This window comes from Dama dama, chromosome 9 (assembly GCF_033118175.1).
Source record: "Dama dama isolate Ldn47 chromosome 9, ASM3311817v1, whole genome shotgun sequence".
Classification (NCBI taxonomy): domain Eukaryota; kingdom Metazoa; phylum Chordata; class Mammalia; order Artiodactyla; family Cervidae; genus Dama; species Dama dama.
In genome coordinates, this window is record NC_083689.1 from 33,904,608 (window position 1) to 34,048,786 (window position 144,179).

Genomic DNA, 144,179 nt, shown 5'->3' on the forward strand with positions numbered 1-144,179 from the left:
ACAGAAGAATTGAAGATTTCTGCTTGAATAACTAAGTTACTATCCTATGTGTAAACTGAATCTTCGGAAGTAACAAAACTATATACCGAATACTAAAACATCATTATAGTGAAACTGTTCCCAGGAAGCCTGTATTTTGCTCAATATTAACGAGACAAGGTAGGATCTGATACATATTAATATGAATTACTCATTTCTTAAAAGTATCTCAGTCACCTCCAAGAGAAGCAACAGAAGACTGTACTATTTCCAATTCAGTTTCTCCTTGTTCTTAAGACAGCAAACATTATTTTGCATCGTCCAGGATTTTTTCTTTTCTGTTCAATTCATCAAGTCTTTATTATTAACCTATAAGTATCAGGTATTCTTCTAGGTTCTAGGATTATAAATATGAACAATACCTACAGGAGGCTAAAAATTTCAACTAAAATAAGTGGAAGCAAACATAGCCTGAGGATACTCTGCTATGGTAACTGTGTTCAGTAAGCTGTTAGAAAAGACTCAGTCACATGTACATCTTACCCTTCCAGAAGGGAGATACAATTGTTAAGCCTGAGAAAAGGAGCATCTTTAAGAAAAGCCTGATGCTAGTCACAACTTAAATTTTCATCAAACTTAAGGATTATATAACTGCCATGTAAACATGATACAGAAATAGGTGAGATGGCTGCCAAAGACAAATTTCACTTTACTTCAAATTTTCTTTGCGCTACCATTGGTTGTTCATCAAATAACTGGGTATTTTAGCACAACACTTTTCTCTGTCAATGATGACCACAGATGATCTTTTAGCTTAAAACAAAAAATAAAGGCAAGGTAAGGAATAAATTAAATATATGAAAAGTCTTAGACTTTGAAGGTAATAGAAGATGAGCAAAATCCATAGGACCTGTAACAGAAACAGATAAATATTTTTTTAATTGTTAAATTGGGCACTTATAATAGGAAAGGATAAAAAACAAGCAAAGACAACTATTACTCCTTTACTCAAGACAAAAGCATTCCCCAAAGTTGAACCAAGAGATAAATGTTCTTTGGTTTATGATGATTTTGCAAAAACAAAACTTAATTAACCTTCATTTAGTGACTTAGTAATGGAAGAGTTCAGCTTTTTTGGTCAATTAAAAAATTAATGATCATAGCATCACCTAAATACATCTAAAGGAAAAAGTTTCTTTGTATTAAAACGCTTTCAAAAGATCTCTAATATGTTTACATACCCAAATAATTTGTTACTAATACTTCACAAGGAATATCATTTTATTACTGTAATCACAAAATCATAATTTCTGTACAGGAATGTATAAGTGAACATTAATCAATGCATTGATAATTCACTTCATAAAGAGGGTGAACACACTACAGAACATAACTGTAAAGAAAAAATATTGTAAAATTTTCTGGCCTCGCAGCGCACTTTTTAGTGCAAGTATTTTAAGACACAATAGTGTTCAATTCAGCAAAGTATTGCAGAATGTCATGCCACAGTCCACTTAATTCAAAGAGGGTCAGGACATGCAGCTTGTAATAAAATGTCAGAATATATATTTATAAAAAACCACATGTAATTCATAAAATATATAGTGGTTTATTTAGATGGTTTTTAATGATTTCACTATGGAATTCTGCATAACTGGAACAAGCATCCAAGATCTTCTTAACAGGAATAATCTTCTTGCTAGGCAATGGCTTTGGCCTCAGGTAGGAATGCCTCCCAGTATTTTATCAGCTGTGGATGATAATAAAAGATATTCTTATAACCTGTCATATATATATAATATATTCCATGAAGCATTAAAAAAATCTAGCTAACAATAAATAACATTTACTAAAGTCTGATTCTTAAAGGGACCATCTAAATTCCCTTAAACAGCTTGTCAATATAGTTTTTAACTCTTTAAAAATATTAACTATTCATGGCTAATTTCAATTTTTGTAATAAACACAATTTAAAAAAATACCTAAAAATTTAAGATTAATTTATGCAAAATTGTATATATAAAAAGTTTTGCTAGTGTAAACTATGTAAGGTTACCTTAAATAATAAAACTACAATGAGCTTTTCCAATATAAAGTGATAACATCTCCTAATTCAGAGGATATTTACATTTTATGTTATTGCCAGCCAAAAAAGAATGATTAAAAAAAGAAGGAAGAAAAGAAAACATCCAAGCAAGAAAGGGAAAAAGAGAGACTGGAAAGAATTATTAGCTGTCGGTCTTTCCTGTATAGTCCAGAAAATAGTACAGATTGACGTGAAAAGTAACATTAAGTTTAAAACAATTCTTTTAAAAATAAGCTTATATAACCTAATTTTTACATTTAAAAAATCTGACTTTATGAACTAAGTACTTATATATTTTAAAATATATAAAAAAAATTGAAGATACAATGTCATCACCTAATTTAAAAATTTAATCTATTATATAGTTTTAAAAGAACTGGGGGAAGAAATCCTTCTGTTCAAGACATTAAGTAATTTGATATATTACTCAAAGTTACATAAAATAAACAGGGGAAAAAACCTCTATTATCTTGTTACAGACTATACTATAATGAAAACCCATGGTTTTCTCTATTTAAGGAGACAAATGCCACTTGTGGTATACAATCAACATGAAACCCACACAAACTAAAGCAAAAATCAAAACAATATTTTTTTAAAAACCTTCAAAACTTAGTTTTTAGTTTAAGTTCTAGCTGGTATGAAAGAGAACTTACTATAAGAATGTATTTAAACAGCTGTGATCAATAGAGAAATAAAACTGGGAAGACAGAAAAAAGGAAAAATAGCATGTTTCTCAAAAGTCTAAAATTGAGAAACCTATCTCCCCTTGGGGTTAGGAATAGAGGCAAAAAGAACTTCAAAGTGAAAGTGTTAAGTTGCTCAATCATGCCCCACTCTCTGCAACCCCATGGTCTGTCCATGGAATTCTCCAGGCAACAATATTGGAGTGGATTGCCATTTCCTTCTCCAGGGGATCTTCCCAACTCAGGAATCGAACCTGGATCTCCTGCAATGCAGATTGTTTACTACCTGAGCTACCAGGGAACCCCAAAAAGGACTTGAGGATTTCCAGTTACTTCCACTATACCATTTTCTTTTCCATTTGCTAGCTTTGATTTTTTCTACTCCATTTATTGCTTCTGAAGTTTAAAAGCTCGTTTCATCAGTTATCATCTTTAAAATAAAAAAGTATATCAGAAGCAAGTTCTAGAGGTCTGTAAGCTGTAAAAAAAAAAAAAAAAAAAAAAAAAAATTACCTTACCTGTTGTTGTGTTTGTACTAATGATTCTAAGTACTTGATAATAACAGTTTTAAAATCTTTCACTCGTTCTTTCTGTTAAAATATAGTAAGTGGGGGAAAAAAGCTCCATTAGTACAAAACTAAATTTGATTTTAACCACAGTATCACAGCAAAATGTGACCACGTTGTTAAGAAAAGTATAAAATTATTATACTTGCCTCAAATCTTCCCACTTCTTTTCGAATTGTTTTAGAGATCTGTTCAAAATCTCTTTCTCCTTGTTGTACTTTTGCCTCCCACTGACAAAAACAAAAGGTACAAATTTTTAAATCTTGCCTGGGAAGAATCATTAGAACCAGCTGTCATGACCACTCATTTAATTTATAATACAATGCCTAAAAATCCTGAAAGCTCACCACTGGCAAGACCCAGTTTGGCATCACTCAAACTTGTATCTAACTTTCCAGGAGTGGAAGTGCAGTATCAGTTTAATTTCCATTAATATTTTACTGTCAGATATACTCAAGATCAGGATATTATAGTGCTTAATGAATTACAATCTCCATATCTTAATTGAGATGAAAAAGATTTCGAATATAAAGTTCACCATCAAATAATTCAGCAGTGATAAGAATATAATCCTCTCATTTCTTTATACAACTGTAAATTATTTCAAAATACATAAAAAATATTTGCCTAATTTCAAGAAGACATGGTCATCACAATTTATATGCCCATGGAAATCATTAGAAAAATTAATGTGACATACATTTAGGAAACATTTTTATGATGGTGTAATGTCCAGATTAAAAAAAAAAATTATGCAATTATGGTCTAGTGAAGAGCTATTAGTAAACATTAAACTCACTACAGAAACAATGAACGCTGTGATCAGTGACCAATGGAACAGCTAGAAATAAAATAAATGAAGAGTTAAGCAATGGAAGGCTCCTCCCCACTATGTGACCGAACGGGCACGTGCTCCGCGGAGCAGGCCCCTCGACTGTAAGTGAAATAAAGGTTGTCATACCTCTTCAATTTCCTTATTGAAGCATGGCAAGAGAAGTGTACACATTGTAATAAACTCACACAGATTTGCTAGCAGACCATATATAGTACATATATGGGGGGTAAAACACAAGTCACTCTCTGAAATCAAAGCATCTCAAAAGAAAGGTTAATTTAAATGCTTTCCCTGTATGCTTCTTTATCCGTTCCATAATTATGTGAAAGTAACAAAAGCTGCTGGAGATTTTTACGATGATCAAAACGCTAAAATAATTCTAAAACAGTTTACAAATTATGAAAAAAATTGCTAGGTGTAGCATGGTTCAGAAAAAAATTTATGAAAAATTATGCATATATGAATGACTTATGGAAAACTTGGGTAAAAGATAAATAAAGCATTTTATATTAATCACCTCTCTTATTTCATTTTTAGCTTGCTGTATTTTATCTGGTTTGTTAGCAACCATCATTTTTGCTTCAGTTTCACGTTTTTTGAGCAAAGTAATTTGGGCATCTTCCCATTTCTGCCAGCATTTCACTCGATGGTCAAACACACCCTATAAATGAATGACATAATATTATTAACTGGGAGCTAACACTGAAATTCTTTCAAAATACCAGAAGTGCTACATACTGAAAATAATAAAACCAAGTATTTATATGCTATTCTTTATACTAAGATACTGAAAATAAACATGCTAATATCGAAGGAAGTAGATTTCCATACTCATTTACATAAAAAGAAAAACCCACCCATAACTGGATGAAATATACAAAATTCATTTCACTAGACTGGAGGGTTTAAAATGTGGCCTATAACAAGGTTTCTAACAGAGTTTTATGCCTTGAAGAAAGACTTTTTAATAGGAAAATGCTGGTATCATATCTACAATTGAAAGTTTTCCTAATAAAATATCAAAAGCAGATGGAAACATCAAAAGTTTTGGAAATATGTCAGAAAATTGAAAATAGTAAATTGGAAAAGCTGTAAGATAACAAAGTAAAGTAAAAATGTAGTGGAAGAGATTATCAATAGCAAATAAAAGAAAAGCCAAACAATTTAAAGGTATAACAAAATGGGGGATGGGGGAAAGAGAGAGAGTCTTACACAAGATGAAAAGGGCAAATGGATGTACGTATCTAGTATACAGAACCTAATGAAGAGATAGACAAAAAAAAGAAAACCAGAAAAATCTAACCCACTCCATGACTTCTTTCAAGGGGTTTGGCAGAGCAAGAACAAGTTAATAGAAATAAGACAGTTACTAGAAATTTCTTTAGAAAAACAAAAAACTGATGGACAGGATGGAATACAACAGTAATCCCTTTTCTAACTGGATGTGGAGGATATTTTTTTTTTTATTAATTGAATAAATGAATCAAGCATTAACAGGTGAAACAGTTATTTTCATTTATTCCAAGTAAAGTGTTCTGGATCAAGAAACAGTAAATTAATAAATGTTTTTATAAGAACTTGATGAAGAAGAAAGCACCTAGACTGTGTATTTTCAAAATGTAGGCTTTGGAAAAAATCAAATTTGGATTCGAATACTAGTTTTGTTGCTTAAAACTTTGGGTAAATTCCCAAAATACCCAAAAAATCGGGTAAATTACCCAAAGTCAATTCATTTAATTTCTATAATCCACAGTTCTCTCATATATAAAAGATGAAAATGAGATCTAGATTTATGCACTAGAAATAAGCTGAAAAAAGTATATAGCATGCACAGTGACTTAACCTACCAGATGTTTAATAATTAGAAGATACTATTATGGCTTACATATAAGTAACACACACACATAAATGTAGTTGATTAACTAGATTTCTACTAGAAGTGCACATAATAATAACTTAGTAGGCAAAAAAATAATTGGACTATATTTAGAAAAATACTAGTACTGTATTTGTATATTATTAAAATGTGGGCAATAATATTAAAAACTCCAAGTCAACCGAGAGTTCTTAAAGACCATACACATTTTAAGTAACCAGGACAAGAGACATCCTAGACAAACTGGTAAGTTAAAAACACTCTATCTATAGGCACTGAAATCCATTTTACTAGATTTGTCATCTCATGTCATTTTTCTTCTCTCAGCAGTGAGTCTGAGTGTCCTCTTTGCTTTTCTTGTTTAAAAGACCATATTCGCCTTAAAACATTTCTCATTATGAATTAATTTTGCTTCAGTCAAATTAAAGTGGGCCAAAATCACAAAAGTAACAAATCTAACACAAATAACATTCCAAAAGTCACTATCATTTAAAAGAACCAATCCCTGTGCCTCACCATATACACAAATTTTAAAAGTAATTTAAAATTTTAAGGCCTAGTTTTCCTTTAAAGGGACAGAGCCGAATCAGCTCTTTATTTTTAAATTCCTCTGTTCAATAACTAAATTTATTATTTAAAACATTTACCAATACAGGGCAGAAGCAAACTAAAAGGCCCTTTAATTTCAATATTTGCTCAAGTTCTTAATATATAGCAACGGGCCTTTTCAATGGAAACTAATTTGGTCTCTGCCCAGGTTATTTCATAATATTCCAGAATCATCACATGTTTACTGGGGAACAGATACAGGAACCATGACAAAGGCAAAACGATTAAAGTCTGGTTATTTTGGGAAAAAAAATTAATCTTAACTCCACAAAAATTAACTTTTTCTTCATTTGTCTTTCCACCCTTCTAACACTAGAATCTAAAGAAAGAATCAGAACCACACTTAATCCTCTAAAAATGTGATCTTAAAAATCAAATTATTGTTGAGGTTTGACAGAAAACAACAAAATTCTGTAAAGCAATTATCCTTCAATAAAAAATATATTTTAAAAAATCAAATTATAACTTAATATATGCCTCTGCATGGCAAGATATTAATCCACTCTGGTACAACCAGTTTCATCTGTAAGAGGGAAACAGTTAGACTGGTGATTCACTTTAGACTCCACATCCCTGGCGATTTTATGGTACCTATCTGTATGCAAGCTAGTCTAAGTTAGATAAGGTTGCAGTTGTGAAGCAGTTTTCCTAGCCAACCAGGAAATTTGACACTACAATTTTATTTTTTCCCATTTTAATTTAATTAATACCATATTCCAATTCAGTGAATCCAAAAGTATGTGGCCCAGATTCCTGGAGTCCTGAAAGAATGCTGATTATATAGACAAACAATGAAGATGCTAAACTCCTTGGGGAATTCATCTATTGGCTTTTTAAAAAATTACATTTTATATATTTTATACATTTACTTTCAGAGTAAGAATTCCTTATAAAGAATTCTAGTGCTGAAAACACTTTTTGAAAACTACTACCTGAATTCCTGACCCTACTCTTAGAGGTTCACAGGAGGCCAACACATGAGAATGTATGTAACGAGTTTACTATTTAATACATGTCAGTTAACAGTACTACCCAAAATGTGGAGTCCCAGATGTCAGAGGCTGTACAAAAGAGGAAAACAGGAATTTTCTGGCTTCAAGGGCAGAACTGGAGAGTATTTTCAGCAGATGAACTTTATCTCTTTCTTTAAGACACCAATTTCTCCTGTTTTCAGCATAGTCACTTTAATTTTAAGCTAGTTATCAAAGTACTTTAGCTTCAAAATTACCATCATTTTGAAAAATACTCTCAATGCAGATAGAACAAAGGGCTAAGTAGTATTAAACAGCTATTAGAAATCAGTAAAGACAAAAAATTAAAAGAAAACTGGGCAAATGACACAAACAGTTCATAGAAAAAAAGAAATGCAAAAGGCTTACCGTTTGTAAAAGTGCTTACATTCACAATAACTAAAGAAATTAAAACTTAACATGGCAGTGATCATGGACATTTAAAATTCATATATCCACTGGTCAAGTAATTCTACTTCTAGGGATTTTATGCCCAAAGAGTTATTATCAAAATACTTAATATTAGACTGATCAAATAATTCAAGGTCTATCTATATGCTAAATGACAGAATATGATTAACCATTTAAAAGATTAGAAAATATATTTATATAAACTGATAAACAGATCTCTTAGAAATGGAGTGGGTAAAAAAAGCAGGCAAAGAACTGTGCATACAGTATGCTCCTTTTTGAAGAAGGAAGAGATAAATGGAGAGAAAAAGGTGGTTAAGAAAAAGAGACAGAAGGAAAAAAAAGAAAATCAGTTTCATATACATGCATGGCTAATTCTGTAAAGACACCTCACAGTATTTGACTGAGGGAAGAGAGATTAGAGGTCTTAGGTAGAAAAGAAATTTACCTTTTAGGGCTGCTAGAATTATTTTATGCACGTATTACTTATTGAAATACAAATGAATTAGTTTAAATTTAAAAACAAAAGATAAAGATCATAAAAATTACCAAAAAAATCATGTCATTCATAATTTCTCAACTACGTTATGAAATTGAGTTGGGCTAGGTTTCAGTAGAAAATCAATCTGAAACAGCTTAATGTATCTTAACGTATAACTTGACCACAGACCATACTAATTTAGTATTTCCCAAAGGGTGTTCCATATATGTGAAAGGACATTAAGTGGAAAAGAATTCCTATTCATATGAATTTGGAAGCCTCTGTATTAAACAAAGTTAAATGTCTATTTCATTTTTTACTACTAGACAGTCCTGAGCTTTATTAAATGCCCACACTGAATCCACAAGACATGGATATCACAAACATTATCTCAAAGACTTAGTTGACTGTGGTACACATTTCAGTGTAAGCGTTCTGCAGGAAACATTCTGGGATGTGAATATAACTGTAACTTCATGAGATGCAAAAATGCAGTAAGAACATAGAGGCAGTATGAGAAAAGCTGTTTTTGAAGGATGAGCATCCATCACACAGACGAACGCTGAGAGGGAGTCTTCTCCCAGGTAGCTCTTGTCAGCATGTACTACCTCTCATAATAGACAGTGCCAAGTGTCCCTTTTTGAACCCACAGGTTTTTTCTGGAGGTGTTATTCTTTTTAACAACAGCTCTCATGCTAGTGGGAGTTTTGGAATGAGGTGAGAGTAGGTGGCAGAGAAACAAGAACCATTATCTATAAACTGGACTTCTGTGTATCACAAGCTGCCTAGTTAAAATGAAGTATACTCTGATAACTGCCTATATTAACATCTTTATATAACTGAAAAGAAAAATTAACCACCAGGAATATAAAGAGTGACATCTAAAAGTAAATACAAACAAAATTGGTAATTTAGCAAAACCAAAACCTAAGAAGGAGCCTCTATGAAGTGCTAAGAACCCTCTAGCAGTAACTGTCATTAGCCTGAGAACAGAATCATCTAAAAGATGAAATGCATCAATGTTCTGATTATAGATGAATACCAATTTGATCAGACTTAAGATGAAAAAATTTTGTGTAAGAAAGCAAGGAACAAGGTTACATTAACTTTCTAGATGTTTGAATTCAAAGTAAACTTCCAGTTCCCCTTATTCCATGATAACTAATGCTCATAACAATACTTCAAAGAAACCATCAGATCTTAAAAAGTACATTCCAAAATATGTAACAGACAAAGTAACAGTTCAATTACCTGAATACCAGAGATATCTGTAAAAGACTAATTTTTATTAGTTAACAGGATTACTTTCCCAGTTATTCAGAAACTTAAGACTGCTCATCCTCAGACATTACAACTTGAAAACACAGTTCTTCATCTAATCTAGTCCCATGTCATCTATAAACACACGGTGACCACACAAAATATTTTCTTATAGTCTAAACTCACGCTAAAGTCACTGTTACGTATATTCATGCAACAGTCAGTCAGTTCTGGTTTTGTCTGACTTGCTGTAACTTTACTAATGAGAACAGAGTCCAGCCGGTAGTTTCAGCTCATGCCAGAAAGAGTAAACTAATGCTATCAGTTAGATGCAAACTTCTATATGTAAATATGTAAGTAAGTATGTACTGGTTTTACCGTATTTGGCACCCTTGGATCCCTTAAAAAACATCAATTCTGCCTATGGTACTAAGTCATGGGGAAGAGAATATTAAGTTAGGAATAATCATCTTGAAATCATTTTATAGATCCTAGTGTAGTGTGTAATTTACATATTTAAATGCATGCCTAATAGGAAACCATATTCTTCTTATAAGCAAAACACTGAAGTATGAAAAATTCAAGGAAGATTACAAAATAAGGCTTACTTTCACTGCAGCAATAAGACGAATGTAGTCACTAAGTAGTTCTGAAAACATATAAAAATCAGCAAAAGCTTGTTCTTGATGTAACTGGTCTATCTTCTCCTCAACCTCTGCAAGCTGAGACAAAGCTCTAGATAGAGCAGTATGATCTTCAGAATTACCTAACATGGCAGCACTTTTAGCAAAGGCAGCTGTGTTGGCTGAAAGTTCTGAAATAGAAAAGTATTCATTTAGTGTTCACTAGTGAAGTTCTTAAATATTGCATTGATATTTTATATTCTCTTTAAATTTTATCTATTTACAAACTGCTCAAGTATTTTAAAATAACACTGTAAAGCTATATGCTCCAATTAAAAAATAAAAAAATATTTTAAAATAATAACATAAAAAAAGTCATTAAAATGCCTTGGGCATGTAAGTGTCAACTGTTCAGAGCTCTACTGAAAATTTAAAAGCACACTGCATAAACTATGTTTAAAAATTTAATATAATAATCTCCCTTCCCATTCTCCTAAGTGCTTCTCTCTATAGTCCTAAAAAAGACAAAAAATAAATATTTTTATATGGAAAGCACTGGGAACACTCACAATTGATTTGTATTACATTATATGGCCTTTAAACATGTATTTATCATTGAAAATAACAATTCTTATGAGATTATTATTTAGCTCACAGGAAGAAAGCAGGGCAAAACTGTATATATAATTCACATAAATCCTATTCTTTTTTTCTTTGTGTACAACACCAATACTTAGTGATATATTAAGAATTTTTGAATGTGATCATTTTAAACACATCAAACAGAAAAACAGATGTTAAGAACTAACGATTACTTTGCCTGGATTTGCTCTGTTGCTCTGCATTTTGTAAAGTTCTCTTAAAGAACCATAAAATGTTCCCTAAGAGAGGATATAAATAGCAAAAACTGTTATAAACCACTTTCAATAAGAAATATATTAGTAGATTTTTGTAATTACTTTTTTTTTGCAATGTATTACTGATAATGGCACTTACAAGTAATAAATTATTTACTAAGTGGTTTAGAAAGTGTTCTAGAAAGATAATTACTTACTAAGTGTTTCAAAAAGATAGTTCTAGAAGTCATGTATTCTTTAAAAATAAAACAAAACCAAAAACACCTCACATTGGAATAAAAAATTAGAACTCAATTTTTTTATGAATTTTAAACACTTCCCTTTCTGGGTTTTTAAATATTGTGGTTGAAAAATAAAGCAAATGCTTCACAGTTCTTTAGGAAATATAGGCACAAAACTACATTTTAAAGACACATTTCAAATATCAATTTTTGAATTTTATTCTTTAATTATTAAGAGTTATCAATAAGACATCTTCATTCATTCAGTATAAGTTTAACAAAGAGTTAATAATCAAGCAGTTTTAATCTAAAATTCAAAATATACTTTTACACACCTAAGATTTTTCTCCTTCTAAACTAGAAGATTAAAATACAACAAAAAATATTAAGTAACAGAGTTGAAATAGAAAACATCCTCTTAAAACTATTCATTTCACAAGTTTAAAATAATCAATTTTAATAAAAGTTAATAAAATATCTGAATTAACTTACAGTGTTAAACATATAAATAACAAGACAAACCTTTTCTATGACAGACCAAGGCTTCAACACTGGCATGAAGTTTCCTAAGTTGCTGATCCAGATTTTCAAATTGCTGCTGCTTTTCTTCAAACCACTAAGAAAAAATGAAAAATGGAGCTAATTTAGCCAGAACAAACCAGTGTAAATTAGGTTACCAATAGCAAGCTACATTCCTTGTTTTAAGGCAACGAATTAACCATGTATAACCATGGTGGTCAACTGATGTGCTGAGAACTAAACTCGATAAGCAAATTAATATCCTATTTTCTACTTGTACAGCTTTAAAATGCAATTGTTGGGCTCATTAATTCATCTCATTATTCAAGTCGAAAAATCAGCTCTTACTGCATCCGATTCATTCATCTTGATTGTCATTTTGTTGACAGCGTCGGCAGCCTTGTTCACCATCCTCAATATTCCTGCTCCACTCAGAGCCTGTGTATTAACTGCTCTAGGCAGCTGGAATTGAATGACAAATAAGGGCAAACAAACCGGTTAAAAGCCTAGAGGTTTAACTGGCCACAAAAGGGACAGCCCCCACATAACACCCCCGAAAAAAAAGAAAAGAAAAAAAGGAGGTTGTATTTTCTTCACTCTCATACATTTCAATAGTGAGATCTAATTTCTCAAATACACTACTTGTACATTCTCAAAGGAAAACTTAAAAAATAGACTTTCCATTTGTTTTTCTTCTGCACTTTTACATTTAGATGGAACAACACTCTGTTTGTCAAAATATATTAAGAAATTGCCAAGCACCTTAACACTGGCCACCTGTTTGCTAGCAGATATAAACTGTTTAAAAGGGAAAAAGGAGCAAGTCTCGAGAAAAATCTCCTTATGCTTAGTCAGGACTGTGCGATTTGGATTTTTTTTTTTTTTTAACAATTCTGGAGTTCAAGTAGATTAAAAAAAAATCTCATACGGTAACAATTAGAGGACAAAATGTGCCAAATATAAAGATCAGCATGGTTATAATTAAAGTTCTTTCAAATCACACATTTCCATTTCAAAACCTTAATAAGACTATTAGAATGCAGACATACAAACCCACATTCAACTATCTCTAAAATGAGGTCTGAATAAACTTATTTCAACACAATGCCTAAGCAATGACTTAGGGTATTCAGAATTAGACTATTTGTAAGCTTTCCTTTTAAATCTGGTTTTAATATATTTCAAGAAAGGGAATAATCATCCTACAATTATTGATATGAAGAAGATATTATGATATTGCTATGAATTTAGTTAAGTAATTAAAGCTAATTAAAGCACTAAGCAAAAAAACCCCACATTGTTTTAATCCATTTATTAATGCAGCTGTTTGCTGAACACCTATACTTATATAAATTACTACACTGATAATCATAAATGAGAACATTTACATATAAAAATTTAAAGTAGAAATAGTACCTCCGAACTTTCTAAGAACTGCCTTAAATCAGGATCCTGTAGTAAAGTTGGATGCTTTACTGTTCTTTGAAGATACCTAGATTTAAGAATAAAATGCTTTTATTTATCAGTAGCATCTTATTTTAAATCTTATTTCAACAAAAGAATATTTAAAAATTTTAAAAAGATGCCTTCTGTTTGCTTCCCATCAGTTTGCTTTCACTCTAATTATGTAGAATTTTACAGTAATTTAATAATTAAAAAGCTTTGCATTCATCTTTTGAAAATTCATAATTATGTAGAAAGAGGCATGGTAGGGGTAGGAATGGGGAGAGGTTAAATTACTAACCAAACTTCTCACTGCAAAGTATTAGAGTTAGGGTACATATGTAACTTTATCAAACAACTCTTATCTTTTGGCAGGTCAGTATGTCCCCAGTCACTATTATATTTATTCTAGTAATATATATATTACTAATTAGTTCAAACTATTTTTTTTATTGCCATCATTACCAAAATGGAGAACAGCCTACCAATTTTTCCCCCCTTGGCAGTAGATTTAAATAATCAAATCAGTTTTCATCCTCATTTGACAAGGACTAAATTTTTTTCAATATTTCTATTTCCAAGGTTTTGCTATTTTTGATATTTTCCTTATACGACATCACATAAAATAAAAGGTAAACAGAAACATCACTATTAAATCACTATCAGTTTACTTTAGTAATTTTCCTTTATGAGAAAAGGTCAAACCCTGTCATTCATAATAAACTACCAATCTTTCTTTCATAAGAAAAAAAATTCCACTATTTGAATCACTGCTACTTATCTAATCCCATTTTTAAAAAATTGATCTTTCCCTAGATTAATAATTACATACAGTAATGTTTCAATTATAATAAGTTGCCTAACAGTTAATATGCCTTTATTCTATTTATTCAGAACAGATTATAGAATATGCCTAAGAGTTTCTGGGGAAAAAAAAAAAAAGCTCAAACGTTAACTTCTGTTTTTATATATTTAAATAAAATACCATATTTTTTTTTGGATGCTTTTATTTATTTATTTATTTTTCATTTATTTTTATTAGTTAGAGGCTAATTACTTTACAATATTGAAGTGGGTTTTGTCATACATTGACATGAATCAGCCATGGAGTTACATGTATTCCCGAATACTCACCATATTAAACTTCATGTTAAGTCATCAGCTCACCTAAGAGGTCATTATAATAGAAGTGGTATTTAATAGATACGTACAATACAATCTACACTGGTTTTAAAAAATATTTATTTGCTGCTTAGTTTATAAAACTAAAAAAAAAAGTACAGTAGGAACACTAATCCTGTAAGTTTGAGAAATGGTGATATTTTTCCACTGGAATTTTACTTAAACAATTTTAACACTGAAGTTCTCCGGTACTACTCTAGCTGAGTTATTAAGTTGTTTACGACTGTGTGCTGTTTAAAAGCAGTTTGCTTAAGTTGCTCATTTGAGTGCACACAACAGCCGGTAAATAGCAAGCACTTAAGACATTCATAAAATGAACAAGCTCGGAAGACAAAACATCTAGTACACAACCTTCAAGAAAAATTGCAGTACTTCAAACTTAAATGGAAATAGTACTTATATTCTAAAATAACTTTTTAAAATGAGTTCTAGTGACAATTTTTGAGTGAGTTCTATTAAGTGAGAATACTAGTCTCATGCAATATTCCAAGAAAAAGAGTGTTTCTATAACCAACAAAGTGTGAAATATATTACATACATATTCCTTTAAGATCCATAGTGAACAGCAGCATATTAAATACTGTGAGAAGTACTGCAGGAAAAAGATTTGGTTTAACTTTGTTAAAGCCTACATTAATAAATCTCAGACAGCAGATTTCTTTTTTTCACCTTAAAACATACTAGCATTTTGAGGAATCAATGTTGAAAAATTATGTTCTAGAAAAAGACAGTAAAACTTTCTTAGGGGTTACATGAAAATAAAGAGTAACTGACCACTTTAAAAAGGCATTAAACTTACATAATGTTAAAATTAAGAAAAGAAACATAAAACGGATTTTTAATTGATTAACTATTTGTAACTACACACCAATTCAGAATTAAGGTCAGAGAAGGTTATAGATGTGTAGAAGAAAGATAAAGAGCAAAAATGAATGTAGGAAATAAAATGAAAAGAGGTATTGGGAGAAGAACAAACACTGAAGGAACACATAAATGAAAGATGCTTGGAATTGATGAAAAGTAAGTATCAGACTCTACAAGCAGTGGTCAGGAGTTAGTTCTTAAGATTTGTGCTAAGGATCAGTATATTTACAATCACTAAGGGCTTTCAACTGCTTCCCTGGTGGCTGAGATGGTAAAGAATCTGCCTGCAATGCAGGAGACCTGGTTTGATGCCTGGGTCTTGACGATCCCCTGGAGGAGGAAATGGCCCACACTCCAGCATTCTTGCCTGGAGAATTCCATGGACAGAGAAGCCTGGAGGGCTATAGTCCATGGGGTCGCTTTCAAATTTCTACTTACTTACCAAAACAGAATAAAGCAGGTTATACAAAGTGCTTGAGAGAAACAGAGTTAAAAGATATTTCTCTTGCTTTAAACTCAAACAAATGTGCTAACAAAGACAAACCACAAAGGCACAAAGAACCTGGGTCTCTGATGATATTCATTTGTTCCTTCAAGGAATGTATCTTGATACATCAGTTACTGTTCTGAGTACTCAGAATGTATCAATGAACAAAAGAGAACAAGATTCCTTTCCTACTGAAGCTTTAATATCAGAAAAAGAAGACAGACAGCAAATCATAAAAATTATGTAGTATGAGGTAAGATGGCAAATGCTGTTGAGAGATGAAAGGACAAGTAAATGGGATCCGTGAAAGTGAAAGTTGCTCAGTCGTGTCCGACTCTTTGCAACCCTATGGACTATACAGTCCACGGAATTCTCCAGGCCAGAATACTGGAGTGGGTAGCCTATCCCTTCTCCAGGGGATCTTCCCAATCCAGGGATCGAACCAGGGTCTCCGGCACTGCAGGTGGGTTCTTTACCAACTAAGCTACTAGGGAAGCCCGATGGGATCAGTGGTTGATGCCAATTTAAATAGAATAGGTCAGAAAAGGTGATACATGAATGCCTGAATTTTAAACAGGTAATGGAATTAGCCATGCAGATACCCCAAGAGCAAAAGCTTTAAAGGCAGTGCCACAGACAGTAGGGGAGTGAAAACCCAGGTGAGAAAATACCTGGGATCTTTGAGGAGCAGCAAAAAAGGTGAGTGTGGCCTAGAGCAAAGTGATCAAGGAAGATATGAGATCAAGTACGTAACAGAGTGAGCAGTGCATGTCATGGAAGATTTTATAGGTCATTATAAGGATTATGGCTTTTATTGAGTGAAATGAGGTGCGTGTATGAGTGGGGCTGATTCATGTTTTAAACAGATGACACTGGTGGTTAAATTAAAAAAAGAGTAGAGGTACGAGGATGGAAACAGGGAGATCAACTTGGAGTCTACTGAAGTTAATTCAGACGTTCAACTAGTAGTGAACAAATGAAAAAACTGTTGTCCAGATATCAAAAGGAAACAACAGGATTTCCTGATGAATTTGATAATATTAAAATCTGCCTATCTCCAAACCTTCTGATATCAGTGGATTAATCAATCTACACTAACTGTTGAAGCTTTGCCAGCTGGGTTTTCAGGTACTTATTAAGATACAATTACATTTTTAGAGATAAGGAACAATGAATTAGGTTAAATAATTGGTCCAAGACCTCACAAATAGTGTGCAATGCATAATGGAGTGCAGGTTTCAACAGAGAAAGGATTCTAAAAGCTACTTTACATTTCTCAGTTTATATTTACAGAAGTGTATCAATACTATAAAGCAAACTCAGTACGCTCGTAAGGTAACACATGAAGCACTCATAAGAAAATCAAGTAAGCTATCTTTAGGACCCTTAGAAGATGTAGTTTCCGCTTACTGAGTGTGGCACAGGAGGAATGTTTGGGTTCTTAACCATTCCCTTTCTCTTCCAATATTTTAATACCAGATATTAGTCTTTTTGCTCAAGACAGTCATCTGGATTCTCAAAGTTCAACAAATAACCATGTAAATGACTACTAGAGCGTATATGAAGAAATACAACCTTGACCTGCCAGATCCAACTAGGTCATGTATCCCACAGAAATGCCTAAATGTTTAAATTTTAAGAAATGCCACAGAAAACTCACAATAAAAATCATTCCAGTTCCTCTGCTTCTGTATGTTTACACCTGTATTTTCTTTAGCTATCTTCTCTAATGTAGAATGAACTCATAATATGCTTTTTCACTACTGCAAATTCTACTAAGGTACTAATAGTATTTAACAAATAATATTTACTAGTCAAGAAACTATCTTCACAAATACACTAGGTCAAGCTTCAATACTTCCTTAAAACTCTCCTCAGTGTTACATAGTGAATGAAGGTACGGATTAAGTACTACACAATGCATTCAAGTTAAAAGAAAAGGTGAGTGGAGAATCAAATATGTCCTTGGTACAATAAATCTTCATTAAGTTTCTTATCAAGGATGTCATCCAAAATATTTCAAATTTACTCACAGGAAAACAGGACTGGAAAGGCTTCTCAAAAGGTCATGGTTATACTTTCATGAAGAACTAAGTGAAATCAAGGCAGTACATTATCTATCTTTATTCTTAAACATACTCAGTCTATGACTTCTTTCACAACAGAATCAATTCTAATGCCGAAATTAAACTTCTATTGATGCAATTTCCATCTTTTTCCAGAGTGACTGCTAGTCTCACAGACATAATCTCATCTTTTAAGTCTTCTCTAACATAAGACTTTAAGTTGCACACTAGCTTTTCTTATTATGAATTGTTCAAACCTGACTTTACTGTGGCATTTTCTTAAAACTGAAATAATTACTAAAACCCGGAACTATGTTGTCTCAAAAAGAGTTTTAAAAACTAATATATACCCAGTAGATATATATGCTATTTCCTAAAAACTGTCCTTATCTACTCTAACCACTAATTTTAAGCCGAGAGAGAAAATAAAACAAATAAATTTGATTAAAATTAGAAACCAAAAAACTATGAAAGTAGCAAGTATTTTAAATCTATATAATTACCAACTATAAGTTGAACTTTAAGATAGTTTTGAACTTGTTTTCTCATATTTTCAGCATAGAAAGGAAGAGGTGTTAAGATTCTGGGAGTAGATTCCTCCCATCCATTTCTTTTTGAGCTGGCCACAATGAACACAAGTCTTCAACGCTATAAGAAATGTGTCAGGTCAAGAAGTATAAAAGAAGGTACAGTATACATATCTATCAGCCTTTAACTATACAGTCAGTTCAAGCATAGACTAACACTTTTGTACACTCAAGTCACAATCAACTATAAAGAACTGAAGGACGGAGCACAAACCTAAGTTTTCATTGCATTTAATAATATTTCAATATCACTATTCAAAAGGAAAATTAATGTAGATGAAAACAAGTATCACTTTGTTATGAGAATTAATAGAAATGGAACAAGTATACAGTACCATATTTTGTAATGAACCAATTTTCTTTAAAAAAGCTCAGAGCACTCTTAAGAGTAACTGAGTGGTACTTCAGAATTTCCATACTTAATAATATACTTGTGCCACTTAGTGGAATCAAACTTATATTACTGAAGTAAAAACATATGAGTAATAAACATAGCTAATTAGAATTACCTTTCAAGAGCTGCTCTCCGTTTTTCTACAAATTCTGTGGATGATGAATCTTCTTTACCCACCTTGACCTTGGTCATGCCTTTGAAAAAATTGAATGAGATTCATGATTTTCTACTACTGAGAAACATTCTTTTATAATAATTTCTGCATAATTTGGCTTCCCTGGTGCCTCAGAGATGGTAAAGATGGTAAATTTCCTGCAATGCAGGAAACTCAGGTTCAATCCCTAGGTCGGGAAGGTCCCCTGGAGAATGGCTACCCAGGCCAGTATTCTTCACTGGAGAATTCCACGGACAGGAGTCTGGCAGGCTACACAGCTCATGGGGTCACAGAGTTAGATGCAACTGAGTAATTAACACTTTCACTTTCTGAATAATTTAAAATATATTTGAACTTGACAAAAAAGTGCCAAAAGTTATAACTAGTATCATACGTTTGACAGATTAATATATATACTTGGCAAGTATTTTTAATGTAAGCTATAAAAGAGTACAGCTAAAAGCAGAGGTTGAGCTACGTCTATAGTTTTCCAGTTTGGAATCCTCATTTTATTTGATATATATTATACTCCTGGTAAATTAAAATGTGTCTGCACTGCAATATGCATAATGGAGTTCAAAGTCATGAGTTTAGGCTCACTTGATATTTTTATCTCTTATGAGCAATAATTAAAAGTCTTTACTTTTGATATTAGAAAAATAAGTGTAATCTGTGAATATGCTAAGTTATTTCCTCTGCCACAAATTTTAAGAACATGTTCTTGTTTATTTATCATATTTGGCTTTATAACAGCTGAAATAATGAGTTCTTTCACAGAACCTCTTTGAATTTAAAAAATAAAGTCATGTGCAAATTTTGTCTTAGTTAATGTATTCATTTTTTAAAAACTGATGGACAACATGAAGTTTTTAAAATGACTCCTTCTCTACTTGATTTTCTGCCAAGAACTTCACAGAACAACTTGTTAACCACCTTTAATAATTGCTCAGACTTTATGCACACATTTAGAGGAAACTAACTTGACTTTATCTTTTATTTAACTCCATTTATTTTTCCTGCTAATCTCTTTATATCTTTTTTAAACTGCATTTTATATGGTTGCCTCAAATTCTTCCTATCTTTTCAATCCTTTTAATCTAATAATTGGTGGAAGGTTGAAGATTATTAGAGAAAAATATTAGTTTGAAACACAATAAACTTGGCATAAAAATTGAATTTTTAAATTTTTTTTTCCTGGCTCAATGTTTAAAGACTAGTGTATCTAGTCACCAAAATGAGAAAAATTATTTTGTTTTTCCTCTTTTGATATATTAAAAACAGTTGTACAACTTAAAGCTAAAGAAAAAAGGATATTAATAATAAATAATTTATGATAAATGAAACAAGTTCACTACACAGATAATGGAAGGCCAAAGGATACCACTGCAACAGTTTAGAGAAATAAAATTATTAACTAGACTAGCAGTTCACAAAGCATGGTTAGAGTATCTGGAAGCATTCTGAGACCTTTCTGAGGAGTGGCAGGGGATGTGTACAAAAATCTATCTTCATAATACACCACGCTGTTATTTTTGTATTTTTCACTCTCATTCTTTCACGAGAACTCAGTGGAGCTTTCCTAAAGTTATATGATGTGTTGTATTACAAAAGACAGAGTGCAGAAGCAGATGTAAAAATAAAGCTATTTTATATTAAGCCAGAAATTAAAGGGATTTTGCAAAACTGTAAAAAACAAAACCTGAAAGCCATTCTTATCATTATTTTTTTGTCTTACAAAAGTAGTTTTTCACAAAAACCTTATTTGGTAATAACAGGTTATGAGTTTATTATTTTTAAGTCAATTAATAAACACAATTTAAAAATTCTCACATGTCAGTATCAAGAGATGCAGCTCTAAAAGCAAAAGCTCTTTAAGGCCCTTGAATAAATCTGAATATACAAGGGGTCTTGAGACCAAAAAACTGAAGAACTATACTAGATCTTTGAATTTTAAAAAAGAGCAAGAATATAAAAATGTTTTTGAATATAATCAAGGTTTCAAAATCATAAAAGATACAGATTAAAGCTGTTTTCAAGTCAAATGTTTAAAGAGGTAAAAACAGTAACTTAGAGTAAAACTTATTTCAAATATATTTAATAACAATCTTATGTATATAAAAAATTGATTTAAATAAAAACCTATGACTGGGAAATTGGTTCAAGATGATGGAGAAGGAGGATGTGCACTCAACTTCTCCTGAGAGAACACCAAAAATCTATGACTGAAAAGAAAGAGTGGAAAAAATACTACAAAATTTTAATGGTGGGACAATAGAGGTTTTCCTCTTTTGTAATATTCTGCATATTCTTAACTAAGTAAGGCTTTATTACCTGTAAAAGTGAAATGTTTTTAAATGTTAAATTGAGGTATGTAATAAAATAAAATGAGTTTAAACAGCTCCTGTGTGAGCAAGGCTAGATCAAATCTTTCTGTACAATGTATAGCTGAGCACAGAACATCTCCAAGTTCTCAGAAAAATGTTAATATGCTAATAATATTAAATATTCTCTAAATGTTACTCAGTAATAAGGTACTCTGCTACTGCTACTGCTAAGCCGCTTCAGTCGTGTCCGACTCTGTGCGACCCCATAGACAGCAGCCCACCAGGCTCCCCCGTCCCTGGGATTCTCCAGGCAAGAACACCGGAGTGGGTTGCCATTTCCTTCTCCAATGCATGAAAGTGAAAAATGAAAGTGAAGTCGCTCAGTTGTGTCCAACTCTGTGCAACCCCATGGACTGCAGCCTACCAGGCTCCTCCATCCATGGGATTTTCCAGGCAAGAATACTGGAATGGGGTGCCATTGCCTTCTCCGATAAGGTACTCTAATAACCCTAAAAGGGTTTTTAATTGCTTTCATCTTGCTAAATTCCAACTTAATATTTAACATCATCACATTGTATAAATCAAAATCCTTAGGTATTAGAAATAAAATTTTTAGCTACACACTCTTCAGTTGATAAATGACTATCACAAATAGAATATTTAAATTCAGTATCTCTTAAGAGACACGTGTACCCCAATGTTCATCACAGCACTGTTTAAAATAGCCAGGACATGGAAGCAACCTAGATGCCCATCAGCAGATGAATGGATAAGAAAGCTGTGGTATATATATACAATGGAATATTACTCAGTCATTAAAAAGAATTCATTTGAATCAGTTCTAATGAGGTGGATGAAGCTGGAGCTATTATACAGAGTGAAGTAAGCCAGAAAGAAAAACACCAATACAGTATACTAACACATATATATGGAATTTAGAAAGATGGTAACGATAACCCTGTATGCAAGACAGCAAAAGAGACAGAGTATGTATTGAACAGTCTTTTGGATTCTGGGAGAAGGCGAGGGCGGGATGATATGGGAGAATGGCACTGAAACATGTATATCATCATATGTGAAACAAATCACCTGTCTAGGTTCGATGCATGAGACAGGGTGCTCGGGGCTGGTGCACTGGGAAGAGCCAGAGGGATGGGATGGGGAGGGAGGGGGTGGGTTCAGGATGGGGAACACATGTACACCCATGGTGGAGTCATGTCAATGTATGGCAAAACCAATACAATATTGTAAAGTAATTAGCCTCCAATTAAAATAAATATATTTAATAAATAAATAAACAAATAAAAACCTGAAAGTCACTGAAGAGAGACTGAGAGAGATGTTTGGAGTGACTCCTCTCTTCCTTTAAGAAATACTGTAATACTTTACTTAATAGATATTTAAACTAGAATTATTGGAGCCATGAAAGACTTTTTTGGAGGCAATGTCAATAACATAAAGCCAGGGTTATTTTTGATGAAAAGTGTCTCACAAAGTTAGAAAAAATTCAAAAAAAATAAAAGCTTGTATGGTATTTATAAAAAAAAAATAAATAAATTCAGTATCTCTTAAGACATTGATATGTCATGATAGTGAATGATCATGGAATACACAAATCCATACAGTTAAAACTGAACATACTAGTACCAGTAACAAAAGTCAATTTTTAAAGATTCATACTTACCTACTATACTCTTTTCTGGTGCTGGTGGCACAATATAACCAACGTGTAAATACTTGCTTGCTAACTTGCTATGCAAACCGAGAAAGTCACTAAATCTTCTTTTAACTGAAAATTCACTTTTACTGAACATGGAAAGAGAAGTCTACAAGTGAAGAAGAGGTATTTCAAATTTTGAATACTGAACAGTTATTTAAAAGTTAATGTAATACATAACTGTGAATATGCCTACACACACACACAGGTCTACATTGCAAAAAAACATGTAGAGTAGCTAACCAATGTGAAACAAAGATTTCTAACAACTGGAAAAACCCCAAATCATAGTTGTTGCTGTGTTTTTTTTTTTTTAACAGAAAACACCTGCTTTATTCTACACTTAACTCATCTCACCAACTCTACCTGTATTTATGCTAATGATTCTTAACTTCTGATCTTTACCTCTAGCCTAGATCCCCACTGAGCTTCAGTCTAATACAGTCCAAGGGAAAACCTCCACTTAAATTGCACTGCCACCTCGATTTCACCAAATTTTCCCCTGCTGGAAAAGTGAAGGGAACTCCTCTGTATTGTTTACTATTATATTCTAGCCTTTGGAAGACAGCCTGACTCCAAGGTATATAATTAAGTGTCTGTTTAATGAATTAACAAATTTCACTCCATATTGGTTTCTCCCTTTGTATTGTCTTTTCTCCAGGATCATTCCAACAACCACAGAGTTCCTCTAGACAAAGACTCAGGTTTCCCTCCTTCCTGACTTCTTACATCCAAGCTCTACTGATCACACGTCCTATATAACTCAAGAAACCATTTTCTTCACTCATCCCCAGAACCAATTCCTTAGTATTAAGTATCACTTCTCACAGTAGGACTGCTGCAGACCCCCTGTCTTTAAGATTTGAAGGTCTACAATCCCTTTAAGAATCGCAACTGCCTCAACTAGAGATCCTGACCTTTCTTTTTGTTTTGGCCGCACTGTGCAGCATGAGGAATCTTAGTTCCCTGACCATGGACTGAACTCACACACTCCCCAGCAGTAGAAGCACAGAGTCTTAACCAGTGCACCACCAGGGAAGTTCCCTGACACTTTTATCCTCCCAATCCAAACTGAGTCAGAGAGAGCTTTCTAGAACAAAAATCTCACTGAGCCACACTCTTGTTTGAACTTCAGTGGTTCTCCATCATACAGTTCCAAATGTGACTGTTCATAATAAAGGCAGGCTTACTGCCAAACAATTTAATCTGGCACCACTTCCGGCAGGTCCTGGAAAGCACAATGTTTTCTCGTTTCTGGCTTTTACACAAGCAAATCCCTTTGCCCCCTCTCCCACCCGCAACACTTCTACTTTGCCTAGCTTAGATCCCTTCCTGCAGAGCCTCCCAGAACACTCTACCTACCAAACCGCTCAGGACTCACTGTGACTATTTATATGCAACTCTTACTGGATAATAACCTTGTAAAGACAGTGATCACGTACACTTTAATCACTGTAGTATCCTCAAACTACACAGTGAGGGCTCGGTATTTAGAGGAGCAAAAGGCTTACCTTTGTCGTTACTCTATAAGCCATGTAAGCATTCATGCCATCACCTATAAGAAAAGCCAAGCTATTAAAATTCGTAAGCTTAACACACAAGGTAACTATGTGAGGTAATATATTAACTTGATTGTGGTAATCATTTCATAAAATATTAAGCTATCACATTATAACTGCAATGTGTGTACATCCTAAATACACACAATTTTTGTCAATTATTTCTCAATAAAGCTGGAAGAAAAAACAAACCACCAAACTGCCACAAGTTTAAAACTTAAAAGCACTGTTTTAATATTGGAACAATGCATGTAGTTAAGAAAAACAGCACATTAACAACCAAGTTAATTATCAAAAAGAACCAAATACAAAATATAATAAGTTTTAACTCACCAACTTTCTCTGGATCTGATACACCAATTTCTATATCAAAAACATCTCCATTTGCTTCTTCTTCAATCTAGGAAAAATTTTTTTGGTATTAAAGATTCCAATTTGTATTATTGTCATAATACCAGTAAGTATAATTTTTACCATCTTTTATTAAGATCACTGCCACATGAAACAATTTGAGAGTCACTCAGCACTCCATTTCTGAAAGTCAATGAAAGCTTTTACATTTCCCGTCTATGTGAAAAATACACACACACACACAAAGACAATAGGAAAAGGATAATTGGGAGAAGTAACAAAATCTTGTGTTCCTCTGACTCCTCAGATGTAAAGAAAACTTCTGGAGGAATACTGTGGAATATTTTTGTTCAATCTTCAGAAGCAGATTATGAAAATACTTCCTTAATTATTTTTCAAAGCTGTATCTCTCCTCTTTAAAACCCAGGAAATAGCCATTGCTTTTGCCAGTAGAATCCTACAAACTTGCAGAAATTATTATAAGCAACTTGAGCATCATGATTTCTCTAATTACCTAGTAAACACACGTTCTTCTTGAAGCCAATAAAAGCACTACAAAGCTGAGAAAAAAAGTAGGAAAAATGATAAACCTATGAGACTACAGAGAAGCACTTTTTATGCCATTATAAGTAAGCAATCCCTATTAACAGTAGCTCTGAGAGAAAGGTTTATTACCTTCAAGAAGAAAACACAGGAACTATTCAATTTTTCAAAATTTAAAAGCAATATTAATATTCTAAAACTTCAGAAAAGCATGTTTTTCTAATGGTAATTTTCTTCAAAGTTGCCCTACTGCACAGATTTTTGAAAAGTAAGCCTTATCTGAACTGTAACATACATAAAGTATATAAATCCTAGGTATAAAGCTCAATAACTTTTACAAAGTAAACATATCTCTGTAACCAGAAACGAGATCAAGAAAGAAAACCATCATTACACCCTAGAAAGCCCTCATGCTTCCTCTCCACTCACAACACATCCCCTGCTCTGCCAACATAGTCAGTCGCTCAGTCCTGTCCGACTCTTTGTGACCACATGAACTGTGGCCGGCCAGGTGCCTAAGTCCATGGGACTGTTATGGTAAGATCACAAATGACAAAGTGTCTGACTTGAGAAGGAAAGTGATGTATTCAAGTTACTGGATTAAAAAGTGTGGAGATAAATTAAGAAGTCAAATCACCCAACCTCTTTAGTGTTCTTTTTGGAAATGTCTACAAGGCTTTGATTACAAATGATGGACAGGAGAGAAATGCTGGGTGGGGAACAAAAACAAAAGTATTATTTACATATTACTTTAGAATATAAACATTTTTCCATACCTCATCCCTGGATCTATCAAAGATCACAGGAGCAGACATACTCTTTGATTCAATTCTGGGAGCAATGAGTGTTGTGGGGGTCACAGGTGTGACTGCAGGAGAAGGTTCTGAGGAGAGTATAGGTTCCCTTTCTGGACTGTCCAGAGAAACTTCTTCTGTAGCTTCTAGACAAAAATTAAACAAGTTAGTTGAGGATACTGGTAACAAGTTGAGCAGGCAATGAATTATGAAACATTTTTATATGACCCATAATATCAAAATATTATTTTAAAATAATTGTTATAAATAATTTATGAATCCTTCCTTAGTGGTGGTTTACTTAAAACTTTAAATCCAACAGTGACTTTGTTGATTTTAGGAAGAATTCTAGTATGTCAACATAGTTATCTATACTAGTGGTAGGGATAAAGCTAGTAGCAAAGCAATGATGTGAATAATTCCACATTCATTTGTGTCTGGATCTATAATATATCTAATACTTGTGGTAACTTACCTTCCAAAATCTTGTATTCAGGCTAATATACACACAAACACAAACTTTAGAGTGGAAAGCTGCTCCCAACTATCCCAACTGGGATTAAAAATTTGTTATGGAAAGTCCACAAAGTTAGTAATCTAAAGCAATTAACTGCTAAAGATTACTGAATATTAGCTGAATACACAAATATACACAAAGCAATAGATGTTTAGGTTTTCATTTAAAGTGCTTGTTCACTTGAAAAATCTAAAACTAAATATATTTATAAACAAAACAAATCAATAAACTGAGTGTCTAAAAGCTATGTAACATTGTGCTAAATGCAATGAAGAAACACAAAAAAATGTAAAGTATCATACCTGCCCTCAGGGAGTTTATAATCTAGTCGGGAAAACAAGACATAAGCATGTGGAATGTTAAATAATAAAAGACAAATAACAGCTAAGAGAACAATATAAAGAGCATAACAAAACGTTTAACTGCTATATGAACTATAGAACAAACTATAATTTGAGTTGAGATGGGAGAGAATAATCTAGGCTGGGAAAAATAGGGAATATTTTATGAAACCGAATTGAAAAGAACTGAATGGATTTAGAGAAAAAATGAGGGAAGTATTCCCCAAAAATGAAACACAGTTGACCCTTGAACAACATGGGGGTTAGAGCCACCAACCCTCTACACAGTCAAAACTCTGAGTATAAATTATATTTAGGCCTTTCATATATATGGCTCCTCTGTTTTAGAGGTTCCAAATTCTTGGATTCAATCAACCTCCGATCAAGTTGTACTGTAGTATTTACTAATTTAAAAAAATGCGTATTAGTGGACCTGAGCATTTCAAACCCATATTGTTCAGGAATCAATCATAACTGAGTAAGTTAAAAGCAAAGCCAGGAAAGTAAAATTTATAATCAGTGGCCAAAATAATAACCACAGTTCTGCTGGTTTATAGAACTGATACCAAGAAAAGGCAGGAAGGACTGTAAATGAAACAGGATTAGATCAGTGGTTTCTAACCTGAGGTTCTTAGATTCCTCAAAGTTTAAGAAGGTAGTAACAATACACAGTGAGCCATTTTAATACCTCAAAAAGTATATCAGTAATAACATATATGTTATTTACTTGAAGCAGTAAGATACCTCTTGAATTTCTGAGGTATTAAAAATTTCTACCTCTCTGAATTAAGAGGTACAAACTACTATGCATAAAATAAATAATCTACAAGGATATATTGTACATTACAGGGAATACAGCCAACATTTTAAAACTATAAATGGAGTATAAACTTGAAAAATTGTAAATCACTATATTGTACACTTGAAACTTAAATGATACTGTATATCAACTATACCTCAATAAAAAAAATAAGTCAAAGTTTTTCTTTTTTTACAGAAAAAAGTCCCATATATATTATGTATAAAGATTGACATTTCCTTGAAAGAGTCACTTTGAAGGTAAGTGTAAATTGATTATGTCAGTGTCAGCTAAGTAACATTTCACTCATACCACAGAACTAGAGAATTTTTCAAACAAAGGAATACTTGTTAAACTTTGGATTTGGTATAATCTGCTGAAAAGCATTAAGTGAAATACACTAACTACCCTGGCAAAAACAAGTTCTAAAAGTCTAGGACAATTTCAACACTGGCAATTTGCTCACCCTCACTTACTCCTCTAGGACAGTTTCCTAACGTGTTCAGTAAAGCTTAGTGCAGGATGGTACTGATGGGAAAGCAGCTCTCTAGTTACCCACGTTTGGTGAACATCCTGTAAGTAAGCTAAAACAGTAACAAAAGTCATGCTTGAACTTTTTCTGATGCCACTTCTGACATAATAGTATTTGAAATGCTACCCAAAGTATATTGGCATACATACTAATTACAATCTAATCTCATTATGGCTTTAAAACCAGAATGGCTAAGTCACTAGAGCAATACCTATAGTTTGTTCTCTTATACAAGTCTTAGGAAACCTAACCATGTCATTATGAAATGTAGCTGAGTATAAGATAAAAGATAAAGCATAAAAAGTGTCTGCAGGTAACAAAAGAAACAGATGACTCTTTTTATTGCTTCACCTCTGTTTCTCCTTAAAAACAAACAAAAACACTGACATTGACCATGGATCAATCACTATGTTTAGTATAGTCTGCACTAGGTACATTAACACAAAAAAGATTTTTCTAGTTGAGCTTTGTGGGCAAATATCACTGCTCAGCCCTGACGGGGCAAACTGTCTGATCAGCAGGGCACACTGTGAACAAGAACACCATCTCTCCTATGCGTACATCAGAGTTCTGCTTTTAGAGTTTCAGCACACTCATCAACATAGAATTCTGAGACTTAAAGGTTAAAGACTCTTTAATAAAATGGACAATCCAAGTGTTCTATGTATGATCCTCTACTATTAGAGGAATAACCACAATTTTAGATTAGCAGCTACTTTTTTCATCTTTCAGATTAAAACATAAATGCCATGAAGAAACTTCCAAGGATCTCCTGGGAAAAAGTTAATGAAAGAAAAGAAAAAGTAGTATTACAATTTTGGTTAACTGTCATTATACTCTAAGTTGTTAGGCAGCAACAGAAAAAGCGGGGGAGGGGCTAGGAATATGATTGTATTCACATTTTAATTTTCTGACATGAATTCACAAAATACATTAATTCATCTGCAGTGAAAACTTTTCATACATTAAACAGGAAATTATATGGACCTCTGTCATAGAGGATTGTATTTTTAAACATACTTGTATTAAAAAACTACAGGATGGTTTCAATATTCAACCACTATAAAAGCTGAGGGAGGATACATTATCAAGTTTTAACTCAAAGAAAGCCAGTTTAGGTAAATTAAGCTCTTAAACACACAAAGATTTACTATTGCAATTATTTGTGCCATTAATTCTAAGGAAGATGCTGCTTTTTAATATCCAAACATTAATTTGTATCTAAATTTTAATCTTAACTACTGTTTTCAAGAGGGTCCAATTTTTTAAAGGTAGAAATGGACTACACCAAATCCTGCTGCAGCTGCTGCTAAGTCACTTCAGTCGTGTCCGACTCTGTGCGACCCCATAGACGGCAGCCCACCAGGTTCCTCGGTCCCCGGGATTCTCCAGGCAAGAACACTGGAGTGGGTTGCCATTTCCTTCAATGCATGAAGTGAAAAGTGAAAGTGAAGTCGCTCAGTCGTGTTCAACTCTCAGCGACCCCATGGACTGCAGCCTACCAGGCTCCTCCGTCCATGGGATTTTCCAGGCAAGAGTACTGGGGTGGGTTGCCACTGCCTTCTCCATGACACCAAATCCTGCCCCCATATCAAAAATAAATTCCTGAAGAATCAATGTATTCACTTAAAACTGAATCAAAGTGGTCCCCATGGTAAATGATGAAACATTTTACTGAAACAGATTTCAAATATATATAGATTATAAATAAAGTAATTCTTAAGTCCAGAGTTTAATTTTGCTTTGTGAAAAATTCTAAGTAGTAAGAAAGAATATAATCATTGCTATTTCTCAAAGTCTGAATGCCACAACCATTAGTTTGTGTCCAAGTACTGCTTGAAATAATCAAATTATTAGTGTGACTTATTTCCAAATGCTTAAAACCAGAAAGGATCACATTCGTGCTTCTCACAACAGTCTTTATTTTTCACAAATCAAAGTAACTAAAATTTCCTATCATCCTAAATCATTAACAAGAAAAGCCATCAATAGTACTTCACAGAAAATGTTAGTTTTGTTTTAGAGAATATTTTCTAATAGGATATATGCTACAATTGACAATTACTTAAAAAAAATAAAAGTATTTACAATTACCTGCAAAAAGATCTTCTCTGTCATCATCTAGCACAACTTCTGCGGGCTTTGGACCATTGGAGTTCGTACTAATATCTTCTGCAAGAAAGCTAGCTGGATCTGGAGATGATGGACTTGACTGTTAAAAAAATAATTGATAATGGATTGCCATGTTTGTCTGTTATAATTATGTCTCCAGATACTACAGAAATAGAACATTCTCCTGATAAGCAGAGAAGAAAGAATAAGAACAGCTATTTACAGTTTCTCCTCTGAGGGTAAGAAATAACCAAAAACACACTTTTACTCACCTCCTTTCTTAACAAGAAGTCACCTAAGATTTAAAACAGAAAATCTTTTCCAGTCACCCAGTTAGATATACTAATCTGTCATGTCTAGTTATAATTAACAAAAACAAATTTTAATGTTTTATACAGTATATAATATCATATAATAGTAAAAATCGGACCTTGCAAATATGTTGCATGAATAAGAAGTTCAAATTAATACTTTAAGAAAAAGGTTTAGCAGTAGTTGACTTAAGACTACAATTATTCTAAAATTTCTGTATTGTCAAGCTAAAAAATTCCCAATTATTTACATTTCAACTAAGCTAAAGGAATATTTTTGTATTTCTGAAAGTACAAAAATCAGCAAAATGGAATCAACACTGTTAGATTTACCACAGTTTTCTTATAATTAGTTAAAACCAGTACTTAAAAAAATACATAACACAAAAAGGAAGTTTTATATATCAAAAGTGCACAGCTATATATTTTCAAAACCCAACACACCTGTGTAATCAGCACCCAGATCAAGAAAGAGAACATTATCAAATCGAAAAGCTCCACTCATGCTCCCTCCCATTCTTTACCCTCTCCCAACCGAGGCTTCCACCAACAAGGATGAGTTTTTCCTGTTTTTGCTCTTCACAGAACTAGAATCATCCAAAACACATTTTTTTTCGTTTGTTTTTTGATCTTAATGCTATGTATACAAGACTCTTTTATATTGCTGCATGTAATAATAGAACACTCATTTTTGTTGACGTAAATATTCCACTGTGTAAATACACCACAACTGACCCATTCTGCTGTTGATTAGCATCTAGGTTTTCATATTTCATTATCAGTTTGTTACCACTAACAATAGTGCTGTATGAACTATCTAGCACATGTATCTTTTAGCAAACAGTGAACAAATTTCTGTTCGGTATGTACCTAGGAGTGGAATCACAGGATAGGTAAATGTTCTGCTTTAGAAGACATCACTAAAAATCTTCTAAAGCAGTTATATAATTTACACGCCCCCCAGTAATACAGGACTTCCCTGTAGCTCAATGGTAAAGAATCTGCCCGCAATGCAGGAGACCAGGGTTCGATCCCTGGGTCAGGAAGATCCTCTAGAGAAGTGAATGGCAATGCACTCCAGTATTCTTGCCTGTAGAATCCAAAGGACAGAGAAACCCGCGGGCTACAGTCCATGGGGTTAGAGTTGGACACGGCCGAGTGACTAACACACACCAATAATATAGAGAGCTTCCAGCTGCTTCATATCCTTGTCAACGCTTAAACATATTTCCTGTTTTCACTTAAGCTATTATGGATATGTAGAGTACAGAGTGCACGTTACTGTGATTTGAACTGGCATTTTCCTGATGAGTAATAACGGTGAGCAGTTTTTCATATGTTTAACAGACATTTGGATATCTTCTTTTGTGAAGGGTCTCTTAAGTATTTTCCCTATTTTTCTATTGTTCTTATTGATTTGTAGGAGTTCTTTACATATTCTAGATACAAGTTCTAGATATGTATCACATATGTATGGAGAAAAAAATTTTCTCCCAGTTTGTACTGTTGCCTTTCCACTTACTTAATGGTACATACTAATGAATAAAGTTATTAATCAGTAAGGGTAAACTATCAACTTCAAGGCCATTTCTAATTAATAAGATTTTTCTGATCAGTTTTTTGAGTAAACTATCCCTTATGGCATAAGGACATTTCTTTACAGCTTTCAAAAACAGTTTAAATTCCTTATGGGAAAATTTTAAAAAGCAGTTTCTTTTCTCTCAGGAGCTCATTAATACATCTCCAAACTCTCACAAAGGTACACGTGTACTCACCTTAGCATTTTCTTCTTGAAGGAACTTAAAAACAAATAAGCTTTTCCTATAAGCTTTTTCCAGAAGATGTTACTGACAACCTCCTCTCTAATTGAGTGTGGTTAGGTGAGTGGTATATATGCTTCCAATGCATATCTGTTTCTTTTGTCATAATTTCTCTTACCACACTGTATTACCATTATTATCTATTTATAGACTACAAACTCTGTATGAAAAGAAGAATGTCTTATTTTATTTCTTTTTACCAGGTTCCTGGCAGCAAACACTCAATGATGATCTGTGAACTCAACTCTAAGAAAATAACTATGAATATGTGTAAGACATGGCAGTAAGTCTGTCAACCAGACTGTCTACAAAAAAGTTTGAAATACCCTTAAGTACATATACATAAAAATGTAGCAGAGTGGCTCCAACACCCATTCATGGAAATACAGAATTGCTGCAATTTGAGGAATAGCTAAAAAAAATGTACCCCTAACATTACATTTAATGAAAAACTAAGAGCTTTCTCACTAAGAGCAAGAACAAGGCAAGGATGTCTGCTGTCATCACTGCCTGTCAACATCACACTGCAAGTCCAAGCTAATGCAATAAAGATAAAAAAGGAAATAAAATCCAGAAGAACTGACAAAAAAGGCTTCCAGAACTAGTAAACAACTATAGCAAAGTTGCAGGATACAAGGTTAACCTACAGAAGCTAACCATTTCTATATACCATCAACAAATAGAATTTTAAATTTTAAAAGGAAAAAATACCATTTACATCAGCACCCAAGACAACTACTCAGGAAGAAATCTAACAAAACATGCACAAAACCCCTATGAGGAAAACTAAAAAACCCTAATGAACAAAATGAAAGAAGAGCTAAATAAATGGAGAGATATTCCATATTCATGAATAAGAAGACTCAATACTGTCAAGATATCAGTTCTTCCTGACTTTGATCCACAGGTTCAATGCAATACCAATCAAAATTCCAGCAAGGTATTTTGTGGCTATCGAGAGAATGATGATAAAGTTTATACGGAGAAGCAAAAAACCCAGAAGAGACAATACATTACTGAAGCAGAAAAACACAGTGTGAGGACTGCAGCTACCTGACTTCAAGACTTACCCGTAAGGCTACAATAATTGACACAGTATGCTACAGGTAAAAGAATAAATAGACTAGTGGAAAAAAATAGGGAACCTAGAAATAGATTCACTTAATATAAGCACGTCCTTCATGGATGGCAGTCTTGTGGCAAAGGGGCTTGTGTAACTCAATGAAGCTATGAGCCATGCCATGCAAGGCCACCCAAGAAGGACGGATCACAGTGGAGAGTTTGGACAAAACGTGGTCCACTGGAGGGAATGGCAAACCATCCCAATATTCTTGCCTCGAGAACTCTGTGGACATTATGAAAAGTCAAAAAGATATGACACTGGAAGATGAGCCCTTCGGGTCAGAGGGTGTCACATGTTACTGGGGAAGAGCGGGGAAATAGCTCCAAAGCGAAGGAAGAGGCCGGGCCGAAGTGGAAACAACGCTCGGCTGTGGGTGTACCTGGTGTAGAAAGGAAAGTCTGATGCTTTAAGAACAGTCAAGTGTAGGACCTGGAATGTTAGGGACACGAACTAAGGCGAACTAGACAAGGTCAAGCATGAGATGGCCAAGAGTGAACACTGACAACATTAGAAACCAGTGAACTAAAATGGATGGAAATGGGTGAACTAATTCAGATGACCATCATGTTTACTTCGGGGGGCAAGAATCCCTTAGAAGGAATGGAGTAGCCCTCATTATCAAGAAAAGAGTCTGAAACGCAGTACTTGGTACAATCTCAACGACAGAATGATCTGTTTCCAAGGCAAACCACTGAACATCACAGTAATTCAAGTCTATGCCCCAACCACTAATGCTGAAGAAGCTGAAGTTGAACGGTTCTATGAAGACCTACAAGACCTTCTAGAACTAACACCAAAAAGTGGTGCCTTTTTCATCATAGGGGATTGGAATGCAAAAGTAGGAAGTCAAGAGATACCTGGAGTTAACAGGCAAGTTTGGCCTTGAGTACAAAATGAAGCTGGGCAAAGGCTAACAGAGTTTTGTCAAGAGAGCACACCTGTCATAGCAAACGCCCTCTTCCAAAAACAAAGTGACAACTCTAGACAAGGACATCACCAGAGGGTCAATACTGAAATCAGTCTGATTATAATCTTTGCAGCTGAAGATGGAGAAACTCTCTACAGTCAGCAAAAACAAGATCTGAAGCTGACTGTGGCTCAGATCATGAACTCCATATTGCAAAATTCAGACTTATATTGAAGAAAGTAGGGAAAACTACTAGGCAGTTTAGGTATAATCTTAATTAAACCCTTTTGATTATACAGTGGAGGTGACAAATAATTCAAGGGATTAGATTTGATACACAGAGTGCCTGAAAAACCATGGATGGAGGTCAGTAACTCTACACAAAGTGGGGACCAAAAACCAGCCTAAAGAAAAAGAAATGTAAGAAGGCAAAGTGGTTGTCTAAGGAGACCTTACAAACAGCAGAGGAAAGGAGAAGTGAAAGGCAAGGGAGAAAGGCAAAGATATAACCAACTGAATGCAGACTTCCACAGAACAGCAAGGAGAGATAAGAAAGCCTTTTTAAGTGAACAATGCAAAGTAATAGAGGAAAACAACAGAATGGAAGAGACAAGAGATCTCTTCAACAAAACTGGAGATATCAAGGGAACATTTCATGCAAGGATGGGCAGGATAAAGGACAGAAATGGTAAAGACCTAACAGAAGCAGAAGAGATTAAGAAGACATGGTAAGAATACAGAGAACTATACAAAAAATGTCTTAATGACGCAGATAACCACAATGGTGTGGTCACTAACCGAGAGCCAGACATCCTGGAGTGTGAAGTCAAGTGGGCCTTAGGAAGCATTCAGTTCAGTTCAGTCGCTTAGTCTTGTACGACTTTTTGTGACCCCATGGGCTGCAGCACGCCAGGCTTCCTCATCTATCACCAACTCCCAGAGCTTACTCAAACTCATCTCAATTGAGTCGGTGATGCCATCCAACCATCTCATCCTCTGTCGTCCCCTTCTCCTCCCGCCTCCAATCGTTCCCAGCATCAGGGTCTTTTCAAATGAGTCAGTTCTTCTCATCAAGTGGCTAAAGTATTGGAGTTTCAGCTTCAGCATCAGTCCTTCCAATGAATATTCACGACTGATTTCCTCTAGCATGAACTGGCTGGATCTCCTTGTAGTCCAAGGGACTCTCAAAAGTCTTTTACAACACCACAGTTCAAAAGCATCAATTCTTGGGCACTCAGCTTTCTTAATAGTACAACTCACATCCATACATGACTACTGGAAAAACCACAGCTGACTAGATGTACTTTTGTTGGCAAAGTAATGTCTCTGCTTTTTAATATGCTATCTAGGTTGGTCATAACTTTTCTTCCAAGGAGCAAGTGTCTTTAATTTCAAGATCGCAGTCACCATCTGCAATGATTTTGGAGCATCCCAAAATAAAGTGTATCACTGTTTCCATTATTTTCCCATCTATTTGCCATGAAGTGATGGGACCAGAGGCCATGATCTTTGTTTTCTGAATGTTGTTTTAAGCCAACTTTTTCACTCTCCTCTTTCACCTTCATCAAGAGGCTCTTTAGTTCTTCTTCACTTTCTGCCATAAGGGTGGTGTCATCTGCATATCTGAGGTTATTGATATTTTTCCCGGCAACCTTGATTTCAGCTTGTGATTCATCCAGTCCAGCATTTCTCATGATGTACTCTGCATATAAGTTGAATAGCAGGGTGACAATATATAGCCTTGAAGTACTCCTTTCCTGATCTGCAATCAGTCTGTTACTCCATGTTCAGTTCTAACTGTTGCTTCTTGACCTGCATACAGATTTCTCAGAAGGCAGGTCAGGTGGTCTGGCATAACCATCTCTTGAAGAATTTTCAGTTTGTTGTGATCCACACAGTCAAAGGCTTTGGTGAAGTCAATAAAACAAAAATAGAAGTCTTTCTGGAACTCTCTTGCTTTTTTGATGATCCAATGGATGTTGGCCATTTGCTCTCTGGTTCCTTTGGCTTTTCTAAATGCAGCTTGAACATCTGGAAGTTCATGGTTCACGGACTGTTGAAGCCTGGCTTGGAGAATTTTGACCATTACTTTGCTAGCATGAGATGAGTGCAATTGTGCAGTAGTGTGAGCATTCTTTGGCATTGCCTTTCTTAGGGATTGGAATGAAATTTGACCTTTTCCAGTCCTGTGGCCACTGATGAGTTTTTCAGATTTGCTGGCATATTGAATGCAGCACTTTCACAGCATCATCTTTTAGGATTTGAAATAGCTCAACTGGAATTCCACAAACTCCACTAGCTTTGTTTGCAGTGATGCTTCCTAAGGCCCACTTGACTTCACATTCTAGGATGTCTGGCTCTAGCTGAGTGATCATACCATTGTGATTATCTGGGTCATGAAGATCTTTTTTGTACAGTTCTTCTGTGTATTCTTGCCACCTCTTCTTAATATCTTCTGCTTCTGTTAGGTCCATACTATTTCTGTCCTTTATTGTGCCCATCTTTGCATGAAATGTTCCATTGGTATCTCTAATTTTCTTGAAGAGATCTCTAGTCTTTCCTATTCCATTGTTTTCCTCTATTTCTTTGCACTGATCACCGAGGAAGACTTTCTTATCTCTTCTCCCTATTCTTTGGAACTCTGCATTCAAATGGGTATATCTTTCCTTTCCTCCTTTGTCTTTAGCTTCTCTTCTTTTCTCAGCTATTTTTAATGCCTCCTCAGACAACCATTTTGCCATTTTGCATTTCTTTTTCTTGGGGATGGCTTTGATCACTGCCTCCTGGACAATGTCATAAACCTCTGTCCATAGCTCTTCAGGCACTCTGTCTATCAGATCTAATCTAATCTAATCTAATCCTTGAATCTATTTCTCACTTCCACTGTATAATCTTAAGGGATTTGATTTAGGTCATACCTGAATGGTCTCTAGTGCTTTTCCCTACTTTCTTCAATTTCAGTCTAAATATGGCAATAAGGGGTTCATGATCTGAGCCACAGTCAGCTCCCAGTCTTGTTTCTACTGACTGTATAGAGTGTCTCCATCTTTGGCTGCAAAGAATATAATCAATCTGATTTCTTTACTGGCCGTTTGGTGATGTCCATGTGTAGAGTCTTCTCTTGTGTTGTTGCAAGAGGGTGTTTGCTATGACTAATGTGTTCTCTTGGCAAAACTGTTGGCTTTTGGTCTGCTTCGTTTTGTACTCCAAGGCCAAATTTGCCTGTTACTCCTGGTATCTCTTGACTTTCTACTTTTGCATTCCAGTCCCCTATAGTGAAAAGGACATCTTCTTTGGGTGTTAGGTCTTGTAGGTCTTCATTGAACTGTTCAATTTTAGCTTCTTCAGCATACTGGTTGGGGCACAGACTTGGATTACTGTGATATTGAATGGAAGCATTACTACTAACAAAGTTAGTGGAGGTGATGGAATTCCAGCTAAGTTACTTAAAATCCGGAAGTATAATGCTGTTAAAGTGCTGCACTCCATATGCAAGAAAATTTGGAAAACAAAGCATTGACCACAGGACTGGAAAAAGTCAGTTTTCATTTCAATCTCAAAGAAGATCAATGCCAAAGAATGTTCAACTACCACCCAATTGGACTTATTTCACATGCTAGCAAGGTAATGCTGAAAATCCTTCAAGCTAGGCTTCAGCATTACGTGAACCGAGAAAATCCAGAAGCTGGATTTAGAAAAGGCAGAGGAACCAGATATCAAATTACCAACATTTGTTGTATCTCAGAGAAAGCATGGAAATTCCAGAAGAACATCTACTTCCCCTTCATTGACTGTGCCAAAGCATGTTACTGTGTGGATCACAACAAACTGTGGAAAATTCTTACAGAAACGGGAATACCAGACCACCTTAACTGTCTCCTGAGAAGCCTGTATACGAGTCAAGAAGCAACAGTTAGAACTGGACATGGAACAACAAATTAGTTCAAAACTGGGAAAGGAGTGCATCAAGGTTGTATACTGTCACCCTGCTTATTTAACTTATATGCAGAGTACATCATGTGAAATGCTGAGCTGGATGAATCACAAGCTGGAATTAAGACTGATAGGAGAAATATCAACAACCTCAGATAAGCTGATGGTACCACTCTTGGCGGAAAGTAAAAAGAAACTAAAGAGCCTCTGGAAGAGGGTTAAAGAGGAGAGTGAAAAGGCTGGCTTAAAACTCAACATGTGAAAAACCAAGATCATGGCGTCTGGTCCCATCATGTCATGGCAAATAGGGAAAAATGGAAACAGTGACAGAGTTTATGTTCTCAGGCTCCAAAATCACTGTGGATGGTGACTGCAGCCAAGAAGTTAAAAGACACTTGCTCCTTGCAAGGAAAGCTATGACATATATAGATAGCATATTAAAAAGCAGAGACATCACTTTGCTGACAAAGGTCCATATAGTCAATGCTATGGTTTTTCCAGTAGTAATGTACAGATGTGACAGCTGGATGATAAATAACACTGAGCATCAAAGAATTGATGTTTTTGAGTTGTGGTGTTGAAGAAGACTCTTGATCAAATCAGTCAATTCTAAAAGAAATCAACCCTGATCATACACTGAAAGGACTAATGGTGATTCAACTCATTGGAAAAGACCCTGATGCTGGGAAAGACTGAGGGTAGGAGGAGAAGGGGGCAAGAGAGGATGAGATGGTTGGATGGCATCACCAACTCAATGGACGGGAGTTTTAACAAACTCTGGAAGACAGTGAAGAACACGGAGTGTGGCATATTGCAGTCCATGGGATTGCAAAGAGTCAGACATAACTTAGTGACTGAAAAACAACAAAATAGCCAAATGACTCTCAACAAATGAGCAAAGGCAACACAATGTAGAAAAATTAGTCTCTTCAACAAACAGTGCTGCAACAACTGAAAATCTACATGTGAGAAAAGCATCTAGAAACAGACCTTACAGCCTTCGCAAAAATCAACTCAAAATGGATCACTGACCTAAAGATAGAGCTCTAAAGTATAAAGTTTCTAGAGGATAACTCAAGAGGAAATCTAGATGACCTCATATTTCATAATAAGTTTTTAGATACAACAGAGGCACAATCCATGAAAAATATTTGCTAAGACAGACTTCACTAAAATTAAAATAAAAACTACTCTGTAAAAGACAGTGTCAAGAAAATGGAAAAACAAGCTGCAAACTGGGAGAAAATATTTTCAAAAGATACAGCTGGTAAAGCCTTGTTATCCAAAATATACAAAGAACTCTTAAAACTCAACAATTAGAAAATGAACAACCCAATTTAATAACAGGCCAAAGACCTTAACAGATACTTCACCAAAGATAAACAAATGGCAGATAACCATATGAAAAGATTTCCCACATCATATGTAATCAGAGAAATGCAAACTAAAATAACAGTGAGACACTATACCTCATAGTGGATTCACTCCATACATCTATTAAAGTGGTCAAAATTTCCAACACTGATACCAAATGCTGATGAGGATGTGAAGCAACAGGAACTCTCATTCACCGCTGGTGGGAATGCACAGTGGTACAACCACTATGGAAGACCATTTTGGCAGCACATTTATAAGATAAGCATACTCTTATTATGTGTTCCAGCAACTGTGATCTTTAGTAGTCATCCAGGGGAGCTGAAAATTTATACCCACACAAAAACATGCACATAATGTTAACAGCAGCTTTAATTATAATTGCTAAAATTTGGAAGCAACGAAGATGTTCTCCAGTAGGTGACTGGGTAAGCAAACTACAGGATATCCAGACAACGAAGTATTATTCAGACCAAAAGGAAATGAAGCATCTAATCATGAAAAGACATAGAGGAAACTTAAATGTGAAAGAAGCCAGTCTGAAAGACCTACATATTATATATTTACAACTACAGTGCACTGTTGAAAAGGCAAAACTACGGAGATAGTAAAGACTAGTGGATTGGGGGAATGGTGGGATGAGCAAGCAGCGCAGAGAGGAATTTCAGGACAGTGAAACTACTCTGTAATATATTACAACAGTGGACACATGTCATTATACATTTGCCCAAACTCAGACAAAGTACAACTCCAAGGGTGAACTCTAATGTAAACTACGGATCTTGGGTGATTGTGATTCATCACAATGTAACATGACGTCACAGTGTAGTTTTACCAATTGTAGCTAAGGTACCACACTATGGTGGAGGATATTGATAATGAAGAAAAATGCATGTGTAGGCACATTATATGGGAAATCTCTATACTTTCCACTCAATTTTGCTATGAACTTAAAACTGCTCTAAAAGTTAAAGTCTATTTTCCAAAAGACATAGCAGCAGAGTGGCACTTGGTTTCACAGAAAGATGCTTTGAATATGCCACTATATAAAAGAAATAGTTACCTATGAGTATGATCCAGTTTCCTGACACTACTCATTAAAAATAAATGCTGCTGGGCTTCCCCAGTGGCTCAGTGGTAAAGAATCTATCTGCCAATGTAGGAGACACGGTTCAATCCCTGATTCAGGAAGATCCCATATGCCGCAAGCAACTAAACCTGTGCACCAAACTGTTTATTGAGCCTGTGCTCTAGAGCCTGGGAGCCACAGTTACTGAGCCCACGTGCCACAACTAATGAAGCCTGCGTGCCCTAGAGCCCATGCTCCCCGACAAGAGAAGCTACCACAATGAGAAGTCTGTGCATTGTAACCAAAGAGTAGTCCCTGCTTGTAACAACTAGAGAAAAGCCCTGAAGCAATGAATGCCCAGCACAGTCAAACAAAAATTATAAATAAAAAAATAGACACATACTCTAAAAACCAATCAATCAATACACAAATAAATATTGTTTTTTGCAGCTGGTCCTCTCTTTGTGGGGGTCCCAACAGATTCAATCAATTGCAGATTGAAAATATTTTTTAAAATTCCAGAAAGAGTCAATAAAATGGATTTTGCCACATACCAGCTTGTGGCTCAGCTGGTAAAGAACCTGCCTGCAATGTGGGAGACCTGGGTTCGATCCCTGGGTTGGGAACATCCCCTGGAGAAGAGAAAGGCTACCCACTTCAGTATTCTGGCCTGGAGAATTCCATGGACTGTAGTCCATGGGGTCGTAAAGAGTCAGACATGACTGAGCAACCTCCAGGGATTCCCTGAGAGCTCAGTTGGTAAAGAATCTGCCTGCAATGCAGGAGACCCCAGTTTGTTTCCTGGGTCGGGAAGATCCGCTGGAGAAGGGATAGGCTATCTACTCCAGTATTCTTGGGCTTCCCTATGGCTCAGCTGGTAAAGAATCCGCCTGCAATGGGGGGAGACCTGGATTCGATCTCTGGGTTGGGAAAATCCCCTGGAGAAAGGAAGGGTTACCCACTCCAGTATTCTGGCCTGGAGAATTCCATGGACTGTATAGTCCATGGGGTCACAAAGAGTAGGACACTACTGAGCAACTTTCACTTTCACTTCAGCAACCAATGAACAGCTGCTGCTGCTGCTGCTGCTAAGTCACGTCAGTCGTGTCCGACTCTGTGCGACCCCATAGACAGCAGCCCACCAGGCTCCCATCCCTGGGATTCTCCAGGCAAGAACACTGGAGTGGGTTGCCATTTCCTTCTTCAATGCATGAAAGTGAAAAGTGAAAGTGAAGTCGCTCAGTCGTGTCTGACACTTTGCAACACTGGGGACTGTAGCTAACAAGGCTCCTCCGTCCATGGGATTTTCCAGGCAAGAGGACTGGAGTGGGTTGCCAATGCATTTACATTGTATTTACTATTTATAAGCATTTACACTGACATAAGTATTATAAGAAATTTTGAGATGGTTTTAAAGTACATGGGAGGATGTGTATAGGTTATAGGGAACACTACGCCATTTTAAATAAGTGACTTCCTAAAAGGGATTTTGTGTCTGTAGTGTGTCCTGGAGAAGGCAATGGCAACCCACTCCAGTGTTCTTGCCTGGAGAATCCCAGGGACAGGGGAGCCTGGCGGGCTGCTGTCTATGGGGTCGCACAGAGTCGGACACGACTGAAGTGACTTAGCAGCAGCAGCTGTGTGCCCTAAAACCAATGCTGTGTGGATCCTGAGGGAGAGTATACTTTTGCTTTGAGTAAGAAACAGGCATTGTAACAGGCCTGTGCACTCAACTTGATTATTAACATAGATTTTTATTTTTAAAATGTCAAAATTTCCTGGGCATCAAAAGTTTTGGATTTTAGTTCTGCCTGCACACTAACTTACCTATAGTTACATAAATTTCCTTGCTGTTGTTATTCAGTCACTAAGTCACGTCCAACTCTTCACAACCGCACGAACTACAGCATACCAGGCTACCCTGTCTTTCACTATCTCCCAGAATTTGTTCAAACTCATGAGAAGTACATCAGAATTGCTATAATGGTGCCCTTTTTTTGACTACCCACTTCACTATTTTACAATTTCTAAATCTAGAGTCATCCTATTTCTTAACTTTGCTTGATAATAACTTTGAAAAACACCAAAATTTGTAAAAATTACATGCAATCTTAAAAATAGTCAATCTCAACTCAAGGCTATTATTTCGTGCTTGTGTAATGAACCTGTGATCAAATCTCAAGAGAAAAGACAATCAACAGATACTAACCCCAAAACAGTCAGGTATTGGAAGTATTAGCCAAGAAAACTTTTACAAGTTTTTCGAACTATGCTCCATGAGATAAAGGTAAATATATTTGAAGTGAATGAAAAGATGAATGTTTGCAACAAAGAAATAGAACCTACCAAAAAAACAAACAAAAGAGAGAGAGAAAGAAAGAAAAAAGGAAAACTCCAGAACTAAAATCAAAGTATCTAAAAAAGTTCACAGACTGGGTTCAATACAAGAATGAAGATGACACAGAAAGTGTCAGTGAACTTGAAAATAAATCCATATGAAGTATCTGATCTGAATAATCATGAAAAAAAAAGCTGAATAAAATGAACAAGACCTCAGAGGTCTGTGGGATATTAGAAGGTCTAACATTTATATAACTGAAGTCACTGGAGACATGAAAAATTTCTGCAGAAATATATACAGAAAAAAAAATGTTGAAAATTCCTGAAGCTGAAGGATATAAATGTATAGGAGCAAACTTCAAAGAGGATAAAACCAGAGAAAATGATGACTACAACATATTATCACATTGCTAAAAATATAACTATTAGGGGGAAAAAATGAAAGTAATGAGAGAAAAAACCCCACCATTTTCACAGGGACATATCAATTTTAATGACTGTAGATTTCTCATCAGAAATCATAAGACTAAAACAGTCTAAGAATAGTTTCTAACTGATGGAAAAAAGACTGTCTACCTAAAAATCTATAGACAGCAAAAATATCCTTCAGGAATAAAGGAAAAATAGCTTTCAGATGAAGTACAAATAAGATAATTCATCATCAATAGGCCTGGTCTAAAAAAAAAGGCTAAAAGAAATTCTTTAAGCTTAAGAAAAATTATACAAAAGGAAACAATGAAAGAAGGAAACATAACAGGAATGCTAAATATCTGAATAACAAAAACTACCTTTCCCATCTTCAATTCGTTAAAATAGATATGACAATTCAAAGTAAAAGCTGTAATACAGGATACAGTTATAACACATGCAGACTATTAATAACCTATGATGTGGAGAAGGAAATGGCAACCCACTCCAGTATTCTTGCCTGGAAAAGTCCATGGACAGGGGAGTCTGGCGGGCTGAAGTCCATGGGATTACATGACTGAGCATGTGTGCACGAGGGTGGAGGGGAATGGGTTGGTAGCAATGAAGTGGTAGAACTAAGAAAAAAAAAAAAAAGAAAAAAACCAATAACCTATGATGTATTCTTATCATAAATAAACGTTCATACTATGCTTATATCTTGGATAGTCATAGTTCTTTGACAGCAAAGTCACAGAGAAAGAAAAACTAGAATGTCTATGTAACAGAAAGGACTCTTTAATATCACAGGTCAGTGCCTGGGAGTGAACAAGATGGGAATGGTGTGGCCACGAACAACTGCAGTAACGGCTGAGGTGGCAGCAGTCACCCCACTGCGGGGAGGCTGTGAGGTCTGCGCTTTCATCAGGGCCCATCCATCAGCAGCACAGTGCTCTGCTCCTCTGCTCACCGAGCAGTCACTCAGTAAATGCTCTCAGGACTCACTCACCTCTGCCTCTCCATGTCTCTCTTGGTTTCCAAGTGGGAGCAGGAAGAGTTGTTCTCAATGGACAGAAGGAGCATGGGGAGAGTGGCCAATGAACGAGGAAGTGATGGCAGAAGAGCAGTGTGACAGCTTCTGGGTGATCAGAATTACCCAAGACAGGTTATTCAACACAGGTACTGAGGAAACATACTTAACCTCTTTCCCCCCAAAAGATTAGGTCTGTTTAATACCCAGTATAATAAAGACAAGGCTTCCCTGGTGGCTCGATGGGAAAGAATCCATCTGCAATGCAGGAGGTGCAGATTTGATCCCTAGGTTGGGAAGATTCCCTTGGAGAAGGAAATGGCAACCCACTGCAGTATTCTTGCCTTGGAAACCCCATGGACAAAGGAGCCTGGCAGGCTACAGTCTGTTGGGGTCATAAAAGAGTCAAACATGGATTGGCAACTAAACAACAATAAAGATACTGTATTTTCTAGAGCAAAGAACAGGCAGACATTGTCTATTATAAATGATTTAGGTTCTGTAAACTTAAGTTTCTCAGCTATGACACAAACCAAAGGCTGGTGCAACGCTGCTCTGGGCCCCTGTGTCTTATCATGCTGGCAAGAGAGGGGCAAGGGAAAGAGTCACAAAGACACTCATGCTATTTGCTAGGCACTGAGTATAAAATCCTTTATTACACCAACTTCTAGAACATAAAAGAAATTAATCTGTCAGCTGACCAGGGAAGGAAAATTTACCCTTTACAGTTCTTAAAAGAAAAAGTCAGTGATCTTGAAGATAAGTCTTGGGAAATATTCAATCTGAATAATAGAGAGGGGAAAAAAAATGAAGAAAATGAACAAAATCCTAAGGATCTGTGAAACAATATAAAAAAGTTTAATAATCACATTACTGAAGCCCCAAAAAAGAGCAGCACAAAAAAATGTTTTAAGAAGTTATGGCTAATTCTCCATATGTGGTGCAAGAGATTAATTTACAGATCCAGCAACATGAGAACTCCAAATAGGACTACTTCAGAGAAAACTAGATGCAGTCTCATCATGAAAAAGGGCTGAAACATAAACATTAAAAAACTAAAAACCTGAAGCAGCTAAGGAAAAACAAACAAAAATTACACTTATGGAAACAGAAGAACTGAATATTTCTCATCAGAAATCAGAGGTCAGAAACAGTAGCACAAAATTGTTAAAGTGCTGAAAGAAGTGCCAATGCAAAATTCTATATCCAGCAAAAATACCCTTCAGGAATGACAGTGCAATAAAGTTATTCTCAGATTAAAGAAAACTATAGGAATCTGCCATTGATAGATCAGCTTTTTTTTATAAAAAAGTGCTAAGTTCTTTGGCCTGAAGATACATGATATAAAAAATGTAAATACACCAGTTATAATATAGAGGTGGCCAGACTGTGTATAAAAGTAACAATTCACAATATGCTGACTACAAAGCCCTACTTTAAAGATATAAGTAAGTTAAAACTGAAAGAATGGAAAAATCATGCTATGCTACCAAAGAAGAGCTGGAGTGTTACATTAACAGTAGATGAACTTAAGAATATCATCAGCAGTAAAGAGGGGTTTGTTGCTGTTGTTTAGTCGCTAAGTTGTGTCTGACTCTGAGACACCATGGACTATAGCCCGCCAGGCTCCTCTGTCCACGATATTTCCTGGAGCAAGAATACTAGGGTGGGTTGCCATTTCCTTCTCCAGGGGATCTTCCCAATCCAGTGATTGAACCAGTGTCTCCTGCTTGGCAGGTGCATTCTTTACCACTGAGCCACCTGGGAAGCCCAATAAAGGAGCAGTGGCATATGATAAAAGGATCAATGTACCAAGAAATTGCAATAATACTAAAGTGCAGTAATCGATACAATAAATACAGATAGTAAGAGAAGATAGAGAAGACCTGGAAAATACTATCAGTCAACCTGACTTTTAGGGAATACTTCAACAATAACATCAGACTATACATGTTTTTCAAGTACACACAGACTATTCACTGTAAGAGGTCACATTCTGGGCCATCAGATAAACCTTAACAAATGTAAAAGAACTGAAATCATAAAACATTCTCTGACAATAATCAAATAAAACAGCTATCAGTAACAGAAAGCTACCTAGAAAATCCTCAAATTTTGGAAATTAACACTTCTAAATAACCTGTAAGTCAAAAAGGATGTCACAAGGGAAACTAGAAAACAGTTTAAACTGAAGACAAAAACAATATTAAAATTTGTGGGAGACAGCTAAAGCAGTGCTTCAGAGAAATACATAACTAAATACTAGTACTCAAAAAAAGCGTTTTTTTTTTAAATTTACTTTTTAACTCTGTCCTTTTTTTTCCCCTTCATTTATAAGTTGGAGGCTAATTACTTTACAATATTGTAGTGGTTTCTGCCATACATTGACCCTTTTATCAATAATCAAAGCTTTTATTTGACAAAACAGAAAAGCAAACCAAACAGCAAGCAGAAGAAATTAATAAAATTAAAAAAGAAAACAAAAAACAGAAATCAAGAAACCAAAAACTGATTCTTTGAAAAGGAAAAAAAAAATCCCAATAAAATGACAAAGCTTTAGCAAGATTAAAACAAAACAATAAAAAGCAAACAAAGAGATGGCATAAATTACCAATATAAGTAATAGAAAGGGAGGGGCATCACCCACAGCCTCCATGGATACAGTAGTTATGAAAAACTTCTGCCCATAAATTTCACAACTTACACTGAAAGGAAAAATTCCTTTAAAGTCATATACCACCAAAGTTCATCAAGAAGAAATGCCACGCTAAGTTGCTTCAGTCGGGTCCGACTCTGTGCAACCCCGTGGACAGCAGCCCACCAGGCTCCCCTGTCCACAGGATTTTCCAGGCAAGAATACTGGAGTGGGTTGCCATTTCCTTCTCCACAAGAAATACTTTCATAACTGTCAGAGACACTGAATTTGTAGTTAAAAATCTTCTAACAAACAAACTACATGTTCAAATGATTTCACTAGCAAGTTCTGCCAACAATTAAGGCAAACATAATTCCACACAAACTCCTCAAGACTACAGAAGAGGAGAAAAACACTGTCCAATTCATTTAATGAGGTAAGCATTTCTGATACCCAAAATCAGACATCACAAGTAAAATAAAACAACACCCAAGTATCTGTCACAAACACAGACACAACAGCAGCAAAATACTAGCAAACTGAGTGCAGCAATACATAAAAAAAGATAAATACATTATGACTGTGTAGGAATTCAAGGTTTACTCAGTATTTGAAAATCAATCAATACCACTTTATCAATAAACTAAAGAGAATCACATGAATATATTAGGTGCAGAAGAAGTATTTGCCAAAATCAATATCCATTCATAGGTACAAAATTCAGAAAACTAGGAATAGAAGGGAAATTCTTTAACCCAATAAAAGCCATCTACCAAAACAATACTCTAGAAAGAAAAAAAATGAGCATTTTCCTCCTATGAGCATGAATGGGGAAAAGATACCCACAATCACCACTTCTAGTCAACATTACACTGGTGGATTCAGCTAGTGCAATAAGGCAAGAAAAAGACAAAGATTGGAAAGAAATCAAACTCTAATCACAGACAACATGACTGTCTACATAGAAACTTTCAGACTCTAAAACTCTACTAGAACTAGTGTCTAGCAACAGCTGCAGAAAACAGAGAAAATGTGCCATTAATGAGTGAATGTAAAAGATATGAAAGCACCAAAAAGCCATAAAATAGGTATAAACTAATAAAATGTGCTCTAGATCTGTATGCTGAAAAGTAGAAACACAAATGAAAAAAACCAAGTAAGACCTAAAAGAAAAAAAAAGAGAGAAATACTATACTTATGGCTTAAAGGCTCTCAATAGTATTAATATGCTAATTCTCCCCCAAACTAATCAATGGGTTCATCGTTACCTCAGTTAAAATCTCAGCAGGAATTTTTGATAGAAATCAATAAATAGATTCTAAAGTTATATGGGCAAGCAAAAGAACAAGAATAGTCAAAAAACAATTTTGAAAAGAACAAAGTCACTGGATTCACACTACTTGACTTCAACACTAATTTAATCAAGACAACATACAACTGGCAGAAAGCCAAAAGACCAAACTACATAAAGTCCAGAAATAGACCCACACATAAATGTTCTATTGATTTTTCGATAAACATTCAAAGAAAACCCAAGGAAGAAATTTTTTTAAAAGTCCAGCTTCTTTATCTTAATACTAATCTTAAATCTACTGATGTTTCATGTACTGAAAAATACAGTCAACTAACTTAGGATTTATAGAGCATTCTGCTCAATATCAAACTAAATATATTCTTTTCAAGTACACACATAATATTTACCACAAAAGACCATATTCTGAGCCATAAAGGAAACTGTAACATGACTGTCTTTCAATAATTGAAATGAGATTTCATATGCAAAAAAATGAACCTCAACTCATAAGAAAATTAACTCAAAATCAATCAAGTCTAAATATAAATAAGCTACAACTTTAAAACTTATAGAAAAAACATAGGAAAACTTTTGTGACCTTGGGCAATGTTACCCAAGGATTTCATATGCAACATATAAAGCATTATCAATCAAAAAAGGATAAAACAAACCAGATTGGGGGAAAAATTCCTACAAAACATATCTGATGAAGGATTTATATTCAGAATACATGAAAAAAATTTTCAAAACTCAATAAGGAAACCTATTTTAAATGGGAAAAAGACATGAAAGAACACTAAGCACAACTTTCAGATGGTGAGTATGTAGGCAAAAAAGTACTCACCGTCATTAATCATTAGGGACTGTATATTAAAACCACAATGAGATAACACTACATATCTCTTAGAATGATTAAAAAGCAGTGGTATGCTGGTATATATTTAGCAGTCAGGTCTTTGGGAAAGAAGACCCTGAATTTTAGCTTTCGCTGATTTCTGTGGCATAAACAATTTCCTCTGTGGCCGATTACTCCTTACTGAAAATGGAGCTAGTGAGACACTTTACACCACACAGATACAACAGACACATTAATTCAGGAGCACAGAAACTAGTAAAACACAGTAAAGAAATAAACAAGTGACAAGTTCTAAGTATTTACTGCCTTTTAAAATACAATTTATGTTTACATAACTTTTAACAATGGCTGTTTACTAACCAGTTTACAAAATTCCTGAAAATTTAAAGATCAGTTCTTTCAAGCCAGCATAAGTCAGATGTGTGGATCACAACAAACTGTGAAAAACTCTTAAAAAGATGGGAATACCAGACCACCTTACCTGTCTCCCGAGAAACCTGTATGCAGGTCAAGAGGCAACAGTTAGAACTGCACATGGAAAAACAGACTGGTTCCAAACTGGGAAAGGAGTACATCAAGTCTGTATACTGCCACGCTGCTTATTTAACTTACATGCAGAGTACATCATGTGAAATGCTGGGCTGGATGACTCACAAGCTGTAATCAAGACTGCTGGCAGAAACAGAAACAATCTCAGATATGCAGATGATACCACTTTAATAGCAGAAAGCGAAGAGGAACTAAAGAGCCTCTCGATGAAGGTGAAACAGGAGACTGAAAAAGCTGGCTTAAAACTCAACATTCAAAAAACAAAAATAATGGGATTGGTACCATCAGTTGATGGCAAATAGATGGGGAAAAAGTGGAAACAGTGACAGAATTTATTTTCTTGGGCTCCAAAATCACTGCAGATGCTGACTACAGCCATTAAATTAAAAGAGGCCTGCGTGTTCCTTGGAAGAAAAGCTATGACAAACCTAGACAGTATATTAAAAAGCAGAGACATCACTTTGCCGACAAAGGTCCATACAGTCAAAGCTATGGTTTTCCCAGTAGTTATGTACAGATGTGACAGTTGGACCATAAAGAAGGCTGAACGCTAAAGAACTGATGCTTTTGAACTGTGGTGCTGGAAGACTCTCAAAAGCCCCTTTGACAGCAAGGAGATCAAACCAGTCAATCCTAAAAGAAATCAACCCTGAATACTCACTGGAAAAACTGATGCTGAAGCTCCAAAACTGGTCACCTGATGCAAAAAGCATACACACTGGAAAAGATCCTGATGCTGGGAAAAACTGAGGGCAAGAGAGGGGGGGCGAAAGAGGATGAGATGGTTGGATGGCATCTTTGACTCAATGGACATGAGTTTAGGCAAACTCCGGGAGATGGTGAAGGACAGGGAAGCCTAGAGTGCTGCAGTCCATGGGGTTTTAAAGAGTTGGACAAGACTTAGTGACTGAACAACAAGGCATGCCACTGTCTGAAACAGAACTGATACTGACAAATAGTGACAAGGATGTGGAACTGAATTCTTAACCATTGAAGGGACTTCCCTGGTGGACCAGTGGCTAAGATTTCAAGCTGCCAATGCAGGGGACCCATGTTTGATCCCTGATCCAGGAACTAGATACCATATGCTGCAACTAACAGTTCGCATGTCATATTAAAGATCCCACATGCTACAAGGAAGATCGAAGATCCTGAGCACCTCAACTGAGACCCACTGCAGCCAAATAAATAAATAAATATACTTTTTAAAAATGGCTCAAAACACCATTGAAAACTGTCTCTTCTTCTTCTTTCTCAGAATGTTTTATAAAGTTACTAGATTTCAGAGATAAAATGAATGAAAACCTGACCAGATACTGAAACAGGCAAAACCAGCTGCACCTAAGGTTCCTTTAGGCGATCCTTCAGGATTCAAACACTCAATAAATAGATACAAAGCTCTCTAAGTAGGAATAAGATTTCAATATTAAAGCAACTTTGATGATGGGAGGAACATACCATAACATGCTTCTGTCTTGAAGAATCGTGCTGTTGTCGATCAGCTTTTAAAAATGACTTTATTTGTCTATTTTAGCCGCGCAGGCTGTTCTCCCGCTGCCGGGCGCACTCCTCACTGCAGAGGCTTCTCTTGTTCAGAGCACGGTGCTAGGGCACCTCTGCTTCAGCAGCCGCGGCACACGGGATGAGCTGCTCCAGACTTGGAGAACTCTGTCTTAATGGACATGGTCTTGAGTCATATTGAGCTGGCCAAAAAGTTCACTCACTTTTTTTCACACGAACGTTTTGGCCAACCCAGTATTATTACTACAGATACCTATTATAATTTGAGTTATATTATGAAAGAGCCATCAACCTGCAAGACTAAAAGTAAATAAATTCATCTCCCTTTGCTTTATCCCCCAACCCCAAACCTTTCTGGCAGAAAGTTCGGCAGTGTCTTAGAAAGTTAAACATGTGTTTACCACAAAATCAGCCATCCTACTTCTAAGTATTTTCCCAAAGGAGATGAAAACTGTGTTCATACAAAAACCTGTACATATATGTTTATGTCATCTCTATTCATTAATGCCCCCAGACTGTAAACAACAGAAATGTTCTTCAACAACAAAAAACTGTAATGCATAACACAATGCAATACTAAATTCAGCAATAAGAATGAATGAATGACTCTCGATACATGCAACATCCATAAATATCAGATACTTTAGGTTAAGTCAAAGAAGCCTCATTCACAAAGTTTCACAGTTTTGTTTGTACAAAATATAATTCCATTTATATGATTCCATTTATATGAAATTCTGGAAAAGACAAAACTATAGGCAAATACAGATCAGTGGGTGCCAGAGGCTGGGAGTGGGTGGAATTAACTACGTGAGAGAATTTTTAGAAGGTGACAGAAACGTCATGCATCTTCAGTGAGGTGGTACTGAACTTTACTGAGGTAAGTTTTATCACAACTAAAAACTATCATCACAGGGAAGAAACACAAGAGTTCAATTTTATAGCAAAGTATGGGCATTCGAAAATTAACATTAAGGAGAAATTTTAGGAGTTCCCTGGTGGTCCAGTAGTTAGGCCTCCATGTGTTCACTGCCAAGGGCCTGAGTTCAATCCCTGGTCGGGGAACTAAGATTCTACAAGCCATGTGACATGGCAAAGGAAAAAAAAGAAAAAAACATTATTCTATTTCAGGAAAAAAATGAAAATAATTGAGCACCTCTGCCCCAGCAACTACAGAGTAACATTTTTTTATAGGCACTAAAAGTAGTTCAGTCCTTATATTCAATAGTTTCCTGGTTAAGTGGTCAACTAGTTATACCTTGTCATAAATCTCTTTCTAGTATTTCCCATGCAGTTGTCTTTAAATACCTGGTCACAAAATGTCTTTCCTCTGAAACAGGTAATTCATAATGAAATTAAAAAAAAAATTTTTTTTAAAGATGGATGCCAACCTAAAGATTAGAAGACAGAATTAGGAAAACAAGATACATGCTTTTACTACCTGTTGTGTTGAAACAATAGATACTGAACTTTGGTTCTTTATCAAGACTCTTCAGTCTTTCTCTACTTGCTCTCTGTTGATGTCATCCACTTTTCATGGTTTCAAAGATCACTTCTGCACAATTAAGTCACTCCAGGCTTCTATACTATTTCTGCTGTTGTTGTCTGCTATATCGTGTCTTACTCTTTGTGACCCCATGGACTGAAGGCCGCCAGGATTTCCTGTCCTTCACTATCTTCTGGAGTTTGCTCAAATTCATGTCCAGAGAGTCAGTAATGGTATCCAATCATCTCATCCTCACAGTACATGGTACTATTTTTGTACCATGTACATATTTCAGTTACACACGGTCTTCACCTCGTATTGCAGGTGTTTTTTCACAAAGCTGTGTTTATTATGTTCACTCCTGTTCATTCATATACTCCATGAGGACAAGGACTAGATTTCCAAAGTTCAATTTAGTGTCACCATTCAATAAATTGTACTGAATCTGTATCTCTACTCCATCCAGGATTTCGAGCTGTCTGATAGTTTCTTCATTGATGTAACTTATTCCCAAATGAAATAAATTTATAACTCCTTCCCCAAGACATTCAAAGTGTTAAGATGGCCATCTTTTAACCTTGTTATTGTATCAACTTCCTTCTCTCCTTTATTAATTGCACTATTCCTCTTGAGGTCTTTAAACTTAGACTTAAAATAACCTCCAGCTCATCAACCTACCAATGATACCTCCTACAAATTTATCCCCCAAACTGCCAGAACATTAAGCTTCCAAGGCGATCATCTTACTGCCCTGAAAATCTTGTAGGGCTTTCATGCACCTATGTAACAAATTTCAAAGCTCTACACAGTCTCACCACATAAACCTGTAACATCCTATATAGAGCCACTCAAAATTATTTATGGTTCCTTAGAATACGGACTGAACCATAAGTGACATTACCTATTTTCCCACACTGAAAATTTCATTCCACCCTTTAAAGTCTCTCTTAAATATTACCATCTCAGTGGCTGTTCCTAGCCAGTAGAAACATTTATGTTCATCTACTATGTGTCAGGAATGCTGATAGGAGTTAACAATCTCCCCCAGTTCACTGGTACTTTCAGTGAAAACTGGTGTGTTTTCAGAACATAGTCACAATCTCTTTGGATCTGAGTTTTCTATACTTCTCTTTCTTCTTCACCAGAGATTTTCTTTCCTCAAAGATCTGCTGATATCTAGTTCATATTTGTACTCCCACTATCATCTAAAAAGTACAGTAGAGAGTAAAGAGTCAAGTATTTACTGAAATCAACCAAGTACAGCATCTTCTGAGCAGGCATGGGGTTACATGGTGAGGAAGGAATTCTAAGACCTGTGAACCACCCATCTGGAAATTTCATTTGAAATATTCTATAAATCTATCATGTGACAGTGTTTGGGAAACTCTGGTACTCAGCTTAACTTCAGCTGACCTTAAGATGAGAGGCTAGTACAAGAACCAAGTGTAAACATCTATAGTCAACCAATTTTCAGAGTGCCAAGACCATTCAATGGAGAACCAGTCTTTCAACAAACGGTGCTGCCACAAGCAAAAAGAAAAAAAAAAGTTTCTCTCAAAGCATATACAAATGTTAACTCAAAACAAATCAAAGGTGAAACTATAAAACTCTTAGAGGAAACTGTCATGATCTTGGATTGGGTAGGGGATTCTTCTATATGATGTTGAAAGCATGAGCAACAAATAAAAAGTAGATGAACTGAACTTCATCAAATTTTTAAAACTTTGTGCTTCAGAGGACACCATTAAGAAATGAAAAGACAATTCATGGAATGGGAGGACATTTGCAAATCATGTATCTGACAAAGAACTTGTATCTAGAATACACAAGAAAATTCTTATAAATAAAAAGACAACCCAACTAAAAAATAAGCAAAGGCTCTGAATAGACATTTCCTCATAATGTACAAATGGCCAACAAGAACATGAAAAGAAAATATAAGCTTTAAGAAAGTCTTTTAATATAGTCTTAAGTCTTAAGAAAGACTTAGTCTTTAAGAAAATACAATCTTACTGTTGATATATGTATGTTCTGGTATACAGATGTCACTTTTGTTGTCACAGCACTACAGTAAAATACACAAATAAAAACTTAAATTCATAAAAAAAGAAAATATAATCAAAACCACACTAAGATACCATTTCTCAAGCATTATGATGGATAGAATAAAAAAGGTCGAATAACAACAGGTATTGGTGAGGATGTGGAAAAACTGGTTCCCTCATACATGGCTGGTGGGAATGTAAAGTGGTGTGGCCATTTTGAGAAACTACTCCAGCAATTCCTCAACTGATTAAAAGCAGAGTCATCATATGATCGAGCAATAATAATATGCAAAATGTGGAAACAATGCAAATGTCCAAAATGGATATCCAACAAATGACAAAATGGATAAACAAAATATGGTATACCACACAATGGAATGTTATTCAGGCATAAAAAAAGAATACATATATAGACTCTGAAAACATCAGGCTAAGTGAAAAAAGTCAGTCACAAAAGACCACATATTACATGATTTCATTCACATGAGGTCCAGAATAGGGAATATATAGATAGAAAGTCAATTAGTAGTTGCCTAAGGTTGAGGGCAGAGGGGTTTAGGGAATGGGGACTGGGATGATAGTTAAAGGGTACAGGGTTTCTCTCTGAGGTGATAAAAATGTTGCAATATCTGTGAATATACCAAAGCCCACAAAATTGTACATATTAAGTGGGTGAACTGTATGGTCTATGAGCTAAAAAATGAACACTACAAATCAACTATTAAGTTACTCCAACAAAAATTAAAAAAAAAAAAAAAGGGAAAAGGAACAGGGCTACCTAGGTGGCTCAGTAGATAAGAATCACCTGCCAATGCAGGAGACACGGGTTCAATCCCTGATCCAGGAAGATTCCACATGCTGCCGAGCAACTAAGCCTGCGTGCCATAACCACTAGACCTCTGCTCTAGAGGCTGGGAGCCCCACCTACTGAAGCCAGTGCACCCAGAGATTACTACCTAGAGAGGAGCCCCCGCTCGTCACAACTAGAGCACGCCCTCACATAGCAACAAAGATCCAGGGCAACCAAAAACGAAAAAAGAAAGAAAAGAACAGGCATGTAATACATACATTTCCTTTTCCTATTTAAAAATACCTTTTTTAAAGGTATAGTCTTACTACTTCATTCTACTTTAGGGCAAGCACCTCTTAACCTTAGGACTGTATCATTTTTTTTTTTTTTAAAGGCAGCATTGCAAAACCATCGAAAGCTTCTCAGGTACCAAAAAAGAACAAGCTTTTGCCAGATTTCTTTCCCCTCCTCATTTCCTTCCCTGTCCCCTATGCCACCCCTTCACCACTTTGTTTCACAGTCACAACAGAAACATACAACTAGATGTTTCAAATATGCTTTAACTACTGAACATAGCTTTATGTGACTGTTCTTCATTTTGAAAAGAAAGGATTTTAATACTGGGATTAAAATATACTCACAGCATACATATACACTAAGTTGTGCAGTCATCGCCAAGGTTAACAATTATGATATTGAAGCTGTGTATAATTTAATTTTTGCTTATATGGATTTCAATAGTTTTTTTTACTCCCAATGCCCTCAAAGGAGAAAGTTTCTACATGAACATTTTTAAAACTTTTTTTTTTTCAAATAGAAAGATGTTAATTTTAAGTCTATTATAATTTATAGCTTAGGTAATAACTATTCAAAGCAGATGACCTGCATCACCTGGAGCTTTGCAACTCATCCTTGTCCGTGGACTAGAAGCGATGTCACAAGGAGAGTTTGTCAAAAATGCGGAACACTGGCTTATCCCAGCCCTACAGAATCAAAATTTGCACTTTAACAAGATCTCCAGATAACTGACATATGAAGTTTGAAATGCAACGATAGAGAACACTCAGAAAACATGCAGATTCTAGTGAGGCAAAGGTATCTGCATTTTAAACAAGAATCCTATAGTTTCTCCTCCACACTGAAGTTTGAGAAGCACTAGTCTGTTCAAAAGAAAAATGACATTCTGAAAAAATATTCCTTTAGAGCAGCTTTGCTATACTAATAAGTATTGCTATGTACCCTTCCCAAAAGAGCTTGAAAAGCAAAAAATAATAATAATTCCGAATTTATAAGCCTCACAGTTATACTACTTTAAAATATCCTGAGTCTCATGAAATAAAGGGTTTAGATGAATAATCAAAACCAACGTTTTAGAAAGCTTTCATAATGCACTAACCACAATACACTTATTCACAGTCAGAACTCTATAGACTTTAACTGGGGGGGAAAAAAAAAACCACACCACCTTATTAAACAGTCCCATTCAAATGGGAACCAGAAACTGTAGTTCCTTTTACTCAACTTTAAAAAGACCTCAATAAAACAGAATGCTTAGTGTTCACAATATTCAAGTTTACACTATCTTAAGTTTATTCTGATCCTTGTTGGTGGAAAATCCTCGTAGTCCCACAGGGAATCCAGGTCTTACAATCTTGCATAGACATTACCTTTCAAAACATGTTAAGTAGCTGTAGAGTAAAAAGGACTACAAGGATACTACCCCCAAAAGGTAATTTGCTGTACAAGATAATTTTTATTAAATCTTAGGAGATGCCGGTTTTGACAATTCATTCAACAAATATTTGCAAAATGCAGATGTTCGATATTTCGTGAGGAACACAAAGATGATCAAGGTACTACCCCTAGCCCCAAGAAGCCTATAATCTTGACGAGAGGTGAGGTTTGGCCAGGAACATGCATATACAAATAGCAGAATATGGTCAGTACTGAAAACTGACCAGGGAAGTTACCAGTTCCACGTAACTGAAAGCTAAATAAAGGATATTCTACAATAATTTTCAACTAATTTGGTGCAAAGTGGATCAAGCTAGGGAAGCTTATTAAAAATGCATTTTATAAGGAAGTACAGTCTAAGGTAAACAATTCTTTGGAAAATTTGCTTATATTTTAATACACATACACACACTTGAAGTTCAGCTATCAGGGGTGTGTGCTCTCGTCAAAGGCAAAGCAACTGAAACATGAACTAGATTCAGGAGGCCCAATACAGTTAAGTTCATAGAGGGCGTTTCCTTTGACAAAAACAGGAACACGTAGCTTCAGAGATCGCTGATCATGCGAGAAAAGAGGAAAAAGGAGTGAGGATCTCTTATTTCTCCCCTGGTAACTTAAAAAGAAAAAACCTCCTCCACTGCCCAGCAGTTTCCTGGACTACTCCCTCCCTTCAACTTTGTATTTTATCAACACTATGATCCTTAAAACGCTTAGAAACTAAAGACAAGCAAAACCGGCCAAATTCATTTACCTATTTAACAGTCTAAAACAGAGGTACCTCCCTCAAGGGGAACTAGCAGTCCTTGAAGGTCCAGGACCGGGAAAAGTGCATCCACACGGTCCCTCCAGCGCCCCGGCCACTCAGCGCGCTCTCTTCACTGCTCTCCCTTTTCAGAGGCACACCCTCCCTTGGGAAGGGAAAGGCAAGCACCTCTTGGAAGAGGCTGCGGAGGTCGCCCGGCAGCGCGAAGAGGTGTGCTGAGACCCAAGGCAGGACCTTCAGAGCTCTGGAAGAAGAGGCGCAAGTGACACCGAGGAGGGCCAGCTGAGCGGGGAAAGGACACTCGATGCTCTGTCCGGTCCCGGCCCTCAGGGGATCCGGTCGGCCCCCGACCCCGCAGGTCGCTCTCCTAAGCAGGCCTGGCCGCCCAGGCCAACTCCAGCCCAATGACAGGTACGCGAGGTGGGGCCCGCGTCACAGGTGTCGCCCCATCCAGGTCCTTGCAAACCTGGGGGCTAGGGGGAGCGGGGGACGCGGAGGGTCAAGTCGAGGCAGGGCAAGCACCAAAACGTGAGACGCGCGGCAGCAACGGAGCGCAGGACCCACGGCGACGCGGTCTCACCTCTAGGGTGGAGACAGTGCTGGTGAACAGGTCCTCTCCGTCCTCCAGCTCTTCAAAGTCGGTGGGTTTCCCGTCCCCTAGCGGAGGAGGCTCCCTCTCGGCCGCCATCTTCGCTCGCCCAGACGACTGCGCGAGCGGGACCTCGCGGACCTGTCACGTGAGCACGCACGGCTAGGCTCGCGCGCCGGCCGCCGGGCTCCCCCGCCTCCCCGGCCCGCCGCGCGCGGCCCCGCCCAGCGGCGCGCGGCCCCGCCCCCGGCCTCGTGAAGGCGTCAGTCCCGAGCGCGCTGCGCTCAGCCCCGCCCCTTTGCCTCTCCTTCCACCCCCACGTCTGGTCCCGGCTACAATTTTTTACCGCCCACTTGCTCTATTGACTATTGTGGAAGAATCTTGGCGTTCTATTACCATGTCTCCTTCTTAGCGGGACTAGGCCAAACGACTTTTGTTGTTGTTACCAGTTTTAAATCTTCTTTAGGAAGTGGAAGAGCTTGGGGACCAATCTTTGGGTTTGGGTTATGCACAGAGTGGGGGCAAGATTGAGGATTGGCAGGAGAGAGAGACGTCTCTCTTAGATCTGTGGGCAGTCCTGTAGAACTTTCTGACGTGATGGAAATGTTCTGTCTCAGTTCTGTCCACCAGGACTTCTCTCGTGGCTCAGTGGTAGAAGAATCCGCTTGCAATGCAGGTGTAGTTTCCATCCCTGGGTTGAGATTCCCTGGAGAAGGAAATGGCAACCCATTCATTCCAATCGTCTTGCCTGGGAAATCCTATGGACGAAGGACCCTGGCGGGCTACAGTCCATGTGGTTGCAAGAGTTGGACACAACTTAGCGACTACACCACCACCACCACTGTCCACTAGAGTAACCGATGGGCCTTGCAGATAGCAACCTGAGGTTAGTATTTTGCTGGAGAGGAAACCTTCACAGGGATTCTTTACAAATTAAGTATCTAGAAGTCTTCAGCTCTCAATGGCTGGGGAGTTAGAAGTCCTGGGTTTTACTGGCTATGTACAAGACTGACTTAGCATCACTGTAATTATTATCTTTTGAAGTGCATTGAGCAGAAGGTTTTCCTAGTTGCTAGGATTTCTTCCACGCCTATTTCTTAATTTTTATGATCATTGTCAAGAAGCATCAACCCAAACCACAACTAATTTAAATAAGTATATCAAGGTCCAAATGTTGCTTGGGTGAGCTGGATGCATGGGCCAGTTGTCACTACCATGCCCCATCACCATCACCACTGCCGCCGGCCTGTCTGGAATAATCAGCTGTTGAGGCACATTCCCCGGCCTGCATTCCACCACCTATAGACAGTCTGTGGTCTGTCACTGATCAGAAACTTTAATCTCTTTTGAAAGTTCACAGTCTGGCTTGAAGTGATTTTTCTCTGTATCCTGTTTATCTGTGCCCCTGTTTATTGCTTACTACTTTCTGTCTTATGCTATGGTCATTTATATTCCCAGCATATCTTTTTTACTGGACATCTGAATTAGTTGAAAGGTAGGTCCAGTCACTTGTAACAGAAAACCACATTAAAAGAGGCTTTTTAAAAAGTGTAGTTTAATTATTCCTCATGTAAGATGACAAAGGATCCATGACATCATCCAGGGAATACAGACTCCTCCTGTTGTTCCGCCCTCCCTAGGAATAGAATGTCTTCCTTATGGTTCAGGTTGGCTCACCACCACAACCATATTCGAGCAGACAGAAAAGGAATAAAGGGAAATGAAATGACATCCCATTCCCTTTAAGGATATGGTCCAGAAATGGCACACACACCACTTCTGTCCATATCCCTTTGATCAGCTTATTAGTTGCATGGCCATTTCTAGCTGCAGGAGACTAATAAATACTATCATTATGTGCTTCCCCCACCCCTAAAAACTAGCGGTTCTCTTACTCTGGAAGAAATGAACACTACTGTAGGAAACCAGCGGTCTCTGCTATAAAGCATCCATTCACTCTTCTCATGGTCGCAAACCTGAATTTCCTTCTGCATAATCATTCTTTCCCACTCTCAGCTAGAAGTCTCCTCCAACTCAGGACTGGAGTATATGACCTAGGCTTAAGTCAAACCTAGAGTTGACTCCCTTGGCCCTAGTGATTGGTAGGAGGTCAGATTTGGTGACATTTCCCCAAACTCTTAGCAGCTTTGATTGTCTTACTTTCTCTATTCGTCCTAAACTCCACTGGGACTATAAGAATGGTCTTGCTCTTTTTCTTCCTCAATCCTTTGCTTTTCTGTTTTATCTTCTCTGAGATCCCAAATCCAATCATCAACTTCTGTAATCATATATACATATTGCCAAGAACATTTTTTTCCATTCATTTTTATTAGTTGGAGGCTAATTACTTTACAATATTGTAGTGGTTTTTGCCATACATTGACATAAATCAGCCATGGATTCACATGTGTTCCCCATCCTGAACCCTCCTCCCTGCCAAGAACATTTAAAAAAAGTAAACCCCAGTCTCAACTGGAGATTCTGCAAGTCCCTGATTCTTAACCCAACTCCTCACTGCCTAGATATCATCATTGGCTTCTCTTCTAAATCTTTCACCCATTCTTTCCAGTAGAGGTTCTAAAAATTCATTTTTTCCTCAGGTATCCCATCACCATTTCTCCTCATTTTGATCAAATGACTTAGCCTGCTCATTCAATGACAAAAATAAAATCTGCCAGTTAAAGCCTTCAGTCTTCAAGTAGGATGGAAATTCTCTTCTCTCTGTGCTCCCATCACTCACTGTGTGTGTTTCTGTAACACCTATTATACTGTGGTGTGATCATGGCCACTGTCCTATCACCCCTGATAGTCTGCAGGATTGTTGCATGTCAGGGCTCTTTCTTATTTGACTTTGAATCCTGGTTAGTTCTCTTGTTGTTGAGTCACTCAGTTGTGTCCGACTCTGGAACCCCATGGACTGTAGCACATGAGGCTTCCCTGTCCTTCACCATCTCCTGGAGTTTGCTCAAACTCATGTCCATTGAGTCAGTGATACCATCCAGTCATCTCATCCTCTGTTGTCTCCTTCTCCTCCTGCCGTCAGTCTTTCCCAGCATCAGGGTCTTTTCCAATGAGTCGGCTCTTCATGTCATGTAGCCAAAGTATTGGAGCTTCAGCTTCAGTCCTTCCAATGAATATTCCTTTCCTTTAGGGAATTAACTGGTTTGATCTTTCTGCTGTCCAAGAGTCCTCTCCAGCACCACAGTTCAAAAGCATCAATTTTTTGGCACTCAGCCTTCTTTATTGTCCAACTCTCACATCCATACATGCCTACTGAAAAAAACATAGCTTTGACTAGACAGACCTTTGTCTGCTTTTTAATATACTGTCTAGGTTTGTCATTACTTTTCTTCCAAAGAGCAAATGTCTTTTAATTTCATGGGGGCAGTCACCATCCACAGTGACTTGGAGCCCAACAGTCTATCACTGTTTCCAATGTTTCCCCATCTATTTGCCATGAAGTAATGACTGGATGCCATGATCTTCCCTTTTTGAATGTTGAGTTTTAAGCAAGCTTTTTCACTCTTCTCTTTCACCTTCATCAAGAGGTGCTTTAGTTCCTCTTTGCTTTCTGCCATTAGGATGGTGTCATCTGCATATCAGGTTACTGATATTTCTCCCGGCAGTCTTGATTCCAGCTTTTGTTTCGTCTAGCCTGGCACTTCCCGTGATGCACTCTGCATATAAGTAAAATAAGCTGGGTGACAATATACAGGGTAGTCCTTTCCTAGTCATCAATCACTGTAAACCAAATTATACCAAACTTAGCAGCCTAAAATCACAAATATTTATTTTCTCATAATTTCTGTGGGTCAAAAATCCAGGTGCAACTTAGCTGAGTGCCTCTGACTCAGGGTCTCTCACAGGACTGCAGTAAAGTTATCTAGCAGAGTGGGAGTCAATTCAAGCAAGACTCAATTGGGAGGGGACCTGCTTTCACGCTCACTCATGTGACTGGTGGCAGGTCTCAGGTCCCTGCTGGCTGTTGTCTGGAGACTGAGTTCCTTTGCATACAAGCCTCTACATAAAGCTTTTGTTTTGTTTTTAATGAATTTATTTGTAATTGGAGGATAATTGCTTTACAATATTGTGTTGGTTTCTGCCATACATCAACATGAATCAGCCATAGATATATATACGTTCCCTCCCTGTTGAAGCTCCCTCCCACTTTCCACCCCATCCCACCCCTCTGGGTTCTCACAGAGCACCAGATTTGAGCTCCCTGCCTCATACAACAAATTCCCACTGACTTATCTAAACCATAAGGTTTTTCAAACAGCATGTCAGCTTGCTTCCCCTGCATGAGGACTCTAAGAAAGACAGAATGAGCCAGGAAAGGACAGGAGAGGGTGAACAAGACAGCAGCCAGAGTCTTTTTGTAACCTAATCTCAGAAGTGGCATCTCATCACTTTTGCTGTGTTCTGTTCATTAGAAGCTCACATTCCAGGGAAGGGATTAAATGGGGGATATGATTAACAGGAGGCAGGGATCTTGGGGGTCATTTTAGAGGTTGCCACACACCCTAGTAGTGTTTAGTACTCAATAAAATATATAGTATGCTGTTAATACCTTCAGTGAATAAATGAATGAATATATGAAACTCAGAAGAGAGGACTAAATGGGAGATATAAATTTGGTAGTTAATACCACTAGTATATGATATGACCCAGGAAGTCTGGGAAGCACAACCCTCAGGATCATTAAAGAAGCGTGTAAAGGAAGACCTGGCATAAAGAAAATTGAAAAGCAGCAAATAGATAGGAAGCAAGATAGGAAGTAGGCAAAAGAAGTAAAATGTTTGGCAGTATCCATTGCCTTGGGTATATTAATAAGGTGGTAACTGAAAAGGTGAATGATTAATGAGTATAAAAAATGAAGATAGCAAGTTGTGATGGCTAATTTTATGTGTTCCTTTGGCTGGACCATGGTGCCCAAATATTTGGTGAAGTATTACACGGATGTTTCTGTGAAAGTGTTTTTGGGATGAGATGAACATGTAAATCAGCAGCCTTTTAGTAACAGATTACTCACCGTTATGTGGGTGGGCCTCATCCAATCAGGTAAAGGCCTTAATAGACCAAAGACTGACCTCCCCCCAAGCAAGAAGCAATTTTGCCAACCGACCTCTGCCTTTGGGGTTGAACTGCAACTCTTCGTTGAGTCTCCAGCCCACTGACCTACCTTATCAGATTTTGGACTCACTAAAGGCTTCCCTTAGTGATGAGATGGTTACAGGATATCACTGATGCAATGAACATGAACTTGGGCAAACTCCAGGAGGTGGTGAAGGACAGGAAGCTTGGCGTGCTGCAGTCCATGGGGTCACAATGAGTTCGCATGACTGGGCAACTGAGCAACAACAAAGGGCTTCCCAGGTGTCACTAGTAGTAAAGAACCCACCTGCCAATGCAGGAGACATAAGAGACCTGGCTTCCATCCTTGTGTTGGAAAGATTCCCTGGAGGAGGGCATGGAAACCCACTCCAGTTTTCTTGCCTGGAGAATCCCAAGGACAGAGGAGCCTGGCAGGCTACAGTTCATGGGTTGCAAAGAGTCAGACATGACTGAAGCAACTTAGCATGCATGTATGTCACACTCGTATAAGTCAGTTCCTTAAAATAAATCTCTCTCTATATGTAACACATCCTGTTGGTTCTGTTTCTATGGCAAATCCAGACAAATACACATGTATAGACTATTCTTCTAAAATATATAAATGGAAGCAATAATAGAATAGGTCAGTAACTTGCTGAAGACACAGGCTTACTTTTTTGTGTGTATGTTTTAATTAGATTTAAACATGTTTATATATTACAGAAAGAGGTGAAAAGACAACAATAAGATGAGAGTATAATAATAGAGAAATGATTGGAATGGCTGAGGCCTGAAAGCATACTGGCAGGAATAAGATAAAAGCAAGTAGAAGAATGTGCCTTAAGAAAGAGAAGGTTTACTTCATCCTTTTGTATGGAGAAAGAGACTTTTAGAGCCTGTATTAGCTTTCGTGCATAACAAATCATTCCAGATCTTAGTCACTGAAAACAACAACCATGTCTGATTTCTCATGAGTCTGCAGCTCTACAACTTAGTTCAGATGTGGCGAATCTTATCATAAGGTTTGTTCGTTTATCTGTGGTCAGCTGAGGGATAAGTCTAGGGGCTGGCTGACAAGGCTGGCTTGGGATAGGACAGTTCAGCTCTGCTCCATGTGCTCTCGTACTCTTAGACTGGGCTTCTTTCCTCTTTTATTTCTCTCACTCTCTCCCTTTTTTAGTTTTGTATTTTTAGACTGGGCTTCTTTGCAAGGCTATGATAGGATTCCAAAAAAGAAGGTAGAGACATACAGGTACTTTTCAATCCTTCACAATAGAAAGTCACATAGCCAAGCCCAGGATCAGAGTGAGAAGTGACTACAAAATTATAGGGCGAAAGGACAGAAATGGTATGGACCTAACAGAAGCAGAAGATATTAAGAAGAGGTGGCAAGAATACACAGAAGAACTATACAAAAAACATCTTCATGATCCAGATAACCATGATGGTGTGATCACTCACCTAGAGCCAGACATCCTGGAATGTGAAGTCAAGTGGGCCTTTAGGAAGTATCACTATGAACAAAGCTAGTGGAGTTGGTGGAATTCCAGTTGAGCTATTCCAAATTCTAAAAGATGATGCTGTGAAAGTGCTGCGCTCAATATGCCAGCAAATTTGGAAAACTCATCAGTGGCCACAGGACTGGAAAAAGTCAGTTTTCATTCCAATCCCAAAGAAAGGCAATGCCAAAGAATGTTCAAACTATTGCACAGTTACACTCATCTCACGTGCTAGCAAAGTAACAGTCAAAATTCTCCAAGGCAGGCTTCAACAGTATGTGAACTGTGAACTTCCAGATGTTTAAACTGGATTTAGAAAAGGCAGAGGAACCAGAGATCAAATTGCCAACATCTGTTGTATCATCGAAAAAGCAAGAGAGTTCCAGAAAAACATCTACTTCTGCTTCATTGACTATACCAAAGTCTTTGACTGTGTGGATAACAACAAACTGTGGAAAATTCTTCAAGAGATGGGAATACCAGACCACATGACCTACTTCCTGAGAAATCTGTATGCAGGTCAAGAAGCAACATGACATGGAACATAGAACTGGACATGGAACAACAGACAGGTTCCAAATTGGAAAGGAGTACATCAAGGCTGTATATTGTCACCCTGCTTATTTAACTTACATGCTGAGTACATCATGAGAAGTGTGGGGCTGGAAGAAGCACAAGCTGGAATCAAGATTGCTGGGAGAAATATCAATAAGCTCATATATACAGATGACACCACCCTTATGGCAGAAAGCAAAGAACTAAAGAGCCTCTTGATGAAAGTGAAAGAGGAGAGTGAAAAAGTTGGGTTAAAATCCAACATTCAGAAAACTAAGATCATGGCATCTGGTCCCATCACTTCATGGCAAATAGATGGGGAGACAGTGGAAATAGTGACTGACTTTCTTTATTGGGGCTCCAAAATCACTGGAGATGGTGACTGCGACCATGAAATTAAAAGACACTTGCTCCTTGGAAGAAAAGTTATGACCAACCTAGACAGCATATTAAAAAGCAGAGACATTACTTTGCCAACAAAAGTCCGTCTAGTCAAAGCTATCATTTTTCCAGTAGTCATGTATGGATGTGACAGTTGGACTATAAACAAAACTGAGTGCTGAAGAATTGATGCTTTTGAACTGTGGTGTTGGAGGAGACTCTTGAGAGTCCCTTGGTCAGCAAGGAGATCCAACCAGTCCATCCTAAAGGAAATCAGTTTTGAATATTCATTGGAAGGACTGATGCTGAAACTGAAACTCCAATACTTTGGCCACCTGAGGTGAAGAACTGACTCATTTGAAAAGACCCTGATGTGGAAACGATTGAAGACAGGAGGAGAAGGGGCCGACAGAGGATTAGATAGTTGGATGGTATCACCAACTCAATGGACATGAGTTTGAGTAAGCTCTGGGAGTTGGTGATGGACAGGGAGGCCTGGCATGCTGCAGTCCATGGGGTCACAAAGAGTTGGACCCGATTGAGTGACTGAACTGAACTGATGAAAGTGAAAGTTGCTCAGTTGTGTCTTACTCTTTGCGACCCCGTGGACTGTATAGTTCTCCAGACCAGAACACTGGAGTGGGTGACCTTTCCCTTCTCTAGGGTATCTTCCCAACCCAGGGATCAAACCCAGGTCTCCCGCATTGCAGGCAGATTCTTTACCAGCTGAGCCACAAGGGGAGCCCAAAAATACTGGAGTGGGTAGTCTATCCCTTCTCCAGCAGGTCTTCCCGACCCAGGAATCAAACTGAGATCTCCCGCATTGCAGATGGATTCTTTACCAACTGAGCTATGAGGTAAGCCCACGTATATAAATATATTTATATTTATTTATTTAGGTAGGAAAGGTTAATACATAAGCAAAAAGAAGTCAGTACCAGCATAGATGGCAATTCCAAGTATTTTCAGCAGATCTTGTGAAGATTTGATGAGGACATTCACCAGGGACATACGGGGAACTGGCGAATACTACTGGAAGCCTATTGAGGTGGAGGCCGTATGTTTCTGGCAACAATAATACCAACACTTATGTGATTTTCTCCTATAGTCTGGCCCTGGAGGTGTAGGAGTGAGGTGGATGATAGGGCTGATTCCAGGCTAGATATTTTGGGGATGAGCTTGGTGGAGAGAAAAGGCAGCTAAGGATTTTGAGGCTCCCTCAACAGGGAGGAGTGACCAGAATCAGATGGTTTCCAGTGACAAGGATGGATATCAAGTTGCATGAATCTCCAAGAAGAAACTTTTTCCAGAGGGGATTAAAAATTGATAGTATTAAAGTGATATTTAGGTCTTCCCTGGTGGTTCAGCGGTAAAGAATCTGCCTGCAACGCAGGAGTCACAGGAGACCCGGGTTCAATCCCTGCAACGAGAAGATCCCCTGCAGGAGGGCATGGCAGCCCACTCTAGTACTCCTGCCTGGATAATCCCATGGACAGAGGAGCCTAGCAGGCTACAGTCCTTAGGGTCGCAAAGAGCTGGACACCACACGACTGAAGTGACTTAGCATATACATATAAGTGATATTTAGAACATATGTGAACTATATTTTTGGTGAAAAGTGACATATAACTCCAGGCAAGGAGGCTGAAGGAACTTTCTGGGCAGAGATTGATGATGTAAGAGCATTTGGATCGGAATTGGGGGTCTAGGAGGCATAGAGAAAATAGTGAAGACGGTAGGCAGACATGGACGGACAAGTGTGTAGGAGGTAAGGGGGAACAAGTTGAGAAGACCTAAACAGACCTTGTCCATGAACATTTGTTAAAGGAAGGAAGTCAGTGAAGCATTGTGTTTTCTTTATCACAGGTCATCAATGCCAACAAACTGCCATGACTCTGAAAATATCAGCAATCTCCTAAATAGTGAGATTGCTACTAATTCTAAAATGACTATATAGTTATGACCCCCATACCTCTCACTCCCTGAATGGCACAGACGCCTACAGAATAAAACAACCTTTCAAAATAACTGTTTCTTCATTTCTATTTCTTCTTTTTAAAAATAATTAATTTTAAATTTTAATTCAAGTATAGTTGATTTATAATGTTTTAGGTATGCAGCAAAGTTACACATATATACATGTATATGTATTTTTTCAGATTCTTTTCCATTATAGGCTATTATAAGATATTAAATATATTTCCCTGTGCTATATCATAGGTTCTTAATATTTATGCTTTATGTACAGTACATAGACAGCATATTAAAAAAGCAGAGACATTACTTTGCCAACAAAGGTCCATCTAGTCAAAGCTATGGTTTTTCCAGTAGTCATGTATGGATGTGAGAGCTGGACTATAAAGAAAGCTGAGCACTGAAGAATTGATGCTTTTGAACTGTGGTGTTGGAGGAGACTCTTGAGAGTCCCTTGGACTGCAAGGAGATCCAACCAATCCATCCTAAAGGAAATCAGTCCTGGGTGTTCATTGGAAGGACTGATGTTGAAGCTGAAACTCCAATACTTTGGCCACCTAATGTGAAGAACTGACTCATTGGAAAAAACCCTGATGCTGGGAAAGATTGAAGGCGGGAAGAGAAGGGGACAACAGAGGATGCGATGGTTGGATGGCATCACTGACTCAATGGATATGAGTTTGAATAAACTCCGAGAGTTGGTGATGGACAGGGAGGCCTGGTGTGCTGCAGTCTATGGGGTTGCAAAGAGTTGGACACGACTGAGCGACTGAACTGAACTGATGTACATGTCAATCCCAAATTCCAAATTTATCCCTCCCCTTCTTTCCCTTTTGGTGACCATAAATTTTTCTCTGAGTCTATTTCTGTTCTGTAAATAAGTTCATTTGTATCATTATTTTCAATTTCACGTGTAAGTGATACAATATGATATTTGTCTTTGTCTCACTTAGCTTCTCTTAGTATGATTATCTCTAGGTCTATCCTCTTCACTTCTATTTTCTTTTTCCTTTTTTTGTTTTTTTTTTTAGTTCTATTTCTTGAACACCCTAAAGGGAGACATGAAGATTATAACACTCCAAACAAGAAGTCTTTAACCTTTCCATTCCCTCCCTTTTCTCATGCTATAAACGACCTCTGTACTTCTCTCACCCCGAAATGCCCCTGAAAAAAATACCTCATCCCACGTCTCTGGGCCATGTTTTCCTGCTACCAGCCTTCCAGCAACTTTTCTGGCTCCAAGTGTTCACAGGTCCACAACCACAGTCGTGGCCAACTTCATGGCCCTGAGAGCTATGTAGCCAACGTGGCACCCTGCACTCAGAAGCACCTCATGCCCAGTTTAATGCTTTGCCATCAATGTCTTGAAATTCTTTACAAGTCTAAACTCTGGGCCCTGCAAATTATATAGCAGGTCCTGACTCCAGCCTGCCAGTTATGATAGCACCAGAGGACAGTGGGAGGTTTGGGCATCCTGGGTCTTCCAGGGCAGGGGAAGACGCTCAAGTCAAGAGAACTGCCTGAGTGGGACTGGTGGCTTCACCCATGTCTCTCACTTACTGGGAGGAGCAGTAGTGAATGCTGTAGACACTTACATATTAATCATATTAATAAGTTTTGTCCTATCACATTCTTCTGAGGATAAAAAGTTCAGATATAAATTATATCATACAGGTGTATGTGGTTAAACTTACAAGGATGAGAGCATGTAAAGAAAGGCTTAAAGCAGTTTTTCAGTAGAATAGAACAGCGGCAACAAAGTAAGAAAGAGAATATTTGATATTTCTAAAAGATGCATTTATAAATACATACTTTGAGGGACAGAGTTATTTGCTTGGTTGAACTGAAGTGGGAATGGAAACTATTAAACGTGGGGAAAAGATCTAAGGAAATAAGATACAGTGTTGGGGTCAGGTAAAGAAACTGGGCCAAAACCAACAGGAAATAAAATTAAAAATGAGTTACTGCAACCTCTTTTTAAAAAAATTCTAGTCATGAACCCTGTCTCCTACATCAGAGACTGACTTGTTCCAATGAAAGATTAGATCTTTTTGTCTTTCATTGCCCTTAACATGGTACCATACACATTGTACTCCTCAGTCAATATGTTGTTTAATTGAAAATAAAGCTAAAAAAGAAGCAAAACCAGTTCTTTTAGATCAAAGGAAGCAAACTTGCAGTCTGAGGCCTTGGCACAGATGGGTTTTATTTGGCTCACACAATTTTTAAAAAATATTTTAATCAACTGTTAATTAAAAATCAAGAAATTTCACATAAAAATCCAGTGTCCTGGCTTCTTTTAGATTTGGGTACATTCGGCCCAGACCTTTATGGACGTATGCTATCCTTTTCTTCATAGTCCTGAGTTCATCCTGCTGTCCTCTCAGCTTGGATGAACTGCCCTCCCTCACCCCAGACCCCCTCTGGGCAGAGACTGTGTGCTGATCCCCTAAATCCAAATCTAATCATACCCTATTCTTCCTTCATAATAAGCATCAGGCTTCAGCAAGCATTGTGGTAATTCAGAATAAAGAGAACTTTTCCTCCTCCCTTATAGCCAGGGGTGGCCATGTAACTAAATTCTGGCCATCCTATGTAATATAAGACTTCCCTGGCGGCTCAGACGGTAAAGCGTCTGCCTACAATGTGGGAGACCCATATAATGTAAACAGTTTTATGTACAACTTCTTTATTTAAAAAAAAAAAGGAGATATGCCCTTCCCCCACCAACCACTTCTGCAGACTGTAGAAGTAGTATGTAATCAAATATAATCGCTGGCATTCCAACAGCCATTTGGGACCATAAAGGAAACTTGGGACTGGTAGAGCAATCAAGTAGATGGGGCCTGAGTCCTTGATTCAGAAACTGCTATATCAGCTCCAGGCTTTTACATCAGACAGAAACAAACTCTTCTTTTGTTTAAGCCATCATTGTTTGTGAATTTTTCTCACACACAGCCAAACCTAATCCTAAATAATACAACTATAAAATCATCTCAGATAGCAGGATTTTTCTTCTTTATCATGACTACTATTACTGTAAGGTAAATATTATGAAAAATCATAGTCTTTGGAAAGAAGGATCTGTGCAGTAGATTCCATAATTTGGGAGCGATAACTTGTACATTTCATGAACACAAACTGGTTGAGGCTCCTCTGTCTCTGCTAATATTGTGTGGTAGTGAAGCATGCAGGCTTTGGAATTTCTGAGTAAAAACAGGAACCCCCTTAATGGCTTTTTACAAAGATCAGATGAGATAAAGCACTTAGTGTATAGTGTTAGTCACTCAGTTGTGTCTGACTCTTTGCGACCCCATGGACTGTAGCCCACCAGGCTCCTCTGTCTGTGGAATTTGCCAGGCAATAATACTGGAGTGGGTAGCCATTCCCTTCTGAAGGGGATCTTCCCAAACCAGGGATTCAACTTCTGTCTCCAGCATTACAGGCAGATTCTTTACCATCTGAGCCATTACTTAATGACTTTTGGGGAAGATTAGATGAGATTAAAGCACATAATCAAACGGAAAAGTCTCATTCCTTAAATTCTAGGCAGATGAGACAGAATGATGGCCTGGGGGTGGCAGGGCATATGGAGCTAAGTGAAGTGAAGTTGCTCAGTTGTGTCCGACTCTTTGTGACCCCATGGACTGTAGCCTACCAGGCTCCTCCGTCCATGGGATTTTCCAAGCAAGAATACTGGAGTGGGTTGCCATTTCCTTCTCCAGGAGATCTTCCCAACCCAGGGATTGAACCCAGGTCTCCCGCATTGTAGGCAGATGCTTTACCGTCTGAGCCACCAGGGAAGAGCATATAGAGCTAAAGAGAGGCACATTTCACTTCCTGTTCACTCTACTCTTCTGACATTAAGAAGTATTAAAGATGGCGGGATGGTGGGACTGATAGTGAAAAGTTTTCATCTGACCATGAAAGAGCTCAGCGTATTGTTACTTCAAGCCAGCATATATATGATCTATTTAAAGTTAAGACTAATGAGGAAATCTCAGATACTAATGTTTTTATATCACACTTAAATCATCCCTAATAGTGGGGAATCTGATGATATTTGAGTGGGAATTATATTTTCTTAATCAAAGTACCATTATTAGACAAGTATTAATAAACTCTTAAAAGGGTCCTGAGCTTACCAAGAAACTTAATTCCTGCTGTTGGAGTGAGCTCCTGGTCAGAATACTTCTCATAAACTCAGAACAATGTACGTACAGAACACAGACAATTCTCCTTCTATCAACAGAGCGATTTCTATATATTTGCATAATATTTATGTATTTTTGGAAACCAAACCAGTAAACTAGAATCAGAAGAAATTCCATCCATTTGGTAGTTTTTATGAAATTAAATTTTTTCTTATTTCAATATCTAACTCTCTTCTAAAACAATATTCAGTGAAGCCTGAGACTTCAAAAATATCTTTAGTTAAAAGTAAACATACAGCTTAGAAGAAATAAAGAAGGTGGTGCCACTTTAAGGAAGTAATTTAAAAGTGGTTTTATCCTGGCACATAGAGTATAAATGGAAAATATTTGCATAGATAGAAAAAGAATACTATTCATAGAGTCAATATGTTATTTACATAGAGTTAGACTGTGACATTTTTGTTCATTACTCATAAAAGTGTCCACAGTGAAAACATCTTATTCTTCAGTGTATTTTATATTAAAGTTGTCATTTTACCAGTGAAGAAGAGTCTTTACATATCATTTCCTTGTCCTCTATGTTTAAAGGTATATTCTAATTAAAAAATCCTAAATCTTCTTTGTACTTAATTGTGATATAATGATTAATGAATTAGTTATACAAGATGGCTCTAAAAAGGATCTGAGAAATCATATTGTAACTGGGAGAGGTTATACTAATAATTTTTTCCAATGATTTTTAAAACCTCTATGAAGATGCAATTGTGGGGACATTTTAAAAAAAATTATTGTTGTCAGCTGGACTTTGTGAGAATCCCTAGGATAATCCTTTAGGATGGGACCAAGACCCTCCAGGTCAGCACCGATTATAATGAGGCTTTCTATCTCTGATGTCAGATTCTCAAAATATTTGAAGCCTTTAGATTAATCTTTAGATTTAAATCTAAAGTTAAATTAAATCTAAAGATTTAAATCTAGATAGTCTTTAGAATTAAAATAGGCTTATGTAATACAATTAAATATAGCAGTTTAAGTTGAGGTACCAATGTTCTGTCTAAATTTTAGTGTGTAATTGGCTTTGGAATATATGTTTTCAAAGGCTTGGAGTGTCCCTTTCTCCTGGCAGCCCCATCCCTAGATGCCTGGCTTCCCTTGATGTGACTGAGCCGTCCTCTGCCTGTTTCTGTCAACAAGAGGACCCGTCCAGCCAGCCCAGTGGGAGGGCGGGAATGATAACATCTCTTGGGACAGCATCATGCAACAGAGCACACACCCAGATCATGCTGCCGGTGTCACAGCTACTTGCTAATTTAACCTGACCTTGTTTATTGGGACAAAGTCAGACTCGATTTCCTTGAAGACTTGTTGGCTGTCTCAGTGCCTCCATCCACCCATCTCCTCCACTTGCCTAAATCGCTAGAGAAACTAACTCTTGGCCACAAACCACAAAAGCTGATTTCCTTTCTCCCCCATCTGGTCGCGAGACCATGGTGAGACGACAATCTGTTTATGCTTTTTTCACACTCTGTGGGACTATGCCCTTCTGTTAAAGTTGACTTACAGAAAGCAGTGATTCTCAAGTTCTAGTGTGCCTCAGAATCCTCTGGAAGGCTTGACAAAACAGATTTCTGGGCTTCACCCTCAGTATCTCTGAATCAAAGGGTCTGAGGTGGGACCAAGAATTTGCTTTTCTAAACAGTTCTCTATAAAGCTAATGCTATTGGTTGGAATATCAGACTTTGAGAATCACTGATCTAGAGGATAAAACCCTTTGGTTCTGGCTCTGGAACAAGAAAGCTAGTTCTTTAATCAACTGATATGTAGCTTTATGTCTATCAGATATTTCAGTATTTAAGTGTGTTGTCATATACATCCTGCATGCATGCTAAGTCAGTTCAGTTGTGTCTGATTTTTTGTAACCCCATGGACTGTACCCTGCCAGGCTCCTCTGTCCATGGGATTCTCCAGGCAAGAATACTGGAGTGTGTTGCCATGCCCTCCTCCAGGGGATCTTCCTGACCTAGGGATCTAATCCTCATGTCTTACGTCTTCTGCATTTGCAGGCAGGTTCTTTACATATACATCTTAGGGATTCTTATTGTGTTATTCAAATAAGTGGTCTTTGATGATGTTCAGAACCTAAGGCTGTGGATAGAGACCTGAGTTTACATAGAGGGGGAACAAACAGCCTCCTTCATCATTTGCCTCCTTTTTCACTTGGTTCGCCTTTGGTTCTTCAGCCAAGGTGACCTGAAATTTCTACAGTCACTTTCTAGTTTAAATAATGAATGCCAGAACACTGTCACCAGAAAGATATGGTTAAAAAGAAAGGAAGCAAGAAAAAAAGAAAAGGACGGATGACAGGAGGAAAGCAAAGAAGGAAGGAGGGTGCGAGGGAGGCAAGAAAGGAAAAAAGAAAATTTCAATCATTTTTTTGCTTGTTTTTTTTTATGTACTTTAAAAAATTTACTTTAATTGAAGGCTAATTAGTTTACAATATTGTGGTGGTTTTTGCCATACATTCACATGAATCAGCCATGGGTGTACATGTGTTAAAACACGTTTTTAAGATGATACATTTAGAGAATGTCTGGAAGGAACTATATTGACTTAATAATAATTAAAATAATAATGGCAACTAAAATTTTTATCCAGTGCTTACTCATGACAAGTAACTGCTAACTACTTCATAGGTTGTACCATTTCATTTTATAAAAGTCCCATAAAGGCTGCTATCTCCATTGAAAATGTATTAAGTGATGTTGAATCACATTTAGAACCAGATTTTAATGAAAAAAATTTGATGTATTAAATCACAGGGTAGGGAATGCTTACATTTCATATAAGCTGGATACCCAGAACCATAGCACTAAACAAATAGCTTGTTTCCTGGTCTTGCTTTCTCTTGCAGTGTTTTCACTCCTGCTGTGAACACCTTTTCCATTCCTTTCCCCCAGAGCTGAAATTCTGCCCACTCCTCTGGTCAAATTCAAGTGACACCTCCTCTGGGTTTTCTCTTCTCACTTCATTTTCTTTTGAACAGTCACATATAATGAAGAGGTAAATGCGTTTGGTTAGGAAATAGCAGGTGTTCACTTTTATTTTTGTCACATATTGGCTTTGGAATTTTGAGCAATTAATATCTCTGTTTCTCTGCTTGAAAAGTGGGATGAATAACACACTAGTATGTTGTTGTTCAGTTGCTAAGCCGTGTCCAGCTCTTTGTGACCTCATGGACTGCAGCACACCAGGCTCCCCTGTCCTTCACAATCTCTTGGAGTTTGCTCAAATTCATGTCTGTTGAGTCGATCATGCTATCTAACCATCTCATCCTCTGCCGCCCTCTTTTCCTCTGCCTTCAGTCTTTCTCAACATCAGGATCTTTTCCAATGAGTTGGCTTTGGCATCAGGTGGTCACAATATTGGAGCTTCAGCTTCAGCATCAGTCCTTCCTATGAGTATTCAGAGTTGATTTCCTTTATGGTTGACTCTCAAGAGTCTTCTCCAGCACCACAATTCTAGTATACTGCACCCCAATATGAGTATACTGGCCTGTTTTTATCTTATGAATTTATGAATCAGTAATTAATTGAGTGTTCTCTGTATTGTCTTCTAGAAAGCTCAGGGATTAATTGGCAAGCCCTCTCTAGGAAATGTACTGGATCTCATGGCATTTTGTCTCTGTACTACTACTTTCTACCATTTTCCTTTAGACTTTCCTGACAATAATAACTTAAAAATTAGTTTACAAAGGTAATTCAACTTTGTGCATACAAATTAGAAGATATAGCATCTCCACCTCCACTCACTGAGGAATAATAACTTCTAATATACACAGTTTCATTTATATCCGTCTATCATCTGCCCATCTGTACCAGTTTAAAATGGTATTCTACTATGCATAGAATGTGAATACTATGCATGGAATGCAAAGAACTGACTCATTGGAATAGACTCTAATGCTGGGAAAGATTGAGGGCAGGAGGAGACTGGTTAACAGGGGATGAGAAGGCTGGATGGCATCATCGACTCAATGGACATGAATTTGAGCAAACTCTGGGGGATAGTAAAGGACAGGTAAGTCTGGTGCACTGCGGTCCATGGGGTCACAAAGAGACAGACATGACTGAGCAACTGACATGCATATTGTTGTACAGGCTGATTTTTTAAATTTAGGAATATATTGTGAACATTTTCCCACGTCAATAGGAAATGTAAATATTCACATGAATGTTTGTTACTTATGGAGTTTTCCACCCTAGGCCTCCACCATGATTACTTAAAATTTGAGCAGGTGAAAGGAGATGGAACCCAACACAGAGGAGAAGGACTGACTTTAGGTAGGGGAAGAAACATTTCTCCCATTTTAATGGGAAGAAAGGGCATATGCAGATAAAGGTAGATTATATAAATATATAATTTATATTGTATGGGCTTCCCTGGTGGCCCACAGGGTAAAAAATCTGCCTGCAATGGGGGAGACCTGAATTTGATCCCGGGGTCAGAAAGATCCCCTGGAGATGGAAACAGCAACCCACTCCAATACTCTTGCCTGGAGACTCCCATGGACAGACGAGCCCGAAAATGTACAGTATATAATATATATATATATAGGTCTGTCTAGTCAAAGCTATGGTTTTTCCAGTAGTCATGTATGGATGTGAAAGTTGGACTATAAAGAAAGCTGAGTGCCGAAGAATTGATGCTTTTGAACTGTGGTGTTGGAGAAGACTCTTGAAGCCCCTTGGACTGCAAGGCGATCAAACTAGTCAATCCTAAAGGAAATCAGTCCTGAATATTCATTGGAAGGACTGACGCTGAAGCTGAAACGCCAATACTTTGGCCACCTGATGCAAAGAACTAACTCATTGGAAAAGACCCTGATGACTGGGAAGGATTGAAGGCGGGAGGAGAAGGGGACAACAGAGGATGAGATGGCTAGATGGCATCACTGACTCAATGGACATGAGTTTGAGTAAACTCTGGGAGTTGGTGATGGACAGAGAGGCCTGGCGTGCTGCAGTCCATGGGGTCACAAAGAGTCGCACACGACTGAGCGACTGATCTTAATTATATATATATATGTGTGTGTGTGTGTGTATATATATATATAGTTTTTCCCCTTAGACCATATAGTAAGAAGAAGCATGGATATGGTGACCTGAAAGCAGAAGGCAATCAAATCTCTACTGCCAGAGTTCAAAGAAAAAAAATGGCAGCAACTTGAACAGAATTTTGTGGCAAGAGAACTGCTTGGCCTCCTTATGCCCAGATCTTCAGGGCTCATGTTTGTCCCTTACTATTCCCCACAGGGGAAACTCACCTTAAACACCTGCTACCCAGTGTTATTCTTGTCATCCATTTCCTGGGAACTGGGCCCTGATCTACCTGTTTCACATGCTGTGTTTTTGCACTGACTTCTCTGGCTCTCTGTGACCTTCTAGTATCCTCACTGCAAACCCCTGAAGGCATGCCTCTTATCTGATCCTAGATCAGACCCTTTGCTCCCTACCTTACCATTAGCTTCCCAATTATCTGCCTACCTTGAGGTCTCTCCAGCCACTCCCAAACCACTAGAGGACATTTTCCTAAAACATCATGAGACTCTGTCTAACTTGCTAGCAAAAACTGTTGTTGTTGTTTAGTCGCTAAGTTGTGTCCCCCTCTTTGTGACCCCATGGACTGCATCACGCCGGGATCCTCTGTCCTTCACTATCTCCTGGAGTCTGCTCAAATTCACGTCCATTGAGTCAGCAATGCTGTCTAACCTGTTCATGGATCACAGCCTTGTCGTGGCCAAGGGGCTTGCCAGGAGCCATGCTGTAAGGGGCCACCCAAGACAGACAGGTCCTACATGGTGAAGAGTTCTGACAAAATGTGGTCCACTGGAGAAGGAAATGGCAACCCACTCCAGTATTCTTGCCTGGCGAACCCCATGAGCAGTATGAAAAGGCAAAGAGATATAATGCCAGAAGATGAGCCCCCCAGGTCGGAAGGTGTCCAATATGCTACTAGGGAAGAGTGGAGGGTAATTACTAATAGCTCCAATAAGAATGAAGCAGCTGGGCTGGCACAAATACACAGTAGGAAATAATCCCTGGAGCATAAACCTAGAAACTCACCAGTACAAAGAAGAAAACATGATACATATCAGATTAGTGAAGTTCACACAACAAACAGAAGCCACTATGATCACTTTTTACCAGGAAATCTATTCAGAGATGAAGATGAAACTGTTTATATTTATGCAAAATACAGTTTATTCAGGTTTATATTTAAACAACAAAAAAATTTCTAGCTGAGTGACTGAAATCTACAATAAAAAATGTAGTCACCTTCTGTTTCTGTAACAGCCTGTGTTCTAGGTGAATTCTTTCTGCAGATAACATCTACATTATTTGCTTATTTGACTTTACAATTACTAGCTCTCAAGTGTAAGCATGTGAGATAAACAGTCACATGGTTAAGAGATCTGAACAATTTAATCCTCTAATGCCAATAGGTTTGTTAAATGTAACAATAAAAAAACCAAAATCAACTAACAGATAGATATTGATGCAAAAGGTCAATGTTTCTATGTTTGTATGTGCCAGTCCTTAACTAAATGAGTTTATTTCCTTACAAAAGGTTTATTTTTGATATGTAGAAATGTGTAGAAAGCTCATCAGCTTAATGAGATAAAGGCTTGTCCAGGAAGGTTTGGGGAGAAAAAATGATGGGAGAAGGATGGGGGAAGGAGTCAGCAAAAGCCTTAAGGGTGACAGAGGGAAAAATGATATTCATAAACTCACATTAGCAGTAAAGGACACTAGCTAAGTAGGCAAAAGCAGGTTAATATGTATTCATCTGAGTCACAAGACCCGGGGGTTGGGTTTATATCTAAGTGAGAATGAGAATTTTAAAAGAGTCCAAAGGTCAAGTGGCAAGACCAAAGAAGGATCACAGCCCTTCTGTGGCATTCTCTAGTATCCAGAAAACATGTTACATTTCTCCAAATGTCACTACTTCATTAAATTCAGTAACCAAGTCAATGTTAGCAGTATGACTATGGCTGATAAAACTGTTCAAGGAAGATTTTATAATGATTATGTTGATGGTGTGTTTTTGGAGTTAAAAAAGGAAGCACAAATTTCACTTAGTACCCATTGTCCCACATCATTTCTAATGAGAAAGTGTGGGCAAAAGGCAAATGGACAACGTAGCCATCAATATGTGTACTGTGTGATTCTCAGTGGACCTCTTATAGGCAATGAATGTAGAAAAGGGTAGCAAATTCTTCCTGGATGTTCTCAGGTAAGGAATAATTAGGTGAAATTATTTAACCCTAACCCACTCATTTCTTACTGTGAGACCTTAATAGGTCAAACTGGGAATCTGACCGTAAGTCATGTTTTTCCTGTTCCTCCAGACTGTGCACCCTATTATCTTAATACAAGGTAATTTTCCCTCCTTGTCTCTTTATCGATTCCCTTTTATGGTCAGCGTCAGGGAGAAGTATCTTATATGTGAATGTGTGCTCAGTTGTTTAGCTGTGTCTGACTCTTTGTGACCCCATGGACTATAGCCTGCCAGGTTCCTCTGTCCTTGGGGGTTCTCCAGGCAAGAATGCTGGAGTGGGTTGCCATGCCCTCCTCCAGGGGATCTTCCCAACCCAGGGATCGAATTCAGGTCTCTTGCATTGCAGGTGGATTCTTTATTATCTGAGCCACCGGGGGTGCCCACAGCACAGCATAAGGGACCAAAATTAACTACATGCATGCATGGGTGGTGCAGTTACAAATAATGAGATACAAACAGGCTACAAAGCAAATGCCATTCTTGAGGTGGATGGAGGGTACTGCGCATGATCTTTGCACACAGCACCACCAAGGCGGTGGGGAGACCACTGAAGCCACCCCCTCCCCACAGCCTTACTCCACTTAAGGAACCAGCCTGCCCTCGTCAGAGAGTGAGCAAGAGCATCTCTTTCTTGTTTTTGATCTCGTGGTGCAGCAATAAAATACCAATAAAGCCTTGCTTAAATTCCTTGTCTGGCCTCTTATCAATTTCTATTGATTAAAGAGTCCAAGGATCTGAGTTGGTAACAGCATAGTAGCAATATACTTCATTTCCACTGGTCACATTCCATTGGTCAGAACTAATTACAATGTCCCAAGTTACATGTGAAGGGGCTTTGAGATGAGGTCCTTGGTTGAAATGAAGTCTCTGACTCCTTCTCAGGCCCTGGGAGCATCCTGGGTAATCTCTCCTTAAAATTCCACTGGATTGGGCCTCCCTGGTGGCTTAGTGGTAAAGAACCCACCTGCCAATGCAGGAGATACGTGTTTGAGCCTTGATCCAGGAAGATTCCCACATGCCTCGGACCAACTAAGTCTCTGTGCTGCAATGTCAAGCCTGGGCTCTAGAGCCTGGGCGCCACGACTTCTGAGCCCACATGCTGCAACTGCTGAAGCCCGCGTGCCATGGAGCCCATGCTGCATAACAAGAGAGGCCACCACAATGAGAAGCACACGTGCGGCACCTTAGGAGTAGCCCCTGCTCACTGTGACTAGAGAACAGCCCGTGCAGCAATGAAGACCCAGCACAGCCAGAAATAAATTAAAAAAAATTTTTTTAAGTTTTCTTTAAAAAAAAAAAAATTCATCAGGTTGTTGGCTGAACTGGGCCTCACAAAAATTTTATGTGGCCCATATAGCATTGGTTAGGAAAATATAGGGCCAGGGGAGGTGGCTCAGACTGTCAAGAATCTGCCTGCAATGCAGGAGACCCAGGTTGGATCCTTGAGTTGGGAAGATCCCCTGGAGAAGGGATGGCAACCCATTCAGTATCCTTGCCTGGAGAATTCCATGGACAGAGGAGCCTGGCAGGCTACACTCAGTGGGGTTGCAAAGAGTCAGACACAAGTGAGTAACATTTTCACTTTCAGGACTTTATATACAGGACTTTATATACTTTATATACAGACCTTTTCAGTTAGTTATCAATATTTAAAAATAGGAAGCTTTCTATATTAAAAAGTCTACATCTTGGGTTTCTCTTAAAAGAGTCAGATTCTCTGGTGAAGCTAGGCCTACAGTTATGCATGCTAACATTTAACTAGAGCTAGATCCTGTCTACTTTCCAGTTTGCTTCCGTCCCCTTTAACAATTCCATTTAGCCCTTCCAGGTAGTTTCACTGCTTTGGATTACTTGCCTTGGCACTGCTGGCATTTGAACTTGTGTTTCTGGAGCAGAAACACAAATTATGGTGTGGTTTGGCCAGAGGTGGAGGAGAGTGTCTTGTTTTGCTATATGAAGTAGTTTGCTAGCACTATTTTAGCAAAGTACCAAAAACTGGGTGACTTAAACAACAGAGATTCAATGTCTCAGTTCTGGAGGCTGGAGGTTTCATATCAAGGTGTTGGCAGGGTTTTTTCTTTCTGGGCTATGAGGGGAAAAACTGTTTTAGGCCTATGTCCCTGGCTTGTAGATGGCCATCTTCATTTTCACATGGCACTTTCTCTATATGTGGATCCTTGAGTCCAAATTTCCTCTTCTTATGAGGGTATCAATCATATTGGATTAGGGCCTGCCTACTTTAATGAGCTCACTTTAACTGGATTACCTCTGCAAGGATCCTGTCTTCACACAAGGTCACATTCTGAGGAACTGGGAGTAGGCCCTTCAACATATGAGTTTGGACAGCACACAATTCAACTTGTAATACTGTATTCACTCACCTGGCTTCATGTGCATTTCACGATTACATAAAGAAAGGAAAGGGACTTCTTCCCTGGTGGCCCAGTGATTAAGAATCCACCTTGAAATGCAGGGGACACAGGTTTGAGGCCTGGTGGGGGAACTAAGATCCCACTGCGGAGGAGCAACTAAGCCTGTGTGCTACAACTACTGGGCCCACACACGACAATTAGAGTCTGTGCGCCACGACGATAGGTCCCGCACACCACGAAGATTCCACGTGCTGCAACCAAGACCCAGACCTGATACAGCCAAATGAATTAACTTTTATTAAAAAGACAGAAAAAATATTCTCAAAATAATCTCAGCTAGAAAACTGATCGTGTTATACCATTGTGTTGAAAAAAAAAGGGCATATTTTACAGAAGAGTTGAGATGCAATATCAAAAGTAATCTCTATTCTTTGCCAAGAATATCACATATTTGGTTTTCACTGTGCAGCTGACATGGTCTATTCTGAGGCCCAGAAGAATCCTTCCATCCCATGGGGAAAGGCTTTTTCTCATGGGAAGGGGCAGTGCAAAGGCTGCTGTTGTGAATTAAAAAGGTTGCCGGCCACATCAGTAAACAAAGGATGTTGCGGCCACTAAGCCAGCAGCACCAGCTATGCGCTGGAGATTCAGGGTGGAGAAAAGCAGGATACTGAGCCTAGACCATTAAAATGCACATTAAAGGAATGACTTCAGTGAGTCCCAATTCTTGCATCTCGCCATACACAGAAAACCACTAAAACACATTAACTTGAGATGTCCGGTTTTCTTTAATTAACAGTAATCTTTTGATGGGGCTTCCCAGGTGGCACTAGTGGTAAAGAACCCTCCTGTCAATGCAGGAGATATAAGAGACGTGGGTTTGATCCCTGGCTTGGGAAGATCCCCTGGAGAAGGGAATGGCAACCCACTCCAGTATTCTTGCCTGGAGAATCCTATGGACAGAGGAGCCTGGTGGACGGCAGTTGATGGGATTGCAGAGTTGGACACAACTGAAGCAATTTAGCACAGCACAATCTTTTGATGTTCTGACTACCTGGTTTTGTTGCAAAAACTCCCTTACCTCTCCAGAGCAATCCCTCAGAGCTATCTGAGAGGCTGCCTTCTGGGCTTGAATCCTCAGAAAGTCTGCCAAGGAAAACATAATTCTTAACTTTTAGGTTGTGCATTTTTTTTTTCTGGTTGACACTGTGTTCCTTGACAAAAGAATAGCTCTGCTCAATCTTGCATGGACTTTTCTTCTCTCCCAGGCAGAAAAATATGTTCCTTTTCATGTAATTGTCCACCCACATCTGCTATCTGCAGAGCAGTTGTGAAGCTACCACACAGATCCAGTGGGCTGACAAGTCTTTCAGTAACAGAAAGCCCCCCCACAGAGCAAGCTATGAAATGTCACCAGAGTTCAGCTCTGGTAAATCAAACTGTTTACTGAGGTGCAGAGGAAGAGTTCCTAAGTGCCACTCACATTCTTTCAACTTCTTCCACCAAAGCATTCGCTGACTTCTCTGAGGGGGTGTGGGGGCCTTTGTCGGGGAGATAGCTGCCTGGGACAGCCGGGACAGGCCATGGTGGCTTGAATGAAAAACTCCCAGCAGCCGGGCACCACAGCGCAAAGCACAGCACCCTTTGCTCATAAAACACAGTGAAGGGAAGTATGTTGCTGTTCAGTCACTGAGGAGAGTCTGACTCTCTGCAACCCCATGACCTGCAGCACGCCTGGTTTCCTTGTCCACCACCATCTCCCAGAGTTTGCTCAAGTTCATGTCCATCGAGTCAGTGATGCCATACAACCATCTCATCCTCTGCCACCCTCTTCTTTTGCCTTCTATCTTTCCCAGAAAGGAAGTATAGTAGCACTGAGTTCTCAAAACTCTGTTGATGATACACTTGGGAACGCAAAGAGCCAAACCCAAGTGAACTGATATAGATATAAAGGGCTACTGAACCATCATTAGAAGTGGGAAAAATGCCCAATGTTTGAGTTTTCAAGAAGGTAAGTAGTCTACTTAACTGTGTGTGTGTTTGAATTTTTTGTTTTTCTGTTAGCCAGTGACTTGACTCACTTCAAACAGATCAGCTGTTTGGAGACACATAAGCACAGTCCCACATAAAAGACTATTTAAAAACCTTTAGGGATAGTTAGGGAGTTTGGGATGGACATGCACACACTGCTACATTTAAAGTGGATAACCAACAAGGACCTACTTTAGAGCCCATGGAACTCTGCTCAATGTTACTTGGCAACCTGGATGGGATGAGAGTTTGGGGTGGAGTGGATATGTGTTTACGTATGGCTGTGTTACCTTGCTGTCCATCCGAAACTATCACAACTTTGCTAATCGGCTGTACTCCAATATAATAATATACAGTTAAAAAAATAAAAATTCTAAAGTCAAATCAGAGGGTTATGAAGATAAACAAACAACCCCAAAGAAAATATTAGCAAAATATTCCCCTTACTTAGAAAAATCAAGATTCAGAATTCCTGGAGTTACTGAGACAGCTCAAGAACACTTGGTGCCATACACTCATGATTCACTTCCTTCCTCATGATACGAGGATACGAGAGGCTGACATTTTCTTCCATTAGCACTGGTTGAAAAGAGGATCGGGGAAGTCCTCTCTGGCTGCAGAGGTGCTGAGTAGCTGAATGTAAATGTAGAATTCTGTAACTCTGCACAAATGAGATAGTCTGTGATTTGATCCTAGGAACAATGACAGGAAATAACTCATCATCTCTTCTCTGGAGAACAGTTTTCCTTAAAAAACCATGTGACTACATCCTTCTTTATCCTAAGCCTCTGCTGCCTGGTAATTCCCTAACCTTCAGTCCTTCTGTAATCACCCTTTTCTTTAATAATCAAATAACATGCCCAAGCCCCCATCTCACTCCCTGCAGCCTGGTGTCCTAAAGACGCCCTAATACACCCTCCTGAAGAGAGGAATGCCCAGGCTCCTTCTGCAATCACTACCGCGGCTGTCTCTCCCTACAGAGCCAAATGCATCCTTATGTTACTCTTGGCTATTTGCTGTCATATGTATATGTTTCAAATATAAGACAATTGGACTTCTGCTGAAGCTGGGAGGCAACAGAGGGTAATTGCAACTCAGGGTATTAGACATTCCTGTCCTAAAATTTGCCAGCTGCTTTCCCTACATAAAATGTCTTCTTGAATAACTTTCTCTCCCACCTCTGCCTGCCACCATACAGCTTGGGTCCTGCTTTCTTTCAGGTTATCCCAACTTTCCTTCCTTCAGCTGCTACTAAGACACTAATACCCAAGTCTCTTGATATAGGGTCTATAAAAATAGGCTTAGCTTGTTGCTCAAGGTTATGAGAAATGTTGTTCTAAGTGTCTCTCTTATTCTAGCTCTCAAACCCTGGCCAGAATCTTTTTTTTGATATGCAACTTCACCTAGCAGAAAAAAGTATTTCCCCAAACTTGCTCTACAAGAGCAAATCACAAATTATATTACAATTTCTGTTTAGGGGGCAGATGTATTTCTATCTCTGGGAAAATTTGGAATTAAATATGCAAGTGATGAAGTATTAGTATATTTTTCTTAAGGAATAATCTATCTTCAGATATTTACATTATTTTAGACAATTTGGCCTGTTAGAAGGGTTCCATCATTCCAATTTAAAGTGAGTAATTGAATAACTGTTTTACATTTGTGATATTAAGTTAAAATCTAAGTTTATAACAAAGAAACCCATGAAAAGATGTTCAATATTATTAGAGAAATGCAAATCAAATCTGTAATGAGTATTACTTCACACTGGTCAGAATGGCCATCATCAAAAAAGTCTACAAACAATAAATGCTGGAAAGGGTGTGGAAAAAAGGGAGCCCTCTTGCACTGTTGGTGGGAACGTAGATCGATACAGCCACTAGGGAGAACAGTGTGGAGATTACTTTAAAAACTGCGAATAAAACTACCATGTGCTGTGCTGTGCTGTGTCACTCAGTCGTGTCTGACTCTCTGCGACCCCATGGACTGTAGCCCGCCAGGCTCCTCTGTCCATGGGATTCTCCAGGCAAGAATACTGGAGTGGGTTGCCATGCCCTCCTCCAGGGGATCTTCCTGACCTAGGGGTCGATACCGCATCTCTTGCATCTCCTGCACTGGCAGGTGGGTTCTTTACCACTAGGCTTTCCTGGCGGCTCAGACACTAAAGAGTCTGCTTGCAGTATGGGAGACCTGGGTTCAATCCTTGGGTCAGGAAGATCCCCTGGAGAAGGGAATGGCAATCCACTCCAGTATTCCTGCCATGGAAAATCCCATGGACAGAGAAGCCTGGTGGGCTGCAGTCTGAGGGTCGCAAAGAGTTAGACACAGCTGAAGCGCATGAGCCCACATGCACTCACGTGTGTAAAATAGATAGCTAGTGGGAAGCTGCTATATAGCACTGGGAGCTCAGCTCGGCGCTCTGTGATGACCTACAGGGCTGGGATGGGTGGGTGGGAGAGAGGTTCAAGTGGGAAGGAAATATATGTACACCTATAGTCAATTCACATTGATGTACAGCAGAAACCAAAAAAATGCTGTAAAGCAATATACTCCAATTAAAAAATATAAGTTTATAAACCATATGATTAGAACAATTAAGAGAATTTATTATTCATCTTATCTACAAATCTAACTTTTTGATTTATAAGAATCACTAGATTAAAGAGGTTTCTTTATGGCGTGATGGAAATAGTCTAAGGTTGATTATGATGGTGGTTGTACAGCTCTGTGGATACACTGAACTATACACTTTAAATTGTACATTTCTTGTACTCTTTAAATGGGTGAACTATATGGCGTATGACTTATATCTAACAGCTGTTAAGAAAAGAATCATTTGACGTCTTGAGAACGTGAGTCCCCAAGAAAAGAATCATTTGACTTCTTGAGAATGTGAGTCCATTGTAATACTGAAAAAATACAGTACACTTATAAATTCAGTATCAGAATTTTTCCCCCTGTTTATACATCAATATTTAAAAGCATTAGATTAAATTATAAAAGCTTCCTTAGGGCTTCCCTGGTGGTTCATTGGTAAGGAATTCACCTGCCAAACCAAGAAATGTGGGTTCAATCCTTGGTTTGGGAAGGAGAAGGAAATGGCAACCCACTTGAGTATTTTTGCCTGGGAAATCCCATGGAACAGGGAGCCTAGTGGGATATACATAGTCCATAGCGGTGCAAAAGAGTTGGACATGACTTAGTGACTGAACAGCAACAAAAGCTTCCTTAAAACTGATTGTGAAAATTTGCCAAATAAAATAAGAGGATTTATAAATTATAATTAAAGTTTAAGGCAAAAGTAGGTTTTTAAAATTTAATCTTAATAAATTGAATACTAATAAAAATAGAATATATTATGCATGCTTAGGACTTCTTTATGGAGCAAAGGGGATGAGGCTTATATAATATCGTTAGTCATTACAATATAAATTAGCAGTCTTGAGATCCCTGAATGATGGAGTAACAAAATTCCTATGAAATTGAGCTTGAAAAACCTAGTTATTCTGAAAGTAGAGTTAACACCTTTAACTGGTACCAGCTCTGACTGGTTCTATTTTATAGAATGGAAGTTGATGAAAGGACAGATTTTTCTGTTTTCTTCACTGTGAAGCAGAGAAAGAAAACTATCTGCCTCCTATGACTGTTGTGAGGATTAAATAAAGTAGTCCATGTAAATGGCTGAGTTATTGGCACAGAGAAAGTGCTACATAAATGTTACCTGCTATTATTAGCTGGTCAGTATCAGCACATCCTAGGTAAATGCACAGAGTAGACATCTGATGCTTTGTTGTTATTTTTGGCCAGCTAGTGTCCATTCTCCCTTTCCAAGTCTTGATTTCCTTTTTGAGAAGTTACCCATTTCTGAATGTGCGGTATCCCTGGTGGAACTACCTAGGCACTTGTCTTCATGGGCTGGCAGGTAATCCAAGTTAGACTGACTGGAGCCCCAAGCTCAGCCTCTGGAGAATTTGATTCTTGAGTGAAGCGGTGCAAGAAGGGAATGCCTTCGTGGTGTAGTTCATAGTGAGTCTGGGGCCATGCATGGCCAGCAAGGCCGACGGACAGCTGAGCAGGACAGGGGACAGTAAGGGCGAGCTAGGACCTGCCGCGTGCCTCTGCATTTGTCCATTACTGCATCTGACAGCCTCCCTAGAGGTTCTTCTCTGCTCAGCTTTAACTGGGAACAGTACAGAGAAGGGGATTCTGAGAAAGAGAGCTCCTAATAAATCAAGTTGACAACTATGCGTTCCAGCATAGTTCTTAAGGAAATAAATGGAGATGATATACATGAACATGTCAGTGCAGGGCCTGGCCCACAGTTGGTGTTTACTAAAAGCTCATTTATTTGTCATTGTGTTAGTAAATCAAGTGACCTGTGCTATTATTGAGACTTGACGTCATTGTTTATGACCGTTTTAAACATGTGAAAAGCAGACACACCTGATGTTAGAGTGAATAGCATTGCTGGTACCCTGTATCTCTTCATATGAACATATTTGCAAACTGTTTATATGAATAAGATGACTAAATTTGGTTAAATGTCAAAAACAGTAAATACAAGTTGTGTATTTCCTGTGATTAGATTTATTTTCACTAGCCTTGTATCTTTAGTTTTAAGAATAATGATTTTTTTCTCATTTTCCTATCAAATGTGTGATTTGTATTTGTTAGAGTAAGACCTTTTTATTATGCTGTGCTTCCTTCATCCCAATTTGTTTCTTCCAGCTTTCCAGCATAGACTTCATTATTTATTAAACTATTCCAATTTACTGCCTGTGTTCTTCTTGCTTGAACTTTTCTTACAAAGAGAGATAGCTAATTAGCTCTTAGATAAGAGTCTCCATAAGTGTAATTGTATCTGAAGGGTTCTATTAGGAAACAGAAAGCATGCTTAGCTGGGATTTAGGAGAGAATTTATTGAAGGAGCCATTTACAGAGGTGAAGATAGGGCTACAGGAATGAAAGAGAAATGTCAAAGCACCCAGGAACCAGCCACGATTGAAAGCTACTATGACTGCCCCGAAGGGATCAGGAAAGGAAATGGCCTGGCAGATGCTGGAACCAAGCCAGAGAAGTTGGCCAACAGGAGCTTAGGGATGAAGCATCCTCCAGAACTTTCTACTGAAGCAAAGCAGGAGTGCAGGTTCACTGAGCTCCCGCCAGTGCCCTCCCATTGGCTAAGCCCCATTAGCAGTGAGAGGACAGTGGGGTGTGGCTGGTGCAGTCCACAGAGGCTGGCTCCCTTCAGGGGCGGAGGGCTCACTCATGTGCAATTATGTGTGTGTAAGCACCAAGTGGGTTCTATGGACACCCCTGGGACAGTGTCTCAGAAACCCCAGAATAGGGAGCAAGAGGTACTTGGACAGGCTGAGGTGAGGTGCTGTCCCCAACAGGCTGAACGGGAAGCTGGTGGAACTGTCACTGTATCTTAGCCAAGATATATAACCTCCTTCAAACCCTTTTAAAGCCTGAGGAGAAAATAGCAATGCCTAACTTACAGAGTCGTTGAAAGGATGAAGTGATAGTACAACGTAGAGTTCTGAGTGTACTGGCTGGCATGTGTGAGGCACTTCATAAATGGTTGATGCTTTTACAATGAGACCTGAAAATCAGCATTGATAACTTTAATTTCCCCTTTTTATTTATCAAGTCAGAGTATGTTCAAAAATGAAAACCTGACCTAGGACCTGTATACACCCTACACTTGTCAGCATCCCCACCCTTTTGAAACTGCAGAAGAAAGCAGAATACAAGACTGTTATTGCCTTGAAAATTACCACATACTCCTGCCTGACTATATAACCTTTCCTTACTCACCAGGGAGAAGTGTTCCCCCTTTGCCTGGCAAAGTAATAAAGCCACTCTTTATTTCTTCTCCATTAAAAAAAAAAAGAAAACCTGGAGGCTAGAAGGGGAAAAATCTTCCTCTAAATCATACCACCCAGAGAAAATTACTGTTAACCCTGGTATTATTTGTATTCATGTGTATCAAAACACTATTATAGTTTCTGTGTTGCCATGTGGCCTACTTTTTCATTTTGTGTTCTGTCATGAACATTCTACAAATAAATATTATTTCACACAATATGTTTACTGGCTGCATACTATTCTAAGTAATAAACAACATAATTATTTTTAATGATTACTTATATAGACATATAATGATTACTTATATAAGACATTACTTATATAGACATATAGTTCTCTGATTTTGGACTTTTAGGTTATCTCCAATTTTCTTATTTTATAGACTATTCTGAACTCAGTAGTTCACTTAATAAATGTACCCATGTTTGACTTTCTTCAGGATAAATTTTGAAAAACTGGGTTGTTCTGTCAGAGAGTATTAAAAAAAACAACAATGTTAATTTACTTTGAAATAGTTACCTAATGTTAAAATGCCTCTCATATGCAGTGTATCTCGCTAGTAACAGCTGGTAAGCTCTAGGAAGACAAGGATTTGGGTCTGTAGTGTTCATAATTGTATCCTAGGTGCATAGAGCAGTGTGAATGAAAAAAAATTGCTTTTCAGTGAAGGAAACAAAACAATACTGTGAGTACATGCTAGTATGAACCAAGGTCAGTAAGATGATTTTAAAAGATTTCTACTAACAATACAAAAATGTATTGAGGAAAAAAAAGAACAAGTGTTATCTGTTTTTTAAAGGAGACTACAATATCTTAACTATTCCAGAAGAAGGCATCTGGATGGAATGAGGATTTTTTTATAAAGATGGAAAAAATGGAGTGGCTGTTGGGTAGGCAGCCAACAACGTCTGCTGCACAGCTAAAAACATAGCTTTCCTAAGTCTTGAATTATAATGAACATGTTAAGTTTGTAGCAGTGTTCTTGATTGCTGTATTAGAATGTAGCAGGAAAATTATTTTTGAAATAGTTTTGTAGTCTTCTAAATACACACACACCCGTATACACACATACTTCTGGCCCATGAAATTTGTGGAGAATCCAGGTGGGTGTCTAAGGGGTAGATTCTGGGAAACTTTTGATCTTAAAAAGAAATTCAGGGAAAAAAGGGCCTTTCCTTTTCTCTGCTTTTATGTCTCTAATACTGTATTCATTTCTGAAATGACCCATGGAGGGACTTAGTCTGATGATGAGGCTGATGTGCTGAGAAGGCAAAACAGAAGGATGGAAAGAGTTAGGGTCCTTGGACATGACTTTGGGCTGCTAACTTTACCAGTACTGAATTCATCTTATCTCAAGGCTTCCTATCACATGAGAATCAGTTTTCCTACTGTTTCAGACCATTAAGACAAGGCTTTCTGTTCCCAGAAATGGAAAGCATCCTAATTATAAAATATATCACAGGTATCATTCCAAATATTTTGGAGTAAGCCATGTGTGTAGTACATTTACAGTCATTTGATAATTCTTAGAGCATGAGTTTTAATGATAATAGATGTATAAAGCTATATATTTAGTATATACAGTATATAATCTGTTATAACATTTATAAAATATTTATAATATGGCAGGCATTAGCCTCAGCTTTGGGAATCCAAGGGAAAGTAAAACAAGGCCCTTTCCCTCTGGGAGGAAAACATGATTATTTCCTAATAATTTTTATTTTTAGCATATGTCTCTAGGAATGAAAAAATGAGCTTTGTTTAATGTAGTTTACCTCTTTTTTTAAAGATCTTTAATGTGATCATAAAGAAATTATGCTATTTTAAAACCCTAAAAGAGAACTAAGAACATATGTGTAAGGCTCAAAGACAAATTCTTATTTATGAGCTTTGCTATATATGTGTGTGTGTATTTTCTGAAGTTCTGTACATGAATCCTACTTTTGAAAAGTCCAAAGGAAGCGTATTGTTTTGGATTCATAGCACATCCCACTAGAGAGGTAAATCTGTATATTAATGTCCTAATAAATTTTTAGCACATATTTTATGAGAAAGGTGAAATATTATAATATTTTTGACAGCTAATCAATAAGGTAGGCATTTAGTTTTACTACTTTCTGGGTTATTAGGCTGCTGAGTGAAAGCAATATAGCTAGTTAAGGGAGGTATCCATTTCATAAAAGGCATGGAGAATATTAATTGGTCTTTAAGATATATGCCATGTTCCTAGCTGCCTTCTCTGATTTCCTTAGCTTGACATTTAAAAAAATTAAGTTCCAAAGTTCCCAGGTACCTTTCTCCTTCCCTTATTGATCTTCCTTTATATCTGTCACTGACTAAGATTTAAATGTAACACATAAATCATACATATAAAGTTATAAGGCTAAAAGAGTAATATAACAAGCAATAAGATAAACCCGTAAGACCCTGGTTAAAAACCTTTTTATGTGAGGGAGTTGTTTTCCAGTGACTGGTGCTATATTATGAGTCTAGTCCATGAATTCACACCCTCTTGCATTAGACCATGAAGCGTGCTATCACAAGAACTGAGTCTTTATTTCATTGCAGCATTTCCGTGCCTCCCATCTGGTGGGCAATGTTGGCATCTCCAGGTCACCGATCCAACTAACTGACCAATAATATTTTATAAGGTCTTTCAGGGCCTTGGGGCTTCCCCCCAGCTCAGTGGTAAAGACTTCACCTGCAATCCAGGAGCTTACTCTTCCTGTTTCTGATCATGTCACAAATGACTCTAAGTGGAAGATTCTTGCCTTTCAGGTTGTTTCTGATATGTCTGAGATAATCTCAGGACTCACTGCAGTCATTCCAATTAAACTATGATCGCTCCCACAGATATGGAAGTTCTGTTCAACTGTTCTGAGGTAGGTTAGTGGACCCTGCTGGGATCCACTGCATGCACACAATGTAGAGACCAAGTGGTTTGTGAAAGGTAGTCTCGGGGATAAAGAGTGAAGCCGGAGAGCCAGTCCCTGCTCTCAATGGATGACGTGAAAGCTTCACATGCCATTCTGGGTTCATTCCATATGCATTCCAATCTGCTGTCTGCCCCAGGAAGCTGACTGGTAGGAATTCCATCCTGTGGTTCCTGGTTCCTGGATGGGGTCAGCTACTGGGCTGTCCTGATAAGAAACTAGAGAAAGGGAGGAGAAAGAGGTCAGGGTATGTATGGCCCTCGTGACCTCCCTATGAAGACTTGGCTGCTACAGAAAGTCTCAGCTCCTCCCATGGAGGCTCCCTGTTTACCTCTCTCTCTCCTTGTGGTGGGCTTCCCTGGCGGCTTAGATGGTAAAGCATCTGTCTGCAATGCTGGAGACCCAGGTTCGATCCCTGGGTGGGGAAGATCCCCTGGAGAAGGAAATGGCAACCTACTCCAGTACTCTTGCCTGGAAAATCCCATGGACAGAGGAGCCTGGTAGGCTACAGTCCATGGGGTCACAAAGAGTTGGACATGACTGAGCAACTTTACCTTGCTTTTACTTTACTCCTTCTGGTATCCACTTCCTCTCTGTCCTTGTGGCAGGGATAGCACCCCTTAGCTAGCCCAGATTCCTAGACAATCTCGTGGTTTCTCTATATAGTGCCCAGATCCACATAACAAGTTCTCTGCAAATTATTCCAGTGTGTGTGTGTGTGTGTGTCTGTCATCAGTGTAGTGTTCGGATCCTGTTATCGTAGGCTTGTGAGATATACATACAGAAATTCATAAAGAGTTCAATTGTACAAATGAACCAATGTAATAAGATTCTATAAAAAGGAGCAATTCAAGCTACCACTGGGTGACGGAGGAGTTTTCCTCAAAGAGGGGGCTTTGTACAAAGTGCAGAGGAAAATGAAGCATTGATCTGTTTCTCATGATCATGTTTGAGCACAGGTCTCCACCAGCCGTGTACATTTTGAGAAAAGAGTGGAAGATAAGGCAAGATGTTAAAGATAGTTATCAGTAGCAACCAGGTACATTTATCAAGTGCCTACTTTAATGTGAGAAATCTGGTGATAAGCATTCCTTTTTTACATGAACAAACTCTTATCTTCACCATTCCATATATTACCTGAAAGATGCTAAAAAACACCTTTTTGCTCCTTCACTATTTTCTATAAATTTGCTCTCTGTTCCGAGGGGATAGAGAATGGAAATAAGTTATAGCCCATTAGTTCTTAAGCAGTCTCACTACTATGCAGGTGGTAAATTTATCATCTATGCCTCCAATGCTCATTTGCTACAGTTAGAAAATCTGTCTGTGGTTGTCCCGTAGACCAATAATCATGATCACAGATATTCAGATATTTATCAGAATGCTTACATGATTCATTTAGTCAGCAAATATTTACTCAGGGCCTACTATGTGCCAGGCACTCTTCTGGGCTGCAGGCAGAGAAGAGTGAACAAACAAAACCCTTGTCAACATGAAGCTCACATTTAAGTGGAGCAAGCCTGACAGTAAGCAAAACAAAAAGTCAAATATATAGAATGTTACTGCCTTTGAGAAAAATATTGCAGAGGGGAAGGATAGTACATGCTGGAGGCTGTACTGGGGGATTTTGGATGAGTAATCATGGAAAGGGTGGTGGATTTGTAATGTGACTCAGCTAGGACTTTTCCTTTTCCTGTATGTTTGTTGTGTAATATTCAGAGGGGAGAAATGAAGCAACTACCATGTTGTTTTTTATGCTTGCAAGGTCCATAAGGTGTTATTGTTTTGCTCGAAGTATTGAATAAATGTGTGGCAAAATAGAAAAAATCAGATAGCAAATCTAGACAATGCTCTTGAGGAGTTTTCCTGTCATTAATATGGATTTGTAACCACAGTCAAGGTATACTTAAAACACAACCAATCATTTGACTCTTACAGACACTTTCATTAAAGGATCAATGACATTTCCTTTACTGTGTTTTGTTCATATGTATGCCTCTCCTCCTAGCCAACTAGCTCCCAGAGAGAAGAATCTATGTTTTCCTTATCTTCTTTTTCTTACCAAGCATGATGAAAGAAAGAGAAGTTTATTGAATAATAGCTATCTTTCATTAAGTGTTTCTTTGAGTTAAATGATTTGTCTATTTCTATAGAGTTGTTGGGAATATTTAAGAATTCACGTAGGCATGGTTTTCATATGAGCATAACAGTCACAGAATATATCAGTATCTAGAGATTAGGTGAAAAGTCTGTCCATTTAAAAAATAAATGTTGCTAGTCACAGATGGATAGTAACTCTTTTAAAAGTGTTTTATGATTTTTTTAGATCAGAATAAGGGAGCAAAAGCATAGTCAGAGATGAATTCAAAAATTAAAGAAGGAATGCTAGTTTGTATATTCTTTAGGAAAGTAAAATTTTAGAATGACTTATTTATATCTTTAAACTATTTTTATCTTCATATAGGATGAAGAAGTGAAGTCGCTCAGTCGTGTCCAACTCTTTGCGACCCCATGGACTGTAGCCTAACAGGATCCTCCGTCCATGGGATTTTCCAGGCAAGAGTACTGGAGTGGGATGCCATTTCCTTCTCCAGGGGATCTTCCCGACCCAGGGATTGAACCCAGGTCTCCTGCATTGTAGGCAGACACTTTACCCTCTGAGCCACCAGGGAAGTCCTGATATAGGATAGGAAATGTGTATAAGTATTGTTTGTAGTTCTGACATCTTATTTCCTTAACCTAAGAAAAATTTTTTTTTTTTTTTCAGTTGGAGGCCAATCACTTCACACCATTTCAGTGGGTTTTGTCATACATTGATATGAATCAGCCATGGATTTACACGTATTCCCCATCCCAATCCCCGCTCCCACCTCCCTCTCCACCCGATTCCTCTGGGTCTTAACCTAAGAAAATTTTAAGAAGTATAAACATAGCTAAATTGTGTTATTAAAAGTCTGAGGAACCTAGAAGAAAGAGTAATTATTAAAGAAGAGATCCAAATAACACAAAGTAAACACAAAAATTAAAATGAGGGAAACATTAAGATATTATAGAACCAAAGAAATACAAATCATGTTGCCTTAATCAATGTAGGTATACCTAACATGTGTGCTAAGTGCTAAGTCATTTCAGTCATGTCCGACTCTTTGGTACCCTATGGGCTGCAGCCCACCAGGCTCCACTGTCCGTGGGATTCTCCAGCAAGAATACTGGTGTGGATTGCCATGCCCTCCTCCAGGGGATCTTCCCAACCCAGGGATCAGCCTGTTTCTCTTATGTCTCCTACATTGGAAGGCAGGTTCTTTACCACTAGTACCAACTGGGAAGCCAATATTTATTATGAGTACTGCAATGTCATGTATTGAGACTGCTATGGCCTGAACTATGTGTCCCCAAAATCTGTCTGTTGAAACCCTAAGTCTTAAAGTGACCGTATTTGGAGACAGGGGTCTTTAACAGATAATTAAGGTTAAATGAGGTCAGAGTGGGGCATTCCTTATCTGCTGGGATTATTATTCTTACAAAAGAAGAAGAGATACTGGAGAGCTGTCTACCATGTGAGGATATATGAGAAGCTGGCTGTCCCCAAGTCAAGAAAAGAGTCCTCACCAGAAACTGAACCCTGCTGGAACCTTGATCTTAGACTTCCAGCCTCTCGAACTATGAGAAAATAATTGTCTATTGTTTAAGCACCCAGCATCAGTACATTTTTATGGCAGCCCAAGCAGACTAAGACAGGGGTGGTGGTTGAGTCGCGAAGTCATGTCTGATTTTTTTTGTGACCCCATGTACTGTACCTCGCCAGGCTCATCTCTCCATGGGTTTTCCCAGGCAAGAATACTGGAGTGGGTTGCCATTCTTTTCACCAAGGGATCTTCTTGACCCAAGAATTGAACCTGGGTCTCCTGAATTGCGGGCAGATTCTTTACCAAGTGAGCCACCAGGGAAACCCTGGGGACAATAGTTAAAAATGGAAAAGACACAGTACTACTTTTATTAATATATGGAAAAATCCCAGAGCCCTTATGATGGAATACATACATAATGCCAGGTACATTTAGTTTCATTTAATCTTCAAAGAAATTCTTTGAGAAAGGGATTGTGATTCCCGTATTAGTACAGCTAGTAAGTGGAGGAGTCAAGCTTCATACTTCCTTCATTTGGTATCAAAAGACAGGTTCTTAGCCTTCACTTTATTCATTCTCCAAAAAGTACTTGAGTTTTTACTACATGGCAGGAACTAAAGTGGATGTAGACATGATTCTGGACCTGTTCCCTGCCCTAGGGGGACTTACAGTTTGAGGAGCCAGGGTCTACACCAGGATGCTATCTATATTTGATATTCTAAAAGCCTAGACAGACATGGAGAGGAAAAATCTCTGAGACTGAGACAGAAACATCTGGTTGTAAGATTTGAAGAGAAAGGTGAGAATAGAAATTAGAAGCATTCTCATGAATTCTAGAGCAGTGCTTCTCAAAATATACCATTCCCATCAATCACCTTAGGGATCCTGTCAAAACATAGTTTCTGACTCAGTAGGTATTGGGTGGGGCCTGAAAGTCCGCCTATGTGACAAGCTGCCAGCGAATACAGAACATTCTGTGACCACATTGGAAGTATCAAGAGAGAGAGATGCATTACTGACTGCAGCCCAGAAAGAACCCAGCCACTGTTCTTGCTTAAACACACACATTTAGCTCACTAATGGGTTAGGAAACAGGGCCACTTTGGTAAGAAAACATGTACTGTTTTACTTAATTATTCCTTATTGAACACTGTATTTTAATTAAATCAGAGTATATGGTGCTACATAAGCCCAAGTGATCAGTTTGACAGAATTTTAAATTTCAAAACTAATATAGTTTTTATTTTTCATTAGAGGCCTCGGTTTTGACTTCTTTATTTGAAATCACTGTGACATCCCTACGTAGAGGGTATAGAAAGAAATTAAACAAATTCCCTAAACAAAAGCATTATATATATATACATATATATATATGTATGTATATATACACTGAAGTGTTTTTATATGTTATAAACAGTTGGCCATGTAATTAATTAACTTTATTTTAGTTATGGAAACTGACGCTTGCTACTTTTGTTCTTTCTTTCTCTCTCCCGGATTTATTGAGATATAATTGACTACTACTCTTTTTTAACCACCACTTCCAAAGACATAACACATTTGAACTGACCATCAAGAAGACTCTTTTTCTGATCCATGAATAGCTATGGAATTCTATACTATTTTGGGATAAAATACCACCTTTTACTTGCAAGGTTTTCTTTTTTTTTTTTTTTAATTTATTTATTATTATTATTATTATTTTTTTTTTTTTCCAGTGGGTTTTGTCATACATTGACATGAATCAGCCATGGATCCACATGTATTCCCAATCCCGATCCCCCCTCCCACCTCCCTCTCCACCCGATTCCTCTGGGTCTTCCCAGTGCACCAGGCCGGAGCACCTGTCCCGTGCATCCCACCTGGGCTGGTGATCTGCCTCACCATAGATAGTGTACATGCTGTTCTTTTGAAATATCCCACCCTCACATTCTCCCACAAAGTTCAAAAGTCTGTTCTGTATTTCCGTGTCTCCTTTTCTGTTCTGCACACAGGGTCATCGTTATCACCTTTCTAAATTCCATATGCATGTGTCAGTATGCTGTAATGTTCTTTATCTTTCTGGCTTACTTCACTCTGCACAATGGGCTCCAGCTTCATCCACCTCACCAGGACTGGTTCAAATGAATTCCTTTTAATGGCTGAGTAATATTCCATGGTGCACATGTACCACAAGACCATTTCTGTGATGATTTGAGTCTGAGGCTTCCATTTCCTTGTACAATATTCTTTTTTTCATGAATTTAGAGTTTTCTAATTGCTAATGTTTCCATTCAGGAAAGGCCCAGAAAGATATAAACATTTTAAATAACCTTCTAAAATCTAAAAAGCCCTGAGCCCTTTCATTTAAGTTAAATACAGATATGTTAAAAATATGTGGATTAAAAATAGTTATAAGAAATAAAAGTCTTTCTTGGTCTTTTTTTGTGATACCCGATTTATCACTTGATATTTATGTAGTGGCTTTGTCCGAGTTTCCGAATATGATCAAACACAGAAATATTGTCATGATATTCCTATGAGAAATTTAGATTGAAAAGAAGAGCAAAATCAACTATTACCTTCTCACCCTGAAAACATGAAAACAAATCTTAAACTGTAAACAGGACAAAACCTTTTGTAGAGGTTAGGGAAATTTGAGTTGAAATGATAAGAAATTTATCATTTCAGGGAGGGGAATTACACAGGAAACAGTGGCAATTAGACAGGAAGCAACTGCAGATTATCCTAGGATGTGGCCACCCATAAGTGCAGGATTTTTCCTTCCTTTCTGGTCCTACTGTCACTCCCCTAGAAGTAATGGTTAGCATCATTATGTGCATACTTTTGCACTGACTCTGAAATGACTGCCTACCTCTTCCACCCTGCCCTTACCTCCTAGTCCATCTCTTCTCATGCCACAGACTTCAAGATCACAGAAGTGTAGAACCACAACTGCAGACCCACCCCATCTTCTAATGCAGCTAAAAACCCTCCAATCCCTCTTTGGCTACCTCTCAGGTAACGCCATTTGCTGTAATTAATCTCAAATTTCCAGTAGCTTAAAACTATACAGATTTTTCAAACATACTCAGAACTATAGAAAGTAGTAAAATGAGCTTCCATAACTATATAAGTTAGTGTTCAGAAATTTTCTCTCTTTTTTTTTTTTTTCCAGTCTTGTTTTAATCTATCCCCACAACTCTTGGTTACTTTTGTTATATTATTTATACACACTTTTATATTTATAATGGATAACCAACAAGGATCTAATGTATAGCACAAGAGGCTCTGATCAATATTCTGTGATAACCTAAATGGGAAAAGAGTTTGAAAAAGAATGTATGTATATATGTATTTTTGCCAACAAAGATCCATATAGTCATGTATGGATGTGAGAGGTGGATTATGAAGAAGGCTGAGCACCGAAGAACTGGTACCTTTGAACTGTGGTGTTGGAGAAGACTCTTGAGAGTTCCTTGGACAGCAAGGAGATGAAATCAGTCAATCCTGAAGGAAATCAGTCTTGAATATTCATTGGAGGACTGGTGCTGAAGCTAAAACTCCAATAATTTGGCCACCTGATATGAAGGGCCGACTCACTGGAAAAGACCCTGATGCTGGGAAGATGGAAGTCAAAAGGAGAAGAGGGTGGCAGAGGATGAGATGGTTGGATAGCATCACCGACTCAATGGACATGAACCTGAGTAAACTCAGGATAGTGAAGGACATGGAAGGCTGGCGTGCTGTAGTTCATGGGGTTGCAAAGAGTCGAGCATGACTTAGGACTGAGCAGCAACAACAACAACTGAACCACTTAGTTGTATACTTGAAACTAACACAATATTATAAATCAACTATAGTTCAATATAGTCTATCCTAAAGGAAATCAGTCCTGAATAGCCATTGAAAGGACTGATGCTGAAGCTGAAACTCTAATACTTTGGCCACCTGATGTGAAGAACTGACTCATTTGAAAAGACCCTGATGCTGGGAAAGGTTGAAGGCAGGAGGAGAAGAGGATGACAGACGATGAGATGGTTGGATGGTGTCACTGACTCGATGGACGTGAGTTTGAGTAAGCTCCGAGAGTTGGTAAAGGACAGGGAGGCCTGGTGTGCCGCAGCCCATGGGGTCACAAAGAGTCAGACACGACTGAGCGACTGAACTGAACAGAATAGGTCAATTTAAAAAGTAAAAAAAAAAGATACCATAGCATTTCAATTGTAAATACTTTAGCATATAACTAGAAGAAATAAGGGCATATATATACCCACCCACAACACCATTGTCCTATGGAATATGCCCAACAATAATTCTTTAACATTACCTAAACACTCAGTCCTTGAAATTTTCACAACTATGAAAAAAGTCTTTTTGTAACTGATACATTGAAATCATTATCATTTAGTCATTAACATCTCTAGGTGGTGGTTTAGTCACTAAGTTGTGTCTGACTGCTGCAACCCCATTGACTGTAGCCTACCAGGCTCCTCTGTCCATGGGATTTTTCAGGCAAGAAAACTGGAGTGGGTTGCTGTTTCCTTCTCCAGGGGATCTTCCCGACTCAGGAATCAAACCCCAGTCTCCTGCATTGTAGCAGTCTTTACTGACTGAGCTAACATCTCTTAAATCTCTCTTAATCCGTAACTGTCCCCCTACATTATATATTAACTGAAGAAATCAAATCTTGTTCTTTAGATTGTCCCACATTCTAGAATTTCCTTCCTGTGTTGTTTAATGTGTTCCTCTACCCATTCCTTGGAGAAGGGCATGGCAACCCACTCCAGTATCCTCGCCTGGAGAATCCCATAGACAGAGGAGCCTGGTGGGCTACAGTCCATGGGGTTGCAAAGAGTTGGACACTAAGTCACTTGACCTAGCACACATGCACCCATTCCTTCAGTTCAATTCAGTTCAGCCCCTCAGTCATGTCCGACTTTGTGACCCCATGGACTGCAGCACACCAGGCCTCCTTGTCTATCACCAACTCCTGGAGTTTACTCAAACTCATGTCCATCGAGTTGGTGATGCCATCCAACCATCTCATCCTCTGTTGTCCCCTTCTCCTCCTGTCTTCAATCTTTTCCACATCAGGGTCTTTTCCAATGAGTCAGTTCTTTGCATCAGGTGACCAAAGTATTGGAGTTTCAACTTCAGCATCAGTCCTTCCAATGAATATTCAAGACTGATTTCCTTTAGGATTGACTGGTTGGATCTCCTTGCAGTCCAAGGGACTCTCAAGAATCTTCACTAACACCACAGTTCAAAAGCATCAATTCTTTGGCATTCAGCTTTCTTTATAGTCCAACTCTTACACCCATACATGACTACTGGAAAAACCATAGCTTTGACTAGACAGACCTTTGTTGGCAAAGTTATGTCTTTGCTTTTTAATAAGCTGTCTAGGTTGGTCATAACTTTTCTTCCAAGGAGCAAGCGTCTTTTAATTTCATGGCTACAGTCACCATCTGCAGTGATCTTGGAGCCCCCCAAAAGAAAGTCTGTCACTGTTTCCACTGTTTCCCTATCTATTTGCCATGAAGTGATGAGACCAGATGCCATGATCTTAGTTTTCTGAATGTTGAGCTTTAAGCCAACTTTTTCACTCTCCTCTTTCACTTTCATCAAGAGGCTTTTTAGTTCCTCTTCACTTTCTGCCATAAGGGTGGTGTCATCTGCATATCTGAGGTTATTGATATTTCTCCCAGCAGTCTTGATTCCAGCTTGTGCTTCTTCCAGCCCAGCATTTCTCATGATGTACTCTGCATATAAGTTAAATAAGCAGGGTGACAATATACATCCTTGACGTACTCCTTTCCCGATTTGGAACCAATCTGTTGTTTCATGTCCAGTTCTAACTGTTACTTCCTGACCTGCATACAGGTTTCTCAACAGGCAGGTCAGGTGGTCTGGTATTCCCATTACTTGAAGAATTTTCCACAGTTTGTTGTGGTCCACACAGTCAAAGGCTTAGGCATAGTCAATAAAGCAGAAATAGATGTTTTTCTGAAACTCTCTTGCTTTTTTGATGATCCAATGCATGTTGGCAATTTGATCTGGTTCCTCTCCCTTTTCTAAATTCAGCTTGAACATCAGAAAATTCATGGTTCATGTATTGTTGAAGCCTGGCTTGGAGAATTTTGAGCATTACTTTACTATCGTGTGAGATGAGTGCAATTGTGTGGTAGTTTGAGCATTCTTCGGCATTGCCTTTCTTTGGGATTGGAATGAAAACTGACCTTTTCCAGTCCTGTGGCCACTTCTGACCTCTTCCTAATTTGTTATATATTAGTAGTTAGACCTACATGTTTGATTCAATTCTGTATTGGTTTTACAGGAGGAGAGGCAAGAATACTTTAGAGGATTTCTTCCCATTTGTGGTAACTGACCACCAAGTTGACCCCTGTTGCCCTCACTTTCTTGTATTCATGTCCTCGTATAGTCAGTTCTCTCCCAAACTGAATAGAACTGACTTGTAAGCCAATGGTACATACAGAAATGATGCTATGTGACATAAAAGACTTTGTCGATTTTTCCTCTTTCTCTTGGATCACTCATTCTGGGGGCAGCCAGATGTTTGGGCAGATGCACACACTCCAGTGGCCCTAGGGAGAAGGTCATATGATGGATTGAGGCCTCGTGCCAATAGTCATGTGAGTGAACCATTATATGGAAGTGGACCCTCCAGCCTCAGGCAGGAGCTCAGACAGTTGTTACCTTAGGTGACGTCTTGACTGCAACCTCAAGATTCCTTGAGCTAGAACTGCCCAGCTAAACCACTGTTGAATTTGTGATCAGAGAAACCATGTGAAAGGATAAATATTTGTTTTAAGCCACCAAGCTTTGGAGTGATATGTTACACAGTAATAGAAGAAAAAAATCACTAGTGTATCACAAACTGTTTTTGGGAAATACTTTTAATGGCTAAGATTGATTAACGGTTTCAGGTGTTGTCAACCTGACCTATCCATTATAAAGTTTTCCATGAACATTTTACCTAATGTTGTTAATAGCCATTGATGTTTACTGACTACATTTATTATTTTATTGGGGATTGTATATAATTCTGTTTTTATTAATTGAGATTCTTAGAAATTTGTAAGTTTTATGCAAGCTAAATTAAGAGATATTTTTAAAGTTTTATGTTGGCTTTGTATCTACTTCATTGATTGGCCTAAATGAATTAAAAATTAGTGTCTTCAAAGTAGAACACTGAAAATTAAAATGACAATGTGGTTAAGGTGAGGGAATCTTTATGATGCTAAATAAACTAAATGATGTTAAATAACTAATCTATTCTGTTTTTCAAGGATGCAACTGGCTGCTTTGGTGTTAAGTGGTGAATGAGATATGAGATTCAGAGAAAACATTGCTCACTGTAGTAGCCAGTGAGTGCTGATACTTACTGGATGAATAGTCTAACACGACTACCAGCATGTTCTGTTCCATTCAGCTTTAAAGAGTCTCCTGGGCTAAGTGTTTTGCAAAGTATCAAACATTACTGCCTGTATAGTTCTTATTGTAATCATTTAAACACGATTTTATGTAATCACTTCTGGGCTATAAAATAGTGCACTTCCCAAAGCTATAAGGTCATCTAAAATTATAGCTAAAATTATATACAATAACTGCCCACAATTTCAGAAATTATTCCCAGCAAGCTCCAGTTATGAGAATGGATTTCCCTCATTCTTTAAAAAGATCACCTGTCACATATTATATTTTCTAAATAAATAAATCTATTATAATGTTTTATTTCTTAGGATTGGGACTAGTTAAACACCAGTATTTTGCTTTAAATGGTTTTCAACCATTTCTTCAGGGAAAGCTTTTCTATACGGTAAGATTTTATTTCACATTTTGTGAAAAAACACTTTTGGGGGGCAGGAATCACATTTTAAATATTCATCTTAGAATTATGTATTCTTTACTCACATTACCTTTAATCAGTTACCACCGTCATTAGCATACTTTTAGGATTTGCCCTTCATTCAGTTAAGTTCTATTTCCCAAACATTTACTGAATATTTTCTAGAGGCAAAGTTTTATGCTTATTACTTATAAGTTGGTAGAGTTACAAGTGCAAAAGAGTGAAGCTACAGTGCCCAGTGTTCATTCAAAATGGTCAATCATCAAAATGTTATCTTCCATGGTCTGGAGAGTCAAAATTGGTGGGAAAATTGCAAATTTTAATTTAAAAATTATAAGAAAATTTAGGGGAAAGGATTATTATTTCTCAATTGCTTCATAGAGGAAATAATTATGAATAAGCCTTGGAAAAGGAAAATTTAGATAGCAAAGAATGAAGAAGGGAAGGGGCTATTCCAGGTAGTAGAAATGTAGATCAAGGTGTAGAGGTAAGCAATCCAGATTAGCTGATTGGTGAGGCTGGAGCAAGGTTTGTGTGGACAGTTCTTCTGGGAGATAAAGTCAGAAAGAACATAAACTGACTTAAAGAGAACCACAATCAGCATCTCACTGGGTATCCAAGTGGTTGGGCTTGATATTTTACATATTTGTGTATCAGACCATACATGCTTATACAACTAGATGATTCTGCTTATTTTAAAAACTATAAACAATACTCATAATGTCTCTTACTAACATGTTATACCAGTACTATCACAGTGAACACAAGGCTGCTCAATGTACGCTTCCACCCTATCTAGTATCTTCTTTGGGAAACCACTTCCTTCTGCCCAACCTTATTTGTATAGGAAGGACCATTTCCACTTCTCCTGTTCCATTATATTCTGGGAGATAACCTCAGGATGAAGCCAAAACACATAAGAGGACAGAACTGATGTTTGAAGATGAACTGAGCTTACAGAACATTGTGTTTAGTCCTTGGAGCAAGTTATTCCTGAAGCTAGAATAGTCCTTGAGCTTGCAGATGAATGAACCAACAAATTATTTTTTTTTAATTACATTTGAGTTGGATTTTCCATCATTTGCAATGGAAAGAGTCCTATGTGTCCTTATTATCAATAACTTGCTCCTGAAGCTATTTTGATGGGCACCCTCTGGGGAAACAGAGACCAGTCACTCTGTCACCCAGTGAATTTTACATCTTTGTATGATTATAAGCTTCCCCAACCCTTCTTGGAATGTTCTCATTCCCTTTGTTGATGAAGCCGAGTTTCTAATTTCCTTTCTGTTTTGTCCATCTTTTCAGTGGACGTTGTGTCAATTCTTCTCATTTATTGAAACTGCAATTAGAACACAAAATGGTCAACTAAGACAGCTCACTGAGTAATAAGTTAATGTTTGCCCCCCTATTTGAGCAATATTATAAAATTCAAAAGCTGCGTTTATCATTTTAACAAATAGCACCATGTGACACATTATATTGCACCTGCCATCTCTTCAAATTCCTAGCCAAAGTTTTGGGGGTATCACAGGAATTGAAAGGAGAGTCAAAGGCTACTTGGTTCATTGTTTCCTAATGTTGTCCATCTCTATCCTACAGGAGATCAGTCCTGGGTGTTCATTGGAAGGACAGATGCTGAAGCTGAAACTCCAATACTTTGGCCACTTCATGCGAAGAGTTGACTCATTGGAAAAGACCCTGATGCTGGGAGGGATTGGGGGCAGGAGGAGAAGGGGACGACAGAGGATGAGATGGCTGGATGGCATCACCGACTCGATGGACATGGGTTTGGGTAGACTCTGGGAGTTGGTGATGGACAGGGAGGCCTGGTGTGCTGCGATTCATGGGGTCACAAAGAGTCGGACACGATTGAGCAACTGAACTGAACTGAACTGAACTGAATGTCCATGGTTCCACTGAATCTGTCTTGGGATTGGTAAGCCACAGAGTTGCTCTGGGATCTGAAACTGCACTAACTGTTTTCACTCAGGAGAAAAGTATTTTCTTTAAATCATACACATACTGTGGGTTTTAAAAACATCAGATGATCCTCAACAAACAAGAAGGAATGAAGGGAAATTATTAACCAATTGTCCCTTTTCTTTGGACATTTTGGGGGAAGATTTACTACAAAATTTACTTTTGAAACAGTTAAGTGATCTCATCCTTGCCTGAAAAACTTAACTTTTCTTATCTGGTACTATACTGATCAGTGTGTGTGTATGCATGCCAAGTTGCTTTAGTTGCGTCTGACTCTGTGCGACCCTATGGACTGTAGCCCGCCAGGCTCCTCTGTCCATGGGATTCTCCAGGCATGAATACTGGAGTGGGTTGCCATTTCCTTCTCCAGGGGATCTTCCCAACCCAGGGATTGAACCCTTGTCTCTTATGTCTCCTGCATTGGTAGGCAAGTTCTTTACCACTAACGCCACCTGGGAAGCCATAATGATCAGTAAAGAGTATTAAACAAGCTGATTAAAACAGCTTTATTGTAAAACCTAATCACTAAATATAATTATCTCCAGGATAACTATTTTCACTATCACTAATTTAAAAGAGCATTTATGGACCTAGTGTAAAAATATACTTAAACATAGAAAATTAAATCTATAAAGCACCTTCAAATAGGTTTTAAAAAAGGCCTAGGCAATCATAAAAATGCTCAATAGCTTACTAAAGAGTCTTTAGTTGCTCTCTTATGTACTATTAACTGTTAAAATAATCATCATTTAAAGGAAATGATATGTTTAGATTTAAATATGTTGCCCTTGAAGTAATACTTCAAGTAATACTTTTTTGGAGAAAAAAAGAGATGTGGTGGTCAGCAGTGTCACCACTGAGAGTGAGGACAGGGGGAAGGGCATACTGAATCTGGCACAAGAACACTTGAGATTCCCGGGAGGGCAGAATCAGGGGGCAGCAAGGAAACAAGTGATGGAGTCCAAAGGAGGAAACAGCTGATGAAATTCTGTCAGTGGGTGCTTGAGAATTTTTACAGCATGTAATACCAGGGCTAGGTAATTGAACTTTTTGGATCACTTGGAGAGATTATTTAATTACTCTAGCCTTAAGTTTCTTATTTCAATTATCCTTCACTGAGGAACAAACCAGCTCCAAAGGTAGCGGTTTAAAACAATATTTTGCTCACAAATATGCAACTTAATGAGGGGGGGGGGTCTGTGTTAGTTTTCTATAGCTGCTATAACAAATTACCACAAATTTAGTGGCTTAAAACAACACAAATATACTGTCTCCCAGTTCTGAAGATTAGAAATGCAACACAGTTAACCACTAAGCTAAAATCAAGTGTTGCAAGGTTATACACCCTTCTGGAATCCCTAGGAGGGAATTGGTTTGTCTTTTTTTAGCTTCTAGAGGATGCTTGTCTTCCTTGGCTCATGGATGCTTCCTCCATCTTCAAAGCCAGCAACAGCAAGTCAAGTCATTCTCCCACTGAATCACTGTGACCTTCTCCTGCTTCTCTCTTTCAAGGGTCCTTGTGATTGCATTGGACCTACCCTAGATAATCCAGAATGAATCTCTCTATTTAAGGTCAGCTGATAAGCAATCTGAATTCCATCTGCAACCTTAATTCCGCTTTGCCATGTAAGACTACCTACTCACAAGTTCTAAAATTCAGGAAGTAAATCCTGTTCCATCATTCTGCCTACTACAGGTACAATGGAGATGATGGCTCATCTCTGCTCCACACAGCATTAGTTGAGCTGGTTCCACTGGGTCTGGAAGATCTGCTTCCTGACAGTTCACTCATGAGTGAATAGGAGCTGGCAGGTTGGTGCTGACTTTCCATAGGGAGCTCAGTTCCTCTCCATGAGGGCGTCTCTGTGGAGCTACACTGGCTTCCTCGCAACAATGATGGCTGGCTTATAAGGACTATTATTCCAAAGGACAAGAAATAGAAGCTGCTATCTCTTAAGACTTGGACCTGGAAAATGACACAGTGTCAATTTCATCTTATTTAGTTGGTCCAAGTAGTCAGAGTCCCCATCTAGATTCAAAGGGAAGGGGCAGAGTCTCAGTGACAGAAACATCAAAGAATATGATAACCTTAATTCTCCATATTCCCCACTGGGAAAATAGGAATAATCTTTACTTACAGTATTGCTGTAAGAACAAGAAATGAGGCATGTAAGTCGGCTAATGACATGCCTACTATATGTATAACAATGAATGGCAAGGAAGACTCTTCAATGTCTGTTGAATATTTGGATATGTATGAATAGATAAATGTTGTGGTTAATATTTGGGGGTAGGAAAAGAGTGTTAAAAGATCACTTTCCTTCTCCCCAGAAAATGTATATGTGCACTTATGTATACTCTTTGGTTGACCATTTCAAGGGGTTTGCAGACTAGTTAAAGAGCCTTATCACTAACACACACAGTAACAGTAGACAGAAACACTGCCGGGCAGATGTACATGTGCTGTGGGGCATAATTTGGGTTTATTTCCTTTTTAGATCTGGGGTTAGGGAGAGTTTTCATATCTGCTTCCAAGATAGCCTGCTTTGCTTTTTTTGTTAAATCGGAGATATGGGGAAAAGATGTTCCACTAAAACTATTAAATGTGCTTTGTCTGTTGTTTCATTTTCTCTGCTCAAATAAAGGAAATGCTATTAGATAACAATCATCTTTAAGAAAAGAAGGGACTGAATGTTTCCATTTTCCTTAAAGCTTTTAATCTTTCATTATACTTTTTCCTTTTTCACTTTGCTTCAGTGTACATGTGAGTAATTATACGCTTATGTAATTAATCATTAATTGTTTCAGTGGCATTTTTTATTTTAACTAAAAGCTTTATTTTTCCCTAATGATCAAAGTCATAGATACCCCTGAGAATTTAAACAATTCTCATAAAACAAAAGGGGGAAAATCTTTATAACATGGAAGGATAACCATTACTAATAGTCTGGAAGATGTCCTTCCAGACTTATTACCATGTTTATATACACATAAAACAAAAATAGGACCAGCATTGTAGATACTATGCAGCTGTTTTCTTTCTTCCCTAATATATTAGGCACATCTTTCTATGCTAATACTGGTTTATCTAAGCACTTATCTTTTTTTACTGAGGTATAGTTGATGTATAGTTATTGCATAAGTTTAGGTATATAATGTAGTGATTCATAATTTTAAAGGTTATACTATGTTTATGGTCATTATAAGATATTGCCTGTATCCCCTGTGCTGTACAATACATCCTTGTAGTTTATTTATTTTATACATAGTAATTTCTGCCTCTTAATTGCCAATTCCTGTCTTGCCTCTCCCTCCTTTTTTCCCCATTGGTAACCACTAGTTTGTTTTCTATAACTGTGAATATGTTTCTTTTTGTTTTACTAGCTTGTTTTATTTTTTAGATTCAACATATAAATGATCTCACATAGTATTTGTCTCTGTCTGACTTATCTCACTAAGCATAATACCCTCCAAGTCTATGCATGTTGCTACAAATGGCAAAATTTCACTCCATTTTATGGCTGAGTAGTATTCCATTAGCTATATATATATCACATCTTCTTTATCTATTCATCTATTTATGGGCACTTAGGTTACTTCTGTATCTTAGCTACTGTAAACAATGTTGCCATGAACATTGGTGTGCATGTATCTTTTCAAATTAATGTCTTCATTTTCTTTAGATATATACACAGGAGTGGAATTTTTGAATCATACAGTAGTTCAATTTTTAGTTTATAGAGGAATCCCGCTTCCACAGTAGTTGCATCAATGTATATTCCCACAAACTGTACAAGGGTTCCCTTTTTTCCACATTCTCACCAATATTTTGTTGTCTTTTTCATGATAGCCATTCTGGCAGGTGTGAAGCAATACCTCACTGTGGTTTTGATTTGCATTTCTTTATGATTAAAGATTCTGCACCTCTTTTCTTGTGCCTGTTGGTCATCTGTAAGTCTTCTTTGGCAAAATGTCAATGCAGGTCTTCTGCTCTTTTTTTAACTACGTTGTTTTTTCTTTGATGTAGGACTGTATGAGCTGTTTATGTATTTTGGGAATTAACCCCTTGTCAGTCTTATCATTTGCAAATGTTTTACCCATTCAGTTCTACCTCACATATTTAAGTGGTTGGATAATATTCTGTTATGTGAATGTATCAGAATCTGTTTTGCCAAAAAATAAAACCCTTAATTAGAAGATTTGGGCAGGAGGGGGCTGTGATATATTACTGACCACGTTTATAAAAGAGATTATTGTATGTCTCTTCTTCCCTCTCTTCCTCTCCAATTTATCCTCATACTAGTTTCACTGGAAGACTTCACTAGGAACTGTGCCTTCATGATTGCCCCTTGTCATTTGTTTTTATGCCGCCACAGTCTGCAGGGGTTTTCTGCTGAAACAGCTCTCAGACTTCAGAGACCTGGGATCGAATATAGATCCAATATTCAATGTATAACTCTGGGCAATTTCTATAATTTTCTGGACTCCTTTATATGCAAAGGAGGTAAGTGCATTAGATGGTCTCTGAGGCTCTAAGTCATCTCTACTTGAGTTTCTTGAGACTAAGCACTGCATGGACTGTCCAGATTGTCTTCATACTGATTCCAAAAGGTAGATAATGGAATCCCTGTTTATCACACAGAGTTGAGGGAGATAGAATGTGAGAACCTGAAGGTAAGAAGAGAGTCTGGTATTATTATCTGAGAAAGCAAAAGAGTTGGAGAACCTGAGCTCTTAGAAGCAGCTTTACCTAAATTGAAACCCTGGAGTTCGTGAGTACTTACCAATTTATAGTCCAGTTTCACAAATATTCTCTCAGTTCTGCTTACCCAAACTATGTGGGTAGGTAAAAAATGGTATTTTTATTCTCATTTTCAAAAGTGATAAACAGAGACGTGACTTGTGCAAGATTATAGAGAGAGGAAGTGGTCTTAGAATTAATTGCTGGTGAGAAAATCACAAAGCCAGGCTTTCAGATCTAATTATGGTGATCATTTGCATAATTCATATTTCATTACTTCCTGACCCAGGGACTGAACTGAAGTCTCCTGATCTGCAGAATGATTCTTTCTGTCTGAGCCAGCAGGGAAGCACACTGCATTACTTAAACTGACTATGCTAATTCCCCAGTTACCATAGAAAAAAGGACCCTGAGTGGCTGAGGGGTGGGGCAAGGGCAAGATTGACATCTTTGCCCCGTTATGCCCTAGCCCCGCCCCAACATTTAGAGGGCCACCAACACCATGAAGATCTGGACTTCAGAGCACGTTATTGACCACTTATGGGAAACTGTTATAACAGGTGCAATGCAGAAATATCCACACGCTATGAACCCAAGTGTGGTTGGAGTTGATATATTGGGCAGACACATAGATCCCCCTGGAAAGCTGCATACCACAGACTTCTCAGCACAGAGTGGGGACTGTCTTCCACTGTGAAATCAATTATTGGTAGAGCAAGAACCAAAACATATGTGTAAGAATATTCTGTAGTGAATCTTGTAGAGAAAACCATGGAATTTAAATATGAATGTTTCATTTACAAATTTGGTTTCAGTAGATGAGACATTTATAAACCACATCCTCAAGACCCAGAGAGCACTATTTTGACTCAAGAAGCCATAATTACAGTGAAAGGAGTCAGTCTCAGGAGTTGCCTTGAAGGGCTGATGGCAAATACCATATGTCAAATGCTAATAAAGGCTGAGAAGCCATGGAGTAGGTAATACATAAATTAAATGCTGAAATGGAGGAGTTGACGGCTTTGGCAAGAAGGAGCAAATGGACACCAATGGGAACAGCAGTATTTGTGAAGAAGTGGTAATGAAAGTTGATATACAACACGCGGTTCCCCAGGTCTCTACAATCAGCATTATATTTATTTGTTATTTAAAGCATACAACTCTATTTTAGGTAGGATTATTTTTTTAATAAGCTGAAGAAAATGTCTGTGACTTGATCAAAACAAAGAGGTGCAGAGTTTCTAAATAAAAGGGACCGGCTGAAATTAGTGTTGTCTGAAATTAAGATGCTTGCTCCTCTGAAGAAAAGCTATAACAAACCCAGACAGCATATTAAAAAGCAGAGACATTATTTTGCCACAAAAGTCCATATAGTTAAAGCTATGGTTTTTCCAGTAGTCATGTACAGATGTGAGAGTTAGACTACTAAGAAAGCTGAGCACTGAAGAAGTGATGCTTTTGAACTGTGGTGTTAGAGAAGGCTCTTGAGAATCCCTTGGACTGCAAGATCAAACTAGTCAATCCTAAAAGAAATCAGTCCTGAATATTCATTGGAAGAACTGATGCTGAAGCTCCAATACTTTGGCCCCCTGATGAGAAGAACTGACTCATTGGAAAAGACCCTGATGCTGGGAAAGATTGAAGGCTGGAGAAGGGGATGACAGAGGATGAGATAGTTGGATGGCATCACCAACTCGATGGACATGAGTTTGAGTAAGCTCTGGGAGTTGGTGAAGGACAGAGGAGCCTGGCCCGCTGCAGTCCATAGGGTTGCAAAGAGTTGGACATGACTGAGCAACTGAACTGAACTGAACTGAACTGAAATGACTGGTTTTGAGGATTTCAGTATTAATGCGAAAATTCATCAACTTTTAAAGTATACTTGGAAGTTGATATTGGCCGATTAAACCTCCTTGAGGTAGAATCTTAAAGCTTTTCGTGCATTGGAACTCTACTAGGCTTTGTACCAATGCCAGAACCGAGCAGATCCACCTCTACATATGCACCACTGCCCTGCTGCAGTAAACTTAGAGATCTTACATGCGGGAACTCACTTTTAAAGGAGAAATTGTATTTTAAAAAGACATTAACTGTATAAAATAAACAGCTCCAACAAAAGTACGTTTTATTGTGTTTAAGAGTACTGTATTGATTTGCCAAAGTTCTGTAACTTAGTGAAAGTATTATCTTCCTTGGATTTGCACTTTATGACTTAGTATGCTGTATTGTGGACTGATTATGTTAACTGAAAAGATGAAGTCATTATCGGAATTTTGCAGCACTCTAACTTAAACGGAAGAACAGCTATTCACATCTTTTAGCATTTCCATGTGTCAGAATCATGGTTCTGTAATTGGTAAAGCATGATATGTCAGGTTATTTTCATATAATTATTTTTGAAGTAACTACGACCACACCACATCTTTGTTATGTGAAGAGCTGTACATCATTTGAAAATACTCAAATGATGTCTTGATCTGAGGCATAAGTCCCAAGGACTTAATGTTTTTAATAATACTGTGTCACTGCAGGGGATGGGGGTGGTGGAGAAAACAAAACGAATAATAAGGTGAAAAAAAGCATTGGCCTAAACTAACCACTATGTGAATTGCTTTGCAGCTTTTATTTATGGAAATCCTTGCTTTGGATGCCAGAGGGCAGCTGCTGAAAAACAATCCAGTATATGTTGTTTTTGTTTTGTTTTTTTGTATTTTGTATCTGGCAATTCCTTGGTGGCTCTGATGGTAAAGAATCCACTTGCAATTCGGGAGACCTGAGTTTGATCCCTGGGTTGGGAAGATCCTCTGGAGGAGGGCACGGCAACCCACTCCAGTATTCTTGCCTGGAGAATCCTGTGGACAGAGAGCCTGACCGGCTACAGTCCATGGGGTCACAAAGAGTCAGACATAACTGAGAGACGAAGTAAAGCACAGCATAGCAGGCAATTCATTATCAACCACTAAACAAGAATATCTATGGTTCTTGGAATTGTTGCACTGAGTATTTTTGTTAAAAGGTGATGAGCTCTTGCCTTTATTTCATAGTACCTAATGTGATAAACTTTGTCAGGTTTCCTACAAAAGAAACCAGTTAATGTGTGTACAAAAACCACAAAAATAATATACCAAATTATTCAAAAAATAGTGTTTTTCTACTTAAAATATCATTTAGCTTGAGCCTTAGGATATTTGTAAAGGCAAGTTAAAATCAATAAGGTTTTTTATTATTTTTTATAAACGAAAATGGTTTTTACAACTAAAATAACATTTCAACTAAACAGAACATTGATAAATATTGATATTTAATGATAAGTTGCCTTGTATAATGTCTGAAAATTATACTTGTTCTGAAAAGTGTCAATACCCTAATGATAAAAAGATTTCTAGACAAACAAACAAAAGGACCCTGAAACTTCTAATTGAGAGATATACACTGGCGAGAAAATATTTTGAAAAATCAATGTACAAAATTTATATAGACTATTCCATTTTAAATTCTTAAAATTAGGTTACAATTTTATTTTATAACCATTTTTTTTAACTTACTGCCTCTTTTCATCTTTTAATATTACATTTAGGATATTGGTAATGAGTATTCTTTAAAGTGATCAATGGCCTCTGTTCAGCAGCTGAAGGGAATTTCAAGGGAATAATAAGAAATATTTACCAGTATAGTGAATATCTAGTTTTAGTTTAGTTTGTGAACAGATGACAGGCCCCTAGGTCCATGAGGGAACTATCTTGCTTCCTGAGTTTTTCCCCTTAATTATTCTTAAAAAAATTTTTTTTTTAATTGGAGTATAGTTGATTGACAATGTCATGTTAGTTTCAGGTATACAGCAAAGTAAATCTTGCATATATAAATATATCCACTCTTTGTTTTTCCTTTTGGATTCTTTTCCCATCTAGGCCATTACAGAAGAGTAGAGTTCCCTGTGCGGTACAGCAGATTATTATTAGTTATCTATTTTATATATAGGAATGTGTATATGTCTGACTTTGTTTTTCTGGGCTCCAAAATCACTGCAGATGGTGACTGCAGCCATGAAATTAAAAGACGCTTACTCCTTGGAAGGAAAGCGATGACCAACCTAGACAGCATATTAAAAAGCAGAGACATTACTTTGTTAACAAAGGTCCATCTAGTCAAGGCTATGGGTTTTCCAGCGATCATGTATGGATGTGAGAGTTGGAATATAAAGAAAGCTGAGCACTGAAGAATTGATGCTTTTGAACTGTGGTATTGGAGAAGACTCTTGAGAGTCCCTTGGACTGCAAGGAGATCCACCCAGTCCATCCTAAAGGAGATCAGTCCTGGGTGTTCATTGGAAGGACTGATGCTGAAGCTGAAACTCCAATACTTTGGCCACCTGATGCAAAGAGCTGACTCGTTGGAAAAGATCCTGATGCTGGGAAAGATTGCGGGCAGGAGGAGAAGGGGACGACAGAGGATGAGATGGTTGGATGGCACCACCGACTCAATGGACATGGGTTTGGGTGGACTCTGGGAGTTGGTGATGGACAGGGAGGCCTGGCGTGCTGCAGTTCATGGGGTCACAAAGAGTTGGACACGACTGAGCGACTGAACTGACTGACTGACTGATGTGTATATGTCAGTTTCAATCTCCCAATTTATACCTCTCCCACTTTACCTCCTGGTAACCATTTTTACTGTGTGCTTAGTCGCTCAGTGGTATCCAACTCTTTGTAACCCCCTGGACTGTAGCTTGCCAGTCTCCTCTGTCCATAGGATTCTCTGGGCAAGAATATTGGAGTGGGTTGCCATGCCCTTCTCCAGGGGATCTTCCCAACCCAGGGATCAAACTCTGGTCTCCCGCACTGCAGGCAGATTCTTTACCATCTGAGTCACCAGGGAAGCCCAACCATTATTATGGTAAGTACAAATCACATTATTTAGACTAACTTTCTAATCAAGTACAACTTAAGGTTTCTGTTGCAGGACCTTTAATTGCTGCTTTTCATCCTAATTTCATCCATTGTTGCATTTTAAAAGAAAGCTCCCCATATATAAAGCACACAGGAATTTCCCATCTAAGAGGACTATGAAATGGGAATGTGTTTACTCATTGCCCTACAGTCTCCCTTCTGGCATTATAGCTCAAGTCCTACTTAGAAAACAGGCAAGAGACCTCTGAAGTCTCTTAGGACATATTCTATCTCTGTGTATAAACACTGTGCCTACTTGGGATTGGTTTTATGATCTCACTTTTTAAACCTCTACTTTTATCCCAACTAGTTCTGGTTTCAATTACATAATTGGCTCAGCTCTCTTAATAAGCTTCCAACGCGGCTCTCTCAGGAACTGCCTTGCTCTCTTTTTCTTCCTTGCCTTTCCCCTAATAAACAGTCATTTGAAATGAGACTCTTACCTTGCCATGGGCTTCATGGTATCTTCTCTAATCTTACCAAGTACTCTTTCTCTTTTCCAAGTAGATTTTTTCCCCGTATCTGTATGGTCTTCTATCAGAATTTTTTTGTCTCCTCAAACAAAGGGAGAATTTGTTGTTTGCCCAAGTAATTTTTTTTTTTTTTAATTTCAGCTTTATTGAGATAGCTGATCATATGGTAGCTATTTGTAATTTTTTTGAAGAAATTCCATATAGTTTTCCATTGTGGCTGGATCAATTTATATTCCCACAAATAGTGCACAAGGGTTCCGTGGGACTGCAAAGGGTCAGACATGACTGAAGCTGCTTAGCACACATAGTCAATTAACAATGCTCTGATAGTTTCAGGTGAGTAGCCAAGGAACTCAGCCATACATATACATATATCCATTCTTCCCCAAACCCCCTTGTTGAGAAGTTCCTTACTTGTTATTGGTCTGTTTTGATTTTATGTTTCTTCATGATTCAAATTTGGTAGATTGGGTTATGTTTTTAAGAATTTTTCCATTTCCCCCTAAGTTGTCCAATTTGTTGATGTATAATTGTTCATTTCAGTCTCTCACAATCTTTTGTAGTTCTGTGGTACGAGCTGTAAAGTCTCTTCTTTCATTTATAATTTTATTTGAATTCTTGTTCTTTTTCTCTTGGTAAGTCTAGCTAAATGTTTGTCAGTTTTATTAACTTTTTCAAAAAATCAACTCCTGACTTTCTCAATCTTTTCTATTGTTTTCTAGCCTCTATTTCATTTATTTTGGCTCTGATGTGTATCTCCTCCCTTCTGTTGACTTTGGACTGAGTTTATTCTTGTTTTTCTAGCTTCTTGATGTATAAAACCAGCCTGTTTATTTGAGGTCTTCCTTTTTTTCTTAACACAGGCTATAAACTTTCCTCATAGAACTTCTTTTTGCTCCAGCCCATAAATTTTAGTATGTTATGTTTCCTTTCCATTTTTATTTGTTTCCCATATTTTTTTATTTCCCACTCAATTTTATCTTTGACTTGCTCAATTTCTGCATATCTGAACATTTTCCAGTTTTTCTTCTTTTACTGATTGTGGTTGGAAGAGATGCTTGGTATGATTTCAGCCTTTTAAAATTTGCTAAGACTTGTTTTGTGACCTAACTTATGATCCATTTTGGAGAATGTTCTATGTATAGTGGAGAAGAATGTGTATTCTGCTGCTGTTGGATGGAATGTTTTATGTATCTCTATTAGGTCTGTTTGGTTAATTTGGCTTAAAGTGTATTCCGGCCCAATGTTTCCTTGTTGATTTTCTGTCTGGATGATCTATCCATTACTGAAAGTGGAGTACTGAAGTTCCCTACTATTATTGTATTGCTGTCTATTACTTCTTTTAGATCTGTTAGTATTTACTTAATATATTTAAGTGTTCTGATGCTGGGTGCATATATATTTATAATTATTATAGCCTCTTGATGAATTGATCTCTTTATCATTATATAATGACCTTCTTTACCTTTTGTTACAGTTTTGGACTTAAAGTCTATTTTCTCTGATTAGGTATAGCTATATCTGCTTTCTTCTGTTTCCTATATGTGCGGAATATCTCTTTTCATACCTTCATTTTGACACATGTGTGCCCTTTTTTTTTCTTGTCTGCACTGCATGATTTGTGGGATCTCAGTTCTTCCATTAAGGACTGAACCTATGTCCTGCGAGTGAAAGCATGGAGTCCTAACCACTGGACCACCAGAGAATTCCCCCAATGTCTGTCCTTGAAGCTGAAGTGAATATCTTATAGGCACCATATAGTTGGGTCCTGATTTTTTTTGTTTCATTCTGTCACTGTGTGTCTTCTGGTTGGAGGCTTTAATCCATTTACATTTAAAGTAATTATTGATAGGTGTGGACTTTCTATGGCCATCTTGTCAATTTCTGGCCCTTTTGTAGTTCCTTTGTTCCTTTTTTCCTATCTTCCTTTGTGAATTTATGATTTTTTATGGTGATATATTTGTTCCTTTCTCTTTATCTTGTGTGCACATAGTATAGTTTTTTGTTTTGTGGTTAACATGAGACTTACTTGAAACATCTTAGAGACATAAACCTATTTTGAACTGGTCACAACTTAACTATGATCACACACAAAACTCTACACTTTTACTAACAACCCCTCAACTATGTTATGTTTTTAATGTCATGACTTATATATTCTTATATTGTGCATCTGCTATCAAATTAGGGCTTCCCTTGTGGCTCAGATGGTAAAGAATCTGCCTGCAGTGCAGGAGACTAGGGTTTGATCCCTGGGTTGGGAAGGTCCCCTGGAGAATGAAACGGAAAACCACTCCAGTATTCTTGCCTGGAGAATTCCATGGACAGAGGAGTCTTCAATGGACAGAGGAGCCTGGTAGGCTACAGTCCATGGGGTTGCAAAGAGCTGGACACGACTAAACGACTAACACACACAAATTATTATAGCTATGCTGTGCTGTGTTTAGTCGTTCAGTCATGTCTGACTCTTTGCCACCCCACGGACTGTAGCCTGCCAGGTTCCTCTGACCATGGAAGACTTCTCTGTCCATGGGGATTCTACAGGTAAGAATACTGGAGTGGGTTGCCATGGCCTTCTCCAGGGGATCTAGTTACTTTAGAAACTTTTGTAATTTAACCTATATACTTAAGTGGTTAATCATCACCACTTACATTATAACACATTAATATTATAATATTTTGAATCTGACTATATGCTTACCTTTACCAGTGTGCTGTATATTTTCATACGTTTTCATTTTATTACTGGGCATCCTTTCATCTCAGCTGAAAGAACTCCTTTCAATGTGTCTTGTTAAGTACATCTAATGATGATGAGCGCCCTTTAATTTGTCTGGGAAAACCTTTACTTTCATTTCTGAAGGAAAACTTTACTAGGCGAGGTGTTCTTGGTTAGCAGTTTCACCAACGGCTGTGGGGGCCCTGGCTACTGGTGTGTACTCCCAGCTACAGGGACTCACCCTAGGTGCATGGCAGTGGAAGGCATGTTAGGAGTTTGGCTGAGAGCATGCAGGTGCATAGATGGAGGGGCTAGCTTCAGGTGAGCCCAGTGGTACAGGCTAGTCACTGGGGATAGGGGTGAATCTGGGCCTACAAGTTGCTGTGGGAGCCCTAACTTTTTGTGTGCAGTCTCATGCTTAAGAAAGTTGAAGACAATATTCTGAGGTCCTCGTATAACTGCTCTTTAGAGCTACCTATTATTTTTTCAGTGCTTGGTACAGTTCACTTTTCAACCCTTTGAGGGCCCATTTACCATACTCTACTCAATTTAGAATTCAGGCAAGACAGAGAAAGCCTCTTTAACAAAACTGATTTCTTCTTTCTTATGGGAAGTTATCTGACTTCATCTCTTTTGTAAAACTTGGCTTAACATGGCAAGAAGTAGCCAATACACAGATTCTCAGATTTTTTGACTAATTCTCTTAGAGTTATAGCCTCTAACAGTTTGTGGCTTATCTCCCAAAATATGGAGGGTCACAGTTTAACCAAATACTTTTCTTAGCATAATAACAGTCACTAGATTTCCACCCTGGATTATCTGAGATTTTTATGCTCTTTGCCCAATTGATAAGCTAATATCACATTTATCTTTTGTTATAGCAACACCACTTTTAGATACAAAATCTATATTACTTAGATATAGGTTTAACTGCTATAACAAAGGTTACCAAGTACTAGTGACTTAAGAAATATAAAAGTTTCTTTCTTTCTCATGTTGCAGCCATGTAAGCTGACCATACTTAGTATGGCATCTCTATGATGTTAAGGGATTTCCTAGTGGCTCAGATGGTAAAGAGTCTGCCTGTAATGTGGGAGACCTGGGTTTAATCCCTGGGTTGGGAAGAAGAAAATGGCAAACCACTCTAGTATTCTTGCCTGGAAAATTCCATGGCCAGAGGAACCTGGCGGGCTACAGTCCATGGGGTCACAAAGAGTTGGACACAATTGAGCACCCTCACTTTCATGATGTTAAAGCCCTAGTCCCTTCCACCATGTTTCCTTTATTATGTGACTTTCATGTTTTTGCCCAAGATGGCTTCTCTAGCTCTTGCTGACATGTTCATGTCCCAGCCATCAGGAAGAAGAAAAAGGGGAAGTGAAGAGTGTGACCCATTTCATTTTGAGTATAATCAGGGAGCTGTGAATGTGACTTTGACTCATAATCCATTGGCCAGAACTTGGTCACACTGTCACACCTAACTTTAAAGGAGCTTGGAAAGTATCGCTTTACTGTGGATGGCTATGTGCCCAGTTAACATACTGGGGCTCCACCAAATAAGAAAGAGTGAATGAGTATTGGAAAGAGCTATCAGTTTTTGTCACATTACTTGACTCTAAATCATATTTCTTTAAAAATTTGAAGTCTGTAAACCTACAGTAAAGAGTTATATTGGCTCCTCAGTTTTCTTCACTGGGTCTGAAATATTTTATGCTCCAAAATACTCAGACTAGAGATTTAGCTAGCCCTTTGGAACTCTCTTGAATGTTGAAAATAATCCCTCAAAAAGAGAGCTTTTGTTACTCTCTACCAAGAATCACATAATTCAATATTTTGTTGAAATGGTAGATGGAATCCACTGATCCCAAAGGAAACCTTATTTCTTGATGTATGAGGAAGCATAATAACAAGGAGGCCAGAAGTTAGCTGGGGAAATTACAACCAAGTTGGCCTCAGCCAAAGTTTAAAATGGTCCTGTAAGACTTAAAACAATTTTTATTTTTCAAATAACTTACTTTCTGGCAAGGATCTTGGTATCAGTCAGGGTTCTCCAGAGAAACAGAACCAATATTTTATATATGCATACATATATAATGTGTTATATATGTATACACATACATATAAAATAAGGAACTGGCTCATGTAATTATGGAGATGGAGAAGTCCTACAGTCTGCCATCTGTGAGCTGGAGAACTAGAAAAGCCATGGTGTAATTCCATCCAAGTCTGAATACCCAAGAACCAGGAGCATGGATGTCCCAGCTTAGGCAGAGGCAACAAATTCACCCTTCCTCTGCTTTTTGTTCTACTGGGGGCACTGAATGAACTAGATGATGCCTACACCTATTGGTGAGGGTGATCTTTACTTAGTCTACTGATTCAAATGTTAATCTTTTCCAGAAACATCCTCCCAGACACAGCCAGAAAGAATGTTTTTTTTCAGCTATTTTGTCATCCCTTAGACCAGTCAAATTGCCACATAAAATTAATCATCACAATCTGCAAGTATTACTATAAGAAAGAAGCTTAAACATAAGAAAAAGCTCAGGACTGACTCTAGAGTTAGAAATATTCTCTTTAACTCTCTCCCTTTCTGTACACAGAATGGTTATTTGGAGAAGTGGTTGATTTCAGGACAGAAGCAGGAAAGGCACAGCTTGAAATATCTTGTGGTACCAGAAAGTAAGGAGGTGCTCAAAAAGTGATGTGACTTTTCAAGTCATGTCAAAAGTACACAGAAATATTGTAAATCAACTATACTTCAATTAAAGAAATTTTAAAAATAAAATAAATTTAAAAATGCAAAAAGAAAAGGATGCAGGAACTAACTAGAAGGAGTTAGTCCTTCCAAATGGTCAAACAGTTGAGCAAAAAAATTTAAAGTAATTAATTATAACCCATAAGATAAAATGGGCTTCCCTGGTGACTCAGATAGTAAAGAGTCTGCTTGCGGTGCAGGAGACTTGGGTTCTATCCCTGGGTTGGGAAGATCCCCTAGAGAAGGAAATGGCAACTCACTCCAGTATTCTTGCCTGGAGAATCCCATGGATGGAGGAGCTTGGCTGGCTACAGTCCATGGGGTTGCACTGAGTTCATAGCAATATACATAGCCAAATAAATAAACATAAATTCTTCCTCATATTGTTGTTATTGCTTAGTCAAGAAGTCGTGTCTGACTCCTTTGTGACCCCATGGACTGTAGCCTGCCAGGCTCCTCTGTCCATGGGATTTCCCAAGCAAGAACAGTGGAGTAGATGTCATTTCCTTCTCCAGGGAATCTTCCCTACTCATGGATCGAACCCATGTCTCCTCTATTGCAGGCAGTTTATTTACTAGTGAGCCACCTGGGAAGCCCTCTTCCTTATAGTACAATTCTAATTAATGAATGTACAAGCAATGAAAAGAAATAAGAAATCACCATTTGACAAACACCTCAGTAACAGCCATTTTGGAGAAGGATCGTTAATGAATGCTAAAATCAGTGGGTGAAACTTTGATGAGAAACAGGATATTTGCAGAGGTTCAAAAGTATTTCTCCATGAAATACTGATTAGTGACAGTGAGGAATTAATGCAGTGGAGGAACTTGGTAGAGCTGACCTTAGCAAAGAGATCAAAGTGAACATCATCAGGAATGAGCTGTATTGCATCAAGTTCCTCCTGATAAGGGGCACTGAGAATGTCATGATATAAATTCTGTGCTATTCTTGCCAAAAACTGCATAACCTGAATTTTGTCATGAAGAAACACACCAGATAAACCAAAATTAAGAGACATGCTACAAATAATTAGCCAATACAAAAATGTCAAGGTTAAGAAAGATAAGAAAAGACTACAGAACTGTCCAGTTTGGAGGAGAAAAGGTGATATGACAGCTAAATGCAATGTGAGTTACTGGATTGGACTCAGAAAAAAAGTATTAGTGGGACAACTGGTGAAATTTGAGTAAGTACCATGAGTAAAAATATCAATGTTAATTTCCTGGTTTTGATCATTATACTATAGTCATGTAAGATATTAACATTTAGGGAAGCTGGGTGAGGGGATATATGAAGTCTTTTTGCAACTTTTCCCGTAAGTCTAAAATTATTTCACAATAAACTTTTTAAAAGGAAGAAAATGGTGATTAAGACTTAAGAGGTGATCAGAGGCACTGCCTAGGTTTTTCCTTCCCTCAAAGGTGATTGAGTTGAACTTGGAAAGCAATCTGATATGTGTACTTTTCAAGCAAAACTTATATGTCACAAACTTCTTGTACACGCTCTGGATCTTTTTTCTTCTTGATTCTATATTATAGTTTAATTTAGCAACCAGAACTCTATGCATATTCCATATATGTCAATTCTGAGATGAAGTTTTGTATCCAATATGCTTTCCTGACAAGGCCTGGGGTTTTATTTAACTTTTGGCTACAACACTGTACTGAATCTATACTCTTGGCGTGCATGCTCAGTCGTTCAGCTGTGTCCAACTCTTTGTGACCCCATGGACTATAGCCCTCTAGGCTCCTCTGTCCATAGGATTTCCAAGGCAAGAATACTGGAGTGGATTACCATTTCCTACTCCAGAGAATCTTCCCAAGCCAGGGACCGAACCTGTGTCTCCTCCATCTTCTGCACTGGCAGACAGATTCCATACCACTGAGTCACCTGGGAAGTCGGACTGTATGGCCTTGCTGCTGCTGCTGCCAAGGCGCTTCAGTCGTGTCTGACTCTGTGTGACCCCATAGACGGCAGCCCACCAGGCTCCCCCGTCCCTGAGATTCTCCAGGCAAGAACACTGGAGTGGGTTGCCATTTGAGGTCTGCAAATATGACTTTAAGATCAAACCTCCAGATCACTACGTAAGAGAGCTTTAAAATTCTGTTAGAGAGTGATTAGATTATTTGTACCTCTCCTCTTCCTCTCTGATGGATTATCTCAATTTGCATGATTTTTTTTTTCTTTTTTCCCCTCTCTACTTTTCTGATCATTACCACAAGATTTGACTTCAGCATAGTTTGTGAATGAGAGTTCTGCAAAGTCCCCCTCAGTGACCTTTGTTATCTCTTTTTTTCCATTCATATTTAGTACAGTGGGCACTATATGCTATGCACTTTAAATATATTATCTCTAATCTTTTGAGGTTTTAGTCTATCCCTTTTGGGGATGAGTAAAGTGAGGTTCAAAGATTATACAACACCTAGAAAACTATCACTGTAAACTTTGACTGCTGAATTTAGAGTTTGTGATTACTCTAGAATGCCATGACCCCCAAATCTTCAAGTAATCCTGGGGAATCTCCAACAGATTCTACCTGGCTTTTACTCTCTGATGCACTTAGTAGCATAAATATTTCTGGCAAAATCACATAGGTGTTCTGTTCCTTCTAGGATCAGATTTCTTTGAAAAACAAAAAATCAAAACAAAACCCAAACAATTAAACTCAGCAGCATAAAAAAAAAAAAGATAACTGATTAATCCTCTATTCGTTCTCTGACCTGATTCTTAGGTCTTTGGGAATTATTTTGGCTTTGAGTACATATTTATCTTCATATATCTAAAAGAGTTTTATGGAGATGTGTAAAAAAAAGTTCTGTGTAACAAAATTATATACTCGTTGGCATTCGATAAATAGTACTTTGTCAATGTTTACATCATGCCTGGAAATGTCAAAATTTTAACCTATTAGAGACCAAACTTCAAGGCAATTATTTTAAATTACAAATGAACAATTTTTGCCTGTCATATACTTAAACAGAAGCTTTGGCATCTATTAAATCATCCTGAAAATGTGAGTAAAGAATTAGGGACTTAAATAAACAGCATTTGTGGGGGAAAACATTTTCTGTCAAGAAACTGGCTCTCCGTTCATGTTATTTTAGTTACTATGTCATGGGACACAGATATTTATGAAGTTATATTTTATTAAATTATTAATTTATGAATTTATACTATATATATTATTAAAGTAATGACAGAGACATTTATGATTTTATATTTTATTAAATATAATTTATATTTTATAAATTATTAATTTTATATTTTATTTTATTAACCTAATTCCAGTAATTAATTAGTTATTAGTAATTAGTTATTGGTAATAACTGATTTCTTTCAGTTTTTATTTAGTCTCCTTATGCTTTATTCAATCTCTGTGAATTCCACAAGGGAAATTTTTTTTTTTTATCGCATTTAAGGTAAAGAGGGATTTTAAAAATAATTTGAAGGAGAAAAATTAATTCTTTTCTAAGAGATCAGTTGTTAGCAACATAATCACTGTTTCACATTTCAACATTTTAAGTAGAGAATATGCTTACACATTTTGCTTTTAAAATATCTGTTTTTTCTGTTCTTATTTTCTAATTCATGGTAAGAAACTGGAATTAGACACTTCCTCTCAGAGAAGAACTCTACAAGAAAGGGAAATTATGCCCATAAATTTGGTGAGATGTATCCAGTCAGGAGGTCTTTGGGAACTCATGCATGTGGTTTCTCCCCTACTTTCCAGAACATGCTCAGAGCCATTTAAGAAATAAATAGTATTGGTATATAGTAGTAAATTGATGTTATCTCAAAACTATGGTATGACTTTAAAAATTCAGATATTTTTATCTAAGTAAATTTGCTTTATTGACTGGTAATCTGTTACAAAAAGGAAGATTTTGTTAACTATTCTTACCATTATATTCATTATTCACCATTATTTCTCACTGTATTCATTGATTCTTTTTACCCTTGCTTGGTTTCCAACATTTCTTAAAACCAAAAGTGTTTTAATAAAATTTGACTGGATTATTAGAGGCTTGAGTTACGATGGTTAGGAACTAAGAGTATCTTAGGTCATTGAGGAAAAAAAATACTGGGGAACACTTTTTCTGTGCTCTATTTATTATTCACAGCCATTACTTAAACTTGGAAATATAAAGAGAGCATCTAAGGCAAACGAAATAAAAAAAAAAACAACTGAGTCCAAAAGAAAGAAATTTACATTGACCTTAAAATGTACTAATTTCCTTTTAGAATTTCACCAGTTTTTATATTACTTACATGGTTTTGGCCATCCTTTAGAGAACTAGATAAAACTACTGAGAAAAAAAGACCAATTTCTCCTCTCATATTTTTATTGCTAGAGGTTAATAATTAAGGCAATGTTTTTATTGTTAAAGATTATTCAGGTGACTTTCATCACTTTCATCAAAGATATTTCATCAGTTGATGAAAGTGAAAGAGGAGAGTGAAAAAGTTGGCTTAAAACTCAACATTCAAAAAACTAAGATCGTGGCATCTGGTCCCATCACTTCATGGCAAATAGATGGGGAAACAATGGAAACAGTGAGAGACTTTATTTTCTTGGGCTCCAAAATCATTGCAGATGGGGACTGCAGCCATGAAATTAAAAGACACTTGCTCTTTGGAAGAAAAGCTATGACTAACCTAGACAGCATATTAAAAAGCAGAGACATTACTTTGCTAACAAAGGTCCATCTAGTCAAGGCTATGTTTTTCCAGTTGTCATGTATGGATGTTGGAGAGTTGGACTATAGAGAAAGCTGAGTGCCGAAGAATTCATGCTTTTTAATGGTGTTGGAGAAGACTTTTGAGAGTCCCTTGGACTGCAAGGAGATCAAACCAGTCCATCGTAAAAGAAATCAGCCCTGCATATTCAATGGAAGGATTGATGCTGAAGCTGAAACTCCAATACTTTGGCCACCTGATATGAAGAACTGACTTGTTGGAAAAGACCCTGATGCTGGGAAAGACTGAAGGCAGGAGGAGAAGGGGGTGACAGAGGATGAGATGGTTGGATGGCATCACTGACTCAATGGACATGAGTTTGAGCAAGCTCTGAGAGTTGGTGATGGACAGGGAAGCCTGGCATGCTGCAGTCCACGGGGTCACAAAGAGTTGGACACGACTGAGTGACTGAACTGAACTGAACTGATTCAGGTGACTTAGCCCTTAGAGCTCCTTTCTGAAAACTAAGGAGAATATTATGATGTTATATATACTTGGGATTTTATTTATATATATATATATTTATTTATATACATGGAGTGTTAATTATTTTGGATCAATAATTTTTTATGACCCATTAGATAGAAATGATGGTGCTTTGCTGGTTTCATTACAATCAGTTCTACTATGATAACTTTTGTGATTTATGGAAACTTTATGAGTCCTGCGCTACAACAAAGGGCTTATTTTGCTTTCTGCCTATAACAGAATCTTGGATTTGGAAAGGATTTAAAGATTGTCCCACCTATCTCCTTAGTGTACAGTCTCTTTTGTGGAGTCCCAGGCAGATGGCCATTGATGGTTTGAGTGAATACCTCTGAAAAGGACTCTTTTTCTTCCTTAGAAGCTCCTTGCTATTCTTAGAGAGCTCTAGGTGTAGCTGTAGCTGACCTTTACATCTCCCCTTTTTTCCCCCACTTCTACACAGGGTAAAAATTTCACATAACAGCATCCAAATTTTGAAATTAAAACACTGATGTGTGAAATTTGCCTTTTATAGTTATTAATATATATTTTAAAAATATATCTCACAAAAATGCATCAATGGACCGAACACAGCCACACAATGTTCCAGCTTCATGTCACTAAAATATAATGACTCACGGTCTGAGACAAATGAATCAGCACTATGAAGATTTCACACAGGCAGTTGGATTAGGACAAGGTGAATCAGGAGTAAAGAATTAAATATTTGAACACTGGATTTAATCAGACCCGCAGTCAATATACCCTGATTTTTGGTACAAGGCCAATTATGAAACTTTTCAATAGTGACATGAAACCACTGAAGCATTAATATAATTTCAAGCAAAGCAGATTGATTTCGTCAGTCCACCAACAGAATTTTTCAATAACAAGTTTAAACCCTCTTGTGCTGTTGGTGGGAATGTAAGTTGGTGCAGCCACTATGGAAAATGGTATGGAGGTTCCCTAAAATATTTAAAATAGAACTACCATATAATCTAGCAATCTCACTCTTGGGCATATATTCAGAAAAGACAAAAGCTCTAATTTGAAAAGATGCATGTACTCCAGTGTTCATAGGGCTTCTCTCGTAGCTCAGTTAGTAAAGAATCTGCCTGCAATGCAGGAGTCGGCCTGGGTTTATCTTGTGTTAAATTATAATGGAAAAGAATATGTGCATATATATCTATATATGTCTGAATCACTGTGCTGGGTTCGATTCCTGGGTCCAGAAGATCCCCTGGAGAGGAAAATGACAACCCACTCCAGTATTCTTGCCTGGGGAATCCCATGGACAGAGGAGCCTGGTGGGCTACATACAGTCCATGGGTTCGCAAGAGTCAGACATGATTTAATGACTAAACACCACCAATGTTCATAGCAGCACTATTTACAATAGCCAGGACATGGAAGCAACTTAAATATCCATTGACAAATTATTACATATAGAATGGATAAACAACAAGGCCTTACTGGGAGCTGCATTTATTTTGTGATAAATTATAATGGAAAAGAATATGTGCATATGTATCTATATATATCTGAATCACTGTGCTGTAGAGTAGAAATTAACACAACATGGTAAATCAACTATACTTCAATAAAATAAATTTTTAAAAGTTTTTCAGGGCTTCCCTGGTAGTCCAGTGGTTAAAGGGGACACAGGTTCCATCCCTGGTCCAGGAAGATCCCACATGCCTTGGAGCAACTAAGCCCATAAGCTACAACTACTGAGACTGCGCTCGAGCCCATGAGCTGCAACTACTGGAGCCTGAGCACCTAGAGCCTGAGCTCCACAACAAGAAAAGCCACCGCAATGAGAAGCCGCTGAACCTCAACAAAGAGTAGACCCTGCTTGCTGCAACTAGAGAAACAGCATAGCCCCAAAAGAAAATAAATAAATAAATACATAAAATTTTTTTTTGTGTGAGATGAGTAGGAAGTATGTGGCAATCATTCCTGTCACTTTCTCTAACTGGGAATCAAAATACTTGTAAATATCTTGCTCATACTGACTCAGAACATTAAGCATTTTAAAAAGAAATTTACTTGGAGTTACACTGCTAAAAAGAATTCTCTTTCATTCTACACACACACACATTCTATTTCAATGTAAGTAATTTATTTTATACTGAATATATTTCCCTATGTTACTAAAGTATTCAGGATAATGACTTTTTATGGTTGTATAGAACACATCTTTTGGATGCACATTATATATTTAAATATTCCTTGATTGTTAGACATTTATAGGGTTTCCATTACTTTATTAATATATATAATATGGCAATGACCATGGTCGACTGAAAATATTTATGTGAATCTGTTATGTTTAAAAATTAATTCTTCCTATTATATTCCAAAAATATTTTACCAGCTTACGCTTCTACCAAAATAAATGAGAAAAACCATGTGCCTGTATTTTTGCCAGTACTGTATATCACCACTGAAAACAAATTCCAATTCTTTTTTAGCTTGAGTGGTAAGGAATACAATTACCATTTTATTTTGCATTTTTTGGATGATGCACTAAGTTCTAAGAAAACTTTTTTCTTGGGATCTTACATAGGACATCTGCTGAATAACTTTCCTTCTGGATTGTTAAAATGTTTTTCTGTTCATTTCAACTCAATTTTTTTTTAGTATGAGTTTATCCGCTAGCTGGATATGTGAACTTGGATAACTGATGACTACTCTGGACCTCTTTTTCTTCACAGGTAAAACGATCACTAAAGTTCCTTCTGCAATTTGAAATGAGAGCTGTGATTTAGTATAATTTCTGATTGAATGGTTCCAAAACATAACATTAGGTTTGGGAGTTAACTCATATTAAGTTTCTTTTTAAGGCTGAATAGCATATAAATGTTATAAATTCCTACATTTCATATTTTAAAAAATTCAGTGTCTGCATAAACTAGTGATGGAACTACCTTTTTGTGTAATTCAAAATAATGTGTAAATATTTCACTTCTATCTTTTTAAAATATTTACATTTTTTTTTAATAAAGGAGAGAGGATTGTTTCTGGCAACCATGATTCATGGTCGCCAATTAAACATTATAAAGCAATTTTTATCCTATTGCAATCACACGTTTACACACTCCCTCTGGTGGTTTATTGAACATTCCAGACCACATTAATTTCTTAGCTGCTCTGTCTGATGCTTAAATATGTCCCCTCGTAAACTTTCTTCATCTATCCAGAACTGACACTGTTTTTTAACATATCATTTAAGATGAAGGTGAAAAAAAAATTGGAGGATGATTGCTGTGCCATTTTAATTTAAAACAAAAGGAAACAAGACAATCCATTAACTCAATTCAACAAAAATTTGTTGATGATTGAGTGCACCGGACTAAGGTAAACAAAAATCTACAGGACAGTTTCTGTGCTAGGGGAGCTGTGTTACTCTTTTTATCCTTTGCATGGCATGTAGCCTGTGGAGCACTGGGAGAGACCTGTGGGCTGGCCTAGTAGGGTTCTGCTTTGGCCCCTCTGGTCAAGGTTTTAGTTTCTGGCTTCCAAGCTCACTAGTGTCCTTTGAGATGTTTGTGATCCCACGAGGTTTCCAGTCCCTCAGTCCATGCTGCCCTTCACAGCTGACTCCTTTCAGGACAACCATAAGACCCCTTTGGACCTTATGATCTTCCATCGTACTTCCTTATCTCTCTGGGGAAGGGGAATGGTGAGCATTGTTGCCTTATTGAGTCACTCAGTGGCCCAAGGGAAACTTTGATGGGGGCTGTGCCGGCCTACTGTGGCTTCCTTCCCACTTGACTGCTGTCTGTAGATTCAGCCTTGATGGCTGCAGGTGGGGGACATGTCCCATGTCTCCTTCCAAAGGGCTGGCACACCCAATCATCTTGCATTGCTCACTAGATCTCCTCTTCTTCCTACTCTGAGGAGCCAGTCCAGGCAAGGGAAAGTGAAAGTGAAAGTCGCTCAGTCATGTCCGATTCTTTGCAACCCATGGACTATACAGTCCATGGAATTCTCCAGGCCAGAATACTGGAGTGGGTAGCCATTCCCTTCTCCAGGGGATCTTCCAGGCAAGGGGGAAGGGGAATTACACAGCCTTGCTACCAACATGTTTGATTGAAGGGGAAACAAAGAAACACCCTAGGGTGTCTGTCTCTAGTTCCTACTCACACTTGAATTCTGTCCCCCTGGAGCAGAGCTAGTTTCAAGTCTCACGCATGAACAGGAGAGAGTCACACAAAAAGCACATAGTTAATTCATCCCTTATCCCCAAACAAGGGATATCCCAGAGAAAGGTGGGGTGTCAGCTGTGTGAAACTGTACAAAGTTTAAGGAGAATGAGGGGCAAAATGAGAAAGAAGAGATGAGGAGGCCATGAGTATGTTTCAGAAATAAATTTCAAGCCTCTGGTAGTCTGGGGATGGAGGAAGCATGGCTGGAAGGTGAGGAGTGTATGTGGCTGGCAAGAAGTTTAATATGTCACGTTTATTGAGCACATACTATGTAAAAACACTGTTTTAAGACTTCAGATGCTTAATTTCACTTATTTCCAAAACAACTGTTTCCCCCACCACTTACAGATAAAGAAGCTGAGGTTCACAGAGGTTAAGTTAGCTGTCCAAGGACAACACACAGCTAGTTTGTGGAAGAGGCAGTCTGGCTCCTGAGTCCCTAAACACTGCAGTAGTAACAACTTGGTAAAAGATCAGAGGGAGGACTATCTCAAGAAGAGAGCAGATTTAATTTTAGAATTAGGCTACCGGGACACCTGGAGAGAGAGAGGGGAAGAAACTGATGGATTAGGAAGAAAATCCACTTTTAGTAACTATTTAATCACTAACACACAAGTGAGAAAGGGAATAAGAGGTGACAGAAAAAGCAAGTACAAGACAAGATGACAGCTGAGAGGTAAGACTGGGTAAGGGCTGAGGGTGCTTCTCCCCATGAGACAGCTCAAAGGAAAGTCTGAGTGAAGTACTAAGAAACTCTGAGCTCAGTAGGGCGTCAGGACAGCTGGAGAGGCAGTCATGCACCACTGGCAGGACAACTTTGATTTCCTCATTGTACAGACATCAAGTTGGCCAAGAGTTAGAAGGATGGCTGGGGATCTGAGAGCTGTGAGGAGCTGTCTGGAGTCACTCCTGTGAAGAATGCAACAATGTCAAACAGAAAGAAAGGAAAAACTGCCACGTCAGAGTGCAGTTATGATTATGACCCAGTTATGTACTAGACACTATATTATAGACATTATAGGTACTACCTTTCTTCATGATGGATTTGTATGATAAAGATGGTTGTTGTTCCATCGCTTAGTCATGTCCAACTCTTTGTGACCCCATGGACTACAGCACTCCAGGCTTCCCTGTTCTTCGCTATCTTCTGGAGTTTGCTCAAATTCATGTCCATTGAGTCAGTGATGCCATCCAACCATCTCATCCTCTGTCGCCCCCCTTTTCCTTCTGCCCTCAAGCTTTCCCAACATCAGTGTCTTTTCGAAACAGTTGGCCCTTCATATCAGGTGGCCAGAGTATTGGAGCTTCAGCTTCAGCATCAGTCCTTTCAATGAATATTCAGGATTGATTTCCTTTAGGATTGACTGGTTTGATCTCCTTACTGTCCAAGGGACTATGAAAGCTTATCTTTTATCAAAGCCTATGTGTTTCTGTCCCACGTGGACAGAGAAGCCTGGCATTCTGCAGTTCATGGGGTCACAAAGAGTTTGACACTACTTAGCGAATGGACAACAAAAACAAATGTGTTTCTACGACTTGAAGGTAAAAAGTGAAAAAGTGAAAGTGTTAGCTGCTCTGTTGCATCTGACTCTTTTGTGACCTCATGGACTGTAGCCTGCCAGGCTCCTCTGTTCATGGAATTCTCCAGGTAAGGTAGAATACTGGAGTGGGTAGCCATTCCTTTCTCCAGGGGATCTTCCTGTTCAAGGGATCGAACCTGGATCTCCTGCATTGCAGGCAAATTTTTTACCTGAGCCATCAGGGAAGCCCACTAACCTAAAGGTAGTTTAGAATAAACCTGTAGAAGGTAGTTCAGAATAAATTTGTTGTAGTCAGCACACTTTGAGCCTTTCTCACGTGAGTCTTAGTAACTGGGACACAGAAAAAATAGGTGGTGAGAAGCATCAGAGTGGGAACTGATGTAGAGATAACAAGTAGAAATGCTGAAGGCGAGTCCTGGTAACTTCAGATCCTCTTGAAGTGTAGAGATGTCATGTCACTTCAAGTCAGTTCATGTTTAGCATCTTTGAAATGTAAACTTTTGACCTAAATTTTTCCATTTTGCAAATTCTTGACATTTCAGACCTATTGCTCTGAAATTTTTATCTTTCTTTGAGATTGCAGTGTTGAGCAGGAGACCATAGGTTGAATGGTCAATGTACAGTCTCGTAGATGAATCTATATCTTCAGAACTGGTTGGGAGTATGTTTTTGTAGAAATTCCATTGTTGATGTCTATTTTCTTCTCATGGTCATGTAGAGGAATACATTTTCATCCTTTATTTTATCTTCCTAAGCAAAATAAAATATGATATCTCTTCAAAAACATTTAAGAAGGAAAAGGAAAAACCAGTTTGAAAAAAAGGTCAGCAAGACACAAGGAAGAATGATATTTGCTGAAAGCGCCTGTCAGAAGGGTCTGAATAATACAGATCAGCCAAGGGAAACAAGGCACAATTAAAGCAAAACTCATTCCCCCAAGATAGCTGAAATGCGAGTTTATGAATCCTGAGAAGTAGGGGGCCAAATGAGGTCTAATTGTGTCTTATTTAACTTGGCCTTTTATATGGATAACCCTTGGCTCTCTTTGCAGTTATCACACTTTTGTCAAACTGACCTTATTCTAACATGTTTTTCTTCTTTATTTGCAAATGTGAAGTACTTTTGATCATACAATAGTAATTCAACTAATAAGGTTTTCAACTATAAAAGTAGACTATGCTCTGATGGAAACCAGCAGAAAGAGTTCCATTCCTTATTATCATATTCTAGCTTGAATAGTTCTCACAGCAGGACCTTTAAAAGGGTCCAGAAAATAGTTCAAGAAGTATTACTTTTGCAAAGATTCACATACTCAGTTAGAACATACTGGAAATATAAGAGATTAGCTCATTCAGATAAATAGATGTTCATAATTAGGAAAAAAATTTCAAAATATCATCAACTGCAAGTAGTCTTCTGGTTGCACAAAAGACAACAGAAAAGAACTGCACTATCAGTTCAGTTCAGTTCAGTCACTCAGTCGTATCTGACTCGTTGCGACCTCATGGACTGCAGCATGCCAGGCTTCCCTGTCCATCATGAACTGGCGCCTACTTAAACTTATGTCCACTGAGTCAGTGATGCCATCCAACCATCTCATCCTCTGTCATCCCCTTCTCCTCCTGCCTTCAATCTTGTCCAGCATCAGGGTCTTTTCCAATGAGTCAGTTCTTCACATCAGGTGGCCAAAGTATTGGAGCTTCAGCATCAGTCCTTCCAATGAATAGTCAGGACTGATTTCCTTTAGGATTGACTGGTTTGATCTCCTTGCAGTCCAAGGGACTCTCAAGAGTCTTCTCCAACACCATAGTTCAAAAGCATCAATTCTTTGGTGCTCAGCTGTCTTTATAGTTCAACTCCCACATCCATACATGACAACTGGAAAACCATAGCTTTGACTAGATGGACCTTTGTTGGCAAAGTAATGTCTCTGCCTTTTAATATGCTGTCTAGGTTGGTCATAACTTTTCTTCCAAGAAGCAAGCGTCTTTTAATATCATGGCTGCAGTCACCATCTGCAGTGATTTTGGAGCCCAAAAAAGAAAGTCTGTCACTGTCTCCACTGTTTCCCCATCAATTTGCCATGAAGTGATGGGACCAGATGCCATGATCTTAGTTTTCTGAATGTTGAGCTTTAAGCCAGATTCTTTACTCTCCTCTTTCACTTTTATCAAGAAGTTCTTTAGTTCTTCACTTTCTGCCATAAGGGTGGTGTCATCTGCCTATCTGAGGTTATTGATATTTCTCCTGGAAATCTTGATTCCAGCTTGTGGTTCATCCAACCCAGCATTTCTCATGATGTACTCTGCATAGAAGTTAAACAAGCAGGGTGACAAAATACAGCCTTTATGTACCCCTTTTCCTATTTGGAACCAGTATATTGTTACATGCCCAGTTCTAACAGTTACCTCCTGAACTGCATAGAGATTTCTCAGGAGGAAGGTCAGGTGGTCTGGTATTCCCATCTCTTGAAGAATTTTCCACAGTTTGTTGTGACCCACACAGTAAAAGGTTTTGGCATAGTCAATAAAGCAGAAGCAGATGTTTTTCTGGAACTCTCTTGCTTATTCGATGATCCAACAGATGTTGGCAATTTGATCTCTGGTTCCTCTGACTTTTCTAAATCCAGCTTGAACATCTGGAAGTTCACAGTTCACATATTGTTGAAGCCTGGCTTGGAGAATTTTGAGCATTACTTTGCTAGTGTGTGAGATGAGTGCAATTGTGCGGTAGTTTGAGCATTCTTTGGCATTGCCTTTCTTATAGAGATTGGAATGAAAATTGACCTTTTCCAGTCCTGTGGCCCCTGCTGAATTTTCCAAATTTGCTGGCATATTGAGTGCAGTACTTTCATAGCATCATCTTTTAGAACTTGAAATAACTCAACTTTAATTCCATCACCTTCATGAGCTTTGTTTGCAGTGATGCTTCCTAAGGCCCACTTGACTTCGCATTCTAGGATGTCTGGCTCTAGCTGAGTGATCACACCATCATAGTTTCTGGGTCATGAAGATCTTTTTTGTATAGTTCTTCTGTGTACTCTTACCACATCTTCTTAATATCTTCTGCTTCTGTTACGTCCATACCATTTCTGTCCTTTATTGTGCCCATCTTTGCATGAAATGTTCCCTTGATATCTCTAATTTTACTCAAGAGATCTCTAGTTTTTCCTATTCTATTGTTTTCCTCTATTTCTTTGCATTGATCACTGAGGAAGGCTTTCTTATCTCTCCTTGCTATTCTTTGAAATTCTGCATTCAAATGGGTCTATCTTTCCTGTTCTCCTTTGCCTTTCACTTCTCTTCTTTTCACAGCTATTTGTAAGGCCCCCTCAGACAACCATTTTGCCGTTTTGCATTTCTTTTTCTTGGGGACGGTCTTCTTGGGGACGGTCTTGATCCCTGACTCCTGTACAATGACATGAATCTCCATCCATAGTTCTTCAGGCACTTTGTCTATCAGATCTAATCCCTTGAATCTATTTCTCACTTCCACTGTATAATCATAAGGGATTTGATTTAGGTCATACCTGAAAGGTCTAGTGGTTTTCCCTACTTTCTTCAATTTAAGCCTGAATTTGGCAATAGGGAGTTCATGATCTGAGCCAGTCAGCTCCCAGTCTTGTTTTTGCTGACTGTATAGAGCTTCTCCATATTTGGCTGAAAAGAATATAATCAATCAGACTTTGGTATTGACCATCTGATGATGTCCATGTGTAGAGTCTTCTCTTGTGTTGTTGGAAGAGGGTGTTTGCTATGACCAGTGTGTTCTCTTGGCAAAACTCTATTAGCCTTTGCCCCACTTCATTCCATACTCCAAGGCCAAATTTACCCATTACTCCAGATATTTCTTGACTTCCTACTTTTGCATTCCAGTCCTCTATAATGAAAAGGACATCTTTTGGGGGTGTTCTAGAGGTCTTGTAGAGCCATAGAACCATTCAACTGCAGCTTCTTCAGCATTACTTCTAGGGGCATAGACTTGGATTACTATGACATTGAATGGTTTGCCTTGAAAACGAACAGAGATCATTCTGTCGTTTTTGAGATTGCATCCAAGTACTGCATTTTGGACTATTTTGTTGACTGTAATGGCTACTCCATTTCTTCTAAGGGATTCTTGCCCACAGTAGTAGATAGATCTGAGTTAAATTGCCCCCTTCCAGTCCATTTTAGTTCACTGATTACTAAAATGTCGATGTTCAAACTTGCCATCTCTTGTTTGACCACTTCCAATTTGCCTTGATTCATGGACCTAACATTCCAGGTTCCTATGCAATATTGCTGTTTACAGCATCAGACTTCCGTCACCAATCACATCCAAAGCTGGGTGTTGTTTTTCCTTTGGCTCCATCTCTTCATTCTTTCTGGATTTATTTCTCCACTGATCTCCAAGTAACATATTGGGCATGTATCGACCTGGGGAGTTCATCTTTCAGTGTCCTATCTTTTTCCCTTTTCATACTGTTCATGGGGTTCTCAAGGCAATATTACTGAAGTGTTTTGCCATTCCCTTCTCCAGTGGACCATGTTTTGTCAGTCTCAACCATGACCCATCCTCAATAAATGTTGCTTAGTGTTGTTAATGTTGTTGCATTACACATTTTCAAATTTCTGGGACTGTCAAAATATCACCATATTCCCATATAGTGTCTACCTTTGCCAGAGTACCTAAATATCTCCTCACATTAATGTCAGCTATATTTTCACTTATGTTTTTCTCTGTTATGTTTATCATTAACAAATCTAAAATCTGGTATGTACAGGGATCAGAATTTTCCTTTTTCTAGAGAGCCTCACCATCATTACCTTTATAATCAACTTTCCCACTGATTTGAAATCTACCTTTTCAGAGTTTGTTTATAAGTTCTTAGTATCTAACTAAGATCAATCATGTTTGCTGAGGAAATGATGCTAGAGTTGAGTGAATTAGATAAAGGTGCTACTCATAATGCTGAGAAAATATTCTAACTGACAAGAATACTATAAAAAACACATTCTTTCACTTAACTATAGAAAAACCCAAATTAGACATAGTTCTGAACCTACCTGTCTTAGGGTTTATATTGAAATATATAACATTTTCTGACAGAGATTCATTCAGTCATGCCCGACTCTTTGGATGCCCAGGATACATGTGATCCCACAGATTGCAACCTGCCAGACTCCTCTGTCCATGGAATTCTCCAAGCAATAATACTGGAGTGGGTGGCCATTCCCTTCTTCAGGGGATCTTCTTGACCCAGGGATCAAACCTGGGTCTCCTGCATTGCAGGCAGATTCTTTACCATCTGAGTCACCAGGGAAGCCAAATATTTTCTGAAGGAGATTTAACTTGTTTAAATTGAAGTTTAGTTAATTTACAGTGTTGTGTTAGATGCTGGTGTATAGCAAAGTTTTATATACATATAAATGTTTTATATATATATGTATACATGCACATAAACACACACATATAAACTTTATACTTTTTAGATTCCTTTTATTATAGTTTATTACAAAATAATATCATTCTTAATTTTACTTCTTTTGGTCAAGATTCCCACTAAAGTCTTAAGGTCTTTGTTCCAGCTGATCAGAATTCTAGTCCCACTTGGCCATCAACTCACAGTGTGCACTTAGGCAAATCACTCATTCTCTGTGGGACTCCATTTCCCATTTGCAAACAACTGTTCTGCATTAGATGACTGACACCTTCCCTCTCACAGTTTTATATATATATATATATGTTTAACTATATATAATTCTATTTGAGACTTTGTGAATAATCTGAAGTTGAATTAAAGTTGGAAGGAGAAAGGTGGTCTCTCTGTGTCTTTAGTTTTGTGTTCTTTTTTTTTTCATGTGGGGTTGGGCTTTAAAAAACTTTAAGAGAAGTCATTTCCCTTGAGAAACCAACATATCATGTCCTAGGAGAACTGGCATCTGGCCTGGATGAAAGAAGAAGGAAGAGAGGATAAGAATGAAGGCTGGGAGGACAAGATGGCAGGAGCTTTGGTTCTGAGGATTCATAAATGTCCTTAACTCATATAGACTGAATTCTTGTCTGCCTATTTACCTGGATCTTGTGTAAGAACATCTTGAGGAAAATATTAACAGGGTGAGTGACCTTCACTAGGTTTAATGATTCACTGATTGTAAAAACTATTTCACCTGGAATTGCAATAAGTATGCATCCCTGGAGCCTACACCCACGAACCTAGAAGGAGGCCCCCCAGAAGTGTGCTAAGTGGACAAGGGGAGCCCGGCTAGTCTATATTTACCTAACCAGATAATTGAGTGAACTAAAAGGTCTTTTATTATCCTTGTGTGGATTACGTACTTTTTAGAGTATCCACAGTCATTATTAAAACCATGTGTATTCCTGACTTACTTCTGAGCACCTTCTCTGAAAATCAATCCATACATGCTCAGGAATGCAAACCACACTCATTTTAGAGTCCGTGTAAACAAACATAATTAAGGAGGCAAATTTACTTCAGAAATTATCTAATGCCTTCCACATTAAAACAGAAATGACTTTTGGCTGTTCCCTTCTACTTAGATAGATAATTGTTAAATTCAGATCTGATATTTCTGGAAAAACAAGTTAAAAAAATCTCAACAGGCTCGATCTAGTTCTCCATCCCCATGTTCCTTGCAGTTACAGGTAATTCATAGAAATTACTGTCTCAGAATAATTTTAAATACAACTTTCTTAAGACTGACTCAAGATGATCTCATAAGATTATAAGTAAAACTCATAGTTAGAGAGGTGGTGCTAAAGCGGGGAGAAACTCTCACAGAATCAGAATACTTTTGTTGTACAGGAAGAAGAGACTTCTACTGGTAGTCTTGATTATCGAAAGGAAGGAAATCAAACAACTTCAAAAATTCTCATTAAAACTGTATTTTAATATATTTTCCCCAAGACATGTAAACTAAGTTCTTGATCCAACATTGAGTTGTATATTTTGTTACCTTCCTGTGCTTACTGGTCTTTCTTAAAGCTAAAAATGGGCTAGATTTTACAATGTCTTACTTATTTCATGGCACTATAAATATTTAGTCCACTAAACAGCTAATCCTTTTCACGGTCAAAACCATTTTAGGTTATAAATATTCTTTTAGAAAATATTAATAAATCAATATAATATGAAAGTGAGACCTATGAGAGTAATTTTATGAAACAGTATTTTAAGAAAATTTAAGAATATGAAATATCTCTTTTAATAATCATTCTGATTTATTAAATATTTTTGCTTATTTTATTATGGATCTAAATATTCAACTACTATGTCAGCATCCTTTATATTTTGCTTTAAAGCTGTTAAAATATTTCAAGTTAAGCTTGGTTTATTTAGAAATATTTAAACTTAGAATCCATAAATAAGAATTCATAAATATGTTGTTTTAGTTCATTTAAAAATTATATTTAAAATATTTAAAGTTTGATTACATAAGCAACAAAAGAATATAGACTCCTGGTGAAAATGAAAACTCTAAAGATATAGGTCAAGTTTTTCCGACAAGCATCTGGAATCTAGGTCTTCTAATGAGATAATGTGAGCACTGCTGTCTGCCTAGAGTGTACCCTTTCAGCCTTTTTGTATATATATTTCCTTTGCAAAGTATATAGCATCCTGGAGTATGTTTAACACAACTGGTATGAAATGGTTGCGTTTTTCCATAGCTAGCTTTTTCACTTGCTAATATGTCTTAGAGTTTTCCCTGTTAGTACATATAATTGACTTTATTATTTCAAGCTGTTCTTTAGCACTTTATGGAATAGCTCTTAAAAAGTCATTTTCTATTCTAATTTTAATAGGTAGTTCAGTTGTTTCCATTTTGTTTACAAGGATTAAGAAAACTGCAATGCATTGTGTGCCTCCACACAACTGCCAAGTCCCAACAGTATCAACAGGCTTTTTTTTCTGAAGTTTTGGCACAGCCAATTCTAAGTTTCCTAAAGATTATTTTTTACCCTCAACCTCTATCAAGGTATTTTCCCAAACCAAGACCATTCTCTCTCTGAGAAGCATTTTGAGAACAGTTGTTACAAAGTTTTTCAAAACTTCCCACCTCATTTTACATCCTCAGTGCTTAGCACTGGAGATAGCTGGTATTTGATAAAACATTTTTGTTGAATGAATAAATGATATATATGGGACAATAAGAGCATTGAACTGGGAATGAGAAGAGTTAGGCTTTTGTGACTTGGGTTTGTGATCATGGATATTGGAAAAATTGCTTCTGACTTTTTTCCTTCTTCAGAAATAGAGGGTGGTCGGCCTGGAGGTTTCAAAGGTCTTGCCCAGTGCTCTGCTTTGTTCAGTTCAGTTCAGTTACTCAGTCGTGTCCGACTCTGCAACCCCATGAATTCCAGCATGCCAGGCCTCCCTGTCCATCACAAACTCCCAGAGTTTACTCAAACTCATGCCCATCGAGTCGGTGATGCCATCCAGCCATCTCATCCTCTGTCGTCCCCTTATCTTCCTGCCCCCAATCCCTCCCAGCATCAGGGTCTTTTCCAATGAGTCAACTCTTTGCGTGAGGTGGCCAAAGTATTGGAGTTTCAGATTCAGCATCAGTCCTTCCAGTGAACACTTAGGACTGATCTTTAGGATGGACTGGTTGGATCTCCTTGCAGTCCAAGGGACTCTCAAGAGTCTTCTCTTAACACCACAGTTCAAAAGCATCAATTCTTCAGCGTTCAGCTCTCTTTATAGTTCAACTCCCACATCCATACATGACCATTGGAAAAACCATAGCTTTGACTAGACTGACCTTTGTTGGTGAAGTAATGTCTCTGCTTTTTAATATGCTATCTAGGTTGGTCATAACTTTTCTTCCAAGGAGCAAGCGTCTTTTAACTTCATGGCTGCAGTCACCATCTGCAGTGATTTTGGAGCTCTACTTTGTAGTTCTATCTTTTTAACAGGAGCTAGGAGTGGTTTCCACAGTGTTGTACACTTAGTAGGTGCTAAAGAAGTATTTGAGTATATAATTATCTAATATTCAATTAGATATCTAAAGTATTGAAATATAGCTAAAATTTAAATTCATGTTTATAAATTCATCTTAAAAATGTGGATAAAATGAAAAAGTCAAAGCTTAAGGCAATTTGTCACACTAAAAGAACATATTTATGAATCTTGGTATTAATCCTAAATATTTAATCCAGAAAATATAGATCTCTAGGGATCAAAGGGAAAAAAATCCTTTAGGTGAAAATTTCTTAGGGAACTACTATACTTCCTTAAAATAAGGAATCTGTGAATAACTGCACCTTTTTAAAAAGAAAAGTATGTTCATATTGGACTTGAGAGAGCAAGTTGTTTATTAGATTGCATCCTTATACTCATATATACTATACTTATATACTGATTTCTATAAGGTGAATATCTACACTGACTTTAAAAAAAAATCAAATGTCCCTGTTTAATTATCATACATCATGCATCAAAAGAATCCATGATACTCTGTGCTTCAAGTAGGTTAGTTCTTTCAGGACTGCTCTAAAATGCTTCCCAGAGCAAGAAGAGCTAATTTAGATTTATAAATTGTGAGTGAAAAAAGGGATACGTATGTATATATAACTGCCTCACTTTCTATTCTATAAAGCACTCTCCTACCTTGTTGTGAGAGGAGAGGTCAAAAGAGAGGAAGCATATTTTACATAAATTCTTTTACTGAAAGGAAAGTCTTCAGGGGTTTAAAAAAATAACAAGTAAAAGATGTACAACCCCCTCCCACCCCAAATTCTCCTATCATTGTGTAGTTGGGGAATTTATTTTTATGATTTAAAATATTTGAACCTTGAGCATGTTAAATATTTTTACTTGAATGGAATTCAAATATGATTACTTAAGTAACTATTTTCTTAAAGTCAATATGGCTCTGATTGAATCACTAGAGTTTTACTTGAAACTATATGATTAGAGAACTCCCCTAAGGGTTTTATTCCTTGATTTTTCTTAGTGTATTCTTATTATTTCTTCAATAACAACAGACTTTGCTTGAGAATTCTTGTGTAAGAGTAATGTGGTAATTGTGTCAACACTCACCATTATATTATTTTTCACTAAACTATTAGAATTTAGCCTTAGGTGCTCAATGGTTTTTAAAAGGGTTAATTTAATAAACATGAAATATTCTCTGTAAAACAATAACTTAGTGAGTTTTAGAACTGGGAAAAAGATTCAGTTGCTCATTTGTGTTAATACCATGATTTCATCACAGAGGAAAAAAAAACTGCACTGACATTTCCTTCTTCCTGATTATTGGAGGGTAGGTACAATTTATTGGGGCCTTACTGTGTGCCAGGATCAACGTGTAGGCAGGTGAAGTTACTGTAATGAGACTAAAGAATAAGTTAGTGGCTTGAGGAATGTCAAAATTTATTTCTCTCTTAGGTAAAGTCTGGGTTAGTTGTTCAGTCATTCAGGGAATCAGATTCACAGTAGTCTGTGTGGTCTCCAAGGGTCTCTCTGGGGCCATTACAGTAAGCAGGAAGTGGAAATTTAGCATAGGGGATTGTGTTGTGCAGCGTTTATGGGCTGAAAATTGTCATTTTGCTTAAAATTCTGTT

At 37.7% G+C, this 144,179-nt stretch overlaps 1 protein-coding gene and 1 pseudogene across 1 annotated transcript; one reads left to right on the forward strand and one right to left on the reverse strand.

The window, feature by feature from the left end:
- Positions 1-659: 659 nt before the first annotated feature.
- SNX2 (sorting nexin 2) lies at positions 660-59,509 on the reverse strand. The gene is made up of 15 exons (XM_061150911.1): positions 59,351-59,509; positions 30,768-30,885; positions 26,467-26,630; positions 25,130-25,196; positions 24,749-24,792; positions 23,205-23,346; positions 19,158-19,236; positions 13,436-13,511; positions 12,368-12,481; positions 12,023-12,116; positions 10,408-10,613; positions 4,670-4,813; positions 3,467-3,547; positions 3,270-3,341; positions 660-1,729 (listed from the first exon to the last, which is right to left on the reverse strand). Exons 1-15 carry the CDS (start codon positions 59,456-59,458, stop codon positions 1,679-1,681), a joined length of 1,560 nt encoding a protein of 519 aa, XP_061006894.1. The 5' UTR covers positions 59,459-59,509; the 3' UTR covers positions 660-1,678.
- A 52,753-nt stretch (positions 59,510-112,262) lies between these two features.
- Positions 112,263-112,842, forward strand: LOC133062801 (PRELI domain containing protein 3B-like; annotated as a pseudogene).
- The last annotated feature ends 31,337 nt before the right edge of the window (positions 112,843-144,179 follow it).

What these genes read in the sequence shown, in the direction of transcription:
- SNX2 (XM_061150911.1), bottom strand. Translation starts at nt 59,458, where the DNA reads ATGGCGGCCGAGAGGGAGCCTCCTCCGCTAGGGGACGGGAAACCCACC. An exon ending in TTGATAGATCCAGGGATGAG is followed by an intron (nt 25,197 to 26,466) that starts GTATGGAAAAAT and finishes AATTTTTCCTAG; the next exon opens with ATTGAAGAAGAAGCAAATGG. An exon ending in CTTATAGAGTAACGACAAAG is followed by an intron (nt 23,347 to 24,748) that starts GTAAGCCTTTTG and finishes CTTCACTTGTAG; the next exon opens with ACTTCTCTTTCCATGTTCAG.